General features: G+C 39.2%; 2 protein-coding genes across 5 annotated transcripts; one reads left to right on the forward strand and one right to left on the reverse strand.

Annotated features, from left to right (window-relative positions):
* The first annotated feature begins 857 nt into the window (after positions 1–857).
* On the forward strand, positions 858–26,635 carry UBR7 (ubiquitin protein ligase E3 component n-recognin 7). Its single transcript, XM_058162613.1, has 11 exons — positions 858–1,200; positions 2,403–2,536; positions 7,062–7,122; positions 9,810–9,905; positions 10,669–10,722; positions 11,108–11,213; positions 13,174–13,340; positions 14,025–14,153; positions 20,546–20,708; positions 21,211–21,272; positions 23,504–26,635. Exons 1-11 carry the CDS (start codon positions 994–996, stop codon positions 23,594–23,596), a joined length of 1,272 nt encoding a protein of 423 aa, XP_058018596.1. The 5' UTR covers positions 858–993; the 3' UTR covers positions 23,597–26,635.
* A 3,258-nt stretch (positions 26,636–29,893) lies between these two features.
* BTBD7 (BTB domain containing 7) lies at positions 29,894–101,099 on the reverse strand. Of its 4 annotated transcripts, XM_058162607.1 has the most exons (12): positions 100,961–101,099; positions 80,256–80,443; positions 76,709–77,788; positions 45,880–46,088; positions 43,665–43,740; positions 41,434–41,594; positions 40,903–41,046; positions 38,421–38,610; positions 35,541–35,719; positions 34,303–34,731; positions 31,268–31,583; positions 29,894–30,939 (listed from the first exon to the last, which is right to left on the reverse strand). In XM_058162607.1, exons 2-12 carry the CDS (start codon positions 80,335–80,337, stop codon positions 30,860–30,862), a joined length of 2,946 nt encoding a protein of 981 aa, XP_058018590.1. In that variant the 5' UTR covers positions 80,338–80,443; positions 100,961–101,099; the 3' UTR covers positions 29,894–30,859. The 4 variants fall into 4 exon arrangements, with proteins under 4 accessions (XP_058018590.1, XP_058018588.1, XP_058018591.1 ...); XM_058162605.1 differs by having other exon boundaries at positions 29,894–31,583; XM_058162608.1 differs by lacking the exon at positions 76,709–77,788 and having other exon boundaries at positions 29,894–31,583.
* Between the last annotated feature and the right edge of the window lie 483 nt (positions 101,100–101,582).

The following is a 101,582-nucleotide window of genomic DNA, read 5'->3' on the forward strand; positions in this document are numbered from 1 at the left end:
AGAATAGAAGCTGGAAGGGACCCTTAGAGGTCTTCTAGTCCAGGGGTCTCCAACCAACCTTGGCAACTTTAAGCCTGGCGGACTTCAACTCCCAGAAAGCCCCAGCCAGCAAAGCTGGCTGGGGCATTCTGGGAGTTGAAGTCCTCCAGGCTTAAAGTTGCCAAGGTTGGAGACCCCTGTAATCTAGTCCACCCCGCTGCTCAAGCAGGAGAACCTCTACCATTTCAAACATGACGGTGGTCAGTTTGGATCAGTATTCCTCAAGCACAATCCAAGCACTAATTTTACCCTTCTTTATCCTCCCTCACAGGGCGCAGTACCCCGAAACGTCCTCCTTTTGTTTGCGAGCCGAAACAGAGCAATCCCCTCTGTCCTCACAGTAAATAACAACATCAAGGGCAAAAGCCGGTTCCTTCACCTCCACGCTCATCTCGGTCTCCGACGGCAGCAGCGGCGCTCTCCTGCTGCACCAGAGGGCCAAGCCGAGCGGTGACTTCCTCTCGCAACCGAGACAAGGCCGCCAGCAGACCCCGCAGCTCTCCCGGAGGCTCACACCGAACGCGCCACGCTCGTTTCAAGCCATCGCGGCCGGTCAGCTCGGCCTTCAACTCCATCGCTCGGTTCCCGGCGCCAAAGAGGAACCAATCAGTTTTAGCCTATCTCTCCCCCCCCCCACCCTTACAGCTCTTCCAGTTCTCCACCCCCTAATTCAACGCGCATGCGCCACCCAAGCCAGCTCGCTTCTCTCGTTGATACGGTAAGCCGAGGAGAGGCGCCCCAGAACGCGCATTGTTTCCGCCTCCGTCCGCCTTTGCGATTGGCTGCCGCCGCTCACGTGCAGGCGGCCCGTTTGTTCTCCCTCGCGACTTGTTTTTCCGCTTCCGGTATGCGCGGAAGCGTCGCCTGGCGGCGGGTTCGCGTTTTCCCGCCTTTTCCTCCTCCGCCTCGGGCTCTTTACGACAGAGCGAGGGAAGCAGCAGCGACGTCAGGGAGATGGAAAGGGCGACGGCCGCGTCTGGCGCTCCAGAAGAGGACGGCGGCAACGACAGCAACACTTCTACGGGCGGCGAAGAGGGCGACAGGAACGCCGAGGAGCCGGTCGTGTCGCTAGCCGAGGTGCTGGCCGAAAGCGAGGAGTTGGAGAACGAAGCGCGCGCCGTGCTGGGCGGGAGCGATCACGAGCGCTGCAGTTACTCTCAGGTGAGAGACGAAGGCGGGCCTGGCTGAGCCCGGCGGGGTGGAAGGGCGGCTTCTTCTCCAAGGCGCTTCAGAAAGCTTCCTCAACCTCTCGCCTTCAGTTATGTCGGACTTACTTTTTCTCCGCCCATTCAGCCCCGTCAGATTATCGAAGTTTGCCTGGACCAAAGCTTTGCTTTGCTGGCTGGGGAGTTCTGGGAGTTGAAGTCCCCCAGGCTTAAAGTTGCCAAGGTTGGAGATCCCTGGCCTGGACAAGTCCCTGCATACACAGGTAGCCCTCGACTTACAACAGTTCACTTAGTGACCGTTCAGAGTTACAATGGCACTGAAAAAAGTGACTTACGACCATTTTTTACGCTTATGACCGTAGCAGCTCCCCCAGTCACCTGATTTACATTTGGATGCCTGACAACTGATTCACATTTATGACAGTTGCAGTGACCCTGGGGTCATGTGATCACCTTTGGTGACCCTTCCGACAAGCAAAGTCAACGGGAAAACCAGATTCACTTAACAACGGTGTTACTAACTTAACAACTGCGGTGATTCACTTAACAACTGTTGGGAGAAAAGTCGTAAAATGGGACGAACTCACTGAATAAATGTTTCACCTAGCAACATAAATTTTGGACTCAACTGTGGTCGTAACTCGAGGACTACCTGTATTGCCATCGCTTATGAGAATTGCAAAATTTAGGAAGTGGTTTACCGTTGCCTCTTTTTTTAAGGCTGAGAAGGAATGACTAGTCCAAGGTCACCCAGCTGGCTGGTGCTTAAGGCAAGATTAGAATTGATAGCCTTCCAATTTCTAACCTGGTGCCTGGACACTACACAAAATTGGCTCTTTAAAGCAGAGATCAACCAAGAAGATCTTGTCATATTTTTGATCCGTAGGTTTTGTTTTTTGTATAGCTCCTTAGCAATAAGAATAGAAACTGATTTATCTCTGTCAGCTAATCAATTTCCATGGTATTATCACTTGCTGTTTATCTACTTGTCTAAATGGAAATTAGTTATAATCACTTATTCCTGGTTGAGTTAGGTATAAACATGGTCACTTAAGAATCCTATTAGACTTCCAATAAGAACAGAACCATTGAACTTCTAGGATTCAGATTTGTAGTCTTAGGGTTTCTCTGCAAAGTCAAAATCTTAACATGGTACTTTCCCTAATTGTTTTCATTATTATGCTGTTGTCTTTCCAGGGTCCTGTAAAGAGGCAGGCATTGTATGCCTGCAGTACATGTACACCATCAGGTGAAGAACCAGCAGGGATTTGTTTAGCATGCAGCTATGAATGCCATGGCTCTCACAAGTTATTTGAGTTATATACAAAAAGGTAAGCCAAGAGAAAATAAATTCATTTTTAGGCCAGCTATTTTAACTGGTCCTCGACTTATAACCATAGTTGGGACTGGAACTTTGATCACTAACTGATGTCATTATGTGAAGCATTACATGACTGTACTGTTTAGCGATGGCTGTTCCAGTAGACCCAGTAATATTTGTTAGGCTAGTTCCAGTAGACCCAGTAACATTTGTTAGATGAGAATCTCACATTTCTGCCCTGCGACACTCACCTTCACTTCAACTCGCCCCACCAGCCAATCTTGCCCCCTCATTCTCTCCTTTTGGGTGCCCCACACTCCATTTCATTTCTTTGATGTCGACATAGCCTACATGTGACCATTGCTATCTTTTTTCTGTTGGTGGCCAGATGCTGGGTGAAAGTACAGCCTGGGATGCACACAGTGAGGGAACGAAGAGGTAGCAGTTCCCTGGGCGAAGGTGGAGGCTGTGTGGGGTGTGCTGTTTGGATCAGAGGAAAGAGGAGAGAGACACATGCTTCTGGGAGGTGCAGAGTTTGCAGCTTGTGTTGCAAACGTTCCTTGAAAATATGCCTGTGGGCTTTAGCAAGAGGTAGAAGAAAACCCAGTGCTTACCTGCAAGCTGTTTGTTTGCTCTTGACCCAACTTTCTTCCTGAAAAGTCGACTAAATTCATGGGAGAAGAAGAATGCTCTACCTGGGAGTCAGACATGCTGAATGATGCCAACCAATCAAGGAGAGATTCCTGAGAACTCTCCCCAACTCTGCTGCTTGTTTATATGAGAGCAACCAGTGGATAAGCATTTGAGTTAGACATTGTAGAGAAGAAAACAATATATTCCCAACACAAAATTTCTGTATCAGCCCTGCATTCTCTGTTGTGTTTTGTATCTTTCTGTGTTCCTGCTTGTAAACGTTGAGTCTTTTCTTTGCAAATACTGACTAGGAAAAATAAGCCCCACTTACGTGTGTTTGGCAAAAGAGCCTCAAGGAAGATGGGGCACAAGTACGCCTTGATTGAGGCATAAAAGAGGAGCTTAACTGTTTGCTATCCTAGCACCCACCAAAAAAAACCCATACTGCCACATGCAATAAGCCTGGGATATCTAAGCAACCCAGTTCCTCTTGTGTGGCATCCAGAGCCAGTAGCCCTAGTAGTGGTAGATTGGTCCCTGAGCCACAAGTATTGCTAGCCAAGGCAGTATGTCATATGCTCTGAACCAGCATGTATGGGTGGGTTCTATTGGAGCAATCCTCAGCGCATTTGGCAGGAGAAGTGCTAGTGGCCATGTGGTGAAAAAGGCATGGACCTATGTTTTAAAGTCTTGATTGGGGGTGGGGTACCTGCTTCCTTGGCAGGTTCGTGGTTCTGGAGCCCATCTGCTTCACCAGGATTCTGAAAGGCTTCTGTTCCCATGCAAGAGGTCCTTGCAACTTAGATATCCTAGTCCCCACAAAGATGCCCACATCTCCAGGAGAGCCTTCTACCAGGTACGCCTGGTTCGCCAGTTGCGCCCCTTTCTAGACCGGGATTCCCTATGCACGGTCACTCATGCCCTCGTCACCTCTCGCCTAGACTACTGCAATGCTCTCTACATGGGGCTCCCCTTGAAGAGCACCCGGAGGCTCCAGTTGGTCCAGAATGCAGCTGCGCGGGTGATAGGGGGAGCCTCTCGTGGCTCCCATATAACACTTCTTCTACGCAAGCTGCACTGGCTACCTGTGGTCTTCCGGGTGCACTTCAAGGTGCTGGTTACCACCTTTAAAGCGCTCCATGGCATAGGACCCGGATATCTACGGGACTGCCTTCTGTTACCATATGCATCCCCCGACCGGTGCGCTCCCATAGAGAGGGTCTCCTCAGGGTACCATCAGCCAAACAATGCCAGCTGGCGACCCCCAGGGGGAGACCCTTCTCTGTGGGGGCACCTACCCTCTGGAATGAGCTTCCTCCTGGACTCCGTCAACTTCCTGACCTCCAGGCCTTTCGCCGCTAGCTGAAGACGTATTTATTCTTCCGAGCAGGACTGGCATAATATGGGTTTTAAATTGGATTTTAAACGGGGTTTTATATCATGTCTTTCATAGTTTTAATTTGGCCAAGGTTGAATAAGTTTTTTAATTAGGTTTTTTTTTTTTTTATAAAAAGTTTTATTTTTACAATCATATCAAATAATATACAAGTAAGCGGAGATTTTTGCCATCTCTGCCAGATTTGATACTTTGAGTGTCCATTCTTCAATTGTAGGCAATTCTTCTTTCTTCCAATACTGAGCAATCAAAAGTCTTGCGGCTGTTATTAAGTTCAAAATCAATTTAGTCTCTATAGCTGTACAGTCCATAATAATTCCTAATAGAAAGAACTGCGGAGTAAACTTAATCTTCTTTTTCAAAATATTCTGCATGATCCACCATACTTTAATCCAAAATGCTTTAACTTTTTTACAAGTCCACCATATATGGTAATAAGTGGCATCTTCACAATCGCATCTCCAACATTTAGCCTGTACATTAGGATACATACATGACAACTTTTTGGGGTCTAAATGCCAATATCCCATCTATATTCAATCTGACGTTTTTTAAGTTCATTCACCAGGAAGGCAAATTCCTTCCTAGCCCTTAACATTTTTGGTGGAATTTCCTTTAATATCAAAATATCTTGACCAGCAATCTGAATCTTCTCCCCCTTATATGAAGCTTGCAAAATCTGATTTCTCACTGTTCTGTTTGTAAAATAAATAACAACATCCCTTGGCAACTTTTTTTGCCTTGCTATCCAAGAATTCACACGATATATTTTATCAATTTGATAAGCCACATCTGCTGGACGAGCTGCTAATATCTCAGCAAATACTTCAGAAAAAATTTCCCTTAAATTCTCTTCCTTATTTTCTTTCAAACCTCGGATTCTAAGAGCAAATTCCATATTTCTATATTGTATCAAAACTATTTCATCCTCTGTTTTTTCCATTTTACTTTGAAATTCATCCATTTTATTTTCTAATTTTAAATTATGTTGCTTAATTTCTTCAACCTCCTCTTCTAATAAAATCACATTCGTTGCCAAACTTTGTACTGCCATTACAAATCCTTCTTTAACTTCTTTATTTCCCACTTGAATTTCTGATATCTGCTCTTTCATTTCAGACATCTCATCAGTTATTACTTTAAATTTTTCTTCTATAAAGCCTTTTAAGTTCTCTTGTAACGCCTCTAAATTCAATGTTCTAGTCTCTGCTGTATGAGCTGGAGAGGCACCAGCTGATAAAGTTCCAGAGCTCTTTGTTACAGTAGACTTTAATTGTTTGGCTGCCATCTTCTATAAAATTATTTATTTATTTATTTCCAACTTAATATTCACTTTAAATCTTCTTAACTTCTAAGAAACACAGTCTTTTAAAGCAATATTTAAAAATCTCCCTAGATTCTATCAGCAGGCAGCAAAGAGTTAAAGAGTTAAAGCAGCAAGTAACATGCAAATTACCAACTGCAGATGGCAAGCTGAAAGTATCACTTTCGCTTTCCACTCGTTAACTTGTTAACAATTCGCCTCCATTTTCTTGCTGTTTTATTGTATGTTGTATTGTATTTTTATCTGGCTGTTAACCGCCCTGAGTCCTTCGGGAGAAGGGCGGTATAAAAATTAAATTATTATTATTATTATTATTATTATTATTATTATTATTATTATTATTATTATTATTATTATTATTATTATTATATTGCCATATGCACAGGGTGCTGGGATTCCTAGAGAAAGAGGCTCTTCTTGTATGCCTCAATCAAGGTTTAAAAGGCTGCAGCTGTGCCCCGTCTTCCTTGCAGCCTCTGCCACATGCACAGAGGGATTCCTTTATTTTTCCTTTTTTGGTATATGTGAAGAAAAGACTGAGCTTTTACAAGAGGGAACAAGGAAGGATACAAAACACAGTGCAGGAAATATGTGGTGGAGTGCAAGGCACCGAAAAGGGCAGAGATGGAGGGAAAATAGGTGGGAGTTGAAGTGAATTTTGATCATGTGACATTGGGGATGCTGCAATAAATGGTTGCTGAACAAATGGTTGTTAGTCGAGGATTGCCTATAGAATACAATTGCATTTTTTAAAAGAAGGAAAAACATTCCTTTGTGACACTTCATTAGAAAGATTTATTGGACTCAAGATATTATTAAATTAGTGTATTTTAAAACTGATATGCTTGCGTAAATAAATATACGGTAATTTTCAAATTCCTAATTTCCAGCTAGAGAAGAGTAGAGTGTTACTTCACTACAAAATATAACAATATATAGTTCTATCGGTTAAAGAGTTGTTTTGAAAACTTCATGATGTCTTTAGGACTATCACTGAAACTAGCTGTGTAAATACTTATATAGAAATTTATTTTGGTTTGAAAAAAATCAGTTAATACAATTTAATAATAATTTAATAATTTTTTGAAGGTGTTTTCCATCCATTATGAATATAAATAGCTTGCATTAAGTGTAGGAAGATCATGACATTTTTCAGAATTTGCCCTTTTCCCCCCTCTCCAGAAACTTTTGTTGTGATTGTGGAAACAGCAAGTTCAAAAATCTGAAATGCAAACTACATCCTGTAAGTATAAATATTAGATTTACATTTGAGAGAAAAGTGGTAGCCAAACTTATTATATATCTGCTTTCAGTTATAAATTATGAAAGTTACTGTGTAATGAAAATTTTTGGTACTAAGAAGTCCAGTTGAAGGTTAAAAGAGGAATCCGAGCAGCTGGAATTACTGCCAAAACAAGAGCATAGAGATGATCTTTTCATAGTCCCTCGTGTTTTAGTTACTTCACAAATAGACTGTTGCTGTGACTATACATGGAACTGCCCTTGAATGTACAGTTAGTCTGGAATGCAGCAATTGAGAAATTATGTGCATAGCTTGGTTCAATCATATAACAGCAACTTCAAGATCTCCACTGGTTGCCACTTGATTTCTGGAACTAGGGACTTCTCCCAATAATTTTTGCTGGCCCAGTTAAAACAGGAAAAAATGGACTCCTTCCAGATTTCCTCTTTCAAAGAATCTATAGAATTCCCTTCTCTCTCTCTCTCTCTCCCCCCCCCCTCTGGAATAGATCCTCTAGAGAATTGCCTTGTCTTACATTACTGGAAGTCAATAAAACCCTAGTTATTTCAGCAGGCCTTTTAGGGGGAGTTGGTTCCAGGATTCTTCCTATATAACAGTATAAATTATATGGGTTTATGAATCAACTGCATAGGAATAACACATTATGTAATATTTATTGTTTAGCCCCTTGCTTTGTTGTTTAAACATGTTAATGTGCGGTAGAATTGTAAATCACTCAGTTAAATGACAATTAAGCAGCATATCAGCCTAGTAAAGTACTAAATGAAACCAAATTTAAAAAGTTGCTACATGTTCTTCTTAATATATACTACAATTGACTTTGGCCCAGTCATCTCTCTCAGCCCAACCCACCTCACAGGGTTGTTATTGTGGAGAAAATAAGAAGAGGAAGGTATGTTGTGTATGTTCGCCACCTTGAGTTATTTATGAAAATAGTAAAGGCGTGCCTGCTAACTTTAGTTGGAAGACCTAAGTTTATTTTATTCAATATTTGAATCTGCCTTCATCGAGGGCAGTTGATAAGCATTACTGCGTTTTTCTGTGATGATTGAAGTAGGATGCACAGAGTAAATAAAATGCTTTTTATATCATTTCTTTTTGATTAATCTTCTATTTTAGGAAAAGGCAACAGTGAATCCAGCAAATAAATATACGGTAATTTTCAAATTCCTAATTTCCAGCTAGAGAAGAGTAGAGTGTTACTTCACTACAAAATATAACAATATATAGTTCTATCGGTTAAAGAGTTGTTTTGAAAACTTCATGATGTCTTTAGGACTATCACTGAAACTAGCTGTGTAAATACTTATATAGAAATTTATTTTGGTTTGAAAAAAATCAGTTAATACAATTTAATAATAATTTAATAATTTTTTGAAGGTGTTTTCCATCCATTATGAATATAAATAGCTTGCATTAAGTGTAGGAAGATCATGACATTTTTCAGAATTTGCCCTTTTCCCCCCTCTCCAGAAACTTTTGTTGTGATTGTGGAAACAGCAAGTTCAAAAATCTGAAATGCAAACTACATCCTGTAAGTATAAATATTAGATTTACATTTGAGAGAAAAGTGGTAGCCAAACTTATTATATATCTGCTTTCAGTTATAAATTATGAAAGTTACTGTGTAATGAAAATTTTTGGTACTAAGAAGTCCAGTTGAAGGTTAAAAGAGGAATCCGAGCAGCTGGAATTACTGCCAAAACAAGAGCATAGAGATGATCTTTTCATAGTCCCTCGTGTTTTAGTTACTTCACAAATAGACTGTTGCTGTGACTATACATGGAACTGCCCTTGAATGTACAGTTAGTCTGGAATGCAGCAATTGAGAAATTATGTGCATAGCTTGGTTCAATCATATAACAGCAACTTCAAGATCTCCACTGGTTGCCACTTGATTTCTGGAACTAGGGACTTCTCCCAATAATTTTTGCTGGCCCAGTTAAAACAGGAAAAAATGGACTCCTTCCAGATTTCCTCTTTCAAAGAATCTATAGAATTCCCTTCTCTCTCTCCCCCCCCCCTCTGGAATAGATCCTCTAGAGAATTGCCTTGTCTTACATTACTGGAAGTCAATAAAACCCTAGTTATTTCAGCAGGCCTTTTAGGGGGAGTTGGTTCCAGGATTCTTCCTATATAACAGTATAAATTATATGGGTTTATGAATCAACTGCATAGGAATAACACATTATGTAATATTTATTGTTTAGCCCCTTGCTTTGTTGTTTAAACATGTTAATGTGCGGTAGAATTGTAAATCACTCAGTTAAATGACAATTAAGCAGCATATCAGCCTAGTAAAGTACTAAATGAAACCAAATTTAAAAAGTTGCTACATGTTCTTCTTAATATATACTACAATTGACTTTGGCCCAGTCATCTCTCTCAGCCCAACCCACCTCACAGGGTTGTTATTGTGGAGAAAATAAGAAGAGGAAGGTATGTTGTGTATGTTCGCCACCTTGAGTTATTTATGAAAATAGTAAAGGCGTGCCTGCTAACTTTAGTTGGAAGACCTAAGTTTATTTTATTCAATATTTGAATCTGCCTTCATCGAGGGCAGTTGATAAGCATTACTGCGTTTTTCTGTGATGATTGAAGTAGGATGCACAGAGTAAATAAAATGCTTTTTATATCATTTCTTTTTGATTAATCTTCTATTTTAGGAAAAGGCAACAGTGAATCCAGCAAATAAATATAATGATAATTTCTATGGATTATATTGTGTTTGTAAAAGACCTTACCCAGATCCTGATGATGAGGTAAATTGTACTGTAGTGATATATAAAATATGTAAAGGCATTTTGTGCAAATGGTGTTCATAAGATGTAATAAATTTATCATCTTTTCTTTTTCAAGTAAAAAACAGGGATTTTACATGTACAATTGAAAAATAAAAGAAGACCACTGTAGTTTTATGTTTTGGATATTAGAAATAAGTCATTCTTAGACAAATTAGATCCAGAAGGCTAGCTTATCTTAACTTATACTTCCTGTTCTGAGGCTGTAATAAAAAAAGACAGCTATTATCTCTCCGAATTTTTATTTTCATTAAATTGATCACACAGTGGTTTGAATGTGTACTTTGACCCAGGAATATTGAATAAGCTGCATGTGATTCAAAAATGTATGTCTTTTTCCCAATCAGTGTAACCGTGAAAAATTATTTTAAAAATGTAGAGCAGTTCTAAATACATTTCAAAACAATATAAATGCAAGTATTTACGAGGTTAGAAAGAAACAGTCATTAGAGATTTTTTTTCCCTGGTGAGTTCGGTTTGCACCTCATTCACTTTTTCAGTGTTGAAAGTTAAAAGTGGAATGAATATTTTTTAGTGACATGGAACTTTAATGGTATAAAACAAACCCCTTTGAACTGTATGTAGAAATGTATTGAGTATACTTAATTATATATGAGAATGCCAGCTCAAGCTAAACTAACATTACATGTTCTCTGCAATTTCAAAGGCCCCTTTCTGAAGGATTGAAATAAAAGTATATTTTGTAATATGGCTCTACCTTTAGATTCCAGATGAAATGATCCAGTGCATAGTTTGTGAAGATTGGTTTCATGGAAGGGTAAGCAAATGTAATAAGATTGTTTCGGAGAATAGTTGCATAGATCCTTAAATAAGTGAATTCAAATTTTCAAACCCATACAAGGGTTGATAACAACATATCTGTGTTAAAAACAATTTGGATCCTGAAATCTTTTTGTTTGAGAAACATTTTAATAATATGAACTACAGCCTTTTCAAGGAATGGTAGCTTTGAAAATAAAGCTAATACTTCAGCAAGTGTCTGTAGTTCATGCCATATACACTGCACGGACTATAGAAACTTAAGAGGAAAAACATGAGCTCTAATTCTGTGATATTAGATCCATTGTTCTAACTTTAATGGAGAATCCTGCTGTTTGTCAGTAATACACAATTGTTCTGCATTTCCATTTGCTTTTCCTCAGCATCTTGGTGTTGTCCCTCCAGATAGTGGGGATTTTCATGAAATGGTATGTCAGTCTTGCATGGATCATTGCCCTTTCTTGTGGGCATATGCCTCGCGGTTAGCAGGTGAGGAAAAATAACAGTTGTTGTTGAGCTAATGTTTAATCCTGACCAAGTATCACAACTCAGTGAAATGGAAACTTTTATTAGATGTTTTAATTTAATTGGCATGAGTGAAATATGTATTCGTCTTGTTGTATTTTATTAATTTAATGCATTGTTTGGGATTAAATATCTTAAGTTTTTATGTAGTCTAGAATTTTTATACTAAACATGCCTGCATGGAAGAGAATTCTGTCCTGAAAGTTAAATCTGACCTATTAGTCTGCTGCTTACTGAGAGTTGAAATGAATGAATTCTTGGCAAATACCAAGAAACTGTATTCAGCTGACAAATATTTTGCTCAAACTTCTACTTTATCTTCTGTAAAAAAAAATTTGAAAATTGTTAGTTTATGATTAGAGAGATACAATCTTATAAGAAGTTGTATTCTTACGTAATGGTATCTGTGAAAAAGAAAGTGCACCCTCTGAGTTCTATGGTTCTACATATCAGGACATAGTAAAAATCATCTGGTCCTTAGTAGTTCTTAAAGGTAGGTAAATACAGCCTCAGATGAACAACAACACATGACATATTACATACACCATGTCATTTAGTTTACAAAAAGAAAGCCAAAATAGGGAAGCCATGTGTAAAAAACTAAGCAAGCCTTATGATTCAATAGCTTGTAGAATCATCTGTAGCAACAATAACTTGAAGTACCGTAATTGTTTTCTGTCTGTGCATTTCCTTTTTCCTATTTTCATTTCTTACTTGTGTAACTGTTGATTGGATTGTTGGAAGAAAATAAAGATAAGCATTTGGACTTCTCTAGTGTGGTCCAGCAGTTGTGACTTGTGCATAAAATATGTACAGATAGTCCTCAGTCTTTAAAATTTAACAAAATATATATTACTGAAGGAATACTTTTTTCCAAGGCCCTGTGATATTAAATCACAGCTGTGATAGGTTTTACTGATTTCTGATGGTTCTGAATATAGTCACCTACTACACTGTTGTAAAATATTAGGTACAGGCTTATTAAATGATACATTTAAAATTGTATTCAAAAATTAAATTTCAAGTTTTGACAATTTTGCAAGAGAACGACCTGGAAACTTAGGTTAAATATTATTACTGCATAAAACATGAGAAGGTGAAGAGGTAAGGTAGTTGTCCAATACAGTAGCTTAGTTGTCATTGGGAAAAAATTATATTGAGAAATTGGACAAATATATTTCTTTGGAATATAAAATTTTATATAACTAAATTTGTCTAGCCACCATGACATACTTTTCTTCTAACTTTCACAGACAATTTTTTCACAAAAGCATTAGAATTCTGGGTATTTTCTCCATTAGCAGCAGGGCATAAAATACAGCAATACTGAAAAGTTTATGAACTCTTGATTTTTCAATATTTTTGCATAAATATAACCAATATAAATATAACCAATGTGAATATTGCTGGAGTTGATAATGGTTTGTGTTGCACAAGTCCTAAAACTAGATAAAGAGGACCCAATTAAACAAGTTCTTGTTCATTGATTTATTGACGAAAATGATCAAAAATTATATATTTGGATATTCAAATATTTGGATATACAATACTGAAAATTCAAAACGTTTTGCAAAGTTTTAAACATCACTGTATAATGAAGTGTAGCCTACACTTCATTAAAAGTTATGGATAATTATTTATAATTTCAATACTCTTATTATTTTTGGAGATAGAATATAAATGATCATGTTATCATGTGACGTTATATTTCCTTTTTATAAAGGAAATAATATATATTATTATTTCCTTTTTAGCAATGTTATAAAACTAGCATTGCTAAAAAGAAAAAAATATTTTCTTCAGCCAAAAAAAGGCTTTATTGTTTACATTGGTATTTAATTATGCAAAGACATTTTACCTAATTGAGATAGAAATAGCATTTACTATACTCATTCTAATAGGTCTAGATGTCTATTTTTTGTAGTTCCAACTGTGACCAAAGTTATTGCTGGAGCTGATGATGGAACTGTGCTGAATGTTGAAGAAACTGAAGTAATCAAAAACGAAAACAGTGTAGATCAAATGAAGACTGAAGATAAAATAATACAAATTAATGAACCGTCTACCAGTTCTGGCAATGAATGTTCAGTGGTAAGTCCTGAATTTCTTGTTTTACATCGTATTATTAAAAGCTGTAATTCTGGACTCATGATATTCCTGGCTGCCTCATTGCCACAATATGTATTAAGTAGAGTCATGTAGCCTAATGTAATTTATGAGAGTTCGGTGCAGTAGTTAAGGCACTGGACGAGAAACCGGGAGATCATGAATTCTAATCCTGCCTTAGGCATGAAGCCAGCTGAGTGACTTTGGGCCAGTCTCTCAGCCCTAGGAAGCAGACAGTAGCAAATGACCGCTGGAAATCTTGCCAAGGAAACTGACTAGTTCAGTCAGTCACCAGGAGGCAAGACTGACTTGAAGGCATTCCCCCTCCCCCCCCAGTCTAATTTACAGAAATCCATGATGCTGCCTGCAAAAGAATAGAACTACAGCATTTGGGTTTATAAATCCCACCCCATTCATTATTATCTTTTTTTTGTTTTCATGCATTTAATTTAAAACTATGAGAAGGTTTCTGTTAAGCATAGTTAGCTGAATACATTTACCAAAGTCTTCTGATGTAGAATATGGCTTTCTGAAATTAGCTATATCAATGTGCAACTGAAGAACTGCATACTACTGTACTGTAAACAGTAGATCTGGAGGATTAAACAGACTGGAATGATCAAAGAATAAGGAAATTAAAAAACATTGGTAACCTTTATTTTATTGCAGCCAGTTAAGAAGGAAATACTGGTATGTAAGCTGCAAGAACTTCAAGCCAAGCAGAACCTGAAGCAAAATACAGCCACCTTCTGGCCACACAACTGGCGAAGCAAATTGTGCACCTGCAAAGAATGTGTGGTATGCATTTTTAAATTGCCATATCTATATGTGTTCTAGAAGAATCTATAGTTCTAATTCTGAAACAATTGCATGTTGCCCGGGGTTGAATTTATTCTTTTTTCAACACTTAAGTAGCAATAGAACTTAGACTTATATATCACTTCATAGTGCTTTACAGCCCTCTCTAAACAGTTTACAGAATTGGCATTTTGTCCCCAACAATCTAGGTCCTCATTTTACCAATCTTAGAAGGATATAAGGCTGAGTCAGCCTTGAGCGGTGGGAATTGAACTGCTGGCACATGCCAGAATTAGCCTGAAATATGTCATTCTACACTGTCTCCTGGTGGGACTGATCTTTCATTTTTTTCCCTAGAGGGGCTATTTCTACTTGAGGAGGAGAGGCTAGTATATGTTTATAATTTTATGTCTACCATTTTTAAATATTTTTTTAAATGCCACCTTTATTATTTTTTATAAATAATTCTTTATTCATTTTCAGTCTTGCAACTTCACCATAGTCTGCTATTATTTTCATTAACTTGGGTCCAGATTCTTGAGGTTCTTCTAAAATAAATACCAGATCATCTGCGAATGCCTGTTTTTATTTCCATTCTTTTTATTTCTAAGTCTTGTCTAATATTTCTATTTAGTATTTCCAATGTAAATATAAATAGTAGGGGAAACAGCAGACATCCATGTCTCATGCCTTTTGTTATGTTAAAGTTCTCGGTCATATCCCCATTAACCATTATTTTTGTGGTTTGCTTGGAATATATTGCTTCGATCATGTTAACAAATTTCTCCCCAAAGTCCATATATTTTAATTTTAATAACATAAATTGACAATTTACGTTATCAAATGCTTTCTGTGCATCTAAGAATATCAACACAATTTGTTTTTCAGGATGCATTTAATAATATTCCAACTTTTCAAAATAATTCTCATATTATTCTTAATTTGCCTTTTAAGTAAAAATCCATTCTGGTCTGAGTGTATAAATTCATTCAAGAATCTTTTTAATCTTTCTGCAATTATTTAGGCATATATTTTGTAGTCTGCATTTAATAGTGATATTGGCCTATAATTTTTTATCTACATTAAATTTGATTCTTCTTTTGATTTTAGAGTTATATTTGCTTCCATTCCGGTGTTTGGAATTTTGGCCTCTAACAGTACTTCATTATAAACTTCCAACATTGGCAGATCCAGTCTTGTAAATATTAATAAAGTTCTGCCAGTAGTGCATCTGGTCCTGGTGTTTTATTATTATTATTTTTGTCTCTTGATCGCCTCTGTTAGTTTCATCATTGTTATCTTTTCATTTACTGTTTCAGATAATTTGGGTAATTCAGCTTTCTCCAAATATTGTTTTATTTTTTCTTCTGACACCTTTTCTTGATTATATAGTTTTTCATAGTAATTCTGGATTATTTTTTTTAGTTTCATTTTGATACTGAAGGATACCCTTTTCATCTAACAAGCTGTGTATCAATTTCTTCTTTTTCCTTTTTCAACTTATATGCTAACCATCTTCCTTGTTGGCGTTTTCAAAGCAGTTTTGTTTTGCTCTTTTAATCTTTTATGCTAGTTCTTCTGTTTAAAATAGAGTTTATGTTTTATCAGTTCTATTTGTTTTTTAAAATTTCTTTTTTGCAGTTCTTTCTGTAACTCTGTTTCAAGTCTTTTGTGTTCTGCTAATCTCTTGTGTTTGCCTCTTTTCCTTAATCTTTTTTGCTGTGTAGGTGATTACTAATCCCCAGATATATGCTTTTGCTGTATCCCATACATTTTGTAGTGAAGTCTCTTCTTTTTTATTCTCCTTGAAAAAGAAGTCCATTTTTTTCTCCATTATTTGTAAACTCTTTATCATTTAATATTGCTTGATTCAACGTCCATCTCACTTTTTTCCTTTGAACTTTCCTTTTTTATTTTCATTGGGTTGTGATCTGCCCATACATTTGTTTCAGTTTCTATCTCTTGTACATTTGTTCTTAATTCTGGTATCATCCATATCATATCTATTCTTGACCATGATTGATGTCTATCTGAGTAAAATATATATTGGTTTTTCTCTAAGTTCATTTCTCTCCATGTATCTTGAAGTGATGATAATTCTATCTTTTTAAAGAAGGCCCTAGGGAGTGTTTTCCATGCCTTTTTACCTATTTTCCTGCTTCTATAATCCAGTTTTGCATTCACAATTGCGTTAAAGTCCCGTAACACACAATGTTGTGGCTCCAGGCCCCCCACCCCCCGGGCCTGGCCCCCTGCCAGAAAGTGACTCAGAGAGTAAGGGGGAAGGGCCATCAGGGCTCCCCTCTGCAGGGCCGGCCTCTCTGGCTCAGCTCCAGGAGCCAGAGGCAGGCCAGGTGGAGGAGGTGACAAGGCCCCTGTCTCCTGTATCTCCCCCCGCCCAGGCAACGCTTCCAGACCCAGCTGTGGACAATCAGTCCTGGCTAGATCCCCAGTTTCGTAGACAAGAGAGGTGGGAACAACAGAAGAAGGGGTAGAGCAGGCCTAGAAAGTGCTGAGTCACGGAGCTACACCCCACAGGGTATAAAAGCAGGAGGGGCTGCTCTACTACTTCATGACTGACAAAGCAAACTGACTGGAGAAAACTTGAGCTGAACTATTTGACTGAGCATTTGGTGTTTGTTCCTGACTTCCTGGTTGCTCCGGTAACAAGCTTCTGACACGCCAGCCTCAAGGAAGATAAAGAAAACCTTGGCAGACGATTGCTGGTTTGCTGCCAGAGCTGATAGCTGCCGTGGACTAAATTGCCGGCTAATTGAGTCAGTTCACATGTCTCCCGGACTGAGGTGGGGGGACAGAACACACAAATATTTTCATAATCCATTTCAGTTATTTTCATGTGGAGTTTTTTATAGAATTCTTCTTGTTTATTATTTGGCGCATATATTGCTATCAAAAGTATTTGTTTTTGGTTTATTATTACTTCTACAATCAAAATTCTCCCTTCTTCATCTGTATATATTTGCTTGGTATTTATTGTTTCCTTGATATATAAGATCCCCCCTTTTCTTTTATTGTGCTAATGAAACTTTCCCCATTTTGGGGTATTATAAAAGTTTACTATGTGGTTTTTAAATGTAAACTTCTTGGAGACAAATTAAATCAAATTTTAATTTTTGTAGTTTTGTGAAAGTTTTTTTCCTTTTCTTTGGTGAATTAAATCCATTTATGTTAATTGATAGCATCTGTATTTCTTCCATCTTCTCACTTGTGTATCGGTTGTATTGTCCTAGTTGATCTTATTTCTGTATGTTCTTTTACTTTTGCTCCTTCTCGTTCTGCTTGTTCTGTTTTCTTGGACCCATTTTCTTCTTGCCATCTAGTCTTTTCCACTATTATTAGTTCTCTTTGCCCTTTACATTCTACTACCGCTCCCCTTCCCTGTTCTTCAGTAGCTCCAAATTGAAATTCATAAAATTCATGTGCTTTATCTAATGAGTCCAATCTATATCTTTTTTCATTCTAAGTTACCAAAATGCCCTCTGATATCAGCCATCTGAAATTTACATTGTATTTAATCAGCTGACCAGTCAAGAATTGATATTGTCTTAGATTTCTTACTCTTCTTGACACCTGTTTCAACACCACAATTTCTTTGCCTTTATATTGCAGAGGTTCATCTCTCGCTTTTTTAAGTATTTCAACTCTTAACATCTTCTTGACAAACCTGACATGAACTTCTCTTGGGAAATTATGTATTCTTGCATAGGTTGTGTGTATTCGAAATATTTCATTAATCTCTGCATTTCTCGTTTTGTAATTTGTAAAGCATTTGCCAGCAATTCTGTAATTATATTAGGTAAGTCTTCTCCTTTTTCCTCTTCTATGTTTTGGAATCTCAGAAAGTAAGCGGCCTTTTCTATTTGCAATGAAATGATGTCTTCCTCCAACTCTTTATTTTCCTATGTAAGCCTTTGGTTCATATCTTCCATTTTTTTTCAGCTTGTTCTGATCCATTACCTGGATCCTTTGTTCGTTTTTTTTCTATCATCTGTTGGAAATTCCCTATTTTTTCATTCACATCGTGTATCATTTCTTTCACCTCTCCCAACTCATTCTTTACCTCGTTACGATTCTTTGTTAGTAAAGATTGGAACATCATCATCACATCTTTTTGAAATGAATTTGATTTCTCTGCTTGTAACATACTCTCCATCGATCTTTGACTTGATGATGATGGTGCAGATGATGGTGCAGATGTTGTTTTTTCCTAATTTGCTTAAATTTGGATTGCTTGTCATTTCTGCTTGTATCTACTTACGTCTATTAACCAGGTTAATTGGGATTTTAATTTAGTGATATACACCATAATAATCTCCTAGCCTCCAACCAACTTGTAATCCCCCTATTTTAAACCAAAGAAAGAACACTCTTTCACACAAGTATCACAATCTTATAATTTTTACAATCCACCGGATCAGTCCAGAAATTAATCCTGTAGTAGTGTGGAATACTTCTTTGCAGATAATTATTTTCCTTTCTTCTTCTTCTCTCACTAACTAGTATTTGTAATCCACAAGTCCCATCAATACCGCAGCACGTTGCAACTCTCAGTTCACTGTTCAAAGTTCACAGCTGCTTCCTTTTTCTCTCATTTGTAATCCACAAGGCCCACCAATTCGCCAAGACTTTATAGATCTCAATTTGCTGTTGAATATGTGTATAGTCCCAAGCTGTTAAAATGTGGAAAAATATAATACCCATAGTTTAAAGTATCCAGCCAGTCCAAAAACCCAAAAAAAGGAAGAAGGAAGAAAAAAATAAACAAGAGAGAAATCATTCACTTGGGTCTCAAAAACAAATCCAAGCTATTTCTCTTCTTCACTTTGCTAGCTCACTTTGTAATCCACGATAGTTCAAAGCATAAATCAAAGCCTTTCAATATTTTCACCCTGTATCTTCAAACTTTCAAAGTAAGCAATATGCAGGTGCTATTTCATTTCAAACTCCTTTCCAAAAATAACCACCCTAGTCATAACAGACTTCTTCACTTGTAGTATCCTCTCCAACCATTAGGTGTCGTGCTTACTTAGTTTTCCATTTTTACTACAGTATTTATTTTGAAGAAGAAAAAACTTTTTAAAGTCCATCCAAACTTAATAATCATAAAATCAGTTCCAATTTTTTTAATGTAGGGAAAAACCAGAGAACCAGTCCAACCTTTCCATAAGTTTTAACCCGTGCCTCTTATTTTTTAAATGAAATTAGGCTTTTTCCAGATCTGTCAAAGACTCAAAATCTTAGTTGTCGCTAAACTTTGGGGAGCGGGAAACGGAACACCCTTTGAGAGTCACACTCTCAAAGAAAAGTTCTTGGGGAAAATTCCTTCCAGAGGTTAGAAAAAGGAAAATCTCGCCCAGATCACTCATGCTGCTGCTTAGTCCTCAGTCACTTCTTCCGTTGGGCTGTCCCAGCTTGTTCTGGCTGTAATGGCTGTCGTCTTCTGCTGGTTTGAGGGCTTCCTCTGGACCTGCAAAGGGTTGCTTTCCCCCTCGCAATCCAATGTCCTCTCTACTTTGTCACCTCTTCGGGGTGACCTTTGGCCCCCTAGGGGGCCTACTGACAGCTTCTTAGCGGAGCCCCACTAAGTCATTACCGTACCGCTGCGATATCAGCCCCGCCCTGCCTATTTTTTATAAATAACTCAAAGTTATTTGAGTTATTAAGTTATGTCAAACTTACCTAATCCTGTTTCCTCCTCCTATTTTTCCTGCAAGAACAAACCTGTGAGGTGGGTTGGGCTGAGAGAGAGTGACTGTTCCAAGTCACCCAGCTGGCTTTCATGCCTAAGGAGGAACTAGAACTCACCATCTCCTGGTTTCTAGGTCTTTTTAACACTAGATCAAACCAGCTCTCAGTTCATCTTAAATTTATTGTCTTCCTTTTTGGAAGATTAAAAAAAAACTGGCAGTAAAAATTGAAACATTGTAAAATATTTCACATTCGGTAGGGTATTTCTTTATAATTAGTATATTAGAAAAATATGAGTGTTTGTGTTTTGTTCTCTTTATTTGAAAATCTACATAGAGATTTGTCCATATAAAATTTTATGAAAAGATGGGGGAAAAGAAGTATTGTGTGTAGGGATTTTTGACTTTGCTGTTACAATTCACACCTTTATTGTAGAGCCACAATTGTATGTTTTTCCATTCATAAGCTTGGTGGAGTTGTTTTTTGAATTGCTTAGGTTCCTTTGTCACAAACCTATTTTCTCCCCATCTCACTTCATTTTTACAAAGACATTTATGTGCTCTAATATGTGCCATTGCTGCTTTTTAAAGAAATGAATTTGAAAGTAGTTTGCTTCTATTTTGGATTCATGAACTATTTTATAGATACACATGTACAATGAAAATAATTTCTTAATCCTTCAGAAAATGTATTCTGATATGGAAGTCCCATTCCTAACAGATGAATGTGATACTGTCTTGGCTTATGAAAATAAAGGGACAAATGACCAAGAAGCAGATAGAAGAGATCCTCTAATGGACACACTTAACAGTATGAACAGAGTACAACAGGTAGAACTCATCTGCGGTAAGTAATTAAAATAAAAGAGAACTAGTTTAAAAAGGATCTCACTTTCTGTATGAAAATAGAATTGGGAGAGGACTTTCTCCAGTGTGGTGGTGATAGACTCCAGGCATGGGATGACTTGAGTCAGAAGAAAATTTCATTGACTTTACTGAGTCTTATGCTTGAATAAGAATGTATAGGATTGTCCCTGTAGAATACTGTCAGCAGCAATTTATCAGAAATGTTTAAATTAGATAAGCTAAGTGTTTTTGAGCAATAAGGTGTATGGATATTTTATTATTATTTATAAACCAGTAACCTGGGCTTATATTGTGACACACATATATGACATATTTTAAATATAAAAAATGTAGGGAGATAGAGGGGCAGTATAACTGTAGTATAATTAAAGCAGTACTTGGTGGTGGGGACATCTTTAAAGCTGATTGATAAGCTGCAAAGATTTAAAAAAAACACAAATATAAATACACAGCGACAATAAAATTATTTTTATTTGGTTCAGAATACAATGATTTGAAAACAGAATTGACAGACTATTTGAGAAGATTTGCAAATGAAGGAACAGTAAGTATACAACATCATCTAATACTATTATGAAAACATTCTTTGAATAATTTAAAAATATAGCAGTTGTTTCCTGTGCCACTTTGATGGATTGTATATATGGATTTTCAGCTGTATAAGATAGGTGAGAGCATTAGGGCTGTTTTTCATATTTGAGAAATAAATATGCTACTGACATCCCCATATAATTTATATTAATAATGAGCACATGGAACATGCAAGTCTTAAGTTATTTAGATAAACTGTTTCTCCAGTGCTTTCCCCCCTTTTCCTCCTTAAGAGCCAAGCAGGAATGTATTACCAGTAATCTAGAGCATGGATAAGATATATCCCAAGGTAGGCAAAAATATTAGATTTCCAACTCAATACATTTCAATAAAGATTTCTATAGAGAAGAGTAAAAAATGGTCACTTGTGAATTAAAATAACACAGAAACATAGTTTCTTTCAGGGTGATTTCATAATCACCTACGCAAGTGAGGTAATCCTATGCAATAATAATCCTACGCAAGCTGCACTGGTTGCTGGTGGTCTTCCGCATGCAATTCAAGGTGTTGGTGATCACCTTTAAAGCGCTCCATGGCATAGGACCAGGTTACTTACGGGACCGCCTACTGCCGCCAATAGCCTCCCATCGACCTGTGCGCTCCCACAGGGAGGGTCTCCTCGGGGTGCCGTCAGCTAAACAATGTCGGCTGGCGGCCCCCAGGGGAAGAGCCTTCTCTGTTGGGGCACCTACCCTATGGAACGAACTGCCTCTGGGGCTACGCCTTCTTCCCGACCTCCGGGCCTTTAAGTGCGAGCTCAAGACTTTTTTGTTTCAACGAGCAGGGTTGGCCTAAGAGTAATTTTTAATTGAGTGGTTTTATTTCTTGTTATTTTAATATTCGGCCTTATGGTTTCAGATTTTTAAATTTCAAATATTGTGTTTTAATTTTTGTATATGTCTTTTTAACTTGGCTGTAAACCGCCCTGAGTCTTCGGAGAAGGGCGGTATAGAAATGTAAATAATAAATAAATAAATAAATAATTCCACAGCACCTCTGGTCTTCACTCTCTGCCAACTGCTTGAAGCCAAAGATTATTGAGCAAATGTTCCAGGACCTTGGAGTAGCTTCCAAAGCGGGAAATTCAAGCCGACCAATCGGATTTTAGATGACCTTGACCAAACTGCCCAGTTTTAGAAATTTTCTACAATCTTGTTCAATATAATGCTTGTTCAATCAGATTGATGGTAGTCTGGTCTGAATATGCCTAGATGTTTCCTTTGTTAAAGCAGTGGTCTGAAAATGGGGAAGATAAGCTTGAACTTCTCTCAACTATCCATAGATGATTATGAAAGTATACAAAAATTTAAATCTAAAATCAGAAAACTTATTTGCAAATGAAAAACAAATATAACAGACTTTGTAGCAATTAAATACTATTTGCATTTGGTAACTGAACTTATGATTATAGAAGATACTCAAAATCTGGTATTTGAGTTGCTAGTTCTGTGTTCGTAAGGATAGCAGAATTGGAACATTGAGGCTTACTGTTTTTAAATCTAGCAATTGAAACAGAGAGATCTGCTGTTTGTCTTTTTGATAAAATACCTCAAGTATCTGGGGTGCAGAAGTCTTGTAAAATCTCAGAACTTCCAAATTTTCTTGGAACTGCAAGAAAGTGAATGGTGGAAATATAAATAGTAAAAAGGCTTCCAATCTCATTAGTTTAGTTTGCTGCTTAGTTTCCTCTTTCTGGTTCTGTTGAAGTGGATCTGGAAATAAATTTGAATGTTAATATAAATGAAATGACTATATATAAAAGGTGATTTTAAGTGTATTTCACCAACAGAATTTTGAATAAAGTTGAATCAACTGACATTGATAAATTAAAATCTGAAGAGTGCTTAGGAAAAATCCTGTGTCCTGTTCTAAGTTACACAGTAGAATTGAATTTTTAATGATTCAAGTTCAAAAATTCTATATTGTAGCATCCTATTGAATATATTTGAGTAAACTATAGCCACTTTAAATATCACATAATGTACTGGAAGTTTGACAAGTTTCCCCACTCCTATTATTCTTTTAGGGCTTTAAAATTTTGGTATCATGCATTATTTTGGTTAAATTGGTATATTTCACTTAACTGCATTCTTAAACATCTAAATATAACTATTCTTCAAACATCAGTGGAATGTTTTATACTTTAACATTGATACTACTGTCCTGTTTTTGTTTTCTTAACAGGTTGTTAAACGAGAGGACATTCAGCAATTTTTTGAAGAATTTCAATCTCGAAAGAGGAGGAGGGTAGATCAGATGCAGTACTACTGTAGCTAGACTAGATTGGAAGTCTTACATATACAGCTGTCTCTGCTAAATTCTGGGGTTTCTCTCCCAATTTAAATCTAACTTCTTGTTCATCTTGATTTGTGTCCTAGAAGGCTGAGTTTATTATTTGCAGCCACAAGCGTACACCAGTTTCCTAGTAACTATGCTGAGAAGTGAAATGATCATGGATTCACACAGAATGTCACTTGTGTCAAAGAAAGGGCTGGTTAGTTTTCAGAAGATATTTACTTAGAAACTATACTGATTGCCTCTTAAGACAATATGGGTGACAACAATCTTTTTATGAATTAAAGGAAAAACCTAGATAAAGGTCTTAATGAATTAGCATTCAGGGTCAAGGTACTTGTTTCTCAAAGACTTATTTGAATGCAAGATTTCATATCCGCTTGGTTTTAGGACATTCATTATGGTATATTCTGCTAGCTGTTGCTGTTAAAAAGCCAATTTGGATCATTATATGGCTTGCTGAATTAGTTGAAGTACAACTTTTAGCTAAAATTAGACTTTCATGATTTTTGAATGAATATGACTGAGGCCAGTGTGTGTATTATAAACAGCTGTTAACTGGTAGGCAATGATAGTGCAGAGGCTTAGTGATATTATCACCAATATGTTTTGACTGATTGCCAGCACAAATGTGTAAATTGCTTTTTGGTAGGTCATACTTATCAGGTTAATCTATTGACTTTTTAAGACTGAAAGGAGTATCTGAAATTGACTTAATGTAATTGCAAATGTTTAGGAAACAGCTAAAAGCTAAAAACTACCGAACTAAAATATGGCTGTGATCTTTTGTAATTATGTTAGAGAATTCAAACCCTTAATATTGCAAAGACTGTTTAAAACATTTAAGTACATCTATTTTTTATTGGTTAAATTTATCATCTAACTATTAGAAATTCACAGCAATCATGCTGTATACCAATACCTCAATAAAATGGTATTTTAAATTTTAAGTTGGTGAGTGTTGTAATAGCAAAGGCTAGTTCTAAACATTTAAAGCTGAACACATTATGCATTTGCTCATCTAGTAGGATGTTTCCACCCGATTCCCATCGTCACAGAAAACTGGCTGTTCATAGGTTATGATTTTTCTCATATTTTAAATTAATTAAGAGACACTGCTATAGCCATAAGATGTGGTTCTCTTGAGTGCAGTGTGGCTTTTATATTGCTGTTAGAATGGTATGAAAAATAACCAACGTTACATTAGAAATAATAAGCAATTGTCTTACATAATTACAGAGTTTTTAAAGGAGGCGTGATGCATTATGGTAAGTATCCATTGCCAAGCTGCAATTTGCTATGTGTTTTTACTCCTGACAAATATAATAGGACAGAAGGAAATGAAAATCTATCCCTGCTGGAGAGCAATACCAAACAGAAATTACCCCAATAAATTTGAATTATGACTGGTTTAGTATGTTAAAGTGCCAAATGATTATCTTTTCTATTCTACCCAGTAAGGAATCTGAACGTCCACATAAATCAACTATTAGATCTAAGCAAACTGTAATATAATTCAATTACATCTATCAATTACAGATTTATTTTAACCAAAGAACAGATAATCTACAACAGAATATACAAAATTTTTCATGCACAGAAGTAGGAATGTCTTTTCTCTTAGCTGTCTCAAAAGTTTTATCACTATCAATTTACTAATGATGTTGCATGCAGGTTCATCTTTCCTACCTTTGTATTTGGACAGTCCTCACATTAAGTTTTGATGATAAGCTATGAGTAGAATGCAGTAACATGGGGAAAGTTTGGTACTCTAGAGTCATCTCAAGGCAAGCAATGTAGACTGGAGTGACATGACATATTTTGCAGTGTTTCCTACAGTCTGTGAGACTGTTTAAATCCTGGATGTGCTAATTTGTTATGTCATCCTTTCATACTTCCTGAGGTGAAGTATAACCAGTGGCGACATAATACTAGGATTATTGATGGAAAGGAAAATGCATTGTTCCAAACCAGGAACAAACCATCACATTCCAGAAGTTCTGGTAAGCCATTGAGATCAGCCACAGTTGACCAGGGACAAAAGATTGAGTAATGTATGAATTTGCACTAAAACAAAATCCAAATATACAGTGATTCTACAAGGCAAGTAGGGCAAGGCTGGTGTGCATCACTTTCTCCAGCAGTTTCAGCATGGCATATCCCACCTACCCGCTTACCTCTTCAAATCTTCCCAATGCTTTCTTTCCCTTCCTTAAATTACTGCTGCCAATATCCTTAGCTCTTTTTCCCTGCCTTGTACCACTTTGTCCCAGAATAAAACCATCTGTTTTATTTCATGTATGGGCCAAAGTGTGCTTCAGTTGGATATGGATTACTTGAAACATTTTATGCATCCATATTTATATAACCGCAGCCCTATATGCGGCTTTACTTAATACCTGGCCAGAGCGAGCTCCATAATAAACACTTGAGAAGGATACAGAATACATTTCATTAGGGCAGCTTTGATAGACCATGAGGTCTTAAGGCAATTCATTTAGTTTGAATATCAGAAAGTCACTGAAAGGCAGAGTAAGCCATTAATAGCTGGAATGTGGTGTGGTTAGCTTCCTGTCATGCAGCAAGTAATATAGTCAACACTTCCAATGCAGATGAGACAAAGAGAAAACACTTTTAATATCTTGTTAAACGTGAATGAATGATCTCAGTCAAGAAAATAAATCTTAAGTATAGAATTAAAACCAACAAAAATTACGGGACACTGAGTAAGCTTTCTTCAGAACTCAAATTAACCTGAAAGTTAAATGACTAGTGCAAAAGATGAGAAGTGGGCATAAAAGAAAAATCCTAAAATTAGAGGTGAGAGCTTTATGAATATACTGAAAAAGATTGTCTCCTTACCTATATTCTGTGGTACGCCTACCTCCATACCCTTCCCAATTATTTGAGAACACATGCTGGGATCTTCGTCATGGTCTGCTTTTTCTTTTCCTTGCTTCTACTTTAATGTTCATTATATGGCACTTGAATTGTTTCAAATAAAGATATTGCCTACTGTAATTCAGAGTTTTATTGCTACTTTTAAAGCATGCAGGTCATGAATATTATCGCAGTGTTTTGGCCCATTCAAATTAAAATCCCATACTTTTAAAAAGTTTCAAAAACTTAGTTTCACAAAAGCAGAACATTTGTAATGAAAAGTATGTTACACTTGTATTTTTCTAGACAAGCCATTTATTTGAAATACCAACTATATGTAGGATAAAGTCAGTGTTAACATGCTTCTCAGCAACAGTAGAAAAATAGAACCAGTGAAAACCTTTTTACAATTATAATGGTACTCAAAAGAGAAATGTATTCTTTTACAATGCATCACACAAGACTAGAATTCAATTCTAGGCAGTACCTAAATAAAAATTCTATTTTTCTTAAAAATATATGTACAATTGAAGTGTAAACAAATTTTACAAAGTACTGGTTATGCAGGTTGTAGAAAAAACACTTGCATAGGACATGAAGTTGGTTTTAAGAAAATTTCTGAGCCTTTAGCATTGAAGGCACTTTTTATACTAGTAACAGCACAAGAATTTTATCATGGACACTTAACATCTTTCAGAAATACATACAAGTATAGAAACAGATTGGTTTTTAATCCTTCAGCTTTCCCCAACATTCCACAAATATCCATCCATCATATAAACAAACACACAGTCATTGGAAGTAACTAGAGTAAGAGTGGTATCTTCGGACCTTTTTCAAAATAACACATAACAGATGGAAATGGTTTATATTATTTCAAGGTAAAACAAAAGTATTGAAGGAGAAGATATTAGCCCTTTTCCATTCCTTAACAGGCAGAAAAAGACTGAAGACAAGTTCAAATGCAAGATATACTAAATGGCTAGCCGGGCAATTTTGCTTTAAGCTTGCAGGACTACAAGAAGTAGCTTTGTTATTATTGCAAAAAAAAAATGTTTGTAAACACATTGGGCGAATGTCAAAATGCCTTGTGTGGCACTTCCCTCTATAGTAGCAGCCCTTTGTCTTCTGAAAAATACAGCTGACCACACTAGTGAAGCAGCATCAGTTACTTGTGCCTATGAAAGATTTAAAAATTCTCAAAATATTGTACATGCATGGAAATGAATCCCAGCTAGTTTAAACCCCCCTTATTCCTTTGTGGGATGCAGTCAAATCAGATTTGGTACTGCTACAACAAAATTAGCAATAATCTGAAGCTATTTTATGTTAGTTCAGTAACTATCTGCCACGTGATTACAGAATTACAGAATACTTGGGACTTCTTAACCAATTTATTTATTAAATTTATTTGCCAATCTCAAATCCAAATGACTGGATTTATTCCAATATTTCATTAAGAGTTTTTTAATTGCTTAAAACTTTGAAAAATGGTACATTATCATTTATTACAATAATGTGGAAGAGCTGAGTTGATTGTGCATCCTGCATTTTGAAGATAAAAGCTTTAAATACATCTCATAGTAAATTATCTGTTAACCAGAATGTAAAAGTAATTTCAATTACAACACAAATTCTTTTATTAATTCATTGTTAGACAAAATTGGGGGAAAACCCTTGCATTCCTCTGATTGACTGGGTCACAGATATTTTTTAAAAATGCTTTTTGCCTTTTGCAAACAGGATAAAATCAAGAAGACTCTTAAGGGACAGGTAGGTAGGTTGAAATTTCTTATGCAAAGTCAATAGAAGAGTTACATAAAGGTCCACAGATAATTTCACTGAGATGTAATTAAAATACACTAATAATTAACAAAGCCCAAATGTTGATGGGGATTAATGTTCCATTTATATATGGCCCAGAGGAAAAGGCAATAAGCCAGAATTTTGCAGCCTGTCTAAACTCTTTAGGCAATTTGCTCAAATGGGAATATTTAGGCTTAGGTTGTTAAAGTGGTACAACAGTTCCTAGATCTGCTACAGAATTACCTTCATCTAAAAAACTGCTGTCAAATGATAGCTTACTTTACTTATGGAGTGTATGTTTTTATTCTCATTAGCTATTCCACAGTTTTAAAAAAAGTATAAAATGAATTATCTGAATCAATTCAATAACTACTATTGAGACTGAACACTTGTGCCTTGAGTTCACTAGTAAATTGGCTTTGGGTAGAATTGGAAAAAAACCCTACTTGAAATAGAATATTAACATCTAAAATGGACTTTTCTGTAGATTGTTTTGGGAGTGTACACAAATCCAGGAAACTATCAGAAGAGCCCTATCCGTGATCTCTACAAAACAAAGCCAATTCACATAGAAAGATTCAGTTTCATGTTCAAAAAAAGATTTTCAGAAATCGTAACAGATTTGGGGTGTGGGGGAGAGAGAGAGAGAGAGTGCACTACTACTGGAGATGATAAAATAATGGAATACTATTTTTTTCAGTGCCCAAATTGAAGCAAAGCATCGTTCTTGAAACATGTTGGCAAAAAACATGTTTAAATTCCAGATCATTAACAAGATACTTGACAAGTGACAATAAGTGATTATCTTATCCCCAGAGTGCTGTCTTATTACTGAATCAACTTTTCACAGAATATATTTTTTCAGTTCACAAAGATGTAACACAATGCTTGAAATTAATGTAGTGTAAATTGTCTGGACAAGGTATTCATTCTCGTTCCTTTTTAACAGTGTTTCCCCTTAAAGGGTCAGGACTGGGAACTAGAAGGTTAGTGGGGATCTTAAAAAAGAGCTCAGAAAATAATTAAAAACATTTAAACAAAACATACATTTCAACAGTCTCAAGTACAGTATTTAAAAATAGATTTAAGGTTAGCTAACAATGTTAAAAAAAGGTTCAATGTTGCTAAGTTTCAAGTGATGGAAGAGCTGTATTTTAGAATTAACCACCATATCAAGTCAAGCATTTGCTAGGTATTACCACACAGTGGTACTGAAATTTTTCCAGTCCATGCAAGAGAAATACGTGGCAAGTACCTGAAACAACTGACTGCTGAAATGGCCATTCTTAGTGGCAATAATCTATCCACCCAGCATCTCTACTTTATGTTCCTAAAATCCAAAAGAACCTCCCAATATGGTTTAACCAACTTCAACAAACTCCAAACTATTCAAGAGAGGAATGAAGAAATTAAGTGCTAAACTGTTTATAGCTCATTAAGTTGTAGTCATCTTCAAATACGCTTTCTGTCCACAAAACAAAGTATGTATAACATTACTAAAACTGCAGCCCTTGATTTCTTCAGAGGCAGAAAAAAGGCAGTAAGCATTCCTCTTGACTTCTCTACAGAAGAGGGCTATTCTACCAAAACACCCATGTCAAATGCTAAACATTTTTTTCTCACCTTGTGCTTACCATCTATGTGTCTTTCTAAAATGAAGAATCAGAAAAGCACGTCTACAGAACTGTCACAAATTTGAAGCACTTGTCGCACTGTAACCAAAGGGCTTAGAAAGCATTTCTTCAAAGTTTTCATGTTCCAAAAGGAAAATAATGTTTTCAGAAATCATAACAGACTTGTTGTACTCCTCACTTTCAAAGAAAATCCTGGCCACAGACATTACTGAGTGCTTGCTACATCAGCAGCCTGAGACTTGGTAAACAGAGCATACACAGACTGGATTCTTGTATTAGTGGTAAAGCAGAAAGGTTGCAAACCTAACCAGAGCAGTTTTGTAAATGTGCTGTTCTTTGGAATTCCTATTGTCATTAAAAAATAAAGACAGATATTTTCACCTTGTAAGAAAATACATCTTAAATATGCAAGTATGCAGCCTAATGCACACTGAATACCAGGAAATGATTTCTTTAAAAAAAAAAAGACGCTCAAAATAGTATGAACATACAGTCCTATAAAATATGACAGTAGAAGTTTAACATACCAATATAAAAATTAATAAAATTAATGTACAGGTGCAAAAGGCTACCTTTTATTTTTCCTTTTATTTTAAAGGTGCCAGTTAAAATATATTTTGGAGAATTTTAGCAAAATCTGTTGAAAACAAAAACCCTGAAGCAGCATTCCAAATAAACTGGGAGCATGCCATTTCTTAATGAAGCCATGTATATACAAAAATAATAATTAAAAAATGATATAGCGGCTGGCATTGGAAAAAAATTGGCCTGAGAAAATTTCAGGCCAGAGATTTCAAAGACTGATCTTTCACAAGTCTTAGGCACAGAGAAGAAGTGGAGGTGGAGTGTTTTCAGAGGGCAGATTTTTTGTATAAGAAGTCGGGAGACTTTCTTCCTCTACTTACAACCTCTTCTCTTTCCAAATCTACATTTCTCTGGGCTTCACTCTCCAGCGGCTCAGTGTCGGCAAATCTCCTGCTAGATGGTTCATCATGGATTTCTTCCCTGTAGGAAGGCAGGGAAGGTCGACCAGAGGTTAGGCCATACGTTAAATCTGTTTCCATTTTTGTTCGTCCCCTTGCATGAATTGATATATTCCCAGGGTTCTCCTGGGCAGCCAAAGCCAAGTCCAACCTCTGGGGAGGTTGTTCTAAGACATTGAGGTGTATCGTTTCATTCTTTTGTCTGTGTGAATGCCCTTCTTGAGAAAGTGCATAGTCTCTCCTAGAATCTTCTGGTTTTTTAGGAGAGATGTGATTGGGTAACTGAGTGGTTTTTAAGCCGCTGGGCGATGCTTTATTGTGGCTATATAAATCTGGGCCAAAATAGATACCTTGGGACGGTGAAGGGGTGTGCCTGGTAAGGGAAGGAGTAGAAGGCCTGCATGCAGCATTCGAGAAATCATAGAAATCAGGATATTCCTGCTGATTCTCTCTAGGATCCAGTTTTTGCTCAGCTGAATGTTTCTTCCGTGAACTATGTATGTGCCTTGTCTGAATGCATGAAATGTGCTGAGGTGGTCCTGGTGTAACTTCCAGAACAGGCTCTGTGTCCACTGTAAGCTCTGGCAGCCTCCTGTCCTTCAGAGAGATAGTTGACACACCCATTGCAATATCCGGCATCAGCTCATTGAGAACAGGTTGAATACCCTGAAAAAGAGAGAACCAATTACAACTTGTGCTTGTCATCTAGCTGTCCCAGGACGACTTTGCCCTACAAAAGTCCAACATTACACAGGTAAGAACCTGACATTCAACTTGCCCTGTTTTATACATCATACTGTATTTGCTCAGTAAACGAAAAAGTTGAGTGCTGTTTCAAAACTAATAAGAAATAATTATTCATAAACTATGTAGTATCTGATATTGATGCTTCTATAAGAAGTTGGCTTCTGAAATCAAAGGCTCGGATTTGAGCACAAAGAGTTGAGGCTTTCTAAGCAAACTAGTTAAAAATTAAAACGTGACTGCAAGTATAGTCATATTAATGTAGAAAAGTGAGATAGCCCCAAATCTTATCAAAAATGGAATTTTTCATTTATTATATCTGCAATTTGGCAATGTAATTTTTTTAAAAAACTTGTTACAAAAAGCTGCAGTGTATCCAAGATAATATAGTCCTATGTGCCGTCTGTCAATTTTGTGTGTTTCCTGTAGAGATGCATTTTGGATTGCTTATCAATAGGATGCTCCTACTGAATTCATTAATCCAATAGGCAGATTCCAAAAAGTAATAACTATACATAAAATGCTTTTAATTATGATTTGTTGATGATACAGATCACACTGGTCAGCAACGATTTTATCAGAGATTGGAATAGGTGTTCTAAGCAGACTTTTTAAAAAATGAAATAGATTTTTTTCCCTAACATTTCACTTTTGCTTGTGACTTTTGCTTTATGATTATTCATGTTCAAATAATGACATTATGCTAGTGTATTTAAACTATCTTTAACAATCATTTGCAACGTAATTTTACAATTATTAGTAGATAAATAGGTACCATTTTGGTTGGAAGGCTTTTATTGTTTACAGATTATGCTCTGTAACAGGAACCATGCCATTTTATATATTTATAACATTATAAGATTAAAACATAGTTGATATATTATATATTAACTTTTTAATATACACATATGTGGATGTATTTGTTTGTGTGTGTTATATTATTATGCATTATGTAGGTTATATTGTAATATACACTATAGATTAACTTTTTAACTTTCAATACTGTAAACCTAACTTTTAATTCTGTTTTAACTGTTTTATTTATGTTTTTATATATTGGGACATGTTTTTATTGTAAGCTACCCAGAGTTGCTTAATTGAAATGGGGAGTATAAATAGGTGACAAACAAAATACATAAATATTTATACATTGAATGGCTACCTTATAAAGTTGTTTCATCAGCTGTTAGTTGAAAATGGGTAATAGGTTAGGGTTAGGGTTAGGTTTTTTTTTTTAAATAAAGCATACATTTTCTTCAAGCCTACTACCTTGATAAAAACACAGAAGAACCAAAATTAGTATCTTATGCATAAACTAACTTAAAAGCAAAGGTGTAAGAGAAAACTCTTCACAGAAAATGTGGATGCAATCTATAGGAAAGGATTTAATAAATGAGTAAAAATCCCCAGCTACCATGTGCACTTATTCTGGATTTGCATTTACCTCTTGATATGTTCCTTTGATGGCCTTTGGAGGAAAATGAATTGGTGAGCAAGAACTTGGTTTTCTGCCCATTGTGTTAGCTTCTCCTCCTGCTTCATTTAAACCTTCACTGGACTGCCTCTTCTACATACCATGCAAATATTTGCTTTATTTTTTTGTACATTAATGCTACCTAACAATCTTGTCATCTTCAATGGCAAGAACTTGAGTCAACTGATTAAACCCATCTGCTTTGTCACATAAATCTATTTATCTGGAGGGCTTGTTGGAGTTATTTCTTATCAACTTAGACCACAGGGAAATTATACAACAGCTTGTATGATCTCTTGTAGAACAATTCAATGCTACAGTGCTTGATCATAATCAACGTTTTCAAAATGAAGCCTGCTCTACTTCCAACAGCTATAATGGTAAACTTAAAATGCCGAGTCTTATTCACAGCACCCTGCAGTAGTAAATTAATACTGATATATTTATTTATCCATTGTATATTTATCCATTTTAACAAATAACTCTAACAATAACTTTACATTCATTTCATATTTATTTATTTATTTATGGAATTTATATTGCCGCCTATTTGCACATGGCTAGTCAATGAGCTTACAGAATATAAAATGTCATATAAAAACAATAAAATTAATAAAACAAGAGTCATATAATAAATTAATATAAAATCACCTCCCACCCTGGTGACAGCACCTCACAAGCCATTTAATGGGCTCCATCCTGCTCTGGGTTCCCCAGGCCTGCTAGCAGAATTAGGTCTTCAGCACCTTCTGGAAGAGTCCTAGAGTAGGGGCCATTCTAATCTCTGGGAGGATGATGTTCCAGAGAGAGGGGGTTATGAGAAACTGACAAATATCCTATTGGCCTACCAGATTCCATAGGTCTCAGAAAGATAGCAGGCCCTAAAAAAGCTACATGAACCAAAGAAGACCCTTCTTCTGGGTCCCACCAGGTGTATCTCCCTAGGGCAGGGATCTGTAAACCTGGCTCTTTTAAGACTTGTGGACTTCAACTCCCACAGTTCCTCAGTCAGCACCCTGTCCTAGGGGATGGGACCCACAACATTCCCTGCCTCCCCTTATGACTCTGGGCAACTTACAAACAGATAAAAAATATATACAACCCTTTAATAAAACCCCTTAAATTTAGAAAAGGTATTGTGTGCCTAAAATAAAAAGACACTCTTACCACTTGCTTTTCAGCAGCCACCACAGCTGCTGCAGCTGCAACCGTCTGTCTTCCCAATCCTGCGGTGTTAGTGCAATCTGGAGGTGTGCCTTTCACACTGGAGAAATAATTGGGTAGGGCAGCTTTGGGGGCTGTTCTGGCATGGAAGAGCGAATGGTTACAAGGGTAAGAAAAGGAACGGGAGGGGTGCTGGCTCTGGGCTCTTTGCTTCCATCCAACTTTGAACTGATTGTGAACTGGAGTTGCTGGTGGATGGTAAGGAGGGGGAGGAGGAGGGAGTGGTGGGTGGAAGGCCACAAAAGCATCTAGGTCTGTAAACACTGTTTCTGCAGTGGGCGTGCTGTTCACACGACATCGGCCTGACTGTCTCAGGGTCAGAAGTGGGCTTTCGTCTCCAAAGTGCTCGTCGGGGAAGAACTTGTGAGGATTCTGCAGCAGAAAGACAGAACAAGAAATGCAACGTGTCTATGGAGATTCTCAGTCATCCAGGTCATGGTTGTCCCAAAGGTGTTTTTTTCTGAAGAAGCTTCTTGGATGAGAAGTGAAATGTCTTCAAAGAAAAACCAGAAAGTCCAGTTGCCTTTTGAAAAAGCACCTTTGGGACAAGAAATGCAACTTTTCTACTAATACAGATAAATGGTCGGTTGTACTTTTTCCTCCATGCCAACAATATGGAAACACGGTAGGTTTGCATTACAATGACTTTGCCTGGGCAAAACAAACACAACATGCCAGCACAATGGGATCTATATGTGTATCTAATTACAGAGCCTATGTGGGCAAAATACAGTAACTCTTCCTGTTCCATTTTAAGCATAAAGTTACATAAACTCTCATCCTGTAGATCACCATAGAGTGGGGCTCTGTATAGGCTTTAGTCTAGGGTTCTTAACATCTTTTTATCAGCATATTTGAATCAAAAGCTTTAGATGGCTGTAATTTTTATTAAGCATTCTCATCGTTATTCATGGAAGATAACTCACATTTAGAATAGAGCAGCATAAAGGAGCAACGGGAATACTTTCTTATTCATCTATTAGAAACAAATTAATTTGACCTATTCTTTTTTTTTACATTACAATATGTAATTGCGAGAACCTTTAAGCTTTCCTCCATGAATGAATGCACTCACTTCTTCAACATTTTTGCACATGCTAGTTACTTCTGACTTTGAATGCACGCAGGTTCTAAAACACTTTAAAAAAAGAATCAGAGCAGCCTGCTTGCAAGCTTCATACCTGCAGCAACTCAGCAGCAGAATCAGAAAGTCCAAACTCCCTCAATACACGGATCTGAATCTCATAACTGACTGTGGCTCCTTCTCCACAGTTCAGAGCATAAGCTCGCTGAACTTGCTCAGTATGGCGGAGCTCCTGCAGCCGTCTGACCATTTCTTTAACAACAGAGAGACGAGGAACTGAGAAAAAAACCAAACAGAAAACAATCCGCATTGAAATTAGTCCTGCATCCTTGTAATGAGCTTCAACAGAGCCCAGGTGTAACACGGTAGATATTTACACTTAAGAAAGAACTTACCCAAAAGCAATTGATCGGAAAGACATGTGTCAGCAAGATCAATGCAATAATGATTTGAGCTACAAAGTTGGACAGAGGACAGTACAGATGAATTCCCTTCATTTCCATCTTATTGTGAACCCACTGAACACTTTTACCATTTAGATCAGTTTTCCCACCTGAATTCAGTATAAGCACTTGAGGGTAGGACAAGAAGCAATGGGTGGAAACTAATCAAGGACAGAAGCAACCTAGGACTAAGGAAAAATTTCCTGAGAGTTAGAATAATTAATCAGTGGATGACTTGCCTCCAGAAGTTGTGGGTGCTCCAACACTGGAAGATTTTAAGAAGAGATTGGACAACATTTGCTCCAACACTGGAAGATTTTAAGAAGAGATTGGACAACATTTGTTTGAAATGGTATAGTTTTTCCTGCTTGAGCAGGGGCTTGGACCAAAAGACCTCCAAGGCCCCTTCTAATTCTGTTATTTTTCCTGGATGTTCTTTATGCAAAATGGACCATCAACACTTCTCATCCTGCCAAGTGTTTCCAAATTTGCTCTATGGGTTGGGAGGCACTCTGCAGCATGTGTGGGAATCCTATCTCATGCTATGCAACCTAGCTGCGATACAACTAAGAAGGTCTAACTCCTTTTACAGTACTTCCCCACTAATATTTTCCAATAAAAATCTTCATTCTGAGCATACTCTACCTCTTTCCATTAGTTTAGGCAATATGAATAGCAGAATAACAGAATAAAAGATTTGGAAGATTATCAATAATTTGATTTTGTCCCTTTTGTCTCTTATTTAATTTCCAGAAGTTCTCTCTTTGATTGCACTTTTGGGGGGGGGGTCATTTTGAATTGGGAAATAAATCAAAACTGCCATGTAAGACAAACAAGCTTTCTAATTTTTTTTTAAGGATCCAACTAGGATTCCCTTCCCCCAAAGGGAAAAAAAAAACCTTCCGAAATATCCCAGTGTCAGCTTTGGAAGCCATACTAGGCCAGAAACTTCTATGCTGCCACTTTCTCATGTGTGGGAAAATGGGGTGGGGAGTTAGTAGAGGGATTGTCTTTAGACATAATATCCTTCCTGTCGGTCAAGGTCAGGCTGATCCTGCATCTGGAGAAGGAGTGGTCAGACTGCTGTCTTGAGATGGGACAATTGGCGATTGGAGCATGTAATCAACTGCAGAGTCAGGGGATGGTTTTGGGTGGGTTTTGATTTACTGAGGAATTTGGGTTTTCCCAGATGTGCCAGTTTACCTATCCTAGTAAATAGAACTTTGAAAGATGCTTGCTTCGGAGTTTTTACTTGGGGGGTTTCTGGAACACTGACACCCAGCTTCATTCATCATCATGAATCAATGTTGACCACTGTGGCCTTTTCTCCCCCAAAGCTTTCAAAGTCACCCAAATACCAATTTATTTGTCCTTACAAGTGCTATCATTCAGACTATACAGCTTGGCTCAATGTCTTCAATGATTTTAGTCACTGATCAAGGCTGATCATCACCAGCTGATAAGCATAAAATCCTGTACTAAATACTAAGCTATCCAGTGACTGGAATTAATTTCAAGGGTTGACCCTTCGTGTTCAACAATAATTTTCTTGATCATAACACCAAAATAACCGTAGCAGCTATGCAGTTCAGCTTTTATTATGTTACGCATAACTCCCAAGGATTTTTCTATAGGAGGAGGAACACCAGGCAATAAAAAGCAAGTTTTCTAGCCAAATCTGGGCATCCCGTTTTCTTCTTTCTTACCACTGATGGATTGCTGTGAGTAGCAAAGCAAGGAACAGAACCAGATACCTGTACTTTCAACAGAATACTGGCAGCTGACAAAAGCTAATTCTTGAGCACTGGCACCAGACTTGTCCCCCTGAAATTCACCTTTGGCAGTTCATTTAAGCTTAGTTCTTGGATTATCGTCAATGATGGTCAGCATTTGGAGGGCTGCTTTATAAAAGTCTTCTTCTTATACATAAACTTTAAATGAAGAATGCCCATAAGAATTTCTGGCACCACAAGAACCTTTGAACACTGTCCACCATTCATGCCTGTTCTGATACACATTCTGTACTCCAAACTTGAAGCAACCAAGCCTTCATCTTGTTTTATATCAGCTATCTCTGTGGTACTTCTAAATACAAATGTATTATGTCAAACATAAAATTCCACCATATTCTTTTTTGATTATGCAGAAATGTATGTATTTTTAAAGTGAGTCTTATGTTAATCAAAAATACCAAACTAATATGAAATTATGTATTATTCAAGCACATATCATGGATACATTTTATTTCTGTCTAAATTTACAGAAATGGGGAAAAGGGAGAAATGTTTTTTTCTATTAATATATTCACAGTAGACCCAGCTGGCACAAGACCAAATTCCCACATTCTTTTTTCTTTTGCGTAGCAGTGAAGACATCTAGAAATGCCCTGTTAAAAATTATCAGGATATTATGACCCTATATTAATTATCATATACTTGTCCTCCTGTTTTTATTTTTTGATGAAACTCTGGTATTTCAGTTAAAGAATTTCACATCCAAGAATGATGTATTTATGAATTGGCTTAGAAACATACCTGGAATTTCATTGGCTACAACTGAAGGAGGACTGGACTGATTACTGGTCATTTGCTGGTGATTTATCATATGACAGCACTGTGGAACAGCATTGTTTACCATGTAGAGAGTATCTGGTACATTGGACATTCTAACCATCCGTAAACGGACCAGGTCCGTCTGCTCCACCATCATCTCATCCAGAAGTGACTGAAACAACAAAGGTAAAAGAAATGTTTTGCTCTAATGTACCGAAATAAAAAGGGAGTAAGTACAGGTAGTCCTTGACTAACGACTACAACTGAGCCCAGAATTTCTATTGCTAAGTGAATTTTGACCCATTTTATGACCTTTCTTGCCACAGCTGTTAAGTGAATTGCTGCAGTTGATAAGGTAGTAACCTAGTTGTTAAATTAATCTGGCTTCCTTATTGACTTTGTTTGTCAGAAGGTCACAAAAGGGGATCACATGACCATGGGACATTGCAACTGTCATAAATATGAGTCAATTGCCAAGTGCCTGAATTTTAATTATGTAACCATGGGGATCCTGCAACAGTCATAAGTGTGAAAAATGGTCATAAGTCACTCTTTTCAGTGCTGTTGAAACTTTGAACGGTCACTAAATGAACTGTTGTAAGTTGAGGACTATCTGTACTAGATATAGTCTTCTTTTTTTAAAAAAAGACCATATACTGGTAGATAAGAATAGATAATAGAATGTTACTTTTTCAGGAAATATAGTTTTCTTTCCTTTACATATAATTTTATACATTGTTTATATTAAATATGGACAGCTTCCATTCTTATGACTCACTAATCCTTTTTTTCATGTAAATCATTCAGATGACTTTTAATGGGCTCACTAATATTCAAAGATGCTACTTTGCTAATGTGGGTCTAAGATTAATTCATCAACCTTACAAACACAAGGCCACCTGCACATTACCTGAAATATTGCTGATAACCAAAAATACCAAAGGATTTCATTGAACAAAGAACAAGGGTGCAAAAAAAGAAAATTCTTCATACAAAATTTGCATTATAACACAAATTGTCTTGTATAAGTACCACACAAACAGAAAACAGGATCAAATTTCACACTGCTTGACATTCTGGGGAAACTGAATTGCATCAAAGATCTGGATTTTTTCTCCTCACACCTCTGGTGGGCTGGAAAGGGGTGGGAAAGCTTTCTTCTTGAAATCGGTCCATAGAAGAAGACATCCACAGAGAGGGATAAAGCGTGCAATTGTTCCCTGCTTTCTTCCATCATCCCTTCTCTTGTAAAGGAAAGCACATAGTTTCTTCCTCCAGACACAGAAGGAGGCTGAAGTCATGGCTCATTTCTGTTTAGGAAGAGGATGCCTTTCTCTGTCTAGACAAGGTCTCGGAAAATGTGTACATGTGTATGTGGAGAATAGGAAGGTGCATGCTCAGAGAAAACTCAAAGAGATGAGAAGAGATTAAATCAATCTTTCAAATATGTGTTTAGCAGGTAAGAGTAATTGCATGGAAGAAAAGATCTGAAATCCTGTTCTTTTGGAAACACCAAAGGAGATGGAAGCTTGTCTATCCTCTAATTCAGGGGTGTCAAATTTAAGGTCCGTTGGCTGGATCCGGCCTGCAGGTGCTTAGATCTGGCTCTCGGGGCCGGCCTGAAAACAGCAAAGATCTAGCCCACAGTGCCTCTGCTAGCAAAAATGGAGCTTGGGGATGTCTGTATGCATCCCCCCGGCACCACATTTTCAGCCTGGACGGCTTGCTGACGCCCTCTGCCAGTGAAAGCGGAGCTCGGGCGGAAGCACACACATGGCCCCTTCAAGCTCAATTTTCGCTGGCAGAAGGCTATCAAAACTAACTACAAATAAAACAAAGAAGAAATGTTTCCCCTTTTGCATTTGACCATGCAAGAAGGGAGAGAAAAGGGGAAAGGGAAAGAGGAAAGACAAAGAAAAAGAAAGCAAGATGGGAAGAGAGCAAGGAAGGAAAAATAAGGAAAGAGGGGAAGGAAGAAGAAAGGAAAAAGAAGAAAAGGAAGGAAGGAAGGAGATTATAATGAGAGTGAGGGATGGTCTCAGGGAATCCTTCCTTAGTACTTGGCCACCACAGGTGCCCCCAACACAAGTCCCGTATCACTACCACCCCAGCCACACACACAGCCCTCCGAGGTCAAACACAACCCTAATGCAGCCCTCAATGAAATAGAGTGTGATACCCCATCTCTAATTTATCAGATAGTCATATATTGCAAAGAATCCTTAGTGAATCCAGGATGAGAACCTGAAAAAGGAAGACTTAGTATTCAGAAATATTGATGTCTGCCTGCAGAGGTCTGTCACAGGTTTCAAAGTCATCTTAAGCACTTTTGCACTTCAAACTCATAATACTTTTTAAATATCATTCTGAATATAGAACGTCCTTGGTCAGATGAGTTACATGGCAGGCTGGGTAACTGTAAGCTATTTATGAAATGGATGGCAGCATTAATACATCATTTTACCTTAGCCTCCTCCACATATGGTGAGAACAGCCTCGGCCTCACATAAATTCCGGCGTTTTTTTGTCGCAGCCACACATTTGACTTTCCACCTTCTGCTGTTGGCAGCATGTCTGAAGGAGGTGTACTAATGAGACCTCTCTTCATCTTTAAAAGAAAACATCACATCAGAAAGGTAACAGTTATTTTTAAGTATAAAACAGCAAACCATGTACAACTTGTTGAGAGTCACCAGTAAGGAATAACTGAACTGTATCCATACCAAATTAAGCACAACTGACTGAGGAATCAGAGCAAGTACCCCTAAAGCGTCCAAAACCACAATAAATTTTACATAATGACCTAAATCAGGGGCGAGAGATCTGTTCTTTGGTGGTGATTTGGTGATCTGTTGGATATCACCAAAGAAACAAGCCCCTGAACCTGAGTGGACTTTTCCCGGCCCATTTTTTTCATTTTTTTCTGCACTTTTCTAATGGACATCAGCATAAAAAGCTGAAGCAGGATTCAAAGGAAACTTTAAAATATACTTACCGAATCTGTCAGTACTTCACTATTCATAGGCAGGATGTGCTCAATGCGGACGAAAGGTAAGAGAGGGGAAAGGATTTCTTTTAATTCCTCAATATCAAGATCTCGCCTCTTTACACCACGCTTGTTCACACTGTGAGCTGTACCACTCAGTAAATTGGGTTCTGAGAAATTAAATAAGTTGTTTTACTTATGTGTTCTATTTTTTTAAAAAAAAGTTTTGTTATTTCTTATGAACATTATTTATATAAAAATCAGGTCTCGGACAAATTTACCGTAAAATTAACCCGAATAAAAAAAAACTTCTAAATTTATTTATTTTTTAATGCTATTTTTAAAGTGTTTTTAAAAAATGTCTTAGTTCTTTGATCTGGGTTAATTTTTACTATAAGCTGATCTGAGATCTGTTGTGATTGTTACTTACATATAAGCATATATTAAAGAACCATGGTGGTGGTTCTTACATGGTGCAGTGGTTAGAACGCATTATTGTAGGCTAACTCACTGCTCACTCCAGGAGTTCGATTCTGATCGGCTCAAAATTGACTCGGCTTTCCATCCTTTGAGGTGGGTAAAATGAGGACACAGATAGTTGGGGACAATATGCTGACTCTATAAACTGCTTAGAGACAGCTGGAAAGCACTATGAAGTGATATATAAGTCAAAGTGCTATTGCTATGTTCCCTAAAATACAGATGTTAGAAGCTAACACTGAGGTAAACATGAGGGCAAGAATTCTTTAGTTTTTTGCCCTTTGATTTTTGGGACAGTATTGTTTTCCTTTTATTTGAAAAACTTTATTAAGCTTATCTTAATGTTCAACATACAGTTTTTCTGACTTCTGTATGGGTGGAAGGAGCTCTGCTGACCAGAAAAGAGAGTTTGGGAGGCCCATGCTGATTTATATTTTATTTAGGAGTTTAATGTCATAACAACTTAAAATAGCCTTCTCATCACTGCCGTATACTTTCAAAGCTGACACCAGCCAGAACACCGAACAACTCAAAGAAGCAGTGCAAGACTGGAAGATGTGGAGAACCTGGCCCATAGAATTTCCAAGAGTCGGACATGACTGAATGGATAACATTATCATCATCCCTGCAATATATATCAGTCAAATATATGGACTACATTTAAATGTAGTTGCTTGGTAAACTGGACTCTGGGGGACGTACTGAGATTATTCCTTCAATATTCTGATTTAAAGAAAAAGCATGGTACAGGTTTGTTGTTAGTTGCGAAGTCGTGTTTGACCCATCGCGACCCCATGGACAACATTCCTCCAGGCCTTCCTGTCCTCTACCATCCTCTGGAGTCCATTTAAGCTCAGGCCTACTGCTTCAGTGACTCCATCCAGCCACCTCATTCTCTGTCGTCCCCTTCTTCTTTTGCCCTCAATCTTTCCCAGCATTAGCCTCTTCTCCAGTGAGTCCTTCTTTCTCATTAGGTGGCCAAAGTATTTCAGTTTCATCTTCAGGATCTGGCCTTCTAAAGAGCAGTCAGGGTTGATCTCCTCTAGAACAGACTTGTTTGTTCGCAGGTAGTCCTTAACTTAAAACTGGTCGTTTAACGTCATGACATAATTGAAAAAAAGTTACAACCTGTCCTCTTTTGCCATTTTCTGGCAAAAAACCACCAATTAGATAAAATGGATTCACACTTAATGAACACATGATTTTCTTAACAACTTCTGTGACCTGCTTAACGATGATCATAAAAACAGTTATAAAATTGAGTCCAGTCAAGGTGGTGCCTCAACTTCTGATCGGAGTGACTTATGACCAAAATTGCAGTCCCAACTGTGCTTGTAAATTGGGCATCACTGTACACACATTTATTAGCTAGTTAAACTCCATTGGCTCAAAACACACACATACAACACATATACAGATGAATATATAAAGAATTTCAGAGTTGCAGGGGATAACTACAACATACTGTACATCAATGTGCCAAAAGGCCTAGCTAATTTCTGCTGCTATTATAGACAGGACAATGGTAATGTCACCAGCAAATCCTTTCACCATGGAAGCAGTTCAGTGCTTCTGACACGGAAATATTAGTAGTATTGTAGACAAAAGTGGATAGAATGAATGAATGATGAATGAATGAATAAAGTTAACTTCATAAACACTGTATTTCATACTAAAAAGCATGTTTCAGTCAGCATTTAAAAATTAAATATGAGAATTTCCTTATTAACAGTGAAAGAGAGTATCTATTAAATACTTACCTCGATCTGCAATTCTTTTTATTAATTGATGTTCACCCCATTTCACAAGGTATTTTAAGATGTCTTGCTCACTCGCCTATTGAAGAAGGATTTAAAACAAAGCTTAAAAACACATAATCTTAGGCACACAGCATCATCAAATTAACTTTTAGATCCAAAGTGCTTATTCTAATGAAGTTTAGATTAATAATAAATTACAGCTAATTAAGCTCCTTAATGCCAAAGATTTGTAACACAATATGCTACTGTTGCTCACTGCATTTTAGTCAAACTCCTACAGTTTTTATTACCAGCACTTCTAATTTGACAAAGGAACTTTTTAAAAGTATTCTACCTTTCATTACACGTGTGTGTGTGTGTGTGTGTGTGTGTGTGTGTGTGTGTGTGTGTGTAAATTTTCATTCTCTTTCAATCAATAAACCTGAGGGTGTCTTTGAGGTCTAGTTGTTGTACAAAAGTAGCTATTAATAATGTGTAACTGGACTTCTCTTGTTGCTGATGCAATCGTTTTTTTGGGGAGGGTTTGCATCTTCTTGTACTTTGTTCTGTAAAATGCTAGCATTTTTAATTCTTTTTAAGCACTCAGTTTGATGAGTGAAATATAAAGAAGAGACAAAGCTATAACATCTCCATTCTTGAAATGAAATTCTGCTTCCTGCATTGCATTGCATTGCATTGCATAAGAACTGAAAAGTGCATTGAAGAATCACGAAGAATCGGCAGAAGTACTTGAGTAAGGCAGCATGTAAGTATAATACATTATTGTTATTATGAAATCAATAGGACACCAGATTATGGTGTCCAGAGGAGAAGTAAAAAATCAAAGATGACAACTGCAACTGTATGACTTAACTTCCTCCCGCCCTGCTTTTTGTATGTGTGTACTAAGGGCAGAGACTTTGATTGCATAGTCACAAGTATAATCTTGTAATATTATATGTGAATGACCTTGGAGAACAAAGGGAAGAGATGCTGCCCAGGAAACAACTAGCCAAGCCAGACAGGAGCCCCCAGTGGTTTAACAGTCTCATCCTAATTGATCAAGCGGTTAAAGCTAGTGGTGGGAAGTTTGTACCTCCAGACTTGCAAGTTTTGGTTAATGGAGCCTTACAATAAAGTAAAATTAGCTCATCCAGTCACATTTCCTGTCTGGTTTATCTGGAAGAGCTGACACATCTTGACACCCAGGCCCTGCAGATGCCACTGCCTGCATCTCATCTCCGCCAAATGGATTTGTGGATGTTTAAGCAAGAAATTCTCTCATTTCTCCTGCTTTGTCCCAGGCAAGCATGAGTTAATATGTTGGTCCTTCTCTAAGGATATTATATGCTTCAGAAATAATTTAAATGAAACAAGATAAATATAATCCCAAACCACTTCCTTTCCTAAGTATTCTTGATATGCCAAAAGAAGCCAGGGGACAGAGAAATTGGAGCTAACCGTAGGCCTCTAGTTGATATTTAATAACATGTATAGGAATATGACTGACATTCTGATTTTTAAAAGAACTTTGTTTTAACTATTCTGAAGCTGAAGGGAATTGAAGACAAGTATATGAACCAAAGTTTCCAAATTTCATGCCGTATAATCAGAGCAAAAAAAGCATACAAAGATTTATTTTTCAAGGTAATATGTAATATAGATGAGAGACTTTTTTGAACTAGGTAACAATCAAGTTTTTTTTTTCATTTACTGAACTAGGAATGTGGAGGAATGAAAAGTAATCAAAATCAAGGTTTAGTATCTATCCAACAAGAAAAGTGTATTTCAACGAGGAGCCTGGATTTCCCATTTTCTTGCCACAAATATATGTTGTTAGTGTGAGACTACTATATAATTTCTGTAAACCTCGGAAAAGGCAAGACAAAAATTAAGCCTAAAAGAAGTTTCACTTAAAATAATTTGCAACTGCTTCTAGGCTATTATTAGGCTTTCAAGCAATAGTTTATACTGTCAGTTTGGGCTGGGTTATACGCCAGGAAAGGAGAATGCTTTCCTTAATCACTACCTCTGCAAGAAACTTGTGTGTATAATTGCCAGGATAAGGGAAGAGGAAGAACCCGTTCTGCACACAGTAATTCAAGCAAGGTTTTGCTTCTTCTGTTTTTCTCCAGTGGTCACAGTTTTAGGATCTGCATGTTTCTGTTCCATATCATTAGTAAGAAAGCCTGATTCAGCACTTAATAAAAAGAACTGAACGGGAAGAAACCATTACCTGTAAGTAGTCTGACTGGATAGCAGTTTGCAAGTGGTCTTTGCAAAGTTCATAAAAGACATCTGAAGTCATGACTTGGGAAAACTCCTCACAGAGGAAATGCAGGGCTTGGCGATGTACCCACTTGGAGCCATAAGGCTGGGAGCTCCACTTGAGAACGGCAGTTAAGGTTTCCAGTGAGATGCTCTCGGCAATAATATCCTCGCAGCCTACACAAAGAATACATACCGTTTAATGAGGTTTACCTGTTCAAGAACTGCTATTATTCAGTAGAAGTCCTGCGATCGGAAAGTTTCATAAGTAAAACTACAACTCTCCTTTTAAGCAAAGTTCTTTTAAAATCTGGCCCATCAACATCTGTTATTTATATAGCTGCAATAGGCATAGTGTCTCAAAAGTAACTACAGGTAGTTCTCCACCACAAGTGGGACCAGCAGCTCACTTAAGTGGCACGATCACTAACTGAAACTGTGACTGTGCTTATGATCTTACTTCAGTTTTCCTTTGCTTTGAAGGCCTGCCTAGGTTGTTAATGTGAGGACTAATTGCAGAGTTATTTTTTTCATCACTGTTATAACTGCAAATGGTCACTGTAAGCTTAATGAGGACTACCTGTAGTCAAATTTATATTCTAGAAATAGCAGTTTACTATCTTTGTAAGGATTCTCTGCTCCCACCCCCACTCCAATTACTGTCGGAGATCATTTAACTAAATCCAGATTCCACACAAACGAAGTAAATACAATAATCATGCTTCCTACGGGGCAATTTAAAATATTTTATCTCCATCCACATGTGTGCACACAGTGGGGGGGGGGGTTGATTTAAATCAAGCATTAGTAAAAAGGCTTGATTTAAATTAACTCGATTTAAATTGTAATTTTTAAAGACCAATTGTCATTTCTGTCCCGCAGCTGCTCGTCCTCTGACCTGCTGTTGACTCACTGATAGTCCCAATATTGCAGAACATACAACCTCATGCTACATAACTATGCTCTATTTCATGCTGAATAAACTAAATTATTAATGTATCTTAAATAGAAAACTATCTTTAGATAGATTTTTACTCCAAAAGCATTTTAATAAAATAAACTTGATAAAAAAAATCTGATTTAAATTTTAAAAATCTGATTTAAATTTTTAAAAATCAGTTTTTTAATTTTTTTTTAAAAAATCAATTTTTATCCATCCTGGCGCGTGCGCGCGCACACACATACACACACACACACACACACTCTTTCCCAGGATTCTAAATAAGCCAAATCATCCATATACAGTTTGTTTTTCACAAAACCACATCAATCAGCAAACATAATCAAGAGTTATTTTTGCTAACTGTGCTTAGTAGATCATTATGTTCAACCTATACACTACTAAACTTTGAATATATTGAATATATATTTATATTTAACTGGGTGAAATGGTTGCACCATAGGGTAAAACATTTTCAACTGAGGTACTTCAAATAGGCTAATTTCCAAAATGGGCTCAAAATCCGGAACCCATAACTCCTGTGGAATTGAAATTTGTCAAATTTTATAAAACATTTTATTTCATAAGCACTATTATAAAGCACTTTATGACATAATGCAAAATGTCACAAAACGTTTCCTGTGCTGATGTTTGACTATGCGGTACATGAGTTATTTTCAAGGCAGACACATCTCTGAATGTATTCCAATTTTTCCAGTGAAGGCTGTATATATCAGAAGCTGTGTTACTGTTGAAGGCACTGAGGAATCCAGTAAGCAAGCATTTTTGAATGGATGACTCAAGGGGAGGGAGGGAGGGAGGGAAGGAGGGAGGGAGGAAGGAAGGAAGGGAGAAGGAAGGAAAGGAGGGAGGGAGGGAGGGAGGGAGGAAGGAAGATTTCCAAATTCACGGCCAGCTTCCCACAAGGAAATTCAGTGGGAAAGCCAACAGGAAGTTGAATGTTGCTCCCACTGCCCCTGGATTTTTTTTATTTTTATTTATTTTTGCCTGCCTGACTGCAGAGGTTGTTTTTTTCTGTTTAGGTAAGGAAACATCTCTGAAACAATGACCCAATGGGTCATGGATTGTCTAGTGAATAGCAAAAGTACCTTTAAATGCCCACTTAATGCTTCAGTAAAGCTAGTATTTGTTAAAGCAGAAAACGTGTCCAGCAGAATCAATAAGAAATAGAACAAAAAAAGTTAATGTTTTCTTAGCTATTTAATTCAGCAATCTAACCTCCCCATTTCTCACATGCTGCCTGTCTAGACTTCAGGATTTGGCAGACATAATCCTCCACAGACTTGCCTCTATTGCCAGGAGAAGCGTCTCCTACACTCAAGCAGAGCTCTGCCTCCAACACATACTGTATGTTCCCACCATTAGCTGCAAGATGCAGATTGGTGCAGATTCCATGTCTCCATAAAGAACCTAATTTTGGATCCTCCTCAGCTATACCAATATGGAATAAATCACCGCTTTTTCTCGGGAATCAAAACATAGGTCACAAAGCAAATAATCAAGGCTCACTGCAGCGCTTTATATTATATAAATAGTACAGGGCTAGAGGAGACCTCACTAAAAGGATAGTGAGAGCTGTCCCTCTAAACCGCAGAGCTGCCCCCTAAGCCAAAGAGATGCACTGGTATTTATATATTTCAGAAAAGGAGGAAATAACATAACATAACATAACTGTCGTGTCCCACTCCTCTGCTGACGGCCGGGTCGGGGAAGTCCGTATCAGGCGTGCCTCTGCAGCTCTGCCAAAGTCCTAGCAAAGTTCTCAAGGCAGGCAGAAGACCAGGAAGTGACTTCAGCAATCCAAGGTAGACTTTGCCTGACTCAGAGAATGCCAGAAAGCAGATCCTTTATATAGGCCATGGGGTGTGGCTCCATGACTCAGCACTTATCCAGGCCTGCCCCTCCCTTCCTTTTGCTGATGCCACCTATCAATTCTCCTGAAGCGAGGATCTCTCCAGGCTCCAGCTGTTGGTAATTGACATTCCTCAGGCTCACATGCTGTGGGGGAGGGGGAGGGGTCTAGTTGCTCCGTTTGCCTGGGCATGGAGCCAGGGCTGGGGGCTGGAGGCACGTCAGGCCCTTCTTCTTGCTCAGCCTGTCTGGGCATGGTGCCAGGACTGGGGGCTGGAGGCATGCCAGGACATTCCTCAGCGTTTGGAAGGAGATAAGAGGGGCCCGGCTGCGGGGAAAGCGAGCGAGACACAACAATAACATAACATAACATAACATAACATAACATAACATAACATAACATAACATAACATAACATAACATAACATAACATAACATAACATAACATAACATAACATAACATAACATAACAACAGAGCTGGAAGGGACCTTGGAGGTCTTCTAGTCCAACCCCCTGCCCAGGCAGGAAACACTACACCATTTCAGACAAAAGGCTACCCAACATTTTCTTAAAAATTTCCAGTGTTGGAGCATTCACAACTTCTGGGGGCAAGTTGTTCCACTTATTGATTGTTCTAACTGTCAGGAAATTTCTCCTTAGTTCTAAGTTGCTTCTCTCCTTGATTAGTTTCCACCCATTGCTTCTTGTTCTACCCTCAGGTGCTTTGAAGAATAGTTTGACTCCCTCTTCTTTGTGGCAACCCCTGAGATATTGGAACACTGCTATCATGTCTCCCCTAGTCCTTCTTTTCATTAAACTAGACATACCCAGTTCCTGCAACCGTTCTTCATATGTTTTAGCCTCCAGTCCCCTAATCATCTTTGTTGCTTTTCTCTGCACTCTTTCTACAGTCTCAACATCTTTTTTACATCGCATGGATGATGCATGGATAAATATACATACATAACAAACTAATAAACCTCCTATCATTCTGCTGTCCTCTATCTTCAAAAGAAACAATTGTCTTAGGGAAAAAAAAGTCAAAAGGAGAGGGCAATTTAGGGTGTCAAATGCTAGAAGGAAGATATCCTTCATTGGCATCTTGAGAACAGATTTAGAGGTTACCAAGGGAATGTTCTGGTAAGATTTACAACAGGCTGGTATGGAATTAGATGATAAGCCAGACCCAAGGCTACTGCGAATTCCTTATGTTTTAATTTGATTTGAATAATGTCATTCAACTGAAAACTTACAAGTAGGCTTCAGCTTATACCCATTCACTAAGCAATAGTCAGAAATTACAACAGAACCCTCAAAATGTATTTACAACTTAAATTCAAGGTTCTTCCCCCATGGTCACATGATCGCATTTGGGACATTCAGAAACTGGCTCACATTTAGAGCCATTTGCAGAGTCCGGTTCATACTACCAAGTTTTATAATGTTTTTGTCTGGGTTTTGGCAAAAAGCACTTACAGTATTGCGGACAATTGATTTACTTAAGAATTGCCACAAAAAACCAGTTCAGTCACATGGGTGCCTTGACTTACAACCATCATAACATACGAAGGAAATTCCAGGCTCCATTATTGTTGTAAGTTGAGGACTGTGTTGTGGTCCGCCAGCAGCCTGTGGACCTGGCAGCAGAGTTGGACAGTGAGGAGGCTGGGGAGGATGATGGGCCAGACTTGGAGTAAGGGGAAGGTCTGGATGAGGGCTCTGTGTCGGAGGCAGAGATGGAACCAGGGCCATCTGGGAGCAATGTGCGGATTCCGGAGCCTCCAGAGGCATACAGCAGAGATGCAGAGGAACAGGAGGAGCCTATTCCTAATGCACGCATGAGAAGAGCTGCCAGAAGGCAAGAGCAGCTGAAGCAAAAAGAACGACTCGGGAGTAAGGCCAGAAGATGATTGGCTACTCCCATAAGGCTTAAAAGAGCAGCAATGAGCTGTTGGGTTCTTTGTGGAAAAGAAACGTTGAATTCCATTGCTTCTTGTCAGCATCTCTTGAACTTTGTGGGGGTTTTGACAAGAAAAGCCTTTAGCAGGTTGCCAAAGACGGCAAAGGTTGATGATAAGGCTGCAGGACTGTTTATTAAGAATTTGTTTTGGACTAAGCTGAGAATGGATTAATTCTCAGCTGTTTTAATAAAATAAGTTTGTTCAGGCCTGTATTGTGTTTGGTAATCACTACTTGGTCACAACAGATTTCCTGTATTTTCTTCACAGTATCTTCTCCCCTTTCACTGCTTCACAGGAGGAAAACTTACTCTATGGAAATTTAACTGGCTAAGGAGACTTCCAGGGAAGACATGGAGAACTGAAGAAGTGGAGCTATTGACTGCAGCAGAATGAAGAGCTGGTAAGTAGATAGGCCAGTGATGGCTAACCTTTTTGCCACTGCGTGCCAGGATGGGGGGGGAAGGGAAAGGGTCACGTGTGTGTGTGCCCACACCCATAATTTTATGCGCCCCTCTCATGCGTGCACAACCCTGCCCCACCCCCCCTGCTCCTGGCAAATGATGGCCCAGTAGGCCCGTTTTTCTTTCTCACCTGGCTCCAGATCCTCTCTAAGCATCTGGGGAGGGTGAAAACAGTCTTCCCCACCACCTCAGAGGTCCTCCAGAGACACGAAACAGCCTGTTTCCCAACTTCTGGTTGGACAGGAAGTGACATTTTTTGCTGTCCCCAGCCTCCAGAGCCTCTCTAGGAGTCTCTGCAGGCTGGGGACAGCAAAAAAGTCACTTCCTGTCCAACCGGAAGTTGGGAAACGGACCATTTTGAGCCTCCAGAGGGCCTGGGGAAGACTGTTTTTGCCCTCCCTAGATGCATAGAGAGGATCCGGAGCCAGGTGAGAAAGAAAAACGGGCCATCCCCACACCCCTAGGCCTTCTGGAGGCAGGAAACAGCCTGTTTCCCTACTTCTGGTGGGCCCAGAAGGCCCAAAAATCAGCTGGCTGGTGTGCACATGCGTGCCGGAGCTGAGCTCGCGTGCCCACTGATATGGTCATAGGTTCACGTAGAGATAGGATTTGAGATTCCCAATTTGAGACTGCACTGCCCCATACAGTTGCTTCTTGTGAGGAGACCATAAGGCAGTGGTGGGTTTAGAACTCTGGGAAATAAAGGAATAGGCATCTTCCTCAAACCACAGTTGGTGCCTTCAAAAGGACATTGGGTTCAAAAACTGTTTCTTTTTTTTTGTAATGGAATTTGTGGATAGCTTTGGAGAACAAGGGGAAGAGATGCTGCCTAGGACACAATCAGACAAGAAATGCAGCAGCCCCCCAGCTGCTTAACAGTCAGAGAAAGAAGCTTAGGAAATCCTAATAAATCAAACAATTAAAGGTAATCACAGAAAGTTTGCACTTTCATCTGTTCAAAAAGTTTTTATTAGTCAAAAAAGGTTTATACAAATACATATCAGGTATGGTAAATTTTCATTTTTCTTATCTAAAATAAGAATTTTACTCAAATTTTTTAACACATACAACAGCCATAAGGCAAGCAGGTGACACGAAGTAGCAAAGTTTGCAAATTTTAAATACGTAATAAAGAAGAGTCAAGAATAAACAGAATATCGTACAAAAGAGAATAAGGAAAACCAACACAATCCCAAATATCTTTATCACTTCCTAGTTTTGGATCTCAGAACTCTGGGTTCAGCCTGACCCAACTCCAGGGCCGCAACAGCGGCAGCCGCTTCAGCCCCATGATCTATAACCTCCCCTTCTTCAATTCCTGGGTCATCTGATTCCAGGAAGGCTTTGTGTTCCTCCACATAGGCCGTAGCCTCCGCAATTGTACTGATTTTTTTCGTAATGCCCTCCCGGAAAATCATCAATCCCTCTGGCATCAGCCATCTGAAGCCCACTCCTTCTGGTACAATTTGCTTGACAAAAATAATATTTCTTTCTTTTTCACGTACCTGTCTGGGAATCTGCCTCAGAATGGCTATCTCCTGCCCCTGTAAATCAGTGCCCCACTCCTATGTTTTCTAAGAATTTCATCTCGCCTCTTCTCACAAATTTGACATGAACCTCTCTGGGAACTGCATGCGTGCGTGCATATTGTAATTAACTCTACAAACTCGATCCACATCCCAATTCATGAAATCAACACCTCTCCCAAGAAATTCTCCCAACAATTTAGTCACAACATCTCTCAAGTCTTCTTGGTCCACTTCTTCCAAATTTTGAAACCTAAGGAAATAAGACATTTTATCCATCTGTAGTCCAAGCACAGCATTGCCTGTCGCCTCCTCTCTTTTCTGCACTGCCCGCATCTCACCCTCCAGACCTTCCACTTTCTGCTTGTTTTCTGCTGAGACTTGTTGAGTATCCTTTAAATCCTTTTGGATAGTCACAATTTCTGCTCTTATTTCCGCTTGGCCTCTTTGCAAATCATCCAGTTTCTTGTCCATGTTGGATAACTTTTCCAGAATTCTCCATCTCTCCAGCAGTTGGTCTCTGACCTTTGCCATTTGAAAAAAAAAGAATCAAAATCCTCAGGCAAGCACAGTATCCTTGTAATTTCCTCCGGATCCACCAGGGGCACTCACAGGAGCAACGAGTCCAGAGTACAGTTAGTCAACCAGGAAGTCAAGGGAAGTGATGTCATCAAAATTCTCATAGTGATGGCTAACCTTTTGCCACTGCGTGCCAGGATGGGGGAAGGAAAGGGTCACGTGTGTGTGTGCCCACACCCATAATTTTATGCGCCTCTCATGCGTGCACAACCCCTGCCCCACCCCTGCTCCTGGCAAATGATGGCCCAGTAGGCTCGTTTTCTTTCTCACCTGGCTCCAGATCCTCTCTAAGCATCTGGGAGGTGAAACAGTCTTCCCCACCACCTCAGAGGTCCTCCAGAGACACGAAACAGCCTGTTTCCCAACTTCTGGTTGGACAGGAAGTGACATTTTTTGCTGTCCCCAGCCTCCAGAGCCTCTCTAGGAGTCTGTGCAGGCTGGGGACAGCAAAAAAGTCACTTCCTGTCCAACCGGAAGTTGGGAACGACCATTTTGAGCCTCCAGAGGGCCTGGGGAAGACTGTTTTTGCCCTCCCTAGATGCATAGAGAGGATCCGGAGCCAGGTGAGAAAGAAAAACGGGCCATCCCCACACCCCTAGGCCTTCTGGAGGCAGGAAACAGCCTGTTTCCCTACTTCTGGTGGGCCCAGAAGGCCCAAAAATCAGCTGGCTGGTGTGCACATGCGTGCCGGAGCTGAGCTTGCGTGCCCACTGATATGGTCATAGGTTCACGTAGAGATAGGATTTGAGATTCCCAATTTGAGACTGCACTGCCCCATACAGTTGCTTCTTGTGAGGAGACCATAAGGCAGTGGTGGGTTTAGAACTCTGGGAAATAAAGGAATAGGCATCTTCCTCAAACCACAGTTGGTGCCTTCAAAAGGACATTGGGTTCAAAAACTGTTTCTTTTTTTTTGTAATGGAATTTGTGGATAGCTTTGGAGAACAAGGGGAAGAGATGCTGCCTAGGACACAATCAGACAAGAAATGCAGCAGCCCCCCAGCTGCTTAACAGTCAGAGAAAGAAGCTTAGGAAATCCTAATAAATCAAACAATTAAAGGTAATCACAGAAAGTTTGCACTTTCAAACCTGCAGGATTTTGTTAATAAAGCTTACAATATAGGTAGTCCTTGACTTAAAACTATTTGTTTGTAACCATTCAAAGTTACAATGGCCCAGGAAAAAATGAGGTATGAATCAATGTGCAGTTGATTCATACATTCAAAAGAATTCAATTATGATTGACATAGTTTATATAAATACACAAATAATAAATCAGTTTGATATAATGAATACACAATTTTTTAAATAAAAAAGTGAGTCTTTCATTCCCTTATTTTGCTTTAGTCTTTTGTATATCACAAGGTTTGATACATCAGTTGGGTGGGGGGAATAATAACTCTAGAATCTTCAGATTTTAGCTCTATCAACAAGCAAGACAATCATGTCCTTCTTTCTATTCTATAAGAATAATATGGACTGTTTTTCACTCTACTGCATCTTGGCCTTGAGATCTAGTCACCTTGGCAGAACAAGAAGAGCTCCACCAGCCTTTAGAAAAGTACAGAGAACTTAGGTAGCACAGAATCCTTCCCCCCCACCCACTTTTTCTGAAAATAGAAATAGAATACATTGGGCTCTTAAAATTATTCTTTATACCAGTGGTGGATTTCAACATTTTTTACTACCGGTTCTGCGGGTGTGGCTTGGTGGGCATGGCATGGCGGGTGTGGCAGGGGAAGGATACTATAAAATCTCCATTCCCTCCCCACTCCAGGGGAAGGTTACTGCAAAATCCCCATTTCCTCCCATCAGCTGGGACTTGGGAGGCAGAGAATAGATGGGGGTGGGGCCAGTCAGAATTTTTACTACCGGTTCTCCGAACAACTCAAAATTTCCACTATTGGTTCTCCAGAACTGATCAGAACCTGCTGAAACCCACCTCTGCTTTATACAGTACAGTAATGATTCCTAAAAGATGTTTATCAAAATTTTCAGGAAGTAGCTTTACACAGAGAACAAATGAACATAAATATTTTTAAAATTCTACACCAAATCTATGTAAATGTAGTGTTCAAAATTATTTAGAAGCAAATACAAATTTAGGTTAATCATTTGTAGTCCTTCAAAAGTCTCTTCTGCCTCCCTCAGTCAAAACATTATGTTTTATTTTAAAACCTTCCCTATTAATTACATCAGGGTGTTAAACTTGATTTCCTTTGAGGGCCATATTAGGGATGTTTGACCTCGGGGGCCAGGGTGGGCATGGCCAGCTCGACATTACTCGTGGCAGGGTGGCCTGAACGTTCTGCAAATGAAAATGGGCTACCAAGCTCTGTTTTAGGTTATGACGGCCTCCTGAAACCCTCTGCCAGCGAAAATGGAGCTCGGGACGGCCGCCTGCAGGCCGGTCCTTTGCTGTTTCCAGGGCAGCCCTGTGGGCCAGATCTAAGCACCCCGTGGGCCGGATCCGGCCCCTGGGCCTTGAGTTTGACACCTGTGGATTATATCAAGACTAGCCAAAATCACAAAATATTTTGTATATACAGTACAAACACATTGCAGGATTTTGTTAATAAAGCTTACAATATAGGTAGTCCTTGACTTAAAACTATTTGTTTGTAACCATTCAAAGTTACAATGGCCCAGGAAAAAATGAGGTATGAATCAATGTGCAGTTGATTCATACATTCAAAAGAATTCAATTATGATTGACATAGTTTATATAAATACACAAATAATAGATCAGTTTGATATAATGAATACACAAATTTTTAAATAAAAAAGTGAGTCTTTCATTCCTTATTTTGCTTTAGTCTTTTGTATATCACAAGGTTTGATACATCAGTTGGGTGGGGGGAATAATAACTCTAGAATCTTCAGATTTTAGCTCTATCAACAAGCAAGACAATCATGTCCTTCTTTCTATTCTATAAGAATAATATGGACTGTTTTTCACTCTACTGCATCTTGGCCTTGAGATCTAGTCACCTTGGCAGAACAAGAAGAGCTCCACCAGCCTTTAGAAAAGTACAGAGAACTTAGGTAGCACAGAATCCTTCCCCCACTTTTTCTGAAAATAGAAATAGAATACATTGGGCTCTTAAAATTATTCTTTATACCAGTGGTGGATTTCAACATTTTTTACTACCGGTTCTGCGGGTGTGGCTTGGTGGGCATGGCATGGCGGGTGTGGCAGGGGAAGGATACTATAAAATCTCCATTCCTCCCACTCCAGGGAAGGTTACTGCAAAATCCCATTTCCTCCCATCAGCTGGGACTTGGGAGGCAGAGAATAGATGGGGGTGGGGCCAGTCAGAATTTTTACTACCGGTTCTCCGAACAACTCAAAATTTCCACTATTGGTTCTCCAGAACTGATCAGAACCTGCTGAAACCCACCTCTGCTTTATACAGTACAGTAATGATTCCTAAAAGATGTTTATCAAAATTTTCAGGAAGTAGCTTTACACAGAGAACAAATGAACATAAATATTTTTAAAATTCTACACCAAATCTATGTAAATGTAGTGTTCAAAATTATTTAGAAGCAAATACAAATTTAGGTTAATCATTTGTAGTCCTTCAAAAGTCTCTTCTGCCTCCCTCAGTCAAAACATTATGTTTTATTTTAAAACCTTCCCTATTAATTACATCAGGGTGTTAAACTTGATTTCCTTTGAGGGCCATATTAGGGATGTTTGACCTCGGGGGCCAGGGTGGGCATGGCCAGCTCGTGGCAGGGTGGCCTGAACGTTCTGCAAATGAAAATGGGCTACCAAGCTCTGTTTTAGGTTATGACGGCCTCCTGAAACCCTCTGCCAGTGAAAATGGAGCTCGGGACAGCCGCCTGCAGGCCGGTCCTTTGCTGTTTCCAGGGCAGCCCTGTGGGCCAGATCTAAGCACCCCGTGGGCCGGATCCGGCCCCTGGGCCTTGAGTTTGACACCTGTGGATTATATCAAGACTAGCCAAAATCACAAAATATTTTGTATATACAGTACAAACACATTTCAACATTTAAATTTCAATTCAAATCATCCCCCAAAACAATAGTGTATTATTTTTAATTCTGTTTTTACCAATGTGTTTTCAGCATTCTAGAGGATAGAAAATATGAAGACTTGTGGGCTTCAAATCAAATTCAGTCTCAACCTTGTCATACAGATTGCATTCTACACAAATTAAGCCAGTGCAGAATACAGAAATATGCCAGGCCCTAACAGACCTTTAATAAATAAGCTTGTAAAGCTGCAGACATATTTTTCACAGTTGGATCAGTTCTTATTAAAAGTTAGCAGATCACTAAAAGCACTAAATAGCTTTTCACCTTTCCCCCACATCTTGCAGTACAGCTGTTTTGGATCTAGTGACCATGAAGGGTGCTATGTCATCAAATGGAATCATCATTTCATCTATTCTTGGGTCTTTGATTTTCTGGAGGCACTACAATGGAGAATTGATAGAATATCTGCTCCCCTTTGTGAGAAATCCAAGCTGTTTTGTGAGTTGGCTATGTTCTAAGTTAGGGCCCCTGGTAATGTTACAATTGGACAAAGTAGCATGTTTTTGGCTAGAAGAATAGTTTGCAACATATATACAAAGCTGGCTGAGGAATTCTGGGAGTTGAAGCCCACAAGTCTTAAAGTTGCCAAGTTTGGAGACCCCTGGTCTAGATGGTGTCATCTATGAGACGTGTTTAGTATAGATTCCTGCACTGATGGAGGCAGGGTGTTGACATAGACGTTCGAATGGCTCTTTCCAACCCTATGATTCTAGGACAGTGATGGTTAACCTTTTTGCCGTCGTGTGCCAAAAGTGGGGGGAGCACGCAGGGTGTGTGTGTCTCTCGCGCACGTGGCCACACCCATAATTCAATGTGCCCCACCCCCACCCACATGCGTGCACAACTCCCCCACCACGCTCCCCTCGCTTTTGGCATGGGATGGCATGGTGGGCCAGGTAGGCCCATTTTTCACCCTACCCAGGCTCCAGAGGCTTTCTAGGAGCCTGGGAACAGCAAAAATGGCCTTCCCCACCCCTCCAGAGGCCCTCTGGAGGATGGAAATGGCCCATTTCCCAACTTCCGGTGGGCCCTAAAGGCCCGAAAATTAGCTGGCGGAGCTGAACTAGGGCAATGCTCATGTGCCCACAGATATGCTCCGCATGCCACCTGTGGAACGCGTGCCATAGGTTCGCCATCACGATTCTAGGACGTGAAGACACGGCTCTAGGGTGGAAGACACAGCACCATCAAGCCAAACTAAAACTAGAAGAGCTACCATTCAGAATGTGTGTAGTAAAAGTGGGTAGAGAAAGCAACAGCAGAATTTGCAAGCAGGAACAAAAACTGCCAATATTCATTAGTATTTGTTTGAAACCCTGCATTCCTGGAAAAATACAGGCTGTTTTCAGGGGGAAAAAATAGGTCACTGCTTTTAAATGGCTTTCTGCTAGAGTTCAATTCCTTTGAAATGTCAATTATAGCTTAATGGTTTAACAGGCCAAATCCTTGTCTCTAGCACACAAATATATTTATTCTACATCATACTTACTGCTGAACATCAAAAGAAACACAAATAAGTCAGAAACAACAGCTTGAGCCTAAGTGAACAAAAATGTGAACAGCAATGGCTTTGCAAGCCCTGAATTTTTTATTATTTCAATATTCAGGGCTCTACTGGTCTTCAATTACACAACTGCTTGGAAAGCACTACTTTAATTCATATTAAAAACATATGATTTTTATGTATTTGTAACACATACATAAAAATTGGCACCATTTGCTATTCTTTTTTCATATACCATCCTTTGATCAAAGATAGTATAAGAAGGAAGAATAGCAGATGATGCCAAATCATAAACTAGATACATAATTTGTCTCGAACTACTAAGCTTTGGTTATTTACTGTAAACTGGTAGTAGAAGAAATAGGGCATGTACAAAATTAGGGAGGAGAAGGCATTTTTGGCCTTGGGACATAAATTGGGTGTTAACGATAATTGAAGACAAATATAATTATCTGCAAATAAAATTCTTATTAACTTCAAGGAAGCATGTACAGTAGGTAGTGGGAAAATATGATCAGTAGCTGCCTTTTAAATATCTTAAATAATGATTAAGTTCATCTTTCATTTCATTTTTAAATGTTTAGGATACTAAAAAGAATTTGAGCCCTTATAATGATATGAATCTACTATTTTAGTTGATTACTGATTTCTAGTGACAAAAAAAATATCAAGATTTTAATTAAATCATATACATAGTCTTCCCTTCCTTTTGCATACAATTTTCTCTCTGAGACAAGGATAGCATCCCTCTTATAATCTTGCAAAGACAGGTAAAACATGGCTTTTTCTGGTAAGGATTAATTATAAACAGTGGTGTCATTTCCAATCATGTTAACATTACTTTTAACATTAATTGAAATGAAGACTGAATGAGATTAAACTTTTAATGGATTAGTATTATTTGTTGAATTTTATATGTAGATGAAACCCATAAATAAAAGATTTAGCCTTATATAATTGAAAGGGCATAAATTAATCATTTTTCAAATATTAATATTTATAGTCCACACAAATGGGCAATTAATTTTCATACTATGAAAAGATTCCCTTTCTTTCCCCCCCCAAAAAAAAGAGGGTGGAAATGTCAGTGCGTCTTACAGACTGAAAACAGCCATTTTTGGCCTCCTGAAACCCTACCTCATGTGTCCCATTTTCACCAAAAACAGGCCTGTTTTTCACAAAAACGGGATGCGCAGAAGGTTTGGGAGGCCTGCAGAGTGTTTCTGGGGGCCAGGGAAGGTAAAAATGGGACATGGGGGGTTTGGGAGGACAAAAATGGGCCCATTTTTCACAAAAACAGGACATGCAGAGGGTTTGGGAGGCCTGCAGAGTGCTCCTGGGGGCCAGGGAGAGCAAAAACCAGATGCAGAGGCCAAAAACTATTTTTTTCTTGTTTTCCTCTTTGAAATCTTGGTGCGTCTTATACTCCAACGCATCTTATAGTCTGAAAAATACAGTAATAAAAAAAGAAAAAAATATAATACTATTGGCCAAATTGCAATAATATTCCGAAAAGTATGGTACACGCTATCAAGATTGAATGAGACAGAAAGGATCGATAAGGGGAAAGAATAAGAGAAGACAGCTTGTCTCCTGATACTTATTCTTTGATATTTGGCTTTATAATCTGCCAATTATTAGTTTAAGAAATACCCTATTGCTGATTCCAACTCCTATAGAAAGCATGGACAATTTAGAGAGGTTGTGGTATTACCACTAGAAGAGCATCTTCAATTACAAAACAGAAATAGTTTTAAGATCTCTCCAGGTCTCTCCACATCTTCCAATCTTGCACTACTACTTCCAATTTTTCTAAGCTCTGACTGGTGTCAGCTTTGATGATATCCAGCCACCGTGTTCTTTGGTGGCCTGGCTTCCTTTTACCACTAACTCTTCCAAACATAATTGCTTTCTCCGAGTGAATTCTCCTGCATGACATGGCCAAAATAAGTGAGGCGCAGTTTTGTGATTTTGCCTTCCAGTGACAAGTCTTATGTTATGCTCTCCAGTACATGCTTGTTAATCACCTTTGCTGTCCAAGGAAGATGCAGGAACCTTCTCCAGCACCACAGTTCAAAGTTGATTTTCTTCCTGTCTTGTCTGTCCAACTTTCACAACCATAGATAGCTATAGAGAACACAATAGAGCAGATTAACCTACATTTGATTGCCAAGCTGGTGTTCTTGCTCTTCCATATTCTGCTCATGTTGATTATTGCTGTGCAACTCAGTGCAATCCAATGTTTTATTTCTCATCGGTGTTCACTGCTTTGAGCGATGTGCGATCCTGGCAAAGTGATTTTTTCCCCACACATTTCATTTCTTCACAATCAATTTCTATTCTGATGTTCCCATTCCTCGCAATGGTAATGAGCTTGGTCTTTTTGATGTTCAGAAAGAGGTCAAAATTTTCACTTTTTGGATTTTCTTGATCAGTTCTTCGGATAGAATGTGACAAGATAATTCAAATGTTGGTTTTAAGAATGAAATAATGTTGAAATAAATGCTCTGGATACATGTTAAGTTAACTTAAATGTGTTAAAAGTATTTTTATCTGCAAACCCCAATAGAATGGGAAGTATGAACAAAACTGCTAAGTCGTGGTGAGGAGTTGGAAAACTGGCACTTAAAACTATAATTTATATACTATTGCTGCTATTCTGGAACATAATAATCTCATGACACACAGTATTTTTAGGATTTCTTCCAAAGGATCTAGTAACTCTGACAATCATCACTGTAATTATTTTGACCCACTGTTTGACCTAATGATTCATATACGTAAGTCCTTGCTCTGCTGCACTATTTTGCACAAGCGTGAATGTACAACTTATACAAGACTCTACCAATAAGTACCAAGCCATGCTCAAAAAAAGGGTCAACAATACAGCATAATGCAAATACATTACAGATCAAGCTATAGTCATAACTGACTGAGTACCTAGATAGTATCTACAGGGCCATTTGTCTGACCAGACTGAACCTGGCCTATTATGTCACTATGAAGAATATTTTATTAAAGTTTACTTTCAAAAGTCAACAGGAGTTGAGGACCGAGGTCTCTGCTTCCTGGTAGCCTAACCAGTACTTCAAAACGATCTCTTTTTCTCCTTCCCAGGGTCAAGCCAGTCCTTCCCTGACTGAGTGGAAAAAAGATGCTGAAAACAGAACTGTTGTGAAGAGTGCGCAAAGTTGCTTCATAGTGAGATGGGCAGCATATACATTTAAACAAATAAACAAACAAACAGATTGAGCTATCTTTTTTGTTTTTATAATATTTAATATTTGAGTTATTTTATTCTTAGTTTTTATATTTACTATTGAGATTTTCAATTACTTTTCTTTATATAATGTTAAGAGTCATTTGGTTGGGACAGATTATCGGTGAAATATACTGAATTGTCTGTATGTTTGAATATGTGTATATGTGTGTGTATATATAAATAAATTTGCCACGCATCTTGTTTTGAAGTTCTCATGCTATGTATAAGAACAAAACACTGAAATGAACTTCTCAAGGGAATACTCAAGGATACAATGCTAAACCCACTTGCATGTGGAACTGATTGAAATTAAGAGGACTTACTTACTTACATCCTTAAGTCTATGGAGATTCTCAGTTTTCCAGGTCATGGTTGTCCCAAAGGTGCTTTTTTTCAAGAGGCAACTAGATCTCTGGTTTTTCTTTGAAGACCTTTCGCTTCTCATCCAAGAAGCTGAAGAAGCTAAATTCTAAGCTAAATTATTTTCAATAGAGCTATTTCCCTTAATATTACTTGAACATGCTTCACAGGTTCTCTTGACTTTAAGTCATCTTGGAAACTATGATTGGCAGCTTCTTGAAATGCCAGAAGTATACCATCTGAATAAAATATTACACACAGAAAAATATGTGATCCTTTATTGCTATTAGGGAAACAATAAAGAGACAACACTAAATATAGTGAACTTGAACTAAAAGTATTAAACTGATAAAAGATTGCCTTTATATGCAGTATTGTATTAATCTAAGGTTACTTTGAAATTTCTTATTCAGATATCACTGCCTCCACATGTGGTTATATTCATCAATTTAAACAATTTTAAGGTTAGACAAATTAATAAAGGTTTGACAATGCATACTAGTCCTAACATCCACCAACTGCTAGTTAAAGAAAGTGATATGAAGTAGAATACAATATTCCCAGCTCTAGATGACAGACCGAGTCTGAAAGCTGGGAGGCAACAGCAAGAGGAGGAGCCTTTCAACTTGCAGACTCAGTCCAATTGGATCAGAGGGAGTTAACCCCATGCCTGACTACTTTCTGGAGAAGATGTGCTATTTTTGGCCCAACATGAAATAGAAGGATCTTGCAAGCAGGAACTCATGCCCTCATCACCTCTTCACTGGACTACTGCTGTATCTCCAAAGAGAGCTGCCTCTGAAGACCATTAGAAACTCCCCCTGGTGCAAAATGTAGTGGCCTACTTGGTAATGCATATCATCATATTATTTTGATATTGTGCCATTCTGGCTATCAATATGTTTCTGGTTGTAATTCAAAATGATGGTTATAACTTTTGACTTTCAAATGACTTTGCTTTACTTTCAAATGGCATCAATCTGCCCGGTATGTGCTTCTATGGAAAATTTGCTTCCAGTGCCTTGCTCTCATGAAATGAGGTAAAATGAAATAGAGAGATGTTGTTTCTTAGTAATACTCTTCAGAAATCCTCTTCAGGGTGTTGGATTAGCCTCTTCTCTTTTCCCTCTATTTCTGGAGTGTTTAAGGATAACTTAGGTAACACTGCCTAAAGCTTTTAATACTCCATGTTGTTATTTTATTGTTACAGCCTGTTCCTGATCTTCAAGGACTGTGTACTTTGGATATTTTAATGTTCTGATAATGCTGAGAGAATTTGGAGATTGTAATATGCAAATATAATACATAACTATTCAGAACCTTACCAAATCGTACCTTCTTTAACAGATTCTTAGGCAGGAATCTAACTGGTAAAATGAGTAGTCTAGGAAGAGACATCCTTTTTTCCTAACAGATGGCAGACATGTTTAATGCCAAAAATACAGCCTTCCAAAAACTGTTCTGGGATCTGGTTGATGGAATGGAAAAGAAGAGCCAAGGAGAGTCTGAGGATACATTTAGGATAAGTAACAAAGATGATGAAGAACAGAGCTAAAGAAACACAAAAAGCTTTCAGCAGTATTTATTTGAACACCAAAGACTGAGGTCAAATTTCAAGTCTTCAAGTTTGTTTGCTGCCATAGTTTCCATAGCAGTTCCAATTTTATCTCTCTGGAGAAGAAGTCAACAAAATATTTAAACCACAAATCTTTTCTTTTTTTTTAATTTGTTGCATTTTCTTTTAGGTGATTTCAGTCTTAAATGAAACACAGAAGTTTATGCTTGCAAGTTTATGCAGTTTTCTTCCTAAAGTTAGAAAGCCTCAGTGTTCACTGTTGCCATCCCATAGAAACATTTTGGAAGATTACTTGTAAATTATAAAATAAGGTATTTCCCAAAGAGAACCTCTAGATAGGAGAGGTTTAAAGTTATTTTTTCTACCACTGTCCTGAATTATGTTTAAACTGAATAGCAAAATACATGTAAAGTATGCCAATCTGAACAGATGCTGTTAAAACTTCAGTTACACTGTTATAATGGTATAACAGTGATATCAACTTAAAGTCTTCATTTATAAAACCCAGTATCTAAAAAATACTAAAACCACACATTTTCTTCTCTCTTTTTTTGGAACTCAGTTTCTATAACACATTAAACCAAAGCCAAAGTAAACTTATGTATGATGTGTCTAGACCTGACTCAGTCTACATTCAACATATGATCAGATAACATTCTCCTTTCAGTGGAATTTGTCTCCCCTTCACCAAGAAACACAAATAAACCAGATGCAGAGAAGTTCAGAAGGCTATCATATTTTTAATAATAATAATCAGAAAGGGACAAGTGCCTATTTCATTAACTATCTATCTTTAAATTGCCAAGGAAGTAATTCTTCAGATATATCACTGAATTCCAGTTTTGCTTCCAAGACATTCATAACTTTTAATTAATTCTCACTTTTTCAGTAGCCAGATTTCAATTGCTAGGAAGAGGCAAATGAATGAAAACACTCTTTTTTCATTTCTCCCTGGTTTATATATATATTACAAATATACATACACTGTTCATTCTCAAAAATTTAATAATCGCTAAAACTGAATGCAGGACACTCAGGAGCACTGATAAACATTGAATATTTTTATATTTTGAATCCCTTCTTAACTGTAACAAACAAGTGGGGAAACCTCATCTCCAAGAGCAGTTTATTCCTTTGTAGCAGCTCTATGAAAGCAGAATTGTCATTGTTAGTATATATTTATGGCAGGATTATAAAAGTTCTCCTTTGAAGTTCTAATAATGCAGGGCAGGCGAGTTGGGCCCAGAGCAGGTATGTCTTTGTAAATCAAGGTAAGCACCATGAATACGCTTGGAAGGAAACCAAACATCAATATTTCAATCCCTGAGGGCTATGTGCCACTTTCAGAGGCACCATCTGTACCTCTACAATCTTGCCAACTCAGTTTCTGGGCAATCTTCAAGCTGTTAGCAATAAGGTTTAAGTCACAAATTAAAACAAGAAAACACTGGACAGGTAAAGGCAGACATAATGGACAACTAAAGCAGAACCACCAGAAATAAAAATAAAATAAAAATAAAAATAAAAGAGAGTATAAATAAAAGCACTATAGTACTGTCATGATTTCAAAGGGCTATGGCATGAATAATAACTCTGAAAAATCAGATTCTTCAAGTAGTAGTGGGTCATCTTGGATCAAGGGGCACCGAATAGTTCCATAGTCACTTACCTGAATGGAAATGAGAAAGAATAAGGCTAGCATGCAGACTGAATAGACTAAAAGGGAGCGTTGTCTTACCTGAACGTCCCTTCTTAGAGAGGGGAAAACGGCCGTCAGGACTGGGTTAAATCTCCTCGTTGCTGATTGGACCGAGTCTTTAATTTGTTGCTTATAGTCCCCGCCTTCTCTTTCCTTCCAGCTTTTTCGGCGAGGATCTAAGTGTAGGCCGTCGTGTAGAACTGAAATGAGAAAGAATTAGTGCCCTCCCGCCCCTAAACCCGCTTAGACAGTCGCCTGGGTGGGGCTGACGGCCGTTTTCCCCTCTCTAAGAAGGGACGTTCAGGTAAGACAACGCTCCCTTCTCCCAGTCGGGGAAAACGGCCGTCAGGACTGGGACATACCCAAGCTCAATGTCCTACCGGGAGGGATGATGGCGGCTTGTCATTGTTGTTGAGAGAGAACCGTCTGCAAGACGCGTCTGCCAAACGCAGCGTCGGCCGACGCATAGGAATCCACTCGGTAGTGTCGAATGAACGAAGACGGAGTGGACCACGTCGCTGCTCTGCAGATCTCATCAATTGATGCCTGGGCGCCCCAAGCGGCCGAAGAGGCTGCGCTCCTGGTCGAGTGTGCCGTAATATTGCGCGGCACCGGGAGAGACAGATTCTCATATGCTGTGGCAATCGTCGCCCTGATCCACCTTGCCAGAACCGATTTGGTCACCTTCTGACCCAGAGAAAGCGGTTGGAACGACACAAAGAGGGCCTCAGTCTTGCGGAACGCCGCTGTTCGATCAATGTAGATTTTCAATGCCCTCCGTACGTCTAGAGTGTGCCAAACTTTCTCTAAGTGGTGCTTGGGATTGGGACAGAAATCCGGCAAAACTATTTCTTGAGCCCTATGGAATTGACTGTTAACCTTAGGAAGAAATGTAGAGTCTAGTCGTAACACCACTCTATCGTTGAAGAACTTGCAGAGGTCCTGACGGACAGACAGGGCTGACAGTTCTGATATCCTGCGGGCCAAGGTAATGGCTATAAGAAAAGCGACCTTGAGCGACATAAACCGAAGAGACGATTCCCTAAGTGGTTCAAATGGCATCTTGGTCAGAGCATTGAGTACTGCGTTCAATCGCCAGGTTGGAAAACGGTGGACCACCGGAGGGTTGATATTAGCAGCACCCCGGAGGAACTGTTGAATGTGAGGCTCTTTTGAAAGGGAAATAAGTGAACCACATCTCAACACTGAGGAAAGAGCCGCCACTTGCCTTTTGAGTGTATTGGTCGCCAGCCCGGAGTCGAGACCTCGCTGTAGAAAGGCCAGGATGTTCAAGACGGAAGCCGTAGATGCTACTATCCCCTGGGACGAGCACCACTCATCAAAGGTGCGCCACGTGGCCTCGTAAATTCTCTTAGTAGAGTCACGGCGCGAGGCCAGCATGGTTGGAATGACTTGATTTGGAACCTTCGCCTTAGTTAAGATGCCCCGCTCAATCTCCACACGGCTAGACGAAGCCATTGTGGGTCGGGGTGTAGTACTGGTCCCTGGTGAAGACACACTTGGCTGTCCGGGATCCTCCACGGGTCTTGGATTGAAAGAGTCATCAGGTCTGCAAACCAGGGTCTCCTGGGCCAGAAGGGGGCGACCAATATCAATTCTGCCTTCTCTGCGAGGAGCTTCCTTATCACTCTTGGGATCAGCGGAATTGGCGGAAAGGCATATAGGAGGCCCGGGGGCCACCTGCTGCGGAGGGCGTCCACTGACTCCGCCCCCCGTGAACGGAACCTTGAAAAGAACCGAGGGACCTGATTGTTGGTCTGGGAGGAGAATAAGTCCACCAGGGGAAGCCCGAAGCGGGTTGATAACTCGTGGAAGTTCGCTGGGGACAATGACCATTCTGAATGATCGATGGTCTGACGACTGAGGGAGTCCGCCGTGCAATTGTCCGTCCCCGCAATATGTTCCGCTTTCAATGACCGCAGGTGGGATTCGGTCCAATGACCGAGGGTGAGCATTTCCGTCATCAGTATGCGAGAATGAGTGCCACCCCACCTGTTTATATGCGCCTTCGCCGTCACGTTGTCCGTGAGGACAAGGACATCTCTGTCCCGGATGAGATCCTCGAAAGCTAGAAGAGCCAGACGGATGGCGCGCAGCTCCAGAAAGTTGATGCCGTGGCGGATTTCCGAGAGAGACCACTTGCCCTGTGCTAGGTGTTGATCGAGATGGGCTCCCCATCCCGAAAGACTGGCGTCGGTGGTGATGATGACCCTCACTGGCTCCCTGAAGACTGAGCCTCTGGCCACCCTCTGTGGATTCCACCAAGCCAAAGAGTCGAGCACCTCCCGTGGAAGAGTCACCCGAAGCCTTGATGAGCTGCGCCGTTTCCTTTGATGTGGCAAGAGGAACCACTGAAGAGGCCGACTATGGAGGTGAGACCATGGAATAATATCGTATGACGATACCATTTTCCCTAGGAGCTTGGAAAGTTGGTCTAAGGGAACAGGCCGTGACATCCTAGAGATACTGGCTAACTCAGCTAAACTAGTCTGACGATCTGTCGACAGAAAGACCATCGACTTATGTGAATCAATTTGTGCCCCCAAGTGGACAATGGAGTTGGAAGGGACAAGGTGGCTCTTTTCCCAGTTAATCGAGAACCCGTGTGATTGTAATATCTCTATGGTCAAGGAGATATCCCTGTTTGCCCTATCCTGAGAGGTCGACAAAATGAGAATATCGTCTAGGTAGGCCTGAAGCCGGACAGGAATCCCCCGAATATGGGCCATTAGCACCGCCATAACCTTAGTGAAAACCCTGGGGGCCGAAGACAACCCAAAGGGTAAAGCTCTATATTGAAAATGAGAGCCTTTAAAGCAAAACTGGAGAAACTTACGGTGATCTCTTCTAATTGGGATATGCAGATAAGCTTCCGTCAGATCAATGGAAGCCATGTAATCCCCCTGTCGTATGCATTCTAAGATGGAACGTAACGAGTGCATTTTGAAACGGTGGTAAACAATATATTTGTTCAGGGCTTTCAGGTCAAGAATAGCTCTCCAGCCCCCGGACGGTTTGCTTACTACGAAAAGTCTAGAATAGAAACCCTGTTTATGCTGATCAATAGGGACCTGTGGATGGCCCGGATAGTTAGAAGATGACTGACCGCAGACTCCACAAGGGAAGCACTGGAAGAGCGGTTAGAAACAGGGCACTGCAAGAAAACCGTCGGGGGGGTGGAGAGGAACTCTAAAGCTAGACCATGTCTGATGGTCTCTAGGACCCATCGATCTGAAGTGGAAGACTCCCATTGGGAATAGAAATAAGCTAATCTGCCTCCAATGGGTAGATCCGATAAGGGATTATTTGAAACGGTTGAACGGTTTACCTGCCCCCCCCCCCCGGAATGGTTTACGGGAGGAGAATTTGGACCCTGTTCTAACCTGGTCGGCCCGTTGGGAGTTTCCTCTGTACAGTGAAAATCTTTGTCGTCGCAACCCTGATCCTCCGAATTCCTGGTTACGAAAGGAAGAAGAAGAGGCAGCCGAGGGACGAAAATAAGGTTGTTGTCGCAGTTCGCCTCTGCGCGACAAAGACGGTAACACCTTTTTCTTGTCTTTAGTTTCCACAAGGATTGGGTCCAGAGAGGCTCCGAACAACTTCGAACCTGCGTACGCAGAAGATGCCAGCCGCCACTTGTTTCTGGTGTCTGCCTTCCAGTGGCGCAACCATAAGAGTCGGCGGGATGTAACCGTAGACCCAATAGCTTTGGCTGAAAATCTAGCAGCGTTAAGCGTCGAATCAGCCGAAAATTCTAAAGCTGCAATAACCTTGTTAAGGTCCTGGTGAGCTCTCACGTCTGATGATGATAAACGACCCTGAAGCTGTCTAAGCCACATAATGGAAGCTCTATTAAAAAATGAAGATGCTATTGAAGATCTGATGGCCCAGGCCGAGGCTTGGTGGGACTTGACCAGGGATTGGTCCGCCCTTTTGTCTTCCGGACGAAGAGCCTCATTCTCGGGACCCGTCACATGAGAGGTCGTCGTGAGAGCGACTACTGGAGCATCCACTGTGGGCACCTGTAGAATGTTTTCTAGATCAGGAGCGCAGTTAAAGAACTTTTTGTCTGTGGCACTGGGGAGAGGGCCCGAACCCGGATGAGACCACTGCCGCTGGACCACGTCCACAAACATCTTTGGCGCAGGAATGGCTTCTGCCACCACCATGGGTTCCACAAAGAGGCTAGTTGAAGTACTAGGTAAGGTCTGGGAATCCGTAAAAGGAGTCTGAGCTGAACCCAGCCCCGTGGTTGCCAATGCTTTAAACAGAAGGGAACGGAACAAATGTGGCTTAAAGAGTCCCACAAATGAGGGTTGTTCTGGCCCAAGGCCTTCGTCCTCTGACAAGGCTTCTCCAGTGTCTTCCTCTCCAGATATTGAGGCTTGACTGCCCTCCTCCGAGGATTCCTCCCTATGAGGCCTGAACATGGCTGATGCAGAACTTGCAGACTTACTCTGCCTCTCCCTACCGCGGGATTTTGCTAACTCCTGGCGTACCGCCTGTTGGATCATCAACCCAATGGAGTCAGGGAGCTGAAACACTGGTGATCTGGGAAAACTAGTCTCTGGTTGTAGTACAGATGCCCCAGTCCCTTGTGACACAACCACCGCCTGGCCTGGAATGGAGCCAGGATTATCCTGAAATTCCATCTCCGACAGGGTACGGAATAATTGGGTAGTCCCCGCCTGAATTATGGGCAATGGGGATGTCCTATCCGGGGACCAGGCCCCAGATCCCTGCATGGTCTGGGCGATACGGTCTGGGCTTGGGGGGCTAGGAATGTCTGTCCTAATCTGTTTCCCCTTATCATTAGGTGAAGGGGACCTGTGGGCCCTCTTGGAGGCCCTGGAAAAGACCCTTTCAAGAGCCTTGTGGCGCCTTTCTTCCGCCCGCACCTCCTTTTTTGCTTTGGCCTTGGCTACTCTCCGCCCCCTGGGAGGGGAAACTTGAGGAGCTGAAGATGGACCCTCCCCAGGATCCTCCTGACTTAAATACTGTGGAGGTGAAACCGGTAAATCTGGCTGATTGATACTGGCGTCCGCCATTTTGCAACTTTCCCGCCAATTTACGGCCTCTGCGGCCTACTCACAATTTCTCTGTTGAATCACCGGCTCTTTGAGGAGGCTGCCGAACAATGCCCAGCTTGGATCCTGATCGCTGGTAGTCAAGTGGCAAATTTTAAAGTGACCTCTTTTTTTTTTTTTAATTATTTATTTATTATTTATTTATTATTTTGCCGCGCTTTCTGTATCGCCGCTCGATCTCCAGCCCGATAGCCGATGACTACGTTCTCCCAAGCTTCCGTAGCCTCCGAAAAAACCGCCTGTCGATAGGCGGGGCGGGCCGCTCACCTCGTGGCTCCTGGCGCGGCTTAGCAGGGCTCCCTGAGGCAATCCAACGCTGCGATCTCGGAAGCGAAGCGGGGAGCGGAAAGAGCGAGCCGCCGATAGAGAGAGCGTCGGGGACCTGCCCGTGAGCCTCTCCGATAAATGCCTCTTAGTTTGCTGCTGCGGCCTCAGCGCGTCGGGAACTAGCCCGTGAGCGCTTCCCAGCTGTTCGGCAAGCCGCTAAACCGCCGCGGCGGTCCTCAGCGGCTTGGGAGCCAGTCTCCTCTACCGGACTCACAAAAAGTTAAATTTAGAAAAAATAGAAAAATAGAAAAAATAGAAAAATAAGCAACAAGTCTGGAAACCTCTAGCAATGTTAAGAAAAACGCCTGAGGCAATTCCAAACACGACTGGTCCGAGCAAAACCGAGTCGAAAAAGCTGGAAGGAAAGAGAAGGCGGGGACTATAAGCAACAAATTAAAGACTCGGTCCAATCAGCAACGAGGAGATTTAACCCAGTCCTGACGGCCGTTTTCCCCGACTGGGAGAATTGTAAATATACTTATCTGGGCATAAGATATGTTGATCTCACTGGGAGATTGATTATAGTACTTTTACATAAAGCTTCCTTTTATCTGTAACTCAGCATAAAGTTTCATTTTTTTTTATTCCAGAAAAGACCAGTTTCATTTTGCAAACAAAATGAAAATGTCCATACATTCTCTTCTCCTGTTTCTCCTATCATGCAGAGTACCGTATGTTGGGATAAACAGAGCTATTTCCAGCATTACAGCAGTCTTAAAAGCATGGCTACCCAGGAATAATAGCCTTCAAACTCAACAGGATTTGCCACATAGTAAATAATATCTATTTATATTTGCAAATCCTAATGTCCAGTCTTCCTTTCTCTCTGTGTGTGTGAGAAAGACAAATAGATATAATGCTTTATGTAGAAAAATATGTGGCCCCAAGCTATGAAATATTCTTCCACTAGAGCAGGGGTCCATAAATCTTAAAAGAGCCAAGTTTGCAGACCCCTACACTAGAGGTTAGACCAGTGGTTCTCAACCTGTGGGTCGGGACCCCGTTGGGGGTCGAATGATGATTTGCCAGGGGTTGCCTAAGACCATCGGAAATATGGGAAGTATACTTGTGAGTCGAAGAATCGCGCTCCAATGGTTGAGTCCACAATCCAGCTGCAGGCTCTTCAAATCACTAGCTGAATTCGGCTTCAGGCACGATGAATTAAAAAAGAGAGAAATCTTTGCTCTGATGTCTTCCTCTCAAGCTAGCTGCAATCACTGCCAATCGCTAGCCTAATCTGGTTTCAGGCGTGATAAATTTAATAGGGGAGGAGTCTCCGCTTTAATGCCTCCATCCTCAAGGCAATTGCAAGCAGTTCAGATCGTTAGCCAATACGGCTTCAGGCGCGATAAATTCAAAACGAAAATAATTTTATGGTTGGGGTCGCCACCTCATGAGGAATTGCATTAAAGGGGTCGCAGCACTTTAAAGGTTGAGAACCACTGGGCCAGACCCCCATTCTTCTGGTCATCTGAAAAGGGATTAAAACATGGTTCTGTGCCCTTGTGTGGAGAGCCCAAAGAAGGAGCAATCATGGGGTTGGTTTAAAGCCACAAGAGCCCTCCCTTTGTCAACCAACCAATTTTTAATATTTTTAACAAGGTTGATTATTCTTCCCTCCTTAAAAAAATTATAATCTTTTAAAAATTTTAACCCAAAATTTAACTCTTAACATTTTAACTTTTATATATTGTTTTATATTTCAACGTTTTATTGTACACTATCCAGAGTACCTTGTTCAAAGAGATAGGCAGTTTAGAAATGTGAAGTATAAATAAATAAAATTGTGTATGTGTGTATTTCAACAGATGGGCGGAAATCAATCTAGTTTACAAATGGAATACCTTTTTTAGGCAATTAATTTTAATAAATTCAGTTAAAATTAATTTTTAATGCTTTTTCCCCAGTGCGGCCTCTGGCCAGTGCATACATAATTTAATCAAATGCATACATACCTTTGGAGGAAAATTAGGCAGGATTAGTTTCAGTGAGAAGCAGGGAATAGCTCAGAAAGTAGAGAAGCTGATAGCATAAGCTCACAAAGCAGGGAAGCTAGGTAGCATACAGATTTTTTTGTGGCTATGGAATCCTCTGAAAATGGCGTGCTGAGTGGCCAGGTGGTTTTTTTCCTCCTGACAAACAGCTGATTTTTCCACTAAAGCTGGTTCTTTGGCAGCGTGCTCCCCAGACTTAAATGGGAACAACTAGGAATGACCCAAAATGACCCTCTCAGATGATCCTTTTACCTGGGAAGAGGAATCTCAATTGAACTGCAAATCTTGGTAGGAGCAGCCAGAGGATTGGGTCTCTTTTACTTTTGGCTGTTTTATTTTTTTAAGCCTCTATTTTGGCTGAATGCTTTAAAGTTTTATTTTTATTTTTGACTTTTATCTTCAATTGTTAAGTGACTGGCTGAATGTTGATTTATTCTAATCCATTGTTGGATTTTAATGTTATTTTTTTTCATATTTTTACTGCTTTATTTTGGTGTTGTGAATCACAATGAAAGTCAATGGTGAACAGACTCTTCCCTAGGTACTGAAAGTGGTCTGATTTGATTTACATTTACACTGGATTTTTATTACAACGGTTTTGTAGTCTCTTGGTTTTTAAAAGTGGTCATTTCTTTTAATCTCTGATGGGAAGTTTCCTTTTATTCCTACTCACTTTTTATTGTGTCATTTTTTTTCCTGTAGCCATTCTATTATGGTATATCTACTTCTCATTTCCATGAGAGGAACTGTTTATGTTTTTTTGTGAAAGCTGAGCTACAAGAGACTTTTGGGCTATATTAGAAATGCAAACAACAATAAATTAAGGGTTTTGAATATTATGGGCAGTGCAGTGGCTCAACGATTAAGATGCTGGACTTGTTGGCTGAAAAGCTAGTTTACAAATATGCATGCATTGTTCTCCCTGCATTTTCAATTATAATAATCCAATGCCTGTTTTATAAGCTTCTTACTGTTCTTAAGTTTCTCAAATATGTCCTCAATATGTCAAAGAAATTATGTCAAATTATGTTTTTGCATAATCTGCACTTTTCTTTTTTTACAAAAATACATTGTTCTTTAGGAAAGCAGAAAGCCTCCATATGGAAATGAAGAGGATCAGGTTGTTTAAAGGATCCAATGCTTCTTAGTCTATCAAAAGTCGTAAGAAAAACATTCCCAAGGGAAAACTGTCATAAATAGAGAAAGGTCCAATGTGGACTGTCTACTGATTTCAAAAGCAATTCATCAACTGCATTTTTCAACTGGTCCTGAAATATTATTTCTTTAATTTTATTTAGACTGGAATGGGTGACAGGTTTATTGGCCTCCTAGCACAAATCACTTCTTTCTTGTGGCCCTAATCAGGTATCTTCCCATTAGCCCCATAATTACCATGTCAGAAGCTCAAGCTAGAACAGATCAAAGAAATGACACAGAAGTAAATTTGATTACCCCCATGTTTCCTCAAAAATAAGACCATGTCTTATATTTTTTTGAACCCCGAAATAAGCGCTTGACCTTATTTTCGGGGAGGTCTTATTATTTTGGGCGCATGGAGCAAGACGGGGCTCCTCTTACCATCTTACTTGATTTCCAGCTCTGTCTCCCTAGCCCTAACCAGAGGAAATGGCAGACAGAGACTGGGTGCACATGTGGTTAAATATTTTCAGGGAGGGCTTATTTTAGCGCATGCACTCAAAAACCAGGTTGAGTTTATTATCAGGGCGTACCTTATTTTCAAGGAAACAGGATAACTTTTATTTTAATCAGACCCCTCATAAATCTTGAGGTGGTATATCAATGGGTTTTTAAACTGTATACACTGTATGTTATTACAAGTGCAGAAAAAATAAATCATTGAGCATATTACTCTGTTCATTTTCCTTCTCTGTTTCCCTTTGCTGCATGCATGATACATAATAGTTTCAAAAACCACTATGAAACTTAATACTCAAATCTGAGCACATGATAAACATTAATTATTCATGTATTGGACATTTACAGAGAATTATCTGAGTGAAATTCAAATAACTGAATAGGAGAGTGACCAGAAGTTCATAGAGAAACATAACTGATACTGCATGTCACATATTTCCACTTCTGTAAAGTGCAGGTAGGCCTTGTCTTATGCTGGTTCATTTTAACGGCGGTTTAAAGTTGCAACAGGCTCAGAAAATTGATTCATGACTATTCCTTGTAGTTACAAGTGTTGCATCACCTAACAGTCATGCAATCCCAATTTGGGTTGGTTGGCATTTTGCTCATATTTTTATGATAACTGCAACGTTTTGCAGTAGTATTACTGTGACTTGTAAGTTTCCAGCAGGTTTTCAACAAGCAAAGTCAAAATTCCCTTAACAACTATGTAATCCACTTAATCACTCTGGTAAAAATGGTTGTAAAATCAGCACATGACGAGTCGCTTTATGGCTGCACTGACTTAAAATCACAATTGGGACTGGAATTTCCGTACGTCAAGAACTCCTTGTACATTAATACTGCAATTTTTCACAATGTTATTCAGAAGGCCTATTATGTTCAAATGGGCTTCCTCATGTACTAGAAATGCAAATTTCTTTTGCAATGCTGTAGCTTGTATAAATCTCCTTCCTGTGCATCTGGAAGGGACTTTTGTATCCAATCCATGCAGAGACATCTAAATACTTTTGATTCATATAATCTATTTTAAAATATAGATTCATGTGCAAAGCAATAAGAGGTTTTCAAAATTGAAGCCATTTTGCAGGAATGTGCCTTTTTTCTAACTAAAGCAGATTTCTAGTAAATCTCTTTTAAAATAAATATATTAATTAGCAAGAAAATACTTTGTTAGGTAGTGAACTTTCATAGAACTGCTACTTACTTGGTTATTTGGGAGAGGCTCTAATTAAGTAATAAATGAACATCAAACATTCAATATTTAATTTCCACATCTCCTAAACAAAACTGTGAAAGACCTTTCTCTGAAACCCTAGCAAGGTGCTATCGGTTGGTTTGCAAGACCAAACAATAATCTGACTGTAAAGAGCAGCTTCATATAGATATTGCTATATAAAGTAACCACTCCTAATACAGTTACCTTCTGCTCAGCTGAAGAGATCAATCAAGTTAGGAGCCAGTTCTTTGTAAAATAGTACATCACTGATAATGTCAATCATAACTTACAAAAGGAGGAATATCTCTAATATAGTGACTAACGTAGCTCACACAAGCATAAAAAAAAGGTTTTTTTCCTGAAATAATTTATATCCATCTGCAATTTAAAGATGATACACATACACATATACACAAACGTGCGCACGCACACACACACACACACAAAACATGGAAATAAACCTCATTAAATATAGCTATGTTCAGTAATTTATTCTGAAAAACATATAGTTAATTGACTAAAATTACATGAAGCTAATAATAATTCCACAGCAGGATAATTTTAGAAACTTTGTCTAGAAATGAAGGGCAGGAACTATCAAGCAATATATTTTACAAGAAGAAATTCTAAAAATCCATCCAGATTTAAACATTGAAGTGTGGTTTTAAAGGAATAAAATAATTATTTACCTTGTGCAAGCATACTGAACTCCAGAAAAAGTGCTATGTGGTACAGTTCCATAGCTTCTTCAGCCTTTGTCATGCTTGTTTTTCCTGCTACAAGAGCCTGGACCTCACTTAGACTCCCTACTGATGGACTGCTGTGCAAAATAGAGAGGTCCACCAAATCTGTATACATACAGTTTAAAATTACCCTCACATATTTTTTTGGTATGATAGATTCATCTAGTATAATCCGTGTTGGAGTCCTTAGTGTTCGATCTGTAATTTCTTCGCCGGTTCGTATCCTCCTCTGTAGCAGATGCCGGAAGAAAGGTGAGCGTGATGAAATAATAGCTTTGTGTGCTCTGAGCTCCTCATCTAAGCAGCTCTGACTTCCGCCATAAGCTTCAACAAGTTCAGAGTCGGATGAAAAACTAAGAACCACATCATAATAACACATGTAATCCAACAGGACTCGCATGTCAACATCTAGAGAATTTGGTGTTCCAAATTCCTCACTAAGCTGCATGAGAATGTCAACGTTCTGAAACCTCGAATCTTCCATCCCAAATTCACCTGTGTATAGGTAGTGTAGCAAAGCAGAAAACATGGGCAGGTCAATGCCAGCTGTGTTGATATCCATTATAATCTCTGCCCCATACTCTGGTGAGGAAGAAAGGAGGGTCTTAAAAAATGGGCACCTTGCAGCCAAAATTGCACGATGCACAGGGAAGCAAGTCTCTTGAAATATTAGATCGACATCGGTGCAGTATTTAAACTCGTACAGTTCAGCCATGTCTTTTTGCAGCGTCCTGGCTTCGGGCCTTGCCAAACTAGCTTGCAGAGAAAGCTCTTTTAAGGCTGACGTTCCTTCATACTCTTCCACTAAAGCATTGACATCCCTGACATCCCAGCCAGAGAGGAGCTCACGCATCTGCTTGGCATGATCAGCAGACCTGTTAGACTTTCGGCGCTTAATAAACTTCTTTTTGAGGGTAGCAAGGCCAGAACTTTTCTTTTTCTTATCTTGAGGTTTCTCGTGGCCATGCTCAAGGCTATAAAGTTTAGATTCACAGCCATAACCTTGATGGGAATAGGATGATGTTCCTGAAAGAAGAAGAAAAAAAAAACTGCCTAAAGCCCAGAATTAGGGTGTAAAAAGCGAAATGCATTGATAGGGAGTTTTAAACTATTATATGGAACATCTGAAAATGTTCAGCATACTTTACAATAAACTAGCAAAATGTAATTGAAAAGAAAATAGCACAAAATTTTGCATACAGAAAATCAGTGGAAAAGCTATCATTTGACTACCCAGTTCTATCCAAACCAACAAATACATAGGAATCAATACTGGCAGTTTTCAACTGTCAAGACCTAAAACTTTTATTTAGTTCTAATTGGCAATACATGGAGATTTTGAGAAATAAAATATTTATTTACCCTACTTCTTTTCCTTTCTACCTCTCTTAAACAAAATAGTGATGGCAGGATTCTAGGAACTGATTTTAAGTCAAGATGGTAATGTAAAAAGAAAAATCTTTTTTTAAAAAAATAAACATTTTTTTCTCTTTTTACAGATATAAAAAAAATTGGCCTGGATCATTTATCTTTCATCTGGAATATGTAACTGACTGGAAAAATCCTAGTTGCATTCCTGTGGTTTTACTATTTTTGTCTATCCCATGTCTTTCATTCTTCCATTTTTGTGGATTAATCTTGTTTGCCAGTTGGGGAAAGCTAATACACTAACATGTAAGATTTGCAAGGAAAAACATATTAAAAGACATCTTACACAATTATTGAATTCTGCCCACGTCTCTCATTATTTTCCAAATCTTGATTATTCTTTCTTTTTATTTGATCTTCTTTAAAGTTTGGCATATAATATCTATGGCTATGCATCTAACATTTTGAAATATTTCTGGCCCTGTGGAAAAACTAAATATTAATTTTTAGTCTTATTTTTATCTAGTCTGATGTATATTTAAGTGTATTTATTTTAACTACAGCAATGTCTGATTTAAATTAACACCATATAGTTTGAAGATTTTCCCTTGACTTTTCCTTGCTGACTCCTTTGTAATTTTGCAAATGCATTACAGACCTGGTCAAACATACACAGAATTTTAATATATTAGTAAAACTATGACATAGTTATGCTCTTTTTAAGGTTTCCTGCACAATACTTCCACTCTACTAAACCTATAAGCTACCATAGAGATTAAGAGTTATACAGCTGCCTGCAATTACTGCAGGTTCAAGCCCCACCAGGCCCAAGGTTGACTCAGCCTTCCATCCTTTATAAGGTAGGTAAAATGAGGACCCAGATTGTTGGGGGGGCAATAAGTTGACTTTGTATATAATATACAAATGGATGAAGACTATTGCTTAGCACAGTGTAAGCCGCCCTGAGTCTTCGGAGAAGGGCGGGATATAAATGCAAATAAAAAAAAATAAAAATACAATCTTGGGCACACTTTCTCAACATAAAAGTTGAATCTAGTCATGGAATCGAGTTAGTTTATACAATTCAAGTGAAAATGTAAATGAAATTCAACAGATACAAAAATAATGATTAATATATTAAAATAAGGTTTTACTATAAATGAATATATAAATATACAGCATAAAAACAAACATATTTTACTTTGTAAAATCCTTTTTGGTGTTTAGCTTCAATACTTTAGCAAGGCCCATAAACCTATATGTTCCAAAAGATCCATTTTGTTAAACATTTTAAACCTGATCACAAGTGGTTAGTCTTTAACATGATTAAGACAGAAGATTTTAAAATATTCCAAAGAAAGTGAACAAAGGGACCACAGAATGTAACTTATTGCCAGATGCAAGTATTAAAATAATTGAGGTTTCAATGGAACCCCTGACAGGGCTTAGAGTTAATTAATGCTTCAGATTTATCTCCAGCAATCTTGCCATTAGATCTGTTAACTTCACAATGTTACATTATATTAAAATTTTACTTATATCAAGTTTTTACTGCTAGCATAGCTTGAGAAAATAGAATTATAACATTATTCTAAATGTGAAATCAACAGTCAAACCAACAGAAGCAACAATTCCAGTGGTTAAATATCACCCCATCTGCTCCAGTTTGTCTTTTTGTGGCAACGAACAGAGACATTTTAAAAAGCCTTGTGAGAATTAGCTCTGAAATTCTGAGCACTTTTAATGTTACATTTTTCTGAGCCAATAATATTTTAAAAGCTGCCCATTAGGTAAGTTCAAGACTTAGCTATTTCTAAAGTATGCATCCTTTCTCACACTGTTTCTTGATGTAGAAAAAAATTAAGGTTTTCTCAGCATGCATTTGGGTACTTTCGCGTTTAACCAAATGAGATAGAATTATCCATTTCCTCTCATCTGTTCATAAGTATCCTTTGCAAGAGATCAGAACTTTCAATACTATGATAGATTTACCACACGAACTGCTGCTTAATATAAATTAAATCAACAGTGCCTTTGAGTTAGATATGGTACTCAATAATTGCAGGCAATATATGGCCTGGATATGCAATGTAAACATTTTAAATGGAGAAACAGAAATACCTACCTATGAATGTCTGTTGTGCCTGAGAATTTCCCCCTACCCTTGGGGAACACGAATGAGGATAGTTTGAAGCATTAGCACCCATCTTCTTTAGTCACTTGAGCACTCCACTTCCTGGCTCATCAGCGCACAATTCCATAACCCATGATAGAACTTAAGACATAGTTCAAGTAGGAGCTTGTTCCCCATTTCTGAAAAATTGTAAACATAATATAATCATTTTTTTAAATTAAATTAATTTTGCATCAAGACCTATTTGATCAAATGGAACTACAGTTTACCTCTAAATGTTCATGAGATAGGAAATCCTAATATCTAGAATTTATGAATACATAAAAGGTGTTGGTTTAAATGTGCATACTCTACAAACAGTGTAGACAGAAGACATTCAGTAGCTACAGTATGTAACCTTCAAAATGTATGAGCACCTTACAAAGGCAAACAGAAACAAAATACAAAAAATTAAGACACTAAACAAAGTAATGACTGAGTGGATAATACAGCTAGAAGATCATTTTATAATGTGCAAATTTGAGTACGGGGCACTTAAATGTAATTTACATATATATGGGCAAGCTAACATTCTCTTACCAGCAATAAAACATGGATTTGTGCGGGGTGCCAAATGTTTCCTGACTATAAAAAAACTTAATTTAAAGTCATTAATTTGGACAGATTCTATTAAAACAATCTTTTTTAGCACTGATGCTGTTATACGGTCATAGTTAATTGGCTATAATTACAAGAAATTCTAATTAAAGTTTGTGTTAAGCTCCTTTTTGAATTGAAGATGATTTGATATTTCTCAGAAGTAAAACAGTTCTCAGAAGAAGGGAACAGGGTTTTATTGTTTAGTTCTATAAAGTAGCTGGATAAAAGCTATTATAAGATTAAAGAGAGACAGTTTCGTCGAGTGGTTAAGGCATCAGCCCAGAAACTAGGAAATTATGAGTTCTAGCCCTATCAAATATAAACCAAAGGATCTTTCTAGGAATTAAAAATGTTATACAAATGCAAATACTTTAACTTACTTTAAAGTAAAAGATTACTTTAAAATTAACAAATGGGATGAAATACAATTTCACAAACGAAACTGTCACTTGTATCACCAAATCATAAGCTCAAACTGTCCTAGAGGTTACTTATTATTGTTCTCCAATATGCCTCCACAATCAAGAAATCTTCTATATCCATTATATTTGGCTCAAAGTACACATATTCTTGAAAACACAGGTTAGTAATCCATTTCTCTATTTCTCTCTCTGTTATATTTAGCTATAGGTTCTCAACAGTGATGGGTTTCAAAAATTTTTACTACCGGTTCTGTGGGTGTGGCTTGGTGGGCGTGGCAGGGGAAGCATACTGTAAAATCTCTGTTCCCACCCCCATCCAGGGGAAGGTTATTGCAAAATCCCCATGGGGATGGGGGCGGGGCCAGTCAGAATTTTTACTAACGGTTCTCCGAACTTCTCAACATTTCCGCTATCAGTTCTCCAGAACTGGTCAGAACCTCCTGAAACCCACCTCTGGTTCTCAAGCATAGAGGTGACTATGTGCTACAGGTTTTTTTGTTTTTTTTTTAATCTAAAACTCCTAAAATTAAGGGAGATACCATGCATTTGTGTACTTAAGTCACAATGAGTTTCTCCAGTCAATATGGGGAAATTCCATTGCAAGAAGTTCAGTCACTGAAAAAACATCAACATTAGGTAATGCATGTCCATACAGGTAATGGATGGGAACAGCAGAAACCTGGAAACAACAAACCTACATGAAATTGCCACGCGCCAAGTTTGATTAAAAACTGGGTGGGGGCTAGCACAACTTTTAAAAAATCTTAAGTTTCAATTTATGCAGTTATCTAGAAAGTCCCAGATTCTGCACCTTTCTAGGTATATGAAGAATTCTTCAGAATCATTAAGGAAAAAAAAATATTGGTGTTTTTTTTTAAATGCATTTCTCTACTAAATTGCATTCAGCTTCAGATTCTAAATGCCCTTTTCAGGGTACAATTTATCACACATCACATATAAAATAATCAAATGTGTGTAGCCATCAGAAACGAGATGCCTACATAGAGCCATTATAAAATTCAACAGAAAAACTTCATGAGTTTTTTTAAAATGTAAAACCAAAATCTAAAAATCTAAAATATTTCTCTAGTCCAATGTTCAAAATTTATGATCTTTGATTTCTGGAACAGATCTATAAACCAATCACTAATATTTTCCCATTGTTTCTGAAGATTATGGTTTTGCTATTATCATTATATACCATTGTTAAGAAATTGAAAAATGATAACTCTTCTTAAATAAATACTATCTTTAGGATAAATGCACATAATTGCACTCTACAATGCATGAATGGATTTTCCTAAATTAAAATCAAATTTGAAACATGATTTTTCTTTTTCTTTTTCTTTTTAAAAAAAAGGTAAGATCAGTTCCTATGTCTCTGATACAAATATCTCAATTTGAGAGAGTTCCTACCACTTCTGACAATTTTACAAAGCTCCAAAAAACTGGCAATAACGTGAGACATTTAGGCTTACAGCCAACTCTTTAATTCAACAAAAGCTGTGTGCAAACTGGGCCTTGGGTAACAGTCATTTTTGAAAACTAGTTTCCTCTCAACACCAACATTTTCATATAATTTTCCACTGATATTTCAAAAAGATTAAATTATAAGGTACACTGCAAAAATGCTTACAATATAGCCAAGTATTTTATATTTTCTTTTCCAACCATAGGCATTCTCTCAAAGTACTGAAGTAAAACTACAGAGGACATTTTTATGCTATAATAGTATGAGTCAAAAGGGGGAAAATCCTACTCTACAAATTAAGAGCACAGCAGACAAGCTTCCAGTGAGGAATGGTAAACTGATATTCCCTGGAGAGATTACAGCCCCAAAAGCAGCTTGATGCTCGATGTGGACCACCAAAAATGTCTCTGGAGAAGCCTTTTATGGACTTAAGGTTTAACCAAACTTCACCATTATATTACTTTGGAGTTTACTTTGTCTAAAACTTTTTGTTAAATATTAAAAATCTTCAGAACCACAAGTTGCTCATATTCACTGGGTGAATCTTTGTGAGAAGAGACAGTCAGAATATGAACAGTGATGTGAATAATTTTCTTCTACTGGAATTACAAATGATCCTTCATAAAGATGCCAATGGTTCTGAGAACAGAAACAAAGAGAGTATGAGAAAGCAGCTGTTAGGACTTTGTTTGGGAACTAAACATTGTTGGAAGAAAGAAGAAAGAATACAAAATTGATTTGATCAAGATTAATACAAGTGGGTTGCTATTTTTGGGAATGTTTAATGGATTCTTACTGATTAGAATTGTATGATGATTCTAGGATTTTGTTTATTTGAAGAGATCAAATAGGGGTATGTTTAAATAGAAAGGGAGATAAAAATGTAAAGGCAAGGATTCAAATTGGATTTAGTAAATATAATTATGATATTATTTCTGACAGTCTCTAATAAAATGTTAATTAAAATGGACAAATTAGGTTTTAAAGATTAACTTAAAGAATGGGATGAAAATAAGAAATGAAGAAATGGTTGGTTTTAAGAAACAGTGATAAGTTGTTCATATTGACTTGTTTGGGATGAAAGGGAGAAGGTTTCTTCTTTGTACCAAAAAGGAACTATCAAGGGAAAAAACACCATGGTCCTGCCAACATGGGCAGGACAAACTACTTTATATAACAAGGTGCAAACCCCACCAGCATTAATGTTACCCAGTTGGGTAATGAAATATCTGAAAGCAAACAACCTCTGAACAAACAACAGTCAGATTAATTTGCATCTCATAAAAAGGTATTCAAAAGCCTGTGTTCTGACAGATGAGCACAACTCAAAATGCACTGACAATGTCTCCTCGAATGGTGATGAAACATTTGCAACCAAATTGCCAAGCTCAGAGTTCAAACCAACAGCTTAGCAAACAACCTAGCTCAGAGAATATCAAGGACTTCACAGAAAGGGTGTTTGTTTACCTGAACGCATCTTCTGTCAATTGCAGGGACAGCAGTCAGATTGGGGAGTGATTCCTGTCTGATGACAACTGAGTCTGCCGGTTGAGAAGCTCTTCCTCTTTCTCTTGCTTCCCACTTTCAGATGAAGGAAATACGGCAGACTGGCATGCTGAGCTGAAAAAAACAAGGGGAGACACCCCCCCGCCCCTCCCTGCCTAGCCTGTAACAGATCCCCAGAAGACCAGGAATAAATGACAGGGTGGGGCTGACTGCTGTCCCTGCAATCAACAGAAGATACGTTCAGGTAAACCAACGCCCTTTCTCTTTGATTACCGGGACAGCAGTCAGATTGGGGACATGCCAAAGCTGCTACCCTATAGGGAGGGATGAGAAACTGAGTCCGATGGGCCCGGAGTGGAATAACCCTCTGGAGGACCCTACGACCAAAGGCAGCATTGGCTGATGCAAATCTGTCCACCTTATAATGTCTAATGAATGGTGAAGGAGAAGACCATGTGGTAGCCCTGCAGACCTCCTCTAAGGATGCCTGTGTAGCCCAGGCAGCTGAGGTACAGGCGCTACGGGTTGAATGGGCTGTGATGTGGCGAGGAATGGGAAGGGCTTGAGAGGTATAGGCTATGGCAATAGATGCCCTAAGCCATCTCCCTAAAGTGGGTGAGGAAACCTTCTGACCTAAAGAGATTGGTTGAAAGGAAACAAAAAGAGCCTCCGATCTCCGAATGGGAGAAGTCCGCTTAAGGTATATCTGGAGTGCTCTGCGAACATCAAGGGAATGCCAGGAACGTTCTAGGGCATGAGACGGGTTGGGGCAGAAATTGGGAATGACCAACTCCTGAGCCCTATGAAAGGGAGTGTTGATCTTGGGGACAAATGTGGGATCTAATCTAAGGACTACTCTGTCCGTGTGGAAAACACAAAGGTCTGGTCTAGAAGAAAGGGCTGCTAGCTCTGAAATCCGATGGGCGGACGTAATCGCTACCTAAAAGACTACCTTATACGTTAAGAATTTCAGCCCCACCTCCCGTAAAGGTTCAAAGGGGGGGTTTGGTGAGGGCATTAAGAACCCTAGAAAGGTCCCATGAAGGTTAGCGGTGTAAGGTGGGAGGCCTGAGATTGGAAGCAGCCCATAAAAATTCCCGAATGAGAGGGACCTGGGAAAGGGAACTCCGAGCCCTGCAAACCCTGATGGAGGCCAGGGCGGCTACCTGCCTACGTAAGGTGTTAGGGGAGAGACCCGCATCTAAACCGTCCTGGAGAAAGTCCAAAATTCAAGAGGTGGAAGATTCAGTGGGAGCCAAGTTCCTCTTGGAGCACCAAGAAGCGAACCTAGCCCAAGTGGCGTCGTATATTCTGTTCGTGGAAGCTCGTCTAGCTGACTGTAATGTCCTGATGATCTGAGGAGAGACATTTACTTCCCTCAGGAGGCGCCTGACAACCGCCAAGTGGTTAGCTGAAGCCAGCCTGCTGACGGATGTATCAGGGACCCCTGAGTCAGAACCACCTTGTGAGGCGGAATCCTCCAGGGAGGTTGGACTGATAGGGCTTGAAGATCCGCAAACCAGGGCCGACGAGGCCAATGAGATGCTATCAAGATGATCTCCGCTTGCTCCTCCAATAGTTTCCTGACTACTTTGGTGATTAGGGAGAGGGGGAGAAAAGCGTATAGAAGGCCAGGAGGCCAACTGCTGCATAGAGCGTCCACACCTTCGGCCCCTGGAGAAGGAAACCTGCTGAAGAACCTTGCTGTCTGGGCATTGGCCCGTGGCAAAAAGGTCGACTTGTGGAGAGCTGAACCGGTTCGACAGTTCCTTGAACAAATCCGGGTGAATGCTCCATTCCCCTTGGTCCACTGTGGTTCGACTGAGCTTGCTCGCCACCCCTGAGATGTGAGTTGCCTTTATCGATCTGAGGTGCTGTTCCGCCCAAAGGCCCAAGCTCTCCGCCTCCCTCATCAAGAGCCGAGAGTGGGTCCCCCCGAAGCGATTGACATGGGCCTTTGCAGCCATGTTGTCTGTTCTTATGAGAAAGTCCTGACCCTGAACTCTGTCCTGAAAGACCCATAAGGCCAGGTGAATGGCTCTCAATTCCAACCAATTGATATTGTGAGATAGATCGTGAGTCCATCTGCCCTGAGCTATTTCCGACTCTAGGTGAGCCCCCCAGCCATAAAGGCTTGCGTCTGTGGTCAAGACCAGACAACTTGGTTCCTTGAACAACGTGTCCTTGTTCACTGCTGGAGAAATCCACCAACGAAGAGACCTCCAAACCTTGGTGGGGAGAACTACCCTGCGAAGGGAGGCTCCCTGCAGCTTCCTTTGGAACGGGTGAAGGCGTGCCCAAGGGACTATCCCTATGCAAGATACCATCTTCCCCAGAAGCTGGGATAAAGACCTCAGAGGAACAGGGTCCCCCGACGTGACTGACTTGACCAGTGACCGCAAACTGGTCAGGCGTTCCTGACACAGAAACACTGTGGTGATGGATGTGTCTATGACTGCCCCCAGGTGTTGGATGCGAGTCGTCGGTACCAAATGGCTCTTTTCTGTATTGATGGAAAACCCGTGGCTCCTTAAGACCCGAAGTGTCATAGACAGATCCAGTCGGGCTAGATGTACTGACCTGGATTGAATAAGGAGATTGTCTAGATAGCACCGAATTCTGATTGGCAAGGTCCGAAGATGACCTGCCAGAGCAGCCATTATTTTGGTGAATACTCGAGGAGCCGAGGCAAGGCCGAATGGGAGAGCCCGATATTGGTAGTGCCGACTCGCATGACAAGACCTTAGGTATTTCTGATAGGCTGGATGAATGGGGACGTGGAGATACGCTTCCGTCAAATCTATTGAGGTAAGGAAATCCCCTTGGCGCAGGCCCTCCAGGATAGACTGGAGAGCGTGCATCTTGAACCGCCGATAAACTACACGACGGTTCAGGGATTTTAAATCCAGAATCGCTCTCCACCCCACCCCACCCCGAAGATTTCTGTATCAAGAAAAGGCAAGAGTAAAACCCCTGCCCCTGCTGGTCCTGAGGAACTGGCTGAATTGCTCGAATTTCCAAGAGGTGATTGATAGCCGATTCCAGCAGGAGCCGCTTTGCTCGATCCCGCAGGAGGGGGCATCAGAGAAATCGAGATGAGAGGGGTGGAAAGAAATTCCAGAGAGAGGGCCAGCCGGACCGTCTCCCTTACCCAGGAGTCCATGGTTGAGATCTCTCACTGGCTGGCAAAGAAAGCCAGGCGGCCCCCAATGGGAAGATCCACGGATTTGTCAGCGGTATCTATGGAATGGGCGACCCCTTCCCCCTCGAAAGGGACGCCTGGAAGAACCCCTCTGACTAGGGTTACCTGACCTATCCTGTGACCTACCTTGACGGGAGGGGAAATAACGCTGGCGTCTGTTACCTGAAGGTCCCTGACCTGAACTTCGAAAGGAACGATAAGAAGAGCTAGCCGAAGGACGGAACTCAGATCTGCGAGAGAGAGAGGGAAGAACCCTTCGCTTATCCTTTGTCTCAATGAGTAAAGGTTCCAGAGAGTTTCCAAAAAGCTTATCCCCTTGAAAAGGAGCAGAGGCTAAACGCCATTTATTCTTAGCATCTGCCTGCCAATGACGGAGCCATAATAGGCGGCGTGAAGCCACCGTGGATCCTATGGCCTTGGCTGCAAAACGGGAGGCATGCATAGTAGAGTCAGCTGAGTACTCTAAAGAAGCCACAATTTTATTGATGTCCTGATGACAGCGGACATCAGAAGATGGTAAACACTCCTGTAATTGTTTGATCCAAAGAAGGGCAGCCCTATTGAAAAAGCAGACCGCTAAAGATGACTTGACAGACCAAGCAACCGCTTGGTGAGTCTTAACTAAGGAATATTCGGAACGTTTATCCTTAGTCTCAATGAGTAAAGGTTCCAGAGAGTTTCCAAAAGCTTATCCCTTGAAAAGGAGCAGAGGCTAAACGCCATTTATTCTTAGCATCTGCCTGCCACCAGCGGGCTTGGGCGTGAGCCTTTCTCGCTGGAAAGAGGCCCCCAAAGCAATTAAATAGGGGAGCCTCTGAGAATAGTAAGGAAAAACTCCTTACTCCTCTAGTCTCTTTCCTTCCTTTTTTTTTTTTAAAATCTAGAACAATTGCTGGGCAGCTCAGCCAAAATGCGTCTTGTCTGATCAGAACTGAGTCTGAAAGTAGGAAGCAAGAGGAAGAGGAGGAGCTTCTCAACCGGCAGACTCAGTTGTCATCAGACAGGAGTCACTCCCAATCTGACTGCTGTCCCGGCAATCGAAGAGAAGAAACTAGATTTTTTTAAAAAAAATTAGTCTACCTTTTTGGGAAAGAAGGGAAACACTCAAGAATAAATCAGGTACATAGATATTCCTCTAGAAGCCAGATAACTTCTCAATAACCAGTTCCTTCCTTCCTTCCTTCCTTCCTTCCTTCCTTCCCTCCCTCCCTCCCTCCCTCCCTCATGTCACTCTGTGTAACATTTGCATAGATTAAACAATGAACCCCAAAATAAATCTGCCTGTATCCATTTATAGTTGGAATATTATTGTGTTCTGGTATCCACTTTTTAATTCTGAACAATAAGGATAAAAGAAGTATGCAAATTACTTATAAGAGAGATGTGGAGAGAAAGGTAAAATATGTTGATTACTGTATTCTGAAAGATTGTGCTAGAAATTAATGTTAACACAACCAATATTGCTGCAACTTGTTGGCAAAACCAGCTAAATATTTTTTATAACTTTGTTCTAATTACATGCATGACTGCATTATTTTATCAAGTTTCCATGTCTAATATCTGCCTCAAGTATAAAATATCATTAAATTCTGATATAGAATACTAAAGGAACATTGTAACCATCCACCTGTGGTTTCCTCATATTGAATAATTTGATGCCATTTGCAAACTTGCCTAAATAATTGCTCACCCAAATTCTAAATCATTTTTAGATGTTAAAAACCATAAGTTCCAATATAGATGCCCAGGGACAGTTTACTCAATTGTTCATTTTCTGAATGCCATGTCTCTCTCCTTCATAGTAAAAGGGACTACAAGAAAGGCCTGTTAAATGTCATTTTCAAAAAGAATGAATATTTCCTTTAAAAATCTCAATCCGTTACTAACATATTTTGTGTACAAAACACATTTTGCACAGCAGGACACATAACTATAACAGTAACATCAAGCCTAGATCTTCCAAAATTCATTCTTCAGAAATGTTTGTTGCTGCTCTCAATTATACTTTCTTTCATTAAAACAGAAGTGAGCAACTTTTTAATTGCCAGAGGCTACACTTAACATTTTGGGGGGGATAGATAAGAAAAACCACAGCTTAACAGGGAAAGAGTGGATGTGAGGGAATGAAAAAGTTATATTTCAACAAAAACATTTCTGGCTTTAGTCTTCATTTTAATACATTAAACCAATTAATAAAGGAAAATTATAAACTAGCAGTGTTAACAGTATAATATCATCTTAAAATTAATAATACCGTAATACTAATCAAAAGAAAAAGGAAATAGCCCAAAAGATTGCAAATGGTAACTAAAATATATGCATCTTTAATATAGCAATCAATCTAGAGTCTCACAGGTAGTCCTCACTTAATGATGATAATTGGAATTAGTGGGCCATTAAGTGCAATGTCATGTGACCACATCACTTAATGAAAGCTATCCGGGCAGGCCCACTGCCATCATTAAATCTGGATCGCAGGTCATTAAGCAAGAATCTCAGATTATCACAACTTGCAATTTTCCTTCTGGCTTCCACAAAGTCAGTAGGGAAGCTGGTAGGAAATCACAAGACCTGGCTGGTTCCCAAATAGATTGATGTGTAGGTGAGTATTATGGAGCGAAGTGGGCATGCGTGCTGTTGCAAGTGTTTGCAGGCTGGAGAGGGGGTTGATGCTGGTCAGGGGAAAGGGTTCTGTGGCCCAAGCGTCGCTGGGATCTCGGACTCCATAGTGGGACTCCTTAGGAGAAAAAGTGGTGGGAGCAATTTGCAACCTTCCCTGGGGGCTTCCCCATTAATTTTGCTTGTGGGAAGCTGGCAGGGAAGATCTCAAATAGAGATCATGTAATTGTTGTAAGTGCAAGCTGGTTGCCAAGTACCCAAACTGTGATCAAGGGTATTGAGATGGCCAGAGCTTGAAGACTGGTCATAAATAACACTTGTTCAGCATAGTTGCAACTTCAGATAGATGCTGAATATGTGGTTGTTAACCAAGCACTATTTATCTTTACAATCCCTACTGACTTCACTCTCACATGTGGCAACAGGACAAGTTCCAACCAAATGGTCTAATTGCTGAATTACATTTCATTAGCAGGACAGTCAATCCTTATAAAACATTCCACGAGATGTCTAATATACATTAAGCTTTTTTGTTGTTACATTAAATTTATTTTCAAATAAAAGAAAATGAATCTTTGCGACCCTGCATTGGTTTGCCTTGTCAAGGTGTTGAAGTTAATTTTTCCAAAGGAAGTGTGAATGATTAACAACAATTTCATCAATTTCCTTTTAACTATTTTTTTTTAAAAGGTTACTGACTTATGTGGTATAGTTAATTCTAGCCAAGGCTCCAATCACTGTAGACCAGTGACGTCAAACTCGCATCATCACGTGAAGTATCAGGACTTCCCCCCCCTTTGCTAAACTGGGTGTGGGCGTGGCCAACACGTGACACATTCATCCCATGGGCCACAAGTTTGGCAGCCCTGCTGTAGATCTTCAGAAACAGTGAATCTGCCAATTTTGTTTTTGTTTTCTTCTGTTTCCTAGTTTAAAATGAAGAAACCACCATGGCCAAAGGATCCTCCAAGGGCTGTTAAGGCCACATGTTGCCCTGGAATTACAGTTATCTAAGTTCCTTTAAAGGAATTTCTCATGGATTATCTTGATATACATACACTGTTGCTGAAGGAAAGAGATTAAAAATATTATTTTTCTTACTGCTCTTCTCATTAAAACTGCTCTAAGTGGAAAATGTTATCTTCTAACCAGAACAGTGAGTGATGTAACTGCCAAAAGCTCACATTTGTCTTGTCTTATTCCTTTCTCCATACAAAAAAGACAATCCATTTCATATCTTACTTAGTGAAATTTAAAGCATCTTAATATAGTTAAACATATTCACACATTTGCCCCTTTCTTTCTCTCCTTCTGTGAAAATGAGGATTAAGTTTGAGAATTAGGGATGTGCGTTTGCTTTTGTTTCTTTATTTTAAATTATATTATATAACAATCATAACAAGAAAATAAGAAGGGACAAGCTATTCTTGTCTTAATACGGCACTTTATTGAAGTACAGACAGTTATCTATTTTTTCAAAGTTATGATGACAAAAAACTAATAAATATGGTGCTTTTGCTAACGCATTCCCTTGCTTCTCTCAATATGAGTACAGCTTATTAATTCAGATCCTTTCATTTTGAGAAATAGTTCTTAGTACAAATTAACAGCTTTGTACACAAATAAAGGGCAGACAAAGGAAGAAACCTAACAGATGAGATCTCTAGAGACATCAAGAACTTCCAGTTTATTAACTAAGCATGGCAAATTATGATCAAGCAACATACAGTTCTGCAAAGATCTGACAGAACTGCTTTAGAAGCACACAGCCGAGAGACAAGATTGTTTTGACAAACAAGTCTCATTCTGTCTGTATTTTCTTTAGTGATTTTAAAGTAAGAAAACCAATTGTTTCCTTTTTAGCAGGGTCCATTCTTAAAAACTAGAAACAGATAGACACCAATACAGTTAGGAAAGATTAGTACTTATGTTTGTCCTGTGCACTATTTATTTCTTCATACTGAAGTTATACGACTGCCCATTTTAAGTACACAATAATTAAAACAGAATAATATCAACTACTGTAATTAAATGCCACCTTATCTAGACTGAGAGGCTGTGACTGTTGCCTCCGCCCACCCCCCAGAGAATCTGAGGATATTCTAATATTGGATTGTACTTCTTGCTCAAAGGTGATGTGCAATCTGGGGGGAATCTTCTTAGACCAAGACCTCTTGCTTGATGAGCAGGTGACTGCCATGGCCAGAAGGCCTCTGTACAACTTTATCTGGGCCATCCTTTTCTGGCTTACAGGTAGTCCTCAACTTACAACCACAATTGAATCCCAAATTTCTATGGCTAAGCAACACAGTTGTTCAGTGAATTGCGCCCCATTTTATGACCTTTTTGCCACGGTTGTTAAGAGAATACTGCAATTGTTAAGTGAATCATGCACATGTTAAGCAAATTTGGCCTCCCCCATTGACTTTACTTGTTGGATGCCCTCTGGGAAGGTTACAAATGACAGTGCAACTGTTACAAATACAGTTGCCTGAATCTTGACTACCTGAGCAAGGGCATCCTGCAATGGCGGGAAGTGAAAAAACCATTCATAAGTAACTTCTTTCAGTGCTGTTGTAACTTCAAATGGTCACTAAACGAATGGTTGTAACTCAAGGACTCCCTGTAATTGTGATGCATTTTATTTTTTGTTATAATGTGAGCTATCCGGAGTCATTTGGAGTTAGGGAGCCCTCAAATCCAATAAATTAAATTAAATTAGAACACCCTCAAAAGATGGCTTTCTAAAAACAGTGCAAAGAGATTAGCTATTTTCAGAAATAAAATTTAATAGACATTACATGAGGATGGAACGGTGAGGGAAGAGGAAAATATCAAACTCTTATCCTATCTGAGATTGCTTTTTTTATATTATACTGGTCACTGAGGCATGCATGCACATATCCACATATCGACATAAAAGTCACTGGCACTTTTAGAAAGCATGGACGTACTTAATATTTTCCTCTTGAGATGTATTTCCTCTCCTAACACCAAAGGGCCATCCAATATCACTTCTCTTGGACATGAAGAATATATTCTGATATTCGTTCAGAAGGTAGAAAGTGACCTTGCAAAATAGCCACCAGTAGTGTGGATTTTTAGAACTGGGTAGAAACACCACTTCTGCTTCAATATATTTCTGAACCTCTACTTAACTACAAATACTTCTTGCCAGCTATGACAGCCTGGAGCTCATGCAATTGGCATGGCAGTTCACATTCTGTCAACATGCAGCAAAATATTTCCCAGAAAGCTCAGGTGCTACTGCAGAAAAAACTCCAATGCATTTGCCTCTGCTTCCTGCAGCTTTGGCGCTGACTGCTGCAGTGACTTGGCCATAATTGTGCATTGCCCTTGGCTTATTCAGGCTTCAGATGAAATGCCCTCAGATATTTTAAAGATGGAAGTCAGAAAAAGTATATTAAAATATTCTTACAGAGCAAAGTCCCTTTGGGCTGCAGCTAGCACCAATTACTATTGACAGAAGAAAAACATAACATGCTTGGACGCAGAGCGCTTATTCCAAAAATCAGCAAAGACACCAGAATCAGTTCAAGCACATTTGCAGCTATATTATATTATGTGGACAGGGATTTTTCGGAAGATGATCATTTCCTATCAGATGGATAACTTTGTCTGTTTGTTAGAAAGAATCATATGACATTTGACATCAATGTGCAATGTGACAAAATTGTTGGCAATTTAGTCTTTAATTGGATACTAATTTTCATGGTTCTATTGTACTTCCTAAATCTTAAGTAATACACCCTAAAATGGTGTTTTTCAACGTTGGCAATTTTCCCCAGCATATTGGCTGGGGAATTATTGGAGTTGAAGTCCACACATCTTACAGCTTACACACATTGGTCTAAAGATCAGCTGCTAGGGGCCAGAAGTGGAAGAAAGCTACTGCCTTCTTGTTCAGAACACATCAGATTGGCCGCTTGGTAACACAAAATACCGGGCTAGAATACGGGCTTTGGCCTCATCTAGTAGGTCTCTTCTTACACTTTACATTCCGACACACAAAAGACATAACACCTGATGCTTATAATAAGCAGTTTTCCAGCTGCTTTAAACTGAAATCTTAGTAGATGAAGCAATCAAATCACTGACACCAAGTGCCTTCCTATCCCTCTCCCCATTCTTCCTCTTTTTAAAATAGAACATAAATAATGGTTGGATTGATGGAAAGTTTGCTACAGCAATCCACGTAACTAGAAGGTAATCAGAAATTGGATCCAAAGAACACACCAGAACACTTGTCATAAGCAAGGAGTAGCAACTAAGAAACTGACATGCCCAAGATGGCTGCCTGCAGGTCAAATTCGCTGTAAATAATTAAAAATGAGTAATGCAATTTATTACCAGAAACAGAGAAGCAGGTTGTTGTAATATATTTGAAAGAAAAAAACTAAATGTGCAAGTGGCACCTAAGCATACTATTTGTAACATAACCTATGAGAGCAAAACCTCTGAATACTGGAGTATAGAATTCACTATCTGCATTAAATTCTCTGTGATTAAGAAAGAACAGACGTATGAAGAATGAAGACCCAACACAACTTCTTATATGAACATTTTTATTACATCTAAATGCTGATTTTTGAACAGTTGATTTATTTCCAGGAAGCTAAGAGAAAGTAAAGGTACAACCAGACCATTCTTGGTAGAAAGCTATACAATAGTTATAATAGTTACTAGTTAACTGTTAATGTCAAGTATACAGTTTGCATGTCTAATTTTAAATATTTTATAGGTAGTCCTCAATTTATGACCACAATTTGAGCCAGAATTTCCATTATTAAGCAAGGCAGCTGTTAAGTGAGTTATGCCCAATTTTACAACCTTTTTTGCCATAAGTGAATTACATGGTTGTTAAACAAATCCAACTTCTCCCATTATTTGTCAGAAGCCAGCTAGGAAGTTGCAAAATGGTGTTCATATGAACCCAGGACACTGCAATTGTCATAAATACATGCCAGTTGCCAAGCATCTGAATTTTGATCACGTAACTGTGGGGATGCTACAGCTAGCCTCAACTTACAACCACAATTAGGACTCCAATTTTGATTATAAGTCCTTCTGGTCGCAAGTCGAACCTGAAAGATTTTTCAACCATTTTTATTGTGGTTATTATGTCTGAATCACATGATTGTTAAAGGAAACATATGATTCTTAAGTCTCCCGAATGGGTGACTTTTGCCAGAAACCACGAAAAAACCAACAACCCAAAATAGAAAAAAAAAAGTTGCAAATTTTGGTCATGTGACTCTTGGATGCTGCAACTAGTTATTAATGTGTGAGTCGGTTGCCAGAAGCCTGAAATGTGGTCACCTGATTGCAGGAAGGGGAATGCATGACATTTTATGGGCCACAATTACCCTTTCTGAAGCTTTCTGAAAGTTTCTGTCCTAACTTTCTAAAGTTACGACAGGAAGTTGTAACATCCTATCTTCTCAGTCATCCAGGTTATTATTGTCATAACCTCAAACAGCATTTAACGACTCTACTGGGCACTATAATCAGAAATAAAGTTAACTTGGGCTATTAATTGCTGTCTGACTAAATATTATGTTCTCTTTGACACACTGCTTTTCAAGTAAACTAGACAGGCTCCAGATCTGACAACACAATACTAGAGCATGCTTGTACATGTGTTCTGAGATTACTTGTAAAAACAAGTCTTATATGCCATGTGTCACTATCAACCTTTAAAATCAGCCAGCAACAAAAGGTATGCCCAATTGCAACACTGGAATGGTATCCATATATATGAGATAATTAATTGAAATTAATCCCCCCTCAAAGCCCAGATTGTTCCAATTACGGTAGAAAAGAAAGAATGGTAGAAAAAAATAAAATAAATTTTTAAAAAGATATTGACCTAAAACATAATTTAAACCAATGTAATAACTTATATAAAGGACAGCTCTGTTCACATTTTCTCATTAACAATGAAACTTCAAATTCAATTCTCACATTATAATTTTGGATATTTATCTATTTTATTATTTGTATCCTGCCTTGTTTCGTTTGTAAAAATAACTCACGGTGGCAAACATATCCACTTTCCTCCTCTTATTTTCCTCACAGCAACCATCCTGAGAGAGGGTGACTGGCCTAAGCTGGCCATCCTGGCTTTCATTGCACTGGACACTTATAAAGACAAGAATCTGGTAAATAGGCCTCATGCAATTTTTTATATAAACAATTAAAGGAATTACTATAAATTTCCTATACCTTTGACAGGGAACCAATGCTATAGACTGCTTCAACATGTCTATTGCAAAATTGTCACATCGTGTGGTATGCTTTCTTCAGAATTAACTTATGTCACACTATGAAAATTTCCTTGAACAGTTCTGGAAGGATGCAGGTGTGAATCACCAAAAAGTACCTTTCACTGTTACGCTGACAGAAAACTCCATTGGATCAAAGAATATCTTATCAGCAGGGTGAACAGTGTAGCTGTTTTCTGAATTTTATTTTGACTATGGAAAGTTATAGATGTGAAAACTATCACCTATTAGTTGTACTGTTAGGAACTGTACTCTGTATAGACAAATGAAGAACCACCTCTCCATTCAGCTCAGTGACATCAGCATTTCATTCAGGTATCAGAATTGGTATTCAAGGCAGGTGTGTAGCTTATTATCATTCCTTGAGCTTGCTGGGCCAACAACAGATAACTTGTAGCCTTACCTATTCTGAAATTAAAATCCTAGGAGGAAAAAAGTATTTAAAATAAATTTCTAATCTACAGAATTGCAAACAAAATCTACATAGGATGGCATGCATTATTCACGCAAAATCTTCTATCGCAATCTACTAACTGAACAAGTTGCTTATCCTTCCTGCAGGGTGCATTATGCAATATTGCAATGGAGTAACAATGTTATATGGCATCATTTCTCTATACCATCATAATGCATTTCATCTCCAATTGATGCACGTGAACAGTTGGCAATCCCATTCTATCACAACTAGTTTCATATTTTAAGCTTCAGAAAATCCAAACTTTGCAGGGATGCCAACTGACATTAGTACAGGTACAAATTAACAGAGTTGGAAGGTGTCTTGTAGGTCATCTAGTCCAACCTCCTGCCCAAGCAGACCCTACCATTTCTGACAGATGGCAGTCCAGTCTGTTCTTCAAAGCTTCCAGTGATGAAGCTCCCACAACTACTGAAGGCAAACTGTTCAATTCCCAAGGTTGTGTATTTTTTTTTTTACTCTCCTTTCCTTGTTCCCTTTCCTAGTTTCCTATGAGTGGAAACACAGCCTACACTATGCCACTTAGGATTTTTTTATGATCTCTAAATATCAATATGTTACTCTATTCTGAGCCATGGTTACAACCATTGGCAGCCAAATGGGGCTGAAATATATTGTAACATCACAACACAAAACCATGACTTACCATATTTTTAGGACTATAAGATGCACCGGAGTATAAGACACACCAAGAATTTGAAGAGGAAAACAAGAAAAAAAATTTTTTTGCCCTCCCTGGGCCCCAAACCCTTTGCGCATCTCGTTTTTGAGAAAAATGGGATGTGCAGAGGGTTTGGGAGGCCTGCAGAGTGCTCCTGGGGGCTGGGGAGGGCAAAACCATGATGCGTGGGGGGGGGGGTTTAAGGAAGCAAAAAATGGGGGGGGTTGCCCTCCCCAGCCCCCAGGAGCACTCTGCAGGCCTCCCAAACCCTCTGTGTGCCTCGTTTTTGTGAAAAACAGGCCCATTTTTCACAAAAATGGGACGTGCGGGGCAAGGTTTCAGGAGGCCATAAATGGCTGTATTTGGTGTATAAGATGCACCAACATTTCCACCCTCTTTTGGGGGGGGGGAATGCATCTTATACTCCAAAAAGTACGGTATATACTGAATTTGTGTCTGACATCAGGATTCAGGTACAAACGTACACATTTTGCATCAAAAGTTTTGTCTCTTTTAGAATAATGGGTTTTAATTGAAGCCTCTTAATTATTTTTATTCTTGGTTCTGTCTTTTTAACTGCTGTTAGCCACCTAGGGTCACAATGGTGAGATGGGTTGCCACATAAACTGAATAGACTAAATTAGTATAGCCTAGAGAATTCTAATTGCAACATTCAGGGGGGAAAAAACAGACCAAAAACACAGCAGAATTAAGAAATATTAAGAAGTAGAGAAAGAAGCTCTTAATCAGCTTAACTGTTTAGTATCATTTTCTGAACTGAGTGAAGGTTTTAAAATGTTTTAAGATACATAGAATGTCTTCTGACTTTATTTCTCTTCAATATGCAGTCCACTATTATAAACTTCATGGTACCAAATTCACTCTGAGAAATATTAATTATACTTTAATAAACAAGAACTAGAATGTGAAAACAATTATTAAATATATGAACACTTTCTCTGTGTTGAATGGGCCATTACTATTTACATATAAGCAATAGGATTTGCAGAAAATATCTTCAGATAATAACTTTTACGTTATTTCAAGTTTTAATATAAAAAGCTGTTAAAGTACATATGTAATACAGAGGAAATTGCTATCAGTAAACTAATCTTTGAAATTGGTACAAATTACTCACATGTAATAGTTTTTGATACAGGACAAAATTTGTTAATCAGTTGCAGTACATGACAATGAAAAATTCTACTTATTATGGTGTCCACTATCAGACAAAATTAATACAGAAAAAAAAATAGGTTGCATCAAAAATCTAATTCAAGAAATGAGTTCTTTCATTACTGTTCTATTCCAAATGTCTATTATCCCCAGCATGAATGTGTGCAACTCCCCTGGAAACTAAGAGAATAATAGTCTACTTATCTACATTATTTTTCAAGGTGAATCTGACAGTTTGTGCAAAATAAGAAACCATAGCCCTTAACACTGTTTTAGGGAAAAATTATGTAACAAATAGCAAAAGGAAAAGCTCTCCTTAACATAAATATGGAACTAATTCACAGATATCTATATTTGACAATAGGTAAGTACCTGCAGAATACTGGAGACAGAGATTACATTGCATTCTATACACAAAGTTAGCTGACCCATAGCAAAAAAATGGAATGTTGATTCCAAAACCAGAAATGCAAGAAACTTCAGTTGGGGACTTCAGAAAAGCAGTATGTGACAAAAACAAGAAACAGTCTCCCTTTGCAAACAACACAGCAAGTGACTAGATATAAATTTCCAGATATGGAATTCAGTGGTTCCTTTCAAGCAAGTTTTATTGATTCAGTCTCTGTCTTAACTTTTAATCAGTGATGCTAACGACAGCTAGTAATTCTAAACCTGACAGTTTATACATTAAAGACAGCATAGTACGCACATTTTTTAGTAGTTTTCAAAGATGCTGACGCTACTTTACCAATTCTGTTCTATTAGTTACATTTTGCTAATATAACTGTAAATCTTGCCAGGAAAACCTGAAGACTATTCCTGATAGTCACTAGGAGTCAACACTGACTTGGACATCCCCCCCAATACACAAACCCCCAACACCAGTGGGCCTCCAAAGGAAAAGAATAGCCAGGCCATATCCAAGATATGATAGAAAAGCTTTTATTGTACTACAGGCAGAAAAAAGGCTATACAGATTCACCAGGAAAACCACGCTTAATTTTGCCAGATTCATCCCATGGTAAAAAGTACAGCATGCAATTCCTTCTTACACCTCTGCAGGGATCGGCAGAAACTATAATTTACAAATAGAAAACTGGGCATCTGACTCAAGTCACCAAGAACGCAAAAACCAGCACAGGGGCTGGAGTGAGCTTGGATGCACTTGCTCAATACACAAATCATATTCTATACCCTTTGTGGGACTCGATTTTATTCTTTGCTTCTTTAGCCAGCAGGGGCAGCATAGACAGACTTAAAACACAATTTTCCGGACAATTACTTGGAAACAAGTCCCATATAAGTGTACACAGGATTTAGGTTCTGGTCAAACAGGCCAAGGAATGTTGATCACTGGATCCTCATTGCTGGGTCGGTTTTCAAGACTCTTTCTAAACCATAACCTATCCGAGAGGATTTCTTCTGCTTCTGTTCAGCAGCACTTCGGCATCAATCAGAAGGATGTGTAAAGTTCTTGCGCAAGCACCAATTTCAAAGCCCTGAACCAAGCCTCGCATTCAGACATTCTAAATAGCAAGGTACCATAAAAGGTAGGAGGGAGAGGAGCGGGGAGGGGAGGGGGGGGAGAGAAAGATGGTGCGGTGCATACAGCAATCCAGCTTACAGTAAGCAATGAGTCGAGTATCTTTGCTGCAAAGTAGAGAAGGGAACTAGGGAGGCGAGCGAAAGCGAAGAATGCGAAAAAGGGAAGGGGGGGGGGAGAGACAAGGACGAGCTTTGGGACACACGCTTGTTTGTCACCCACCAAGGAGGGGAAGAGGAGATAAAAGGCTGGACGTCTCTTTGCAAGCGTACGTCTCTTTGCAAGACAAGAGGCTGCCAGAAGTGCACCATCGGGGGTGGGGGTTTAAAAGAAGGGCTAAAGTAGGGAAGTCCCCAAAACAAGACAGCCTGGGGCTTAGCGGAGCCCTAGAGTGGGGTCCCCGCCTGCCTGTGGCCCCAGAGCTTTTGTTTGGGTTTTCAGCCGGGAAGGAGAACAGGGAACAACTCCAAGCAACCCAAACGCCACGGCGACTTAAAAGAGCGCTCGGCCAGGAAGCCACAGCGACTGATCCGGAGGCGAAGGTGGCCGCTGAACAGAGTTCGCTCGCGCGACTCCAAAGGGCCGGGGACGGTGTAGGGCGAGAGAGATGCCATCGCCCCCAGATGCCGCCTCGCTTCCCCTTCAGCCTTTCTTGTGCTTCCGAGCCGCCCACTCACCGCGCGAGTGTTTCGCGGCCGCCCGGAGCCTCCGCCACTCCCGACTAGGCTCTCGAACCCCGGCCCGACTCAGCAGCTCCCGCTGCCTCCTCCGCCGTCTGCCCCAGCCGCCTTCGCGGCCGCCATTTTCCTCCACCGCTCCGGCCAGACTTCTCGGGAGGGCGGGGGGGGGGAGAGGAGGAGCGAGCGCGGAGCCTGCGCGGCAGCGCCTGTGACACGTGGTCCGCTCGGGAGGGGCGGCCGTCGGGCTGAAGGAGGAGAACAAAAACTCGTTGGAGGGACGTTGGGTCGGTTGGTCCTCTCTTACCTGGTTGCGGTTTCTCCGGGGAATATGGATTCCGCCGTGCGTTTCGTGGCGCCTTTCTTAGATGTTGTTGTGCTTACATCGGGGTTCGTGTCCTGATCCTGGGCACGTACAGGAGGAAGACGACCTTGCGGACGTTCCTCCTGTTGCAATTGTGTGCTAATCCTTACTCGGGGCCAGAACCTTTGAGTAACGCATCGGGACGTGTTTCCGAATCAACGCCGGGTTGCTCTTGGGATTCCTGGCTCGGTGGCTGCAGCGCTCGCTCGCGCGGGACTCGCCCGCCCTCTGTCTTTCTTCCGCTTAGCTTGTCCCAAA

Source organism: Ahaetulla prasina, chromosome 1 (assembly GCF_028640845.1).
Source record: "Ahaetulla prasina isolate Xishuangbanna chromosome 1, ASM2864084v1, whole genome shotgun sequence".
Classification (NCBI taxonomy): Eukaryota; Metazoa; Chordata; class Lepidosauria; order Squamata; family Colubridae; genus Ahaetulla; species Ahaetulla prasina.

What these genes read in the sequence shown, in the direction of transcription:
- UBR7 (XM_058162613.1), top strand. Translation starts at nt 994, where the DNA reads ATGGAAAGGGCGACGGCCGCGTCTGGCGCTCCAGAAGAGGACGGCGGC. An exon ending in AGCGCTGCAGTTACTCTCAG is followed by an intron (nt 1,201 to 2,402) that starts GTGAGAGACGAA and finishes TTGTCTTTCCAG; the next exon opens with GGTCCTGTAAAGAGGCAGGC. An exon ending in ACCCAGATCCTGATGATGAG is followed by an intron (nt 9,906 to 10,668) that starts GTAAATTGTACT and finishes CTCTACCTTTAG; the next exon opens with ATTCCAGATGAAATGATCCA.
- BTBD7 (XM_058162605.1), bottom strand. Translation starts at nt 80,337, where the DNA reads ATGGGTGCTAATGCTTCAAACTATCCTCATTCGTGTTCCCCAAGGGTA. An exon ending in TCCAGTCAGACTACTTACAG is followed by an intron (nt 43,741 to 45,879) that starts GTAATGGTTTCT and finishes CTTCTTCAATAG; the next exon opens with GCGAGTGAGCAAGACATCTT. An exon ending in TGGCTGCTGAAAAGCAAGTG is followed by an intron (nt 31,584 to 34,302) that starts GTAAGAGTGTCT and finishes TCTCTTTTTCAG; the next exon opens with GGTATTCAACCTGTTCTCAA.